At 35.9% G+C, this 135,404-nt stretch overlaps 9 protein-coding genes and 2 long non-coding RNA genes across 19 annotated transcripts; 6 read left to right on the top strand and 5 right to left on the bottom strand.

Moving 5' to 3' along the window:
* Positions 1-2,201: 2,201 nt before the first annotated feature.
* Positions 2,202-6,889, bottom strand: LOC130730637 (calcium-dependent protein kinase 32-like). The gene is made up of 8 exons (XM_057582694.1): positions 6,017-6,889; positions 5,286-5,409; positions 5,027-5,170; positions 4,226-4,378; positions 3,951-4,066; positions 3,664-3,831; positions 3,034-3,264; positions 2,202-2,672 (listed from the first exon to the last, which is right to left on the bottom strand). The coding sequence occupies exons 1-8, from the start codon at positions 6,530-6,532 to the stop codon at positions 2,517-2,519; spliced, it is 1,608 nt and encodes a 535-aa protein (XP_057438677.1). The 5' UTR covers positions 6,533-6,889; the 3' UTR covers positions 2,202-2,516.
* Positions 6,890-15,073: 8,184 nt separating this feature from the next.
* LOC130732669 (uncharacterized) lies at positions 15,074-20,107 on the top strand. The gene is made up of 3 exons (XR_009017099.1): positions 15,074-15,186; positions 16,416-16,499; positions 19,769-20,107. It is a non-coding gene; the product is annotated as an uncharacterized LOC130732669 (long non-coding RNA).
* Positions 20,108-23,141: 3,034 nt separating this feature from the next.
* On the top strand, positions 23,142-26,445 carry LOC130732668 (polygalacturonase-like). Its single transcript, XM_057584673.1, has 9 exons — positions 23,142-23,528; positions 24,114-24,239; positions 24,361-24,528; positions 24,641-24,661; positions 24,753-24,960; positions 25,221-25,302; positions 25,389-25,497; positions 25,900-26,019; positions 26,127-26,445. The coding sequence occupies exons 1-9, from the start codon at positions 23,220-23,222 to the stop codon at positions 26,355-26,357; spliced, it is 1,374 nt and encodes a 457-aa protein (XP_057440656.1). The 5' UTR covers positions 23,142-23,219; the 3' UTR covers positions 26,358-26,445.
* Positions 26,446-26,948: 503 nt separating this feature from the next.
* On the bottom strand, positions 26,949-32,878 carry LOC130730636 (uncharacterized). Of its 5 annotated transcripts, none has more exons than XR_009016408.1 (10): positions 32,176-32,878; positions 31,860-31,934; positions 31,546-31,752; positions 31,063-31,168; positions 30,698-30,830; positions 29,474-29,574; positions 28,003-28,913; positions 27,654-27,843; positions 27,383-27,560; positions 26,949-27,310 (listed from the first exon to the last, which is right to left on the bottom strand). It is a non-coding gene; the product is annotated as an uncharacterized LOC130730636 (long non-coding RNA). The 5 variants fall into 5 exon arrangements; XR_009016407.1 differs by having other exon boundaries at positions 27,383-27,843; positions 28,003-28,213; positions 28,440-28,913; positions 32,176-32,877; XR_009016404.1 differs by having other exon boundaries at positions 27,383-27,843; positions 32,176-32,877.
* A 2,422-nt stretch (positions 32,879-35,300) lies between these two features.
* LOC130730635 (uncharacterized) lies at positions 35,301-40,068 on the bottom strand. 3 transcript variants are annotated; one of them, XR_009016403.1, is made up of 4 exons: positions 39,455-40,022; positions 38,848-39,073; positions 38,063-38,204; positions 37,706-37,940 (listed from the first exon to the last, which is right to left on the bottom strand). XR_009016403.1 is itself a non-coding variant. In XM_057582691.1 (4 exons), exons 1-4 carry the CDS (start codon positions 39,590-39,592, stop codon positions 37,864-37,866), a joined length of 546 nt encoding a protein of 181 aa, XP_057438674.1. In that variant the 5' UTR covers positions 39,593-40,031; the 3' UTR covers positions 37,706-37,863. The 3 variants fall into 3 exon arrangements, 2 of the variants coding, with proteins under 2 accessions (XP_057438676.1, XP_057438674.1); XM_057582691.1 differs by having other exon boundaries at positions 39,492-40,031; XM_057582693.1 differs by lacking the exons at positions 37,706-37,940; positions 38,063-38,204 and adding an exon at positions 35,301-36,015 and having other exon boundaries at positions 39,492-40,068.
* Positions 40,069-41,060: 992 nt separating this feature from the next.
* On the top strand, positions 41,061-43,293 carry LOC130730634 (zinc finger AN1 and C2H2 domain-containing stress-associated protein 13-like). The gene is made up of 2 exons (XM_057582690.1): positions 41,061-41,351; positions 42,167-43,293. Exons 1-2 carry the CDS (start codon positions 41,253-41,255, stop codon positions 42,938-42,940), a joined length of 873 nt encoding a protein of 290 aa, XP_057438673.1. The 5' UTR covers positions 41,061-41,252; the 3' UTR covers positions 42,941-43,293.
* A 1,547-nt stretch (positions 43,294-44,840) lies between these two features.
* On the top strand, positions 44,841-65,461 carry LOC130730633 (protein SEMI-ROLLED LEAF 2). Its single transcript, XM_057582689.1, has 20 exons — positions 44,841-45,130; positions 45,289-45,621; positions 46,103-46,177; positions 46,336-46,451; positions 47,825-47,939; positions 48,081-48,209; positions 48,967-49,014; positions 49,941-50,140; positions 50,239-50,435; positions 50,542-50,834; positions 51,025-51,174; positions 51,274-51,642; positions 51,864-52,013; positions 62,730-62,802; positions 62,973-63,100; positions 63,393-63,593; positions 63,688-63,786; positions 63,909-64,031; positions 64,139-64,366; positions 64,971-65,461. The coding sequence occupies exons 2-20, from the start codon at positions 45,475-45,477 to the stop codon at positions 65,133-65,135; spliced, it is 3,006 nt and encodes a 1,001-aa protein (XP_057438672.1). The 5' UTR covers positions 44,841-45,130; positions 45,289-45,474; the 3' UTR covers positions 65,136-65,461.
* Positions 65,462-66,760: 1,299 nt separating this feature from the next.
* On the top strand, positions 66,761-68,713 carry LOC130730631 (uncharacterized). The gene is made up of 3 exons (XM_057582688.1): positions 66,761-66,916; positions 68,190-68,297; positions 68,383-68,713. The coding sequence occupies exons 2-3, from the start codon at positions 68,204-68,206 to the stop codon at positions 68,529-68,531; spliced, it is 243 nt and encodes an 80-aa protein (XP_057438671.1). The 5' UTR covers positions 66,761-66,916; positions 68,190-68,203; the 3' UTR covers positions 68,532-68,713.
* Positions 68,714-69,829: 1,116 nt separating this feature from the next.
* On the bottom strand, positions 69,830-73,862 carry LOC130730630 (leucine-rich repeat receptor-like tyrosine-protein kinase PXC3). The gene is made up of 3 exons (XM_057582687.1): positions 73,515-73,862; positions 70,673-73,306; positions 69,830-70,570 (listed from the first exon to the last, which is right to left on the bottom strand). The coding sequence occupies exons 2-3, from the start codon at positions 73,008-73,010 to the stop codon at positions 70,245-70,247; spliced, it is 2,664 nt and encodes an 887-aa protein (XP_057438670.1). The 5' UTR covers positions 73,011-73,306; positions 73,515-73,862; the 3' UTR covers positions 69,830-70,244.
* Positions 73,863-92,621: 18,759 nt separating this feature from the next.
* Positions 92,622-96,587, bottom strand: LOC130730629 (putative disease resistance protein RGA3). Of its 3 annotated transcripts, none has more exons than XM_057582685.1 (4): positions 93,879-96,587; positions 93,671-93,759; positions 93,179-93,463; positions 92,622-93,032 (listed from the first exon to the last, which is right to left on the bottom strand). In XM_057582685.1, the coding sequence occupies exon 1, from the start codon at positions 96,481-96,483 to the stop codon at positions 93,943-93,945; it is 2,541 nt and encodes an 846-aa protein (XP_057438668.1). In that variant the 5' UTR covers positions 96,484-96,587; the 3' UTR covers positions 92,622-93,032; positions 93,179-93,463; positions 93,671-93,759; positions 93,879-93,942. The 3 variants fall into 3 exon arrangements, with proteins under 3 accessions (XP_057438668.1, XP_057438667.1, XP_057438669.1); XM_057582684.1 differs by having other exon boundaries at positions 92,622-92,980; XM_057582686.1 differs by having other exon boundaries at positions 92,622-92,980; positions 93,885-96,587.
* A 20,439-nt stretch (positions 96,588-117,026) lies between these two features.
* On the top strand, positions 117,027-131,047 carry LOC130730628 (insulin-degrading enzyme-like 1, peroxisomal). Its single transcript, XM_057582683.1, has 26 exons — positions 117,027-117,371; positions 117,504-117,579; positions 118,089-118,156; positions 119,489-119,580; positions 119,673-119,746; positions 119,842-119,885; positions 120,516-120,567; positions 120,696-120,818; positions 120,913-121,025; positions 121,120-121,282; positions 121,659-121,751; positions 121,977-122,062; positions 123,474-123,560; positions 123,671-123,774; positions 124,674-124,776; positions 124,931-125,026; positions 125,104-125,293; positions 125,408-125,469; positions 125,985-126,089; positions 127,744-127,945; positions 128,020-128,228; positions 128,965-129,089; positions 129,172-129,223; positions 129,308-129,394; positions 130,174-130,296; positions 130,564-131,047. Exons 1-26 carry the CDS (start codon positions 117,249-117,251, stop codon positions 130,804-130,806), a joined length of 2,895 nt encoding a protein of 964 aa, XP_057438666.1. The 5' UTR covers positions 117,027-117,248; the 3' UTR covers positions 130,807-131,047.
* The last annotated feature ends 4,357 nt before the right edge of the window (positions 131,048-135,404 follow it).

The following is a 135,404-nucleotide window of genomic DNA, read 5'->3' as shown; positions in this document are numbered from 1 at the left end:
GAAACAAAAAAATTTAGTAAAAAGTGAACAATTATTTTGGAACGGAAGGAGTATAAGATATGATCTTGAACGAGATAGAAAAAGATAGATGCGCGTCATCTTTGAAATGGAAAAAATAATGAGGGGTTTATTTGGGGTAATGTTTTTGGGTGGTAACAAAATTAGATGGATTGCTTGGAGCATGGTTTGTAAGAGTAAACAAGGTGATGGTCTTCGCCTTGGTCTCCTTCATTGGAAGAATAAATCACTACTTCTAAAGGCTCTATGGAGAAGGCTAATTTGTGACTGATAGAATAGGAATTATTCTCCTGTTATTAAGCTAATTGTTCTCCTGTAATGTGGTTAATTAGTCTCATGTATTAATTAGTTGACTTATGTTATACCCATTCCAATGAATGAGAAAATCAACCAATTGAATTATCTTGCAGTGACAAATACTCTTTGTTCTAATTCCTTATTTTTGCACTGCTGTTTTTTGAAAAAGGAGTGTTTTGTAAAGTTGGTGCTGGTAACATGATTAGATTCTAAAGTGACCCTTGGACAGGAAGATCTACCCCTCTTAAACTCAGCTTCGCAAGAATCGTTGTTGTTGCATTTCTGCAACAAGTTGGATCCTGGTCATGGCACATTCCTCTTAGGAGGAATCTATTTGGTCGGGAGCTTGAGCAATGAAGTTATCTTGTGGAATCTATCATGGAACATTCCTTTAGCTGGGCATTTTAAAGAAGATTCAAGGCTGAAAAACTGATTTGGGGGGCTATCGCTTTTGCTATCACTCAACAACCCACTATCAATGCGGGAAGCCAAGCCAATATCCCTACATTTCACATTCCTGCAAAACTAGTTCAAACCTTCACCGTTAAATCTTAGCTACCTCCGCCAAGAAGGATGGAGGGGGCGGTGATGAGGCTGGCAGGAAGAAGAATGGAGAGAATAGATTATGATAGTAATTAGATTAGGAATTAGTGAGTTTTGGTTGGTGGGGAAAATATAAATATATAGGTTAAATAAATTTTTAATCCCTCTAAAATTTGAAAATTTTGGTTTGAGTCCCTCAACTGATATGTCACTCATTATGTCAACATGTCACATAAGTTCTGGCCAAACACATAAGCAAGTCACAAGAACTAGTTCTCAAGCGAGGACTAAGACTGAGGTATTTCTCTATACTGTATGTCATGTTTCTACAACTTTACTCAGACGAAGAAAAAAAATTAAATTTAACTTCATTTGCAGGGACCATAAAGCACAATTAACCCTATGAGTGTTTGGAGTTATCGTAAGTGTCAAAATGTTATATTCCAGTATTTAGTACAAGTTTTGTAAAAATATTCCTAGCATAATCTATTCCCAAGTAAGATAATCACACACGTTTTGCCATGTGTTTATTATTAAGCTATTTTAATAAAGGTGGCAATGGAAAATACATTTGAAAATAACTTATCATTTCTACCGTTATGTCACATTTTTTTTCTAACTTTTTTATTTTATTTTTGAATTAAATAAAACTTCGAAGATTCCTGAGGAGTATCAAATACTTTCCAAGCACATTTATGTAATTTACCCACGTTTATATAATTTATCCGTGAATAAATTATGTTACCCGTGAATAAATTATGTCGGGAATATAGCATTAGCTTCAAACAAACTTCTTCTACAAGTATGTTTGGATTGATGATAGAGAGTGGAATGAGATAAATGAGGTGAGAAGTTTTATTGTTCCATTATTTGAGATGGAATGCAATGGAAAGTGATGGAATTCCATCTCATTACTTACTATACCCCATGATATTTTAGATAAGTGTTTTAAAAGTAAGGGAAATAAAGAATAGAAAAAATTCATAACTCATTATGCATTGTTGATTACTCAGATAATGAAGTGGTAAATTTTATTCCGCTCCGCCAAAAAATATCTAAACAATAGAAAAAGATTGTCTTAGTCCATTCTGTTTCAAAAAATATCTAAACAATAGAAAAAGATTGTCTTAGTCCATTCTGTTTCATAATATTTTATTTCGTTTCATCCCGTTCCATCAATTTAGACATAACCAATAACCAATTATGTCAGAATGTGGGCTGCTGTAAACAGTTAAAAATACCTTTAGATTTTAGAAGTTATTGATGGGCTCTTAGGCCCTATTAGAAGTTATTGATGGGCTCTTAGGCCCTATCATTGCAGTTTAGACCTTCCCAAACAAAAATAGAAAATAACCAAAGGTTTTACTAAGAATGCCAGATTACATAATAAAGCATGACAATTAAGAAATATTTACAGCCACAAATGAAGACTTTGTCCACTCCCTCCCAACCCTCTCCTGTCTCCTACCACAACATCAACAAACTAGGAAAAAAATTCCAAACCACATAGATATCACCATTGGGGCCAATATCCTATTTTTTTGTCATTTGGGAAAAGAATCACAATAAAGAGCAGGTTAAAAATAAAAAATAAGACTTCTTTATCATATTTTCCTTTTCCAAAGTAAAACTTGACATAGCTAAAGTGTCATCTACCGTCATTGTTTTTCATTGTTTACTTGCAATGATCCGTCCCTCATCAATGACAGGCTGAGACTGGTAAACCTCTCTCTTGAATATTGTCTTGATGCTTTTCTCCAATCTGTGCCAGCCTTCATCATTGTTGCAAATTCCTCATAACTTATCTTCCCATCCTGCAATTTCATGGGAACAAGATCAAATGGTGCAGTAAAATTATAACAAGTATTACTTATTTAAAATTCACACTGAGATCACTATGCAGAGCACCATATGTGCAAAACACCAGACGATAGGACATTGAGGGTGTTAAAGAATGCAGAAATGACTGATAAATACAAATTTTTAAGGTATCCTCTGAAGCATAAAAAACATAACACTAAGGATTGCACCAAAAATAAAGAATGCGGCAAAGTTGTTAAATTTCTCTGCATGTTGAATTAAACAAGATGGCAGAAATATGCTTTTTTAAGTATAGCAGTAGAAAATTGAAATATATAAAAAGAATATTGATCTACAAAGAGAAAATAGACTGACCTTATCTGTGTCCACATCATGCATAATTGCACTGATGACTTCTTCACTGTTTGTCTCAACTTCATCAGATAAGGCATCACGCAGCTCCTCAATCTCAATATACCCACTTTGGTTCGCATCAAAAAATTTGAAGGCTTTGATAAGGTGCTCATCATTTCCCATCTTTCTTAGATGAACAGAAATGGCAACAAACTCTCCATAATTTAGGTACCCATCTCTGTCAACATCACCCTGTAAAAGCAGCCCCAAAAGGTAAGAAGTTGAAGAAAACCTTCAAAGAACATATATGTTATAATTTAACAGAAATTGTTATGGTACATCCAACCGGCACTTTTTATTAGGAAGTTTAATTTGAGGAAGGGGAAATGGCACTAGAAGCAGAATAAAGAAACCCAGATTCTGGCAATTTATTAGTTCAAATATGCCTACTTAAAAAACCTGCTAGTGTTTATGAACTAACTACTACAGTTATACTAGAAAGATTAACAAAGTTTTAGTTTGAGATGTTGCAAGTAAATATGCTGGACAAATTTAAGACCTCAAATTTTGACGAAGGTAAGTTTTCAAGCATCATATGTGGAGAAAATATTCCAGATAAAGGGATATAGTAAATAGTAATGTAATACTCACAGCTTCCATAAGAATTTGGAGATCTGCATCAGGAACTTGATGGCCTAGTTTCAATAACCCTGCTCGCAGTTCATCAATGTTAATCTTGCCTCGGTTAGCTGTATCCATTCCCTGGAATCCCTCTCTTAGACCAGCAGCTTCTTCTACTGTCAAGTGCTCGGCAATCACCTGTTCACATGAAATGTCCATTGTCAGAAAAAACGAATGACTCATGAATTAAATGTTAAATGGATTAGCATTTCAGGGATGATTCCCAAGGGATATTCAAGTATTGTTGAGAACATTACCCTCAGAGCTCTCTTCTTAAGCTTGTTCATCACGGAAAATTGCTTCAGCCTTGCTTTAACGGTTTCTCCTAAAGAAACATTGGGAGCTTTCTTTGCATGAACTAACCATGGATGATCTGCATTTTGCAAACAAGTAACATTACAATCCTCATATTTCATATTTTTATGAATTTCAAAGAAAATAAACTATAAATATACTGAGCAGAAAATGTTCCACACACAATCTATGTTTATATTTGTCTCTCAAAAGGCATTGTATATGAATTGCATGTTACCTAACACTTCCTGTGCAGTAAGCCGCCGCTTAGGATCAGGATTTAACATCTTCTTCACAAGGTCTTTTGCATTATCAGAAACTTTAGGCCATGGATCCCTTTTGAAATCAACAACTGATCGTATAATTGCTTGTGCAACTCCTTGTTCAGTTTCTTCATTTTACAAGAGGAGACAAGATTTAGAAAATTAAAGTAATCAAAGAAAAAACCAATAAGAAACAGGAATATATAACACGTGATAGTGATATCATACATAAGAATGAAACATCTTTACCCACAAGTCAGAGATTGTTTAAGATGAATAAGAACTTGAATAAATCTTGTACATAAAAAACGGAAAGAAAAAAAATGATGAATTTTTTGAAGATAAAGATACAACTTGACTGCAAGTTAAGCACCCAAAAATGCAATTAGTCATCTAAGCATATCATATTTGCATGATAGAAAATGCAAATGGAATCCAAGTTAAGCACCCAAAGAAAAAAACCGAATCCTAGATCACAACTCAATAAGAAAGTTTAATTGACCAAGATATAACTTCCATCGTTTTGTCTTATATTGTCGAGGATGCCATGGACCAGAGGAAAATATTAATTTAGTAACTAAAAAGCCACTTCTCTAATGAATGTTCACTGAAATAAAAATTCAAAGACATTTTTATTTTTCCTCCAAGAATTTCCATTGCTATTATAAGCATATATTACATCAGTGATTAGATGCATGAACTCCACAGACCATAGTGACCTAAAAGTGGACCACTTAAGATCCTGATGAAAATCTGAGAAACACCACAAAACTAACCTGCCCAAAATGGTGGGACACCACAAAGTAAGATGTATAGAATCACTCCAGCACTCCAGATATCTACTTCTGGGCCATAATGTCGCCTTAATACCTCAGGAGCCATGTAATATGGACTTCCAACTATCTCATTAAATGTTTCCCCTGCAAAAAAAAAACAAACTTTCAGCTAACTGCAAACTGATGGAAGTAGCAGCATGATAAAAATCAAGCAGCAACGTTTGCATTCGACGCGTAGCCAAAAGCCCAAAAACATTACCTGGTTTAAAAAACACTGACAATCCAAAATCTATAGCTTTGAGAGCTGCTGTTTCCTTCTTATTAGCAAACAAAAAGTTCTCAGGCTTGAGATCCCTATGCATCACTCCGTGTTTGTGGCACATCTGAAACACAACAAATTCCAACACAATCATGACAAAATCCTAATTTTACAATAGATCAAAAACCCAGATCATGACTAAGTATACCAGTGCAAATAAAGAGCAAACAAAGAACCCCCATCCCCTCAGCATACAAGCTGAAAAACACAGCCAAACTTGCTCACTTCAAAGACCATGTTCCCAGTTAATACAGCCAACAAGATGCATTTATAACTCATAAATAACAATCTATTCACACAAGACAAAGAAGAAAAAAACTAGCTACATAAAACAGCTCTTTAACACAAGATACCAAAGTAAATCCCATTAATCACCACAGCAAAACAACCCAGACAAAGAAAAAACTTCATATGAAAGAAAATTGCTAAGTAATTAAATTAGCTGACAACACTGAAAAGATCATCATTATCTTGCAAACAATTATTCTCCATCTAGTTATGATAGCAAAAAATAAGTCAACAAAGATTAAATTTAATTGAACTTGTTTCATAATCAAATTAATTAACCCTAACCAAAACCTTGATGATGAAATGAATAACAATCCAAAGTTCCAAACAAAGCATGCACAGAAACAGATCAAGAACCGCCAGATCTCAACAGCGAAACATACCTGAACGACTTCAACAATCGTTTTGGTAACAGCAGCGGCGGCGCGTTCGGTATAGTGTCCACGCGCCACGATGCGATCAAAGAGCTCACCGCCCTCACAGAGCTCCATGACAAGGTGAACGGCATTGTCATCCTCATACGTATCCTTAAGCCACACGATGTTCGGATGCCTGGGAAGATGGCGCATGATCTCCACCTCCCTCCTCACATCTTCAATATCGATGGCGGTTCTCAGCTTCTTCTTCGAAATCGACTTGCAGGCATACTCCTCACCGTTCTCCTTATCCGTGCAGAGATACGTTATACCGAACTCTCCTCTCCCGAGCTCGCGGCCGAGAGCGTATTTTTCCTCGATCTCGCTCCCGGTAGGGTCGCTGAGCACGGCGAGCTTGGAACCGCCGTTGTTGGCGACATAGTCGACCGCGAAGGGGTTCTCCTTCTTCCCCTTCTTCTCTTTCTTGTTGTTGGTTCTTACCTCCTCGCCGGTAACCGTTGGCGTCGCGCAGCAGTTTCCCATGAAGCGGCGGCGAGGTTACGGTTACGGTTACGGTGGTGGTGGTGGTGGTGGTGAAACGTGAGATCGGGGGTTGAAAATTGGATCTGAAGAAATTGAGGGGTTTTTTTGAAAAGTGGTGTAGTTGAAGAGAGAAATGAGAAATTGGGTGATTTAAGAAGAAGGGTTTTTGGATTTAACGCGTGTTTGGGAGGAAGGAAATGGGAAATGGGTGAGAGGGTCAAAACTCAAGCTGGTTTCGCAGAGACTTCGCCCATCGTCGCCGTCGTCTCTCTCTCTCTCTCTCTATCTCTATCTATCTTTGTTTTTCTCTCTCTCTCTTTCTTGTTTTTTGTTTATTTTGGCAGCTCAATGATGCTGTTTGTCCAAAGATCACAGTTCTTTTCTATCTATCTATGATTGATTTTTTTCCTCTTTAAGTCTTAACAAATTAATTCTAACAACCGATAACAGTCAGATTAATCTATCGTCTCACAAGCACTGCACTAGGGCGAGAGTTGGCAAATAGGTTATTTTGTTCACAAAAGTGATGAGCCGATTCATCAACCAATTGCTTATGAAATGAAGTCATGTACAATTACGGCTGTGTTTGACTTTCTATTTGAGACATTGGAATTCGAGATCACACATTCCAATGTCTCAAACATGGAAGGGTGTGTTTGAATATCAGTTGAGGTCAACTTGAAAGCATTTTTAACCCAACACGAAACCTAGAAGTTACTTTTACATTCGTAAATTTGAATTTGTGGTTTTCAGTTGAAATTATCTTGGAACGCGTGTGAACTGAAAACCAAACACACACGAAGAGGCTTTTAACCTTCGTTGAGCGAAAACACTTTCAAACTGAAGACCAAACAGACACTACCTCAATCAATTTGGCTATCTTTTTTTTCTCTAAATTATTCACGACTAACCGTGATGAGATTAATCTTTCGAGCATCAAACATCACGTTAAGAAAATGTGGACATATGATTGTCTAGAAATCCTTGATTATCTATGATTGATTTGAGAGTTTTTGAATTTTTTTAAATTTCTAATCGGGTTTTTATTTTTGTTATCTGATGAGTTGAGATGAGATAGTAATGATTAAAGTGTTTCTCAATGACATGATCACATGAGTTTTCATTGACTCTCTCAGCCCTCTTTTGTGCGGTGTAATTACGGTTGTGCCATTCTGGAAGAAGAAAACTGGTCAACAAACTCGCCGTTCAGGTTCAGCCAATGGCCATTGATATCACTTTCCTGAAAAGTTGAATTTTATTTCTTTTTTGTAGAAAAAAAATATGACCAAATGCTATTGATGAATGTCAAGTGGGCTGGACCGGCTTAGTTAGGGGGTTTCTTGTCATTTGCTATGATAATTATTAGTAATTGATAATGATAGTAGTAATTTTTAGGATACGTTTGTTTATTAAAAATATTAATGTGTTTGTGACTTTGTTCACCAAATTATAAAAATGTAAAATTTTGTAAAGTGTGTTTTGACATTAGCTCACTGAAATGTGAATGAATTTTTATCTTAGTCCATGAGGTGTGTTTTGTACGGTTGTTAGGTTTCTAATAGAGAAATAGATGAAAAAAATTGTGAAAATAAAATAGAAGACCAATGTGAGTATATCAAATTAAAAAAAAATTAAGATGATAATTAGAGTGCAATACTTACTATAGTGTTATAGTCAATGTACGTAACGATGGGTGATTACGATTGAAAAAGTCAAGTTAGTTAGACTGTTAGCGCTCCAGAGTCTATACAACTAAGTATGATTAAATTTATTCACTTAAACCTCCTCCCTATTTATCTTGAAATTATAAACAGTTATGAGCTTATAGGCTAGGTTGCGTTAGAATTTCATGTGTTTTTTATGTAACAACTTAATTTTTTTTATAATTGGTAAAACCTCTAAACAAAGTTGAATTTCTTTACGTGGTAAGTGAGTGAGCTCGGGCATTATTCGATAATTTAATTAATCTTTAAAAATAATTGGTTTAGGAGTGGTTGCTTCAAAAATTCAACTATTTTTCGCACTGTACAATAGTAAAAAAGATGTGGGTTGTGAAGTGATCACACATGTGGATTAATCTTTTCAACTAATAAACTCCTTTCTTACACTGTCAATATTTGATTTTGGGATTTCATTTAGAAAAAGATTTTGAGACATATAAAAAATATTGATAATTTTTATATCAACGGGCAATAATTGGCCTCCATTTATAGAAACTTGTTTTTTTTGTTTTATAAACTTGTTTGAAAACAAAAGTCCTTAATGAGTGTAAAAACTTAAAACTTAAGGGTTGTCTAAATGACTCATGTGAGTTAGTAATCCATAACTCAATTGATTAATAAGATTTTTTATAAATAAGTTAATAAATAAAATGTAGAAATTCTAACTCACTTATATCTTCAATGTGATTCGACGATGAATTATTTAACTCAAATTTTCTCATAAATCATTTAGATAACCCCTAAAACTAAAAACTCCTTGCCTACGTATTTCGAAATAATTTATGGTTGTTATATCATTCATGTGGAAAAATTTTATTTTACTTTTTAAATGAACCAACAATAAATTAAGAAGTTGGCATCGAGGCCAAATTATCAGCGCATACAAAAGTCACGATCCTTGTAGGACTGTCTTCCACCCAAACAGAAAACCAAGTTGCTCCGGCCCTCCCAAATGACATACAACATCATGAGAAACAGCTCCATTGAAAATCGTATTTCTCATAAAAATGATAAAGAGCCTTAAAAAAGAAGAACGTCAAGGTAAAGGAGAAAGATCAAAGATGGCTAGAAAAAAAAAATGAAGACCTCAAATATACAAATCCAAAGTTTGTGGGGATGTATCAGTCAAACTCGACAATTTTGACTCCCAATATTAAAATAAGATTGAAACTGAAAGGTGGTGCTGGCTTTGGTCAAACACACAAAATTGTAGTACTTATTACATGTTATAGCACACCACTCCTATCACAATACTTTTCATATTATACATGTAGTAATAGCACACCAAATATTTTTCTTATTACTAATTCGGACTTCTGAAAAGGCTAAACCGAATATATAAATAAACAAAATTCAAGCACTAAGTTTGGAAAATAGACCAAACACTGTGTAGTAATTTACAAACTTCAGAATTTCGTGATTTCATTCTTGAGAAATATTGGTAAAGCGTTTTTAGACAATTTTCTAAATTTTTGGATGTCATTAAACAAATGGATAAAACTTACTTTTGGTACATTTTGTCCCAAGCAAATTCCTATGTGGATTCCTAGCCTGCAATAAAAAAGTGGGTTACTGGTTTAGTTAGTCACATGAAATGTTTTGCAACACTTCATTGTTTGATCACATTGTATACAGAATGGACATTCAATAGGAGCATATGTTGCGACCGTTGGTTGGGTACTAACTCCAAACACAGATGTATGTCATTTTCCTCTGCTATACATGTGGTTTCATTTAAACCAGAAAACGTAAGTCCAAATAAAAGTAGTTAGATTCATGTAATGAAGGGATCGGTTTTCCATTTATATATCTTGGTACCAAACAATTTGACTTTTAAGTGCCCAAAATTTGACATTTTAGTGTCAGTTCGAACAAAATTGTTCCAACCACTACCAGAAAAATAGGGTTTTTCGGCGGATAATCTGCAGCAGTTCTAAAGAAACCGTTGCAAAATATCAAATTGAGGTGTTTTTTTGCGTCGGTAAGAGCAATTGATGTAGAATACTAACAGACAGCGGCAATATTTATCTTTGGAGGCGGTTTTTTACATTAGTTAAGGCGGGTCCTTTAGCAGCAACTAACGTCTTGAAATGGTAAACAAATTAAGAAATTAGTGAAAGATCGAGTTTAATTCTTTCTTGTACTTTTTGCTAAAACCTAAACTTATTCTTTGTGTACTGTCTTTAGGAATCCTAAACTCGCTCCCCACTCAGGCTAAACTTCGCTACAATTGAGTATGGCTTTGAGAAAACCATATGTTATTCATGGTATATCTTGCACGATCCCCTTCACGCACTACTCATTGAGCTTCTTCCTAGCAAAGTATAACATTAAAACGGACTTCTTGAGATAGAAGATGGCGCAGGATATCCCTTCATTAATACACACACACATAACGACTTTCTCGGCCAAGGATTCAGAAGTATTGATCCATTGGCGATGAAGAGAAAGGTTTCGATGGCATGGAAGATGTCGTGCTTCTCGATGGATTCGTTGATGTACAAAATCTTAAAGAGGAGTGTTCATCTTGGAGTGGATGTTCTCGATGGTGATCTAGAAGATGAAGAAGGCACGAACCTCAGCGAGCTTGTGGGCCTCCTTCATGAACCTCCCGGTGATGAAGTGGCGCTCTCCCTTGGTGAGGGAGTCCCAGTCGTAGAGGTCCTGGGAGAGACTTTGAGTGGTAGTTATTCCAACGGTTGGCCAAAATCAACGCAAATTGATCCCACAACACTTAAAACTGCAACATTTTGCCAACACTGGGAACATACATTTTGCAGCGGTCTAAACCAGCATTAATTGCTAAAATAACCCCTGCAAAATGTTGCTTTGTTTGTCGTGAGAGGAGGATACACATGGTTTGAAAAAAAGTACACACTATGTTGCCTATTTCTAATGGTACATAGCAGAGATAAGTACATGTAACTAAGTGCATGTCAGATACACAGTGAAAAACTACATGAATGCAAAATTGGATGGATAATCATACAAATTAAGAAAAAATGTTTTTGTTTACCATAATTTTGGTTCGTCATAATTCTTCAACATGTATTCAAACATGCACCAAGCCTCTTAGGAGCATATTTTATCTCTTAGCTAGCTTCTTGTTAGTGTTTCTCTTCTAGCTCCTACATGTGCCAACTTCACAAATCAGTGAAATTAATTCTTTTGGTTATTCACTGAATCGGTCCTCAACAAAATGAATGACCTAATTTAATTTGGAAGCACCTTGTTTCAAATAGATACTACTACTTGTAGTTGATAAGATTCGCTACTATTATCTCCTCCACCACCATATATGTTAAACGAGATTCTTGTGCTGTGTTGTATTGAGCCAAGTCAATAGCGGCATGTATATAAATTAATTATTGACATGGAAGAGTGGATCATTTATTTGTTTCTAGAAACTGTACTCTAAACCATTCAAGTCAACAACTTTGTTTAACTAAACCAACCAGACTGAGAGGATGACTTGGTCCATCATGTAGAATATATTCATACACGATGCTTGCTATACACTGAAGAAAAAAAAAATTCCCATTCAACACAAATATTATCTGTGCTGACAAAATTGTATTTCATTCGTAGAAGCTTCTTAATTATCCGCAATTTTTGGGATAAAATAGAGTCCTTCTTTTGTGCCGTTGACATTCATCTTATGGAAAACTTTTTTTTTTTTTGAAACTGATCTTATGGAAAACTTTACTTTTGCTAAACATGCAATAAATCATCACTCATCACTCTCTCTCTCACATACAAATTAATAAAACAAGACCAATCGATTGAACACAGAAATAAAACAAGGCCGCCCAATGGATGTTGGATGTGAAAGTAGTTAAAAGTACTAGTAGTTAGAAAATTATGTGGTCGAAAGTTTGACTGAGGAGATCTTTGATATTTTACCACACTTGACTCAAATATAATTGTCCCGTAGATGATACTTAATTACTTATAGTTAAAAAAGTATGAGATATAACAAACACTAGAATCCAGAATTCTAGTGTGATGAGAATAGTATCCAGTTAACTTTAAAAAGTATGCACATTTCTAGTGTGAGAATAGTACTCCAGAATTCTGAATAAAAAAACTGAACATTGACTAAAATCCAGTTAACTTAATTCTGGGCCGGCCCAATTAGGCATGTCAAAAAATGATGAGATTGAAGAATTGGAATTTGGGAATTCTACAAGAGGATATATGGTTACATCTATTATGAATAGGATGACGATGACCCCGTTTGGAAGAGCTTATTTGAGCTCATTTGATAGCATTGTTTGGTAGAGCTAATGCAAACAACTTATGGTCTACTTCATAAGCTATTCAGGATAGCTTATGAAAAAGAGCTTATACTTATATGTAGCTTATTTTTAATTAATTTCAATAAACTTTTTAAAATAGCTTATGAATAAGTGCTTATGGTCATAAGTGCTTAATTAAGTTGTTTTCCCAAAGGAAGCTCATTTGATAGCATTGTTTGGTAGAGCTTATGCAAACAACTTATGGTCTACTTCATAAGCTATTCAGGATAGCTTATGAAAAAGAGCTTATACTTATATGTAGCTTATTTTTAATTAATTTCAATAAACTTTTTAAAATAGCTTATGAATAAGTGCTTATGGTCATAAGTGCTTAATTAAGTTGTTTTCCCAAAGGAAGCTCATTTGATAGCATTGTTTGGTAGAGCTTATGCAAACAACTTATGGTCTACTTCATAAGCTATTTAGGATAGCTTATGAAAAAGAGCTTATACTTATATGTAGCTTATTTTTAATTAATTTCAATAAACTTTTTAAAATAGCTTATGAATAAGTGCTTATGGTCATAAGTGCTTAATTAAGTTGTTTTCCCAAAGGAAGCTCATTTGATAGCATTGTTTGGTAGAGCTTATGCAAACAACTTATGGTCTACTTCATAAGCTATTCAGGATAGCTTATGAAAAAGAGCTTATACTTATATGTAGCTTATTTTTAATTAATTTCAATAAACTTTTTAAAATAGCTTATGAATAAGTGCTTATGGTCATAAGTGCTTAATTAAGTTGTTTTCCTAAACGGGGCCCATATGAGTCTGACCCATGTATTCTTATTTTCATGTACTTGCCCCATTGAAATTATGCTATAAAAATTAGAGGATGTTGCATCAAGCAACCAATTCCTCCCTTCCATACGATTACTTGTCTGACTCTAGCTTCTCTCTTCTCCTCTTTCACACTCTAACTTGTATTGTCTTCATTTCATAACAAATTATCAACATAAAACTCTAATTAGGTATGGTGAAACTACCATGTTACTTTTTAGTCTTGCTGGTTTACTTTTTATTGTTATTATAAACTACAATTCAAGAAGAATTGCAATACAATATACTTGCGGTTCTTGAAGAATCGTAGTGTTTTATGTTCAGACTATGCATCTTCAGTCTTCACTATGAATCCCGAAGATTCATAGTATAATATAATACACATATCATTTCAGAAGATCCATAATATGATACATTATATGTATGAATTTAGAAGATTCAAGCACAAATAAATATGGAAATACAACGGTTGTGATTTATTCTCATATTCTGACATAAAAACATCTTTCTCATATACTCCCTCCGTTCCTATATATAAGTCACAAATAACTAATTCTCTTAGATTTAAGAAAAGTAGTTATTAGTAATAAATTTGTAAAAAAAATGATTTACTTTCCTAGATTACCCTTATTTACTTTCCTATGATTTTCTCTCTCCAAGTTAATACTTCTAAAGTTTATCATCTCTTTCATATTAAATATGAGGGTGAACTTGGAAAAAATTATTTAATGCTTCCTAGATATTAGAAAGTGACTTATATTTTGTAACAAAATTTTTTCAAAAAATGTGACTTATAATAGGAAACGGAGGGAGTATAAGATATATTCTCCTCGTATATGTATGAGGAAGAGGAGTTATAATGGACAAGAAATAAATATATTTCTTTATGCTTCTATTTAAAACTCATAATGTAAAACTCATAAATTAAAATAAAATGATCGAGATGTATATCAATAAGGAAAAAAATTCTCAAAATAGTTTCAAATGCGATTTTGAAAAACACAAATCTTGATATATCAAACTTCAACTTTAATTCAATTTTTTTAGAGAAGATAATATCAAACTTAACCAAAATCAACTTCAACTTTCTTACTTAATTATTAATGTTTAAGTTAAAAAATTTGGTTGGTTCGATTTTGGTCATCATCACGGGTCAGGACATGCCACCTAGACTATAGTTCGCTTATAAATGTACTTATATATCCGCACTAACACAACAATTACATCGACAACAAAAATTAAATGCACAATATTTTTAAGAGAAGTTATTTATCCTTACCAACAGAACGAGCATAATCATATTTTGTATACCCCTTTGATCCCATACTATTTTTTTTTTTTTTTGAACAAATTGATCCCATAATTGAGTATAGAAGATTTTGGTTATGGAAAAAAACTTTGGGAAAAATATTATTTTTTTCCTCGGAAAATTAACAAATAAACAGAACTTAGGGAAGATTACTAGAAAACCAAACTTTGGGAAGAAGGCAATTAAAAAAATTAACACGTGTGAGCTGTTAGGGATTGTTAGAGAAAATTACGGTTACTGAAATTGATAAAAAAAAAACTGAAAAGCAATTTACAGTTATACCCCATAAGAACAGTTATTTTAAAACTTAATAACTTGGTTTTTTTGTCTATAAGTAAAAGATGTAGCTTGATGCAGTTATTCTTAGGGCAAACAAAGAGAGATCGTAATATTGAGAAAGAGAATCTGAGAGAGAACGATAGACGACAGAGGGAAGCCGTGGAACATAGATAGTGAGGGATGTGAAAGAGCGAGCGTCGGTGGTTTGCGGCGCAACATGGTTCAGGCGTGACGAGGTTGGAGGTGGCCTTGCGGTGGCGTGAATGGAGGTTAGAATTGGTTGGTTCTCTGTTTTATTTGTTTTCGGTTTGTTTAAGAATCACAAATAAGTTTTGATGCAAAATTTCTTGTGATTAAATTGATAAGTTACCATACTTAATAGATTTTAATTCATTTAGAATCTTAACTATCTATTATGTCTGGTGAATAGTGACGAAGGATAGCAGTACGTAGAAAAGTTTGATTAGTTTAGGAACTATTATCGTTAATATAATACTTCAAGTGGTCATGAATGATAGCACTAGATTATTTCATCGCAATAAGGTGTTTTTAGGGGTGAAGAGGTGGAAATTGAGAGCATTCTAGAATTGGTCCAGTTCAAGACATGGGCACATGGCGTTGGCTGAAAGCGAAGAGGAGAAGTTTCTCTGCGTGTACTTCAGACTGGATCTTGAATCCTATCTGGTGCATAAAAGCATTGGGAAGGGTAATTTCTAAATTTTCTGGAGGTTGACCCTGTGTCCATTGGTCTTAGCTGGATCTCTGTGTGATTTCAGAAGAATGGAATGCTCTTCCTGATATCTGTTTGTGGAAGCATGGCCTCTGGACAAAGGCTTAAACGTTTAAGAGGGAATTGGGTCGCTGGTATTAAAATTTTTCTAGCTTGGTGTCCTCTTTTATCCTTCTTTTATTAGTCTATTCATTTCTTATACCTATGATCTGAACTTTTCTTTTTGTATATTTCTTACTATTTTATTTGGGTTAGCACCCCTTGTGTTATATTTGAATACAATTGCTTGGCTTATAAAAAAAAATACTGCTAACAAATGTGCATTCAGTGAAAGATAGGAAAGTATGATCAAATAGAACAAATCTCGAAATGCATGAAGTTGTCCAAACTGCTGTTCAATTTATTTAAATTGACATGTTCAACTTGCTGTTTCGTTTATTTAAAGTTTTACCTTGCTCAGTATTCATTTGTTGCATATCAATTTTAGCCTTTCTTCATGTTTTTTGCTGCATAGTAATTAGTAAGGTGATCTTTTAATTTTCTGCATAGTAGGTTGGTTGTCTGTCAATTTGCTTCATAATAGGGTGATCTTTGTCTTTTAATTTGCTGCATAATAAGGGTTGTTTTACTTGTTAACTTGCTTGTTTTGTTTGTCTGGTTCGACACTTCACAATTCTAATTTAGCTTTTTTAAAATGTTATTCTTTTTCTTGAAAATGATCTTCTACTTTTGTATTGTGTTATTGGCTACTTCTTAATCATTGAACAGTAATTATAATATGCACCAAGCAATGCTTTCAGGAGAATCACTAAGGAGGTGGGCTTCTCAATTTCCCCAAGAACTATAAATTGGGTAAGTCTTGAATACTCTGAGTTTTCCCCATTTGATTAGGAAGGCAACAACTATAGTCTATTTCCATGTTTTCTGAATCCGTTTTGTTCGCTCTTCTTCTTGGCCTCCTTGTTGAAGGCATTCGGGAGATCTGGCAAAGACAATCAATGAGGTCTTACGAGAATTAATCTCGTATACAAAACTTAAGCAACCGGGATTGATACCAGATTTAATTATATGGAGTTTGGTAACACAATTGAATTAGACATAACTTAATTGTTATTATTTCGAAAGTTATTTTTTTTATTTGTTCTTACAAATAAAAGTGACTTTATTTTTTGAGTGTTATTTTGAAAAATAATTATTTTAATTGAATGATTTTTTATAAAAATAAAATAAAATGAAGTCGTCCACACAGGAGTGACATTTTCTATTCACACATACATGTTATGATAAACTATTCATTTTCTTATGCTTCGAGACCCTTATCAAATTCTGACTCTGATATTGGTTATTATGAAGTAATTGTTACTTGCACTAAAAGTAATTTACCTATTGATGTTTCAGGTAATATCTTTGGTGCAATTGCGGGAGGTGAATAATCTAATATTGTAAAAAGTGAGATTCATAATCCTTATCATAAATCTCTATCATCTTTAACTTCTAGTTGGACGTGTCAATTTGAAATTCTTCGGTCAAATGCTTCTAGTGAACTCTATGACGTGTTTGAGGTCATCCCTCCATGTGTTGGAAACAGGAAAGCATATGAACTTTCAAACAAAATGTCCTCAATTCTTCAACTAGAACCACTTCCTTTGTTGAATATCTTGACTTATTTATTTCAGAATTATCCTCATAGCATCCAAGATATTGCATTAAATTTCATTCCATCATATAATGATGATGATACTGAGAGGGCAAAAAAGAACTTAAATAGAGTATTTAAGTTTATGGATGCTCAAGAATCATTGTTACAGACTTCTATAAGTGGAGCAAAGTTGTTGGTGTTCACCTCAATTCAACTTAACATAGAGTTTTCCTCTAGGGAGTCTTTGCAACCGAAATATAATGGATGAATACCTAACATGAAGCATATATGTAGCTTGATTTTCTCAAATATTATATTGTTTGTTCCATGAATGGGGTTGTCTAAATGACCCTTGACAAAAATTGGGTTAAATTGCCCTTTCATGGGAACAATATACTCTTTGAAAAAATCAAGCTCTATATATGCTCCATGTTAGGTATTCATCCATTATATTTTGGCTGCAAAAGACTCCATAGAGGAAAACTTCATTTGAGTCAATGTTAAGTTGATTTGAGGTGAACACCAACAACTCTGCTCCACTTATAGAAGTCCGTAACAATAATTGTTGAGCATCCATATAAGACTTTATTTAAGTTCTTTCTTACCCTCTCGGTATCATCATTATATGATCGAATGAAATTCAATGCAATATCTTGGATGCTATGATGATCATTTTGAAATAAATAGGTCAAGATATTCAACAAAGGAAGTGATTCCAGTTGAAGAATTGAGGGTATTTTGTTTGAAAGTTCATATGCTTTCCAGCTCACAACACATGAAGGGATGACCTCAAACACGTCATAAAGTTCACCAGAAGCATTTGCTCGAAGAATTTCAAATTGACCCCTCTAACTCGAAGTTAAAGAGTATAAAGATTTAAGATAAAGATTCTGAATCTCACTTTTTACAATATTAGATCTGTCACCTACCGCAATTGAACCAAAGATATTATCCGAAGCCCTAGTAAATTACTTTTAGTACAAATAACAAATTACTTCATGATAATAAATATCAGAGCTAGGAATTGATAAGGGTCTTGAAGCACAAGAAGATGAAAAGTTTACCATAACATGTATGTGTGAATAGAAAACGTTGCTCTTGTGTGGACGACTTCATTTTATTTTATTTTATAAAAATCACTCAATTAAAATAATTAGTTTTTAAAATAACACTCAAAGTATAGTCACTATTTTGGTAAGAACAAATAAAGAAAATAAGCATTTATTTATTTTCTTTAGCTTTTGAAATAATAATAATTAAGTTATAGTCACTATTAATAATGTAAAATATTGGCTTAATTTTCCTAAAAAAATATTGAAAACGTTGTTAGAGAAAGTGAAAATAAAAAATGATAGTGCATTTTGAATTTAAAATAAGAAATGAAGAGATGTTATTAGCTGCACGTGTAAAACTTTTTACAGTGTGAGTGTACATAAAAATTAAACTAATTTTTCAAACCAAAGAAACACCATGCATAAATTTGATTTAGTCAATATAGAAATGCAATATTGTGGGAGGAGGAAGAGGAAGAACACGAAAAAATGGATTATGACTAAATTTGATGAAAATAAAATTTTAAAGACTAAAACTGATATGAAAATAACAAGCAGTCACTTGTACATAGTGGTTGGGTTAAAAATATTTTTAGAATGCTTTATGATGTCATAAAGACTTTTTCCAATCAAACAACATGTGTCAGGTACTAAAAAATATGATTTTTTTATAAAATCTATTTTCGATCAGAGTGTATTAATCGAGGACAAAAACATATTTAACCAAAACAAACTCAAAAGTTCTAACAAACTTGGGGGAGCGGTTTGGTTATATAAGATTAGAGAGTGCATTTCAGACATTACTTGTTATTTTTGTTGAGTGAAGAGTTGTTTGCACTTATGGAACTACACACATTTATATGGTGGAGGAAGAGGCTCATCAGCTGAGGGGGTTGTGAACGTTGTGAATCAAGGACGAGGCTCATCAAGCTGGGGAATTTTTTTTTCTAATAAGCCAAAATTAGGTTGAGAATTTTGTGAACGCTTTGGAGGAAGAGACTCATTAGACTGAGGGTGCAGCTAACCTCATGGAGACAGAGCATCCGGTGGTGACTGAGGCGGTGGTTGAGATGTGCCCTCTCATGTATCTAGCCCTAGGTTCTAGTTACCTATTCCCGATGACTTCTATTCAATCAAACTCGGATGTACATATTTAGAGTCAAGTTGATATTGCCGCCAGATCACTGTATGCGGGAATATTCGGCAGTATTTGTGGAACCAGTATATTAGCTTTTTCTAAAATACCATCTATTTCAAAATATGATTGGTGAGTTCGATCTTCTTTAGAGAGACTTGACCCATGTGGGACTAGAAAGTGTTGGCCAATTGTTGACTAGCTTTCATGTGAAATTTCGATTTTTCTTGTCAACTTTGACATGTTTTTTTGACTATCTATAAACGTTGGAATTTGGTCTTGGTCCATTTCACAGGAATTGTAAGTGCCAACATAATTTTTCAAACGTCACCAACCTCATTCAAAACGGACACTCACAACTCTAGATATGAGTTTCTGAATTCACCTTCATGACCATGTTGTAGCATCACCGTGGTCTCCAAGAACTATGCAGACTCACTGAATTAAGTTGATGAGGACTAGCAGAGACTCAATGGCGGCCATGGTTCGGGCGACGTACCCTTGCATCCAAGACATGACCCCAAAAAAACCCACTGTCAATGCATGAAGCCAATATCCCTTTGCCACATCTCTCATTCCTGCAAAATTGGTTGAGTAATGATACATACACACCTTATTTTCTCTTTAATTTCATTTTCACACATTTTTCTTCTTATCTCTCTGCATTTTCTATCACATTACAAATCATACCACTCATTTCTCTCTCATTTCTACCTTATCTCATAAGGTGGAGGTGGAATTGGTTTGTCAACTAAACATTATTCTTTGAAGGAGCCCTAGTCGAAACAACGACCTTTTAGCCGAGGCTCCCCTACTGTCATCGAAAATAGTTGTTGCAATTCTACTTTGGAGCTTTTGGTTAATGGGGTTGTTGAGTCAAAATATTTAACTATTGAGCTTCTAGTGCTTAGGAATGAGAATATATATATAGGGGATGTATCTCATGAGGAAGATGAGTTATAATGGACAAGAAATAAATATGTTATTTTATGCTTTTGTTTAAAACTCATAATGTAAAACTCATAAATTAAAATATTTATTGAAATTATCGAGATGTATATGAATGAGGAAATTAAGGAAATCTCAAAATGGTTTCAAATGCATTTTTGAAAAACACAAATCTTGATATGTCAAACTTCAACTTCAATTAATTTTTTTTTTCTAGAGAAGATAATGTTAAACTTTGCCAAAATCAACTTCAACTTTCTTACTTAATTATTAATGTTTTAGTTATTAAAAAGTTTGAGTGGTTTGATTTTGATCATCATCACGGGTTAGAACATGCCACCTAAACTATAGGTTGCTTATAAATGTACTTATATATCACGCGCTAACACAACAATTACATCGCCAACAAAAATCAAATACACAATATTTTTAAGAGAAGCTATCTACCCTTTCCAACAGAGGGAACATAATCATCTTATGCTTCTTTCTAGAACCAAAACAATGAGATTTTGAAGGATTATTAATATACCTTGCCACAAGACACCAATAGAATCCATGCGATCATCATCTTAGATGATAGATCCTCCATCTCCCCTGCCTATGTAGATTGCTTGTTCTGCTATATATCCTTAATAAACCATGCCATGCATGTTTATTAATTAAGACGGCTTTGTACCAAGATGAAAAATTAACAATTTTGCCCATACTTTTGTCTGGTCAAGAGAAGGGAGAGATGAAGTTTCAAGAGCTACTTTGAGGTCTAACAATTCATCATGACACTAATAGAGTGACAACATAGTTTAACAAACTTTTGGCTATAAAAATTGTACTATGAGATATCTTCTACTTCAAAGCCATCCTAACAATCATCTTGTCTCAAGCATTTTACGATAGCAAAAGTCAACCTTGTGATAATGCTAATAACATACATACATATCAATGCATGGAGGGAAACCTAATTCACACGTTTGAGGTGCGTGCGTGGCTAAATAGTGAGCCCATTCTCTTTTTGACAAGTATTAGTGTTGGGTTGCATCATCTGATCATCATACTCTTGTTGATTAAGATTACAAATTTACAATCACATCCATATTCTACTTGACGCTAAAAAAATCTATTTGACGATATTCTAACTGCACACGTTAAAAACCGTTTGATAACAACAAAAAAAGTTGGGTCATATATATGTATTGTTCCAAACTCTCATAATTCTCAACATTGATCACTCACCTGAAATGAAAGTTCAAATTTTCGAACAAATACAATGAATTGAGTAAATCTAACGTACGAGTAGTCGTATGCAATTGCACGAATATGAACGTCTCTATACTTCATAATTTTTTTATGCACCAAAGTATTCATTTGAGACTATGATATCACTTTAAATGAGTATATCTCTTTCAACAAATCATTCTCCACATACCATCCACAGACCATACAGCTTGACTAAATATTTAGAAAGTTAGATTAATTATATATCTATGAATTATGCTAAAATTTGTTGGCAACGTCTCTATACTTTTGATATAAAAATACTGCATATAAAATAAATAGTGTATGCATAAAAGACTCAACCTCGCGTAACTAACAATTTAAACCCAATAATGATTGCCGAGAGAAAAGAGGATGGAATATTTAAATGTTTCAATACGAGTACTCATTCTGTTTTGATTCTATGGACGCAATATATGATGTGGGCTCATAGTCAAATGCATATATTTATTTATCAACACGTGGAAGTTTTGCCAACTTGGATTGACACACCCAATGATCAATAATTTCGGATTTAATTCTCACCTCTCCAAATATTAAGGGTTCAAATGTCAAGTCTCTGCTGGTTTTTCAGCATGTCAGATAGCTTCAGATAGCTTCTATCTATCCCACACGAAAGTTTCTTAGGTATAATGAAATTTATCATAAAGTAAAAAATAAAAAATAACATGAATTTCATTTTTTTCCCTTTTCCAACAGCAATATTTTATTTAAATGATAAATACTTTTTTTTTCAGAGGAACTGGCTAGCATTAGATTAGCAAGACTAACAAACGCAACCAGAGCCCAAAGCATAAAAATGATAAATACTTGAGAACAACATTCAAAAAGGTCAAACCGACCATTAAAAAGCCCAACCATCCAAAACAGCCTATAACTGAAGAAAATCTTAACCACCATATGGACATCAAGAGCTCAACTGATTTAGCAGCAAGAAAATTATAAATACATATAAGGAATTATCCTAACTGTCGCCAACGGTAGATACCACTTTTAAAGTAGGACATCTGTGCCATCTGCAATTTGTAGTTGTATCTAACAGTCACAAATTGTAAAGTTTATATTTTTATAAGCTCTGCAATTTGTGACGGCTAAAAAAAATCACAAATTACAGGTGTTGTATGTGTTCTATTATAATTTTAGTTATAATATGTTAGTCTCATATGATGTATTTGTAAATATTTTTATCAATAATCACTTATAATAAACTTTTATTATATAATTAAGATAATTAATCTAAGAAAATTATGGAAATAACTTCAAAAGAGTTGTATGTATGTCATACCAAACATCTGCATCATACCAATTAGAGTGTGCTCTGCACCGATCATTTCGTCTCAATCTCATTTATATATCCTTCCACCATACCTTTATAGCCAACATCTTTTTATTTCTTTGTCTATAAATACACAAAGTTCCCCCTAGCTCGTTAGTTAGTTCCATACCAATCTACCTAGCTATAGCCGTTTTCATAAAAAAATATTCCTCACCTTTCAAAGAACATCTATTTGCTCTGATAATATACAATGGGAGAAGCTATAATGGCCCCCTTTAAACATCATCTTCTTTCATTCACAATTATCATCATTTCATTTGTTGCTTGTTATAGCACCTTGCAAGATCAGGACCCACTGATCAGTAGTATATATGTTGATGATTCACCTAATTACATTGATGATGGTGGGAGTGGGACATTCAAGAACCTGATCAAGCAAAGCACAAATGTTCTGAGCTTAAACAGGTTTGAAGAGTTGGGTGGCATTTCAAGTTCGCTTGAAATTGTTAATGTCAATGATTATGGAGCTAAAGGGAATGGTCTAACTGATGACACAGAGGTACATACTCAACAAGTCCAAGATATAATTTTTTTTATATATTTTTGACTGAATAGTCACTCCCTGAAAATTTTAAGGTAGGTTGGTTTAGTCCCCAACTTTAAGAAAGTGAAAATAGTTCTGAAAGATGAAAAAAATATTCAATTGAGTTTTTTAGGGACTAAATAATGAATCACATTTTTCATATTTCAAGAGGTAAATTTATCATTTTTCATCTTTTGGAGATCAATTTGCTAATTCAATTTTTTATGAACCAAATTGACCGACCCTATATCTTTTAAAGACCAAAGTGAACTATTCAGCCTGCTTTCTATGTTCTTTTCTTATCAATTTATCAATATCAACATGCATGTGTGAGTTTGGTTTCTTCGTAATTGGAAATAAAAATATTTTATAGACACCCAGTTGGATGAAGTCTATATGTAAATTATTTGAAATAGAAAGAAGAAAAGAGAAGTGATAAATGTGATGTGATACAAAATTTGGGATAGAGAGAAATGGCATTACTTATTATTGGTGTGTTTATAAATTGAATTGGAAAAATAGCATTACTTCTCTTACTATTGGCTTTGGGGGCTATTTCAGGCATTCAATAAGGCTTGGCAAGTAGCATGTTCTTCTGAGGAAGCAGTTCTTGTGGTGCCTCAGAAGAATTATCTACTCAAACCAATAAGATTCTCTGGTCCTTGCAAATCTAACACCATAGTTCAGGTTAGTTGCATGTCCTTCACAATTTTTTAACCTTCAATATTTTAGCAAAGTATAATTAATTAACATATCAAACAGTAACTTTCATGATAAACATGTGCAATTTGTGATAACAATTTGCCAGATTTCTGGAACTCTTGAAGCGTCAGATGATCCCTCAGATTACAGTGAAGATAAAAAACATTGGCTTGTATTTGACAGTGTTCAGAAATTATTAGTTAATGGTGGTGGAACTATCAATGGAAAGGGCAACATATGGTGGCAAAATTCATGCAAAAGAAACAAAAAGAAAGTAAGATATCATAATCACAATTCTTAAATCAATTAAGCACCACATAGATATAAATAAATCATGTTCAAATGATGACCAATCTTTTTTATGTTTTTCTCTCTCTCTTTTGCAGCCTTGCAAGGATGCCCCAACTGTATGTATAATTATTAATTAGTTACCTCTGACTAATATGATTACATTCAAATATTTGTTAATTAACCATGGTTTGTAATTTATGTTTGTAGGCTCTAACTTTTTATAATTGCAAGGACTTAATAGTTGAGAATATGACCATAGAAAATGCCCAACAAATCCATGTCTCATTCCAGGACTCCATGAATGTTAAAGTTTCTGGTCTCCTTGTGACAGCACCAGGGGATAGCCCTAATACTGATGGGATTCATGTCACAAATACCCAAAACATCAAAATCTCAAGCTCTGTTATAGGAACTGGTATTCACAAATCACAAGTTAAATATGTATCCATTTAGTGTATGTTTGAAATTTTTTTACAATTGAATGAATTGATTCTAAAGTCAAAAACTCAAAATCAATTATGGATGGGTTGGAGTTTCTGTGAGTAGCTTATGAGTTACAAATTGATTCTGAGGAAAAATACATTGATCATACTTTCAAAACAAAGAATCAATTAAAACCTCATACATGTTCTGTATCTCGGTAACCACCTTTAATTTGATTTCAATTTGTTTCAGGTGATGATTGTATATCAATAGTACATGGATCCAAGAATGTAGAAGCCACAGACATAACTTGTGGACCTGGCCATGGTATCAGGTGATTAACTTCAGCAAACATGTATCTTTTGCTTTTGTTATTTTGAATTGTTTGTATATGAATTCATTTACAATTGTTTATTTCAGTATTGGAAGCTTAGGGGCTGGAAAATCAAAGGAATTTGTTTCAGGAGTCATAGTAGATGGAGCTAAGCTTTCTGGAACTACAAATGGAGTTAGAATTAAGACATGGCAGGTAGTTTGAATTTTGAACTTTAATTTGTTGTACCTATATATATCATGAACCAACAATTAATCCTAAAATATTAAGTTAGTGCGTGAAAGCACATGATTTTTATATCTAACACTGCAGATTCTATTGAATTTGGATTCACTGTCGCCAGTAAATTCATAAATTCACACAGTTAAGGAATATGCATGAGCCATTCAACAGCTGAAATTTTAAACTTATCTCTGCGGTTCGATTTGATAAATATATCAGTTAATCATCTTATTTATATGGTTCAAATTTCTACACTCTGAATGTAGAATTGCCCTGAGGGCTGCAGGGAACCCAAACCCGATTCTATATCTCATGTAAAAATTTAGTATGCTAATGTGGATTTACAGAGTCCTAAATGGTTTGCCGAATATGTAGGGAGGTTCAGGAATGGCTAGCAACATCCAATTTAAGAACATTCAAATGGATAATGTGACCAACCCCATAATAATTGACCAGAATTACTGTGACAAAAAGAAGAAGCCATGCAAGAAACAGGTAAATAATGTAAACAACTCTTCCTATTACTAGTCAATATATTTTTTTATCTTACACAGCTATCATCGACAAGAGGCAATCCTATTACTGAGCAATTGGCCTTGTAGTTGCAGAAATCGGCTATCCAGATTAGGAATGTATTGTATCAGAACATAGTAGGCACAAGTGCTTCGGATTTAGCTGTGAAGTTTGATTGCAGCGAGGAGTTTCCATGTCAGGAGATAGTAATGCAGAACATAGACCTGAAAGGTGAAGGAGGAGAAACCTCTGAGGCTTTATGCAACAATGTTAAATTGTCTTACTTAGGACACGTTAACCCTCGCTGTAACTCTAATTAGAACCATACAATTAATACATCATTCATTGATCAATGTGTATTATTAATTACCAATAGGACATTGACTGGTTGTGAATTAATAATGTGATTCTTTAAACAATGATTAATGTGATAAACGAAGATTGCAATAACTTGTGACTTTGTTTCATCAACTAGTATCTAAGCCCGTGCTTTGCACGGTGATTAGAACCAGATATTTTCTTCTACAAAATGTTCTTTACATATACTCCCTCCGGTCCTATTTATAAACAACAACAAAAAAATTCATATAGTTTAAGAAATGTAGTAAAACTAGATAAAATGCATTAAATTTGTCTTGAATCAAAATAAACTTCCAAAATTACCCTTTGTTATTCATGTTGGAAAGTGGGAAAGAGAGAGAATAATTAATGAGACACACTCTACAAGTTAGAATTAATAAGGGCATCATTGGAAAAAAATAATTAATATAACTCAAACTTTCATTTGGTTCTTATAAAAAGGACCAAGATTTTTCTTCTCTTTCATGCTTATAAATAAGACCGGAGGGAGTATATAATATGACAACTCATGATTGGGAAATTGTGGACAACAAACCAGATGATACAACAACTTGTTCAACCCATGCCATCGTAAACTAAGTAAAATAACAACACTTGTCCGGTACATAATAGAGAACAACAAATACAATCCAGTTCGTTAAGTAAGAACATACAGGCCATTCTATCACACCTTAATGTTGAATAAAACATCAATAACAACAAACATTTCACTGGTTAAGAAGAAGGTCAACACATCCCCTGCCTTCAATCCATGTGACGAACAGAAGGCCCTCCAACCCCTACCAAACCTCGCCTAATTCCGATTAGGCACACCAAGAATGGTACATTCCACTTCCTTGTCAATGGGCCCTCTGAAAAGCCACTTGTAAACTTCCCCATTGCGAATATAATCATAAACATATACCGGCAAGTTCTGCAGTGCAAAAAACAGTCTAATAAGATCAATACATAACAACTAAGAACTTAAGCACAATATAAACCTTACCATCTCACTTGCAGAAGCTTGGTTTGGTGACAGTTTGCAAGTGAAAAAACATGGACAAAATATCCACTTTGGTTGTTGGGGAATTGTTTTGGGTGTGAAGTGGACCTGGCTGGCAACATTAGTTATAGCAGGGGTGGGGGCATTATAGCCGGAGGAGATTGTGCAGGAAGGTAACATTCTTGATTGAAATAAGGAAGGTAACATACTTTCTCAATACTTGCATTATAGATGAATAAATCAAATTGAATTCAATCCTTGAAGAAGCACTCACCTAGTCACCTAGGAATCACTTGAGGGAGCGACGAATGTTGAGAGCACAACCTTTACAATTCATGGAGCTTGACATCTACAATTCTCGCAACACTGTATTCCTTGTTTCATTCCTACGATTTTTTCTCTCCCTCTCTCAATTCCTTTACTGGTCTTAACTCTTCAATCAACTTCTTCCTCATACATTGACTCTGAAATAAAAAAAACTATTGAAACCAATAGTGCAGAAAAATATAAACTTATGGTCAAGAAAAAAGAAAACGCAGAGTAGAATAAAAAGCATAACGAACATAACACCTATAACACTACATCCCATAACAGTTCACAGAAAACCACAGACTATAACTCACCACAAAGCACATCCAATTCACAACAAAGCACATCCAGAAGGTGTCTATAATCCACAAGCCAAGAGGTTCAACTCAATCCTCGCAGCCAAACACAAAGTAATGCATATCCAAATCACAGCCACCTCTTTGTATCAAGATCCCACAAATTTTTTATTATGGTGTATCAACCATGATGACAACAATTTTTATTTGTGTGGATTCTCATATATACCTGCACATAAGAATTATAACTTAAAAGTACTCTTTTTAAAGAAGCTGCGTCCCGCTACCAATCAATAAAATTGTACAAAAAAGATATGTCATAGTCTACCATTATAAGATTTTAATGCAAATCTAGTGGCTAAATTATTTTTGGAACGATATACATATGTCACAAGGTGGACATCTATACTCATGCTTAATCAATATGTTATCACATTTAGAGGTTCCAAATTCACCTTGCAACCTTATGCTCATTCAATGCCAAAATGCACAAGAAACATCTTGAGATAAGTCACAAACTATAAGTTGTAACTTAGAATCGATTTTAAGGTAAAATTAAAACAAACTTAGAGAAAGTGAGAAACCACTTTCTAGGAAGTCATGTTAGAAACAAAGTGAGTGAGAAAGAAAGAAGAGAAAAGAAAGGGAATAACTTGAGTTGGAAAAAATCTAAGAGAAAGAAGAATCTAATAAGGCAAGAAGATTGAAGGTAAGAAGAAGAATATGATGGTGATGATGATAATGATTAAAGAGAGAGAAAGAGTGAAGAAATGAACATAGAAACAAACACAGTTGAGTAGTGAGTAAGTAACAAAGATTGTCAATGCATTTTCTCATTCATCCACTGCTCACTCTTCACATCCCCCAAAAAACTGAGTTCCCTCTCTCATTCTCTCTCACTTTGAAATTAACCAAAACTTTATATTCCTCTGAAAAAAGCCAAAGGGACAGAAGGATTAGTAGTGGTAGCAGCTATACATCAAAAGCTAGCTTAAAAGTGAGGATTGCTCTAGCCTTTATAATGATTATTTGGTCACATCTCTAGTTAATGTGGGACTCTCAATAGAGAAATAGCGGAATTAAAGAATCCATATCAGTTCATATAATTTACATAAAATTATGGCTTTCACAATTTCTCTATGACTTTTTCAAGTAAAGCAAGCACTTGTCTCCACATTTCTGAGATGACAGATTTATAGGTTATATAAATTGAAAAGGAAAATATAAAGTTAAAATTACTATCCAACAAATAATCGAACATCATCAAATAAAATAGAAAAGGGACTTTCTTCTTGTTATAAGTAAAACATGGATGAAGCTTTGTAATTTATATATAGCCTTGCAGCAAGCATTTCTCAAATTTAGATAATCCAACCAACAACAAAGGTCATAATTTTTTCTCTACCTTTTACAATTATAAGTAGTAGAAAATAGTTAATAAAAGGTTTGAACATAATGAAGCTTTAAACATATAAGAGACCTTTCTTACCCAAAGAGCAAATATCTAAGTTGAAGCCATAGGGTAAATCAGCAAGCAGCTCCAAGCACTTATAACTTGGGGCCCCAACTATCTAGCAGGACCAAAGTCACCTGCATCAAACATGCATCATAGAAGGCCAACATATGCAAGTACTCACTAAAACGGAAAATGGTTAGAAAGGTCATGTTATGAGGTAGGAGCAGTTGCATAATTATCTCTCATTCTATTTTGCACTAAAAAAGTTCAAACAAACATCTTAAAATCTCACCTATTCATATCCAGGAAAGCAAATATATAATTATGAACAAAAAAACATCATTTGAACACTAAACAAAGCATTATAATGTTTTGTACAGTTAACAAAAACCATACATTAGTAATAATTTTCCGGTTCCGGTCACATATATAAAAGTTTAACTTAGAATTTAGTTCTTTCTTCTCTTACTTGGCTTTAATGCCTCATGATTCATGTACTTCATTCACTAAAAGCTTCCTTGAAAAATACATTATGTTATGTTTTCTTACATTTCAAGGTAAGGAAAATGAAGTGAGTTTTTGATGCAAAAATAATAGGAATATTTTGACCAATGAGAGTCCAGCTCCAGCAACTCAGATTAACCCAATTCAACCAACAAATCACATCGGAAAAAATTATAAAACTGACACAAAAGTAGTAATCAGCCTAATGCTTTAATTAAACAATTGACTATCATGCTTAAGAACCATTTCACCCTTTAGAAAGCCTTTGATGTTGTCATGTCAATTATGATGGTTGTTGATGAAGCGCTTAAGAATGAAGCGCTCGAAAGCGGGGTGTTTGTTGATGCGTGCGGATGATATGCATGTTTTCTACCCAAACGGAAATTCACAAATCCGATAGATTAGAGAAAGCACCAAGAGAAGAGGAAATTGGGTTCGTTTCCGGAGCAGGAAGAGAAGAGGAAAAGAATTTTGAGAGAGATCCAGAATTTGAAAACAAAAATAGAGAGAGAGAGAGAGAATAGATTCAATTTGAATTTTGAAAGAGTTTCGATTCCCCCAGTTTGTAGAACTCATGATTCTTGCTTTAATTAAACAATTGACTATCATGCTTAAGAACCATTTCACCCTTTAGAAAGCCTTTGATGTTGTCATGTCAATTATGATGGTTGGTTCAGCAAAGAATGCCTTCTTTAGATGTTGTCATTGAATTTGATAAAATAATCAATTCATCACAGATGCAGAAATGCTTACCCGAACTTGAATAAAGAGACTTCTGCAGGAATGGAGTCAATCCTATTGGACAACATCAGTCATCTTCAATTACCACCATTATGTTACCAACCCAGGAATTTGCAAGCTAGAAGGTTCACTTGCTGATATAGATCTAACAATGTAAAACATTTTATCATAAAGCAAAATAACCTAATAAAAGCAAGCTCAATAAAATCATAGCATAATGATTCTTTTTTTTTGGTAGATAAAGATAGCACTATCTGAGCTAAGATTTGGTGGCCTAATTTGAGATAATGATACTTGTTGGCTTGGTAATAATCTAGATGAAGGTGTGTAATACAAATTGCATCAAATACAAAAAATTTAAGCTTCTAGAATTGTACCTGATTAGATAAATATGGATGTGAAGAAGCTGACCCACCTGGATCAAAGTCCCTTGAATGATAAGCACATACAAATCTTCCCCGTGCTTTGATCCAACAAAACTTTCTGCAAAAAAAAAACCCATATATTAACATTAATTCTTCCATGACAGATCAAAATAAAGAAAAGGAACCATTATCGTTTATTGAGGCCACCCAATTCAGACCATGACAGATAAAAAACACACTCTCGTAAAGACATTTTCAACCATGAAAAATAATGAAAATTTCAAAATGGAATGGATGACAGTCAAAGAAATAGAATGTAGAAAGAGGAATTCAATGTACCATGATAAGCATTGTCTGTCTACAGTTCAGAGAATCATGTGATGATAAACTAAACCAGTATCTTGAGTATAGAAAGTTGAAATCCAAGTACAATATAACGAAAGAAATCATAAAGGTTGAGAAAAATGGATTGTTCAACAACAAAGAGGACATTACAGTTCATGGGAAGGTTTCACAATTCACCATCTTCCATCTTGAAGCCCTTTTTTTCTCTCTCATTCTGATCTTTGAAAAATATGAACAAACAGGGTTGAAAGAAGTAAATGAGCAAAGATAAATGGGCAAAAGAGAGGAGGAATAAACCCAAATCTGAGATAGACAAAACTTGCAAATCTCCTACTCCAAGTAACACATTGAAGGTCTCTGGTGAAAAGAAAGAACAATATCAATACCAAAACTTGTTCTGATTTGTGAAAACAAAGAGGAAGAATAACAACAAAAATGATTGAAAGAATGAACAATATCAATACCAAAACTTGTTCTGATTTCTCATCTACTCCTATTCCAAAAATTTATGTTAAATTCCCATCTCCTATGGTAAAACCCTGCAAAAATGAGAACAAAGAAATTAGCAAGTTTGAGAACAAAACATAAAAATGAGAAAAATGCATTGTTCAAGAATAAAGAGGACATTGGAGTTCATCATGGGAAGGTTTTAAGATAACAATCTACGTCATTCATAGTCATAAGAGAATAAAAAGGCTTACAAATAAAATGATAAAGCTCTGTGAACGACATAGAGAAGGGAAGACAGAAAGAAAGGAAGGGAAAGAAGCTAGTACTTACTCGAGGATGGAAGAGACTGCGAGTGAGGACCGCAAAGAAGTAGCCAAGCGAGCAAGATAGTGTTTCTCCGCTTTCGCAGTTCATCGAATTCCGTCTTCAAGCTCTTCTCTCTCTTGTTCTAATCTCGTAAAAAGAAGAACAAAAAGGGATGAAAGAGGAAATTGTGCCCTTTTTCCAATTGCCAAAACCCTAAATCGTCAACAACACCAGCACGCCAATAGGATAAAGACGAAGCTTCAGTCGGCGCTGGAAGCCACCGTCTTGGAGGTTGACGACGTCTCGCACCAGCACGCCGGCGTCAGAGAGAGTTCCGAGAAGGGGGAGACCCATTACAACTTGAGGATCAGTTCGCTGAATTTGTTCTGATCTCAAATCGGCCTCGTCGCTGATGTGATAAGGGAGGTGAAAATAGTGACTGTGAATGCCGATATTGAGGGGAGGACGGAGAATGAAGCGCTCGAAAGCGGGGTGTTTGTTGATGCGTGCGGATGATATGCATGTTTTCTACCCAAACGGAAATTCACAAATCCGATAGATTAGAGAAAGGACCAAGAGAAGAGGAAATTGGGTTCGTTTCCGGAGCAGGAAGAGAAGAGGAAAAGAATTTTGAGAGAGATCCAGAATTTGAAAACAAAAATAGAGAGAGAGAGAGAATAGATTCAATTTGAATTTTGAAAGAGTTTCGATTCCCCCAGTTTGTAGAACTCATGATTCTTGACTTTACTGACAAACTGGGAGAAAACGGGTGACTTTACTGACAAACTGGGAGAAAACGGGAAGGAAAGTGAGCTGCTAAATTGAACTCTGAAAAGGGTGTGGAGAAGGAAATGCTTGAAGCTGACACGTGGTAGGTTGCTGAGAGAACAACACGTCGGATTTTGTCGTTCTAAAGGGCTTGTGCTTTGTATCTAGTATAGATAGATAAGAAATCAAATCTTGCATTGTTTAATGATGCATTAACATTAAGCTCTTTCAATTCTTTCATTTAAAGTAGGTTTCATTAGCAATAGCAACGGTCATATTCCAATTAAAAAAATGAAGGAAAGTTAGGGAACTTTGTTTAGCTTTTTCATAACATTAGGCAACGGCTTGGAGAGCTTTTGCTTTGTACTGTTGAATTGCAACTTTGTGCCATCATGTTATAAGTTGGCATCTTTGAACATGCATTCTGATTCTATACCAAAAGTTTAAGTCTAAGATCCAAAGTAATCACCGGAGGAATTTTGGGACACCAATTCAACATGATAAACGGCTCCACTAACTGACTGAAAAATGATTGTCTCATGTGATGGTGGAGCATAGAAAGTTTCATGTGAGACCTTTTTTTTTTTAAATGCTTGATTGATTCTTCGAATTTAATTTCATTTTTTAAGTGCATGTTTGGATATGTGCTGCGCACATACTCCAAAGCGTGTTAGCAAAGAAGCCTCATGTTGTAGCTCATGACTTAACGTGATTTTAAAGTCTAATGTGATTTCCAAACGTGTGACCAAAACATGCACTAATTCTAGCACATTAGCACATTTGGCAACACTTCTACACTAATTCTACGGCTAAAATCAATTTTATTTTCTGTGAGTAACTTTTGGGTTGGAAAACTGATCATGGGAAAGATTAAGCTCGTTCAAACATTCTTTTTTTTTCCTGTGAATATCCTAGTAGCTTGAACATCATACATCTCGGCACATGTTGGAATATGTTTTGTTTGAAGAAATTAAAATGTGCTCCCTCATGGTGACAAATGTCGATTGTTCTCCCTAAATTTCAGGCGTCTCAAACTCAGAGACAAGAGTCCAAGCTTAGGGTCTAGGATTAGTTTTAGAGTGAAGATGATTTTGTCATAGCTTCTTAGTTCCTTTTATAGGCCCTTTCTTGCCTTTTGGGCTGCTTGAGTTTTCTCCTCATTATGATGCGTATTATTGTCTTATAAATATGATGGTAATGTCTTTTACTACTTTGGGGGTTATTGACAGTCATTTATTGCTATTTGCTAGAATCACAACATGGGACATTGTCGGGGAATCCTAAGGGCAATAATCATCGAATGTTCTGGGGAAGATGTTTCGGTTCTCCTGCTGAGACAGGGAGGATCAACAATGATGTTTAACAAACAATGAATTTTACAAAACGAATGATGTATTATTAGAGTAACACGAGTTCTATCAATAGTAATACAAATATCAAAGTAACACGAGTTCTATCATTTATTTATTTATTTTTAATCAGAGATCTTTATGTAATTTTGCAAACATACACTTTTGGTAACCGCGAGACCCATTCCACCTATTTTCAAAAGACGAGGATTAAAATGGGGCATCGGCTTAATATATTTTTACCATGTCAGTTTTTAAGTGAGGTGTTAATTTGAACATTGTCTTCACCCTTCAAGTAGCTTTGGTATTCCTATAACTCATCGTAATTACAACTCATTATCTCTTTAACAAAAAAATTAGTATATCAATAATATTTAATAATATTAACAAAACATCATATATGCATGTTATATCATTTTTATTATTAAAATAATTTATTTACCTTTAATTTACTTTTAATTAAGTATTTCATTTTCATAAATACTAATTTATATATATATATATATATATATATATATATATATATATATTCATTTCATCTTATGTTATCCATTTGAATTTCATTATAATACCTTCTTTTACTAAGACTAAAAAGACTGTCATACTTTAACATACATGATACTATCATGATGAGAATAAAAATTGTATTTTGTTTAGCCACCAACATATCATGAGTGCACAAAAAGAATGACAATAAAATATAAATAGGTATAAAGTAGCGGTAGTTATATTGTGTATCATGTTCATACCTAGTCCACCCATGAATAATGTTTTTTTTTTAAGGAAACCAATCTTTTTACTTTTGATATATGTTATTCATTATATGCCTCTTATGTGTTGGAATTTATTTACAAACAGAACTTTTAATTTGCGAACTAAATTTTTCTTAATCCTTAGTAGACAAAAAAATACTTTCAAAGGGTTCATAAGAGAAAAAAAATACTTACAATTGGTTCATAAAGAAAAAAAAATAGCACAAAATTTACACTACAATAAAATTTACATTTTTTGGTTTAAATTTATTTTAAAAAATTTATTTATTAATATATGACCGTCCAACATATATTTTTATTTAAGTCAACAAAAAATAATCAATGAGAAAAAAAAAATGTAGTCAAAACTATATAGCTATGCAGTTCTCCAACCAAGCATATACATGCCTGAATCGTATCCGTTTTCCACCTCCGAAAACAGTGAGTCATCACCAAATCTAGGGAAAGAAACGATCTCCACGGTGAGCATTGTATAGAGCTGGTCCGGAAGCAATTGGTCTAACCTCACAACAATCAAAGCTATATCGGGGTGGATGGTGACCCTTTCTCGGCTGTGACGTATCCTTCTCAGCTAATCGATCATAAGTCCGCTCCTACAGGCTATCTCGACCATGGTCATATCTAAAAGTCTTCAGGCAATCCCCTAAAATTGAGTTAATTTCTTATAATATAAACTGTTAACAGAAAAAATGTTGTAAATTACCAAAGGTGGAAACGGGAAAACTATGAATGTATGAAACCACTATCTGGCTGGTCATCACATCCCAAAAGCCCGGTGAAGCAAGTATGAGACTGGCTGTGACAATCAAAGCCTAGAGTAAACGTCAGATTCAGCTACGATGGCAAGCTGACCTATAGGAGGGGCTCCGGTGATCGTAAAATAAGTTTGTATACATATTAAGCTTGTATGGTGACCTCAGCAGCTCCAACTCTGCAACCCGTCGGTTCAACTCATTGACGCGTTGCACATAACCCTGAAACAATTAATTCTCAATTTATGCATTAAACTAATATAATAAATATCATTGCATTAATTTGTATATTTTTTAATTCATGTACCCTAAAAACGCTTCCTGATTCAAGCGGATGAATAAATGTTTTCAAGTCGTGGTTCATGTATGTGCAGATATATATAACAAATATTATTTTTTCTTTTTTAAACAATAAAAGATTTATAAAAAATGTGTAAAAATAATTTAATTATAAAATTCATCGTTTCTTCTTTTAAATCAAATAAGTAAAGAGTTATTTCACCTCCTTTTGCATCTCTTCGCCTCTCTTGAACCAGCCTAGATAATTAAAATCTCTCCTCTCTTTTAAACAAAAGACATCTCTTCCATCATTTTAAAGTGTTAGACATTTAGCCCTCCTGATAATGATAAAGGTGAGGACAACCTCTTGTGGTGACTAAATGTAGATGGCAAGGCAAGTTTAGTATTCAGTAGGGAACTTTGTTTAGCTTTTTAATAACATTTGGCAACGGTTTGGAGAGCTTTTGCTTTGTACCGTTGAATTGCAACTTTGTATCATGAGTTGCCATCTTTGAACATGCATTCTGATTATATGCCAAAAGTTAAGTCTAGATCCAAAGTAATCACCAGACAAATTTTGGGACACCAAATCATCCTTTTTCATGATAAACAGCTCCACTAACGGACTGAAAAATTGGATTTCCACCTGAAAAATGATTTTCTCATGTGATGGTGGAACACAGAAAATTTCATGTGAGACCATTTTTTTAAATGCTTGATTGATTCTTCAAATTTAATTTCATTGATTAAGTGCATGGACATGTGTTGCACACACCCTCCAAAGCGCGTGTTACAAAGAAGCCCCTTGTTGTAGCTTATGACTTAATGTGATTTTAAAGTCTAACATGATTTCCAAACGTGCAACCAAAACATGCACTAAAAATATGCTACTTCACTCCCCTAACTTTAGCATGTTTGGAAACACTTCTACACTAATTCAACTGTTAAAATCAATTCTGTTTTTTTTGAGTAACTTTTGGGTGTGAAAACTAATCATGGGGAAGGTGAAGCTGGTTCACCATTCTATTTATTTTCTGTGAATATCCTAGTAGCTTGAACATCATACATCTCTGCACATGTTGGAATCTGTTTTGTTTGAAGAAATTAAAATGTGCTCCCTCATGGTGACAAATGACAATTGTTATCCGTAAACTCCAGGGGTCCCAAACTCATAAGCAAGAGTCCAAGCTTAGGGTCCAGAATTAGTGGTAGAGTGAAGATGATTTTCTCATAGCTTCTTGGTCCCTCTTATAGGCTCTTTGTTGTCTCTTGAACTGCTAGAGGTTTCTCCGTATTATTATGTGTATTATTTGCCTTATAAATAAAATGGCAATGACTTTTACTACTTTGGGGGTTATTGGCTAGAATCACAATATGAGACATTATCAGTTACAGAGGAGTTATACCCGGGGAATCCTAGGGGCAATAATCATCGGATATTCTGGGAAAGGGTGTCTCGGTTATCCTATGGAGACAGTGGCGGATCCAGGACCCCGGGGTCAGGGGGTTCAAATTTTTCAAAAGAACACATCGGTAAAAATCTTGTATTGTTTCTTTCTAATTCAAACACTAAAAGCAAATTGAAATCTAAAAACAAATTGAAATCACTTTCAATTGAAATCTAAAAGCAGAATTTTGGTGGCCGGAATACTTTTTCTTTGACACTAAAATACATTTTGCAATGAGCTGTTTACATATTTATCTTACATGTATACTTCAGCCATCAATGAATTTAAGAAAAAACAACTAAAAGAACACAGAAGATCTTTTTTTTTATAAGCCAAAGTAACATTAAAAGGTCAAGATTGTGTTGTCCAAACAGCACTTACATAGCACAATCACATTAACATAAACAGTTTGCTTCAACCCTGTATACAAATAGAATTCAAAACAAAAGAGTAATCAAAACAAAAGAAAAGAAAGAAAAGAATAGGGGAAAGGAATGAAAAGAAACAGATCAGGGTAGCAATTAGAGGATAAAAGAAACTACCTAGATAAACCAGCAACGATCCAAAGAGAAACACAACAGCCCCTACTAACCAACTAAACACCAAACTAGCACCCAACACCCTGCTAAAAGCACAACACGACTCCATGTAACTATCCAACAATTCCAATGCTTCCTCAATAAACTGCCCCCAACAAGTAATACACAGCAACATGTTAGAGATGGCCCCAACATGAATACCCATGAAACACTTGAGCTACAACGAGGAAATACATACTAGAGGACTTGATGTCCATTCATAAAGCGAATTAAAATTGGTAATATGTATCATTGTTCTGTGCTTTCTTTTTTTGGATAAACCAATAGTATATATATGATTAAAAGCATAAGTAGTGCCATCATAATACAAAGTAGACCCAAAGGACAAAGAAAAACATACAGCAGCAATAAAGAGAAAAAACAAAACTAGAGGAGAGACTGGGGGTCGCAGCAAGTGAGCATTGGAACAAAAGTTTCAAGAGTCACAAGCTTCAAATCCCCAACAAAGTCTGCTTAAGCAATGGTACACCACCTCAGCAAAGACTCAAATTTCATCTCCTTAAATCTACCCGTACCCGATGTTGGAAATCAGATTGCAGCCTTTAGACATAATAGTGAGAGCATCAAAAATTCAAAATTGCTTTCTTATGTTTCTGAAAAATTATCCCGTTTTGCATAAACATAAGAGAGAGCAAGGAAAATTCAAAACTAGGGCATCAGGGCATGAATCGCATAAGACTGAGAGAGCAAGGAAAATTCAAAACCAAAAATCAATTTAGCAACCTTACCTTACCCACCCAGTAACCCTCTGATAGAGATAGAGAGGCAGAGTAGTGAGACAGAGACTGCGAGAGAAAGAGGTGAGGCTGGTGGTGGTGGCCGCTTCGCCGGTGGACGGTAGTGCACTGGTGGGCGGTGGCTGGTGCGTGTGTTTGACGGCTTGACCTAGGGTAGAGACATGCCAGACTGCGAGAGAAAGAGGGTGAGGCTGTGTCGCTTTGAGTACGTGTGAGACTGTGACAGAGAGAGGAGTAAGTGCCAGTGGGGTTCAAGGTGCAAAATAAAAATCTCAGGGGGTTCAAAAAAAAACCTATACAAGGGGGTAAGTGAGATTTTTGTTTTTTTCAGGGGGTTCAACTGAACCCCTCACTATAGTGTGGGTCCGCCCCTGTATGGAGACAGGGAGGATCAACAATGATGTTTAACAAACAATGAATGACCAAAATATAAAATTGAAACATAATCAATAAGAGCAACTAGGTAAAAAAAAAAATTCTATCATCAATAGTCTGAGTTCTACAGCTAACACACTGCTACTCTTTACATCATTTAAAACTATGTAAACTTTCCCCAACCTTTGCATTACATAAAATTTCACTGTAACCGCTGACTTACCAAAACAAAGCATTCATCAAGTTCTATACTCACTCACAATGTTTCTTCGAATCCTTTTTCATTTGCTTGCATCCCCTTCTGGCTTTGGTTCTTCAGGCTTGGGTGCTGCTGCTGCAGGTGGTGGTGGGAGTCCTGCATCAATGCAACTTCTACACTTCTTGTCAACCCAACTTTCTATGTCACTCTCCCCATTGTGTCTTCCACCACACAACCTTGCAATCATCCCAGCAATCACACCCACTATGGTGATCACTGCTATGACCACCACCAGGGTCTCAATTGATCTGTGTGAATAGTGATTTGACTCAGACACTCTTGGTGGTGACTCAACAAAGGGTTGCATTTCACTCCCCTGCCTTCCATCCATGGTGGTTCTGCTGAAGACTACAGTACTGAAGAAGAATTTGAACTCTTGATTGGCCTAGTCAAGAGTTTGAAATGATGAAGTAAAGGAAAACTAAAGAGAATGAATGATAAGGATGAGCTATTATAGCATGTGATTTAATGCAGGACAGAGAAGTTAGCAAATAAGAGCAGGACCGGAAAATGAGACCGCACAAAGCTTAGATTTTGAACTATATAGACTACAATAAGAGTTTCAAAATGAGTTGTTGTAAGTGTTGGTGAAAGGGGTACTTAATTGATTCTCTTTAAGCAAAGTTTCTATTTAAATTTACCTATATTTATATATAAGACTCAAACTCAATACATTATTATGGAAATCGTTCACATTAGACCTTACTTTGGTCTTTTCATGTTATTATGTTGCATATTCTTTTCTTTTTTTATTTTACTTTATGTCACTAGTGTCCTTATGATAAAATAAAAGTAGGTGTGACTTTTGAGGTGCCAAACATTTACATAGATGAAGGCCAAAAGTTTCTGACTACCCATTAACTCATTAATAATAATATAGTAGAAAGGGAACTTGTATCTTGTCAGGGGGTCTTGGATAGCATTGCAACCTAAGCTCAAAATATTTAGATTTATCCTCCCAAGTTTGTCCTGTGATGTCACATGTTAATGTTCAATCTGTGATTCAGTGACCCTAGAAAACATCATGGTGATTTTGTTTGTTTTTTTCATTATCTTGAAATCAACCAGTGTTTTTCTTGTCTTTTCTATTTCTCTACCAATTTGAGAGTTATGAGCTCTGCCTTCAAATTGGGCTCAAATTGGCTTGTTTGTCAAGTTGCAGAAACTTTAATGGATACGAATCACCTGAGCACTGAAGAGGAGTTAAGACACCCTACACTTCAAAAAGAGTAGTAACTCCATACAATTTCTCTGTTGCAATTCCCATTTTCTGAGGAGCCTCATGTTATTCGAGTCATTCAAACCGTCCTTCTAACAAGTGTTTAGGTGCGCGCCTTTTGATCAGCAGAGACGCTTTTGGGTCCGACAACATTGCGATTATCATCAGACACAAAGTCATGTTTCTTTTCAATAACACCAAATTCATGTTGAGTTTAAAACACAATTATTTGGCAGTTAAACCCGCATTATTCATTAAAAAAATTAGATAGTATAAATATATTATATATTTAATTGAAGTATTTTTTGGTCACATATTTAATTGAATTTAATCATCTCATATAGACCTCTTTTTTTCTGAAAGTTTTTTAAAAAATAATAGGAGAGGAGAAGCTTCCTTCCCTTCCGCTGGATTTCTGGGTGGTTGGATTGGATCATCTCTTTCCTCCCTCCTTCCCTATATCCGCTGAATCCAAATTCTCCAAATTCTCTAAATCCAGGTCAGGAATTCCGATTTCTCACCTGGAAAAACGATTTCATCTGGATGGGGACTCCCGAATTTCCCGATCTTGGCAAACATTGCTCCGTCGCTGATTGCAAGCTCATCGATTTCTTGCCCTTCACCTGCGATCGCTGCAATCAGGTACCTTTCTCAAATCTGGTATATTGGTTTATTGTAAATCATTTACTTTGCTGAAAATGAATTGAACCATGTGTTTCCAAATCATATATTATTATTATTCAAGGACGAATTGCATTCAAGTTTCTATTGATTATATACATGAGCATGCCGGATATGTTTGGTTGTGTTTTAGCTGAACATTTATCTTAGTTCCGATAAGCATTTTTTTGACCATCAAGTTCATGGGGTTTCAAATAGTTGGTAGTGATTATGCATGATGGCTTTATCAGGATGTACCATTATCATGTTGGCCCCAACTCCAAAGTACTGGAGCATAGAGACTTTGATCCCAGATTCATGAACCAATTATCCCTAATGGTTTAGTCGTGTGTTTGGATTTCCATTGAACTCAATGTGGATCCATGTCGAAGCTAACGTGGCAAAATCTTGCTTCTCCAATCCACGTTAAATTGAACGTGACAAATTCTAGCTTACCTTTAGTACCTTGAGTTGCGTGAAATCACATTTGCATTTGCGCCAACACCAAACTAAGCATACACTAAGTATGTGTATGTTTTTGTGTTCGTATCAACACAAATTTGATTTCAAATATCTTAGGACACAAAGGGAGAAGCAGAATTTTGCAATGTTTAGTTCAACGTGAATCGGCATTGAGTCCAAGGGAAATCCAATTACACACTAAGTTGTTAAGTCAAGATATATGAGTAATTTTATAATTATATTTCTATGATGGGATTATGGATGACTATTCTCTTTGTTTTCAATTATGAAACTCTTTGTTTTGGCTATAACTATATCTGCTCAATATCTTGCAGGTATATTGTTTGGAGCACCGAAGTTATATAAAGCATCAGTGTACTAAAGCTGACAAACGAGATGTCACTGTTGTTATATGTCCACTTTGTGCCAAAGGAGTTCGCCTAATTCCAGAACAAGATCCAAACATAACTTGGGAGAATCACGTTAACACCGACTGTGACCCATCAAATTATGAGAAAGCCACAAAGAAGATAAAATGCCCGGTCCCTGGGTGCAGGGAGATCTTGGTGTTCTCAAACACAATCAAGTGCAGGGACTGCTTGGTTGACCATTGTTTGAAGCACCGGTTTGGACCTGATCACAAATGTTCCGGACCCAAAAAGTTGGAAACAAGTTTTTCATTTATGAGTTTTATGAATAGGAGTAGAAAAGATGCGCCAAAACCCAATTTAACTTCATCCTCATCATCGAACTGGACTACAAGCTTTCTTAACATGGCTTCGAATATTCGAGCTTCAGCTGAAGCGAGCATATCAAAATTGAGTGGTGAAACTAACCAAGCCATGCAGACATCACGGGGTGGTGTGGGACAGAGCAGTGGCAGTGGGAATAGAAATTATCAAGCGGAGCAATGCCCTCAGTGCAGCGCGAAGTTTTCCTCAGTCACTGCACTGGTGGATCATGTTCAAAAAGTTCATGAAAGGAGTGGCAACCGATCTGGGGTGAAGAAGACAATTGATGCATGTCCCAAGTGTAGTAAAGGATTTCTAGACCCGGTTTCGCTTGTAGAGCATGTTGAAAGGGATCATGGTGGTAGTTCTAGAGCATAGTTGTGGACAGTGGAGTTTAAACAGAAGGAAAATCAAACTTGAAGAAATTGCACTTTCTTTGATGGATGATCAAGTTTATAAACATTATTTTTACCTGTTTATAGCAAAAGGATGTGAATACAAATTTGAAGATTGGTATTAGATTTCTCTACAATTGTTAATGTTGTGTCATCAATTTACCATTTTTTCTTAAAAGTTCTTCCTTCTTGCATAGATTCAATCCTACTGCATTAATTATCATGTTATCAGCTTAAGACTAGGCACTTTCTTGATCATGTGTCTGCAAGAATTGCCAGCTTTCCATTAATTTGTGAGCTTAGTTGAAACAATGGTTGATCCTTTTTTGTTGCCAACCACTTTGCTTGAATTATTTCATTTTTCTTTTAGCATAGCAATGTCGACCCCTTTGATTTCTGGTTTAAATTCTATTGTGCTGTGTGTGCATGCAGCATGCTGATTATGCCATGTTCAATTAACTTAAGTTTCAATGTGCATGCAGCATACTAATCATGAGTCATGACTAGTTATGAAAACATGTCTTCGCTTTTTCCAAAAGTTGGAAACAAAGCAACACCTATGAGTCGTTTCCTCCTGTGATCACTGAAGCTTTCTCTTTTACCCGTTCCTTCGGCTCTGAAAATGTATGATAGATTCTTCCTTTTGTTATTCACAACACCATTTGTTTATTGTTGGAGTAATCATGAGGATTCTTATCCCCTCATTAGATTGGTATTAGAGATGCTTCATAATTTTCCACAAAGTTGTTGAAAAATATACTTTCCATCCATCGCTCCATCATATGCCTTTTCCAAACTAATTAAAAAAGTATTGTAATTCATAAATCCCTAAAAGTACAAAAGTAGTCACAGTATGTTCTGTTAAGTGGCAATTTATCACTTTAATCCAACCTTTCCTTCTTCAATTTAGTCCATACGTACATTTCACTACCTCCACCACCACCTCGTTCCTCTCACCTTCCTTCCCCACCCTTCCTTTCAAGTATACCACAAGTATAACGTTTCAAGTATATACAAAATAAGATAGATAGAAAGGAGTTGCAAGCCATAAGATTCAAATGGAATATAGATGAAATGCAAGAATGTATTAAGTGTGATTTGCAATGGAAAAGTGATATTCAAACTTAGAGGAATTTTTTTTATCTCCCTAGCTATAAGACCTGAATGCTAGAGAGATTTGATGTTGGGCATTCGACAATGAATGTTAAAATGGATGAATAATTACAAAATAACCCATTAAAAAAAATTATTAAAGAGAAAGTTGGAGTAGCTTCATTCTTAGAATAGATAATAGATTTTATTTTAGTGATTAAGGTGTGTTACGTATGTATGAAAAAAAGTCTCATAAAAACACTAAAGGTAGATTATAGGGTGAACTATTTTATAAGTGGTTCATTGGTGATCCACAATTTTTAACCGTTAATATAGTAATATTTTAATTGGCGACCCTAAATCAACGGTTAAAAACTGTGGATCACCAGTGAACTAGTTCACCTTATAATCTTCATTTGTAAGGATTAAAAAATATTGATTTAGATTAAAAATGTTCTAGCAGTTAGATATATAGATATATAGAGTGAGTCCTAAAAAATTATATGCCAAATCATTAAGCAAACACTTTAAAGTAAATATTTTTAAACTAATACATGACAGAGTATTATGACATAAACAAGCAGTTCATACACAAGCCCCACCTAATATGGAAAACCTTGGGTGATGATGGTAATGATAATGAACACACGTTCAGGATCAAATTAAAAATAATTGTTGTATATTATAAGAGTTAAATTAGAAACTTTTTATATAAGAATCATACAAAAATAGGTATGAAGGAATAAAAAAATTAATTATTTCTCAAAATAAATAAAAAGGGCAATTCCTCTGTTGGAAGAGGAGGGTACATGGGACCCCCCAAACCGTTACATTGAATTTGTTCTGCAATTTTCCATTTTTCCATCACAAACAATCCTCTCTCCGACCACCACCCCACACGGCGAAGCACATCAAACTCTCACCGTCATCACCACCACATTCTTCAGATTCCACCATTTTTTCTGTTTCTAAATTTTCTCTTCTTCTTTTTGTGTGTACCATCATCATCTCTCAATTCTCAGAGACACAAACATTGTTCCTTGTTTTGAGGGATTCCCCACCCTCTTTTGTTCATACATTGGTACATTCTCCTCCTTAATTTCCATTATCAAATAAATATCAACCTCCAATGTTGTCACATTTTCAATTTTTTTCATTTGGAGGGTCAAATTCTTGAGCTGCATTTTCATTCCATTTCACAATTTTTTTAAATTTACCTTTGAATTTTGCTATTTGCAGGCTGGTGATTCAGTTTGAGGGGTGCCCAGTTGATGTTTTAGCTTTTCTTTCCCTTCTTCACGTTCAAAATTGGATTTTTTTCTCATTGGTGTTGAAGGGAAAGAGAGCAAAATTTCAAGCCAGACTTTGGTTAAACTCTGCCAATTTTTCATTCAATTGTTTGTTTGATTATATTGGAATTTGAAAATGAGTATGGTTTCCGGAGTCATTTCCCGGCAAGTTCTGCCTGCTTGTGGCAGTCTTTGTTTCTTCTGCCCTGCCATGAGAGCCAGGTCCAGACAACCTGTCAAGAGGTACAAGAAGCTCATTGCTGAGATTTTCCCTCGTAATCAGGTCTGCTGTTTTTTTCTTCTTCTTATTTTGTTCCATCATGTCACATTGTCATTGCAAAAGCAGTTGCCGATCGAGTCCTTGTAGCGAGAAGCTTCTAGGAGTAGCTTCTCGGTGTCAGAATTGGTTCTGAGAAAAGAGAATTTTACTCGAAGATGTTACTACCTACTTCAATGTTAATTTGATGTTTCACTGTGGTATTTAAGTAGGTTATTGAAGTTGGAGGAAGGCAACATTCCTATTTAAGTTATGCAAATGCTTGTTTTGCCTCTTGTAGCTGAAGAATGCAAGCATGATGATATTATAGATACTAATTGAAAGATCCACTGTTACATGATAGTGGCCTTCAGTTTTATGTAACATGAAATTAAAACATGATATACATATGTCTCTTTAATTGACTTACTTGTTCTTTGTACTTGTGTTTGTCTCACAAAATGCCTTCTGTACTGATTTTGTCTTTATTGTATTTGTGAGTTTTCAGGAGGAAGGGGCAAATGATAGGAAAATAGGAAAACTATGTGATTATGCTGCCAAAAATCCTTTACGCATCCCAAAGGTATGGGATCCTTTAACAGTAGCGTACAGAATGTATGATATCATTTTTCAGTGACTATATTATAAAATTGTTTTCATTGTTTTATTAAGAAAAGCTGAAGTTTCTAAATGCTTAAAAGTTGTTGCTATGCTGACTAAAGTTGTATAATTGGTGACCAGATTGTGAATGCCCTCGAGCAAAGGTGTTACAAGGAGCTACGAAGCGAGAATTTACATTCAACAAAAATAGTCATGTGTATTTACAAGAAATTTCTGTTTTCTTGTAAAGAACAAATGTGAGTTCATATCTATCTTATTTTTATGCTTCTATGAGATGGCCTTCTATGTTTCTGTTAGAATATCTTTGATATTTATGGTAGTGTATCATGTATAAATGATAGAATCTATGGGGAGCAATCTTAGGAACTAATAACGCTAATATTTAGAGAGTGAACTGTCTAGACACGAAATTTGTTCCTAGTTAGGTTGTTCTTATGATTGCTAAGTTGATATTAAAGTGGGTTTACTAAACGCGAAAGCTGCTTTGCCTACTTCTCAATGGAAATCCTTCTTTGGTGCCATGAAGCCCACACTAATGATCAATCTGAGCATAAGAAGCAACGACAAAGGTTATTCATGGTCTTTCTGACCACTGACCAGTACTGATAGTCCTACATTATCTCAGACTTAAATATCTTCAATGTCTACTCAACCATGCTAGTGCTAGAATCCTCAGTTCAAACATTTTCAAACTAAGGACCTATATAAGCTCTAATATTTCTAAGGTATTGAGGTGCCATAGTCTAGATATGATGTTTCTATCTCCTAGACAAAATATGCTTGGGACATTTTGGAGGATACTGGCATAGGTGAAGATACACCCATGGATTCTAATGTCAAACTTCAACCAGGACAGAGGCAGCCGATATCAGACCTTGGACGTTATCAGAGGTTTGTTGGAAAATTGAATTACCTCACAATAACAAGACTATATATTTCCTTTATTGTGAGCATGGTAAGCCAATTCCTTGGAGAGACCGCAGTAGCATTTTAAAACTCTAATGATCTACTTGCAAACATTTTCATTTAGGGGGTGTAGAGGTCCCTGGGTCAACTCTACATGTGAACACCTTGGTGCATATGATAAAGAATAGAGGATTAGCTTGAGGAGGAATGTTAGAATATCTTTGATATTTGTGGCAGTATATTTTATATATATGGAAGAACCAATTAGGGGCTATCTTAGGATCTATGAAAATTTCCCACGGAGCATCTGATGGAACTGCTGAGTAAAGTCCTTGTGAAACATTTGCTTTTCACTTATTAATGAAAACAAAATGGCAAAGAAAGCATAATCATGTCACTTTGTCAGAATTTATTAATGTGTAGTTTTTTTGGTTACATTATTAATGTGTAGTTTGGAAGGATTGATTTGAGTTTTATTTATTTATATTTTTCCTACTGGGCTAATTGCTGATAATAGGCTTTCAGAAATTATTCGCAACATATTAGTAATTTCTAATAGATTTTGTGCCTTATATTTCTTCTTTTTTTGATGCTAAAATCTGTTGTTTTTAAATGCAGCTCTCTTGATTTTTTTTGCTTAAGATCCTGGAATTAAGGGATGAAAAACAAGTGGTGCATTTATTATTTCTATGTTTGTTGATAGGCCACTATTTGCAAGTAGCTTGCTAAGTATTATCCACACGCTGCTGGATCAAACACGGCAGGATGAAATGAGAAATATAGGATGCCATATTCTTTTTGATTTTGTAAATAATCAGGTTGGTTTCACTGGTGCATATATAGTTACAAGTTTTTATGTCAGTGGGTTAAAAATATATAACATCAACTCCAATTTCTTGTTGCCCTTCTAAATTTTGACTGGAAAAACCCTTCAGACTAACATATGTTTAAATGTGCAGCTTGATGGAAGTTACCTGTTCAGCTTAGAAAGTATTATCCCGAAGCTCTGTCAGTTAGCTCAAGAAACTGGGGAAGATGAAAGGGCAAGAGCTACTCGTTCAGCTGGTTTGAAAGCCCTTTCGTCAATGGTATGTATTTTATGATTCCACCACTCATCTTAATGTTTAGATCAGATCTTAGCATGTTGCATATTTGTCAGGAATCAAATGAGCCCCATGATCAATGTTGTACAACAAGAGTTCAATTTTATTATAATTTTCTTTTACGTCAATTCCCTCTAGTTATTCTTTTCATTACTTCCTTCTATACGAATATTCAAGGACATTATTTTTATATTTATACATATGTTCAAATAGTTTGTATATACCTATTGCTTTGTTTGTGATAGACCCCTGGTACTATGGTATACAATAGCATGGGAGGGAAGTGTGATTAGAGACTACTATGAGTAGTGTGCGGGGTAGTGGGAGTAGGATAAAGGCAGAAGAGAGGAGTGGGGAAGGAAGGGTTAATGAGGATTGAGAAAAGAGTAAGATAGCCCCTCGAAGTGCTTGTGGTGTCTCTGCATTCCTTTTTCTTTGAGTGTTCTTCTTTGTTCTTTTACAAACTCCCCATATGTATTGATATTTTGCTGATATCAGCAGAGTAGAACGATTTTAGCTGCTTTCCTTTAATAAAAATGTGCTCTGTTTTTCGGGTTCCTATCTGTTTGTTTAGAACCGAATACTGCAGAACAGGACATTCATAATTCAATCTCCTTAAAATTATATTACTATCTTCATCAGTTTGTAGTATGATCAAGATATTATAAGATTTTGTTTTTTAATCAAACTTATAATATGTATATATGTCATTTTGAATTAATTGAACTGCTTTGCTCTGTAGGTTCGGTTTATGGGCGAACACTCTCATATATCAGTTGAGTTTGATAATGTAAGTTGATTATTTGTTCAATGTTATGAGTACTGAGTTTTCTCATACCTGCTGATGTTGGCTTTTGTGATTTTTTGTTCAAGAGACAATTTATAAGTAGTTGCAGCAAATTGTGGCCAGATTATAGTGCATATTCTGCATACTTTTCCCCCTATACTTCGTTCACCATATGGGTATTTTTCTAATTGAAATGGTAGTGAACAACATGGGGGCCAAGCTCAAAAAGATTTGGTACATGAAAATTCTTTGAAGAATTGTTATTTCGCTTGGCAATTGAAAATGATCTTCATTTTTTTGGATTATCAATGAAATGGTAATGGAGAATATGACAGTGGAGCCCAGAGAGATTTGATACATGAGCGTTATCTTAAGAATTGTACTTTTTCAAACAAAAAATTACCTTTATTTTATATTTGGTTAATATGAAAATAATTTTATAGAAACTGTCATCCATTGCTTTATGTTATCTGCACCATGCTCATGTCTGGCCATCTTATGTAAAATGCTGTTACATATGCTTGCACTTATGTGAGTCAATATATATATGTTCCTTGCATTTTCAAAATGATAAATAACAAATCAATTGTTAGGAATCTAGAGCCCTTATTGCACTCAACCGAACTTTATAGGCTTAATTTGCTGTGAATTTTTTGAAATATCCCTCCAGTAATTCAACCCTTGTCAAATTAAAATATCACACTGTTAGGTCACTGTGTCAGAGTTTTGAAAGAGTGAGGGACTATTCCAATTTCTGTACTCTCTTGAAAAGTTTTAATCTCAACTTATCATGTACTGTTTCGTTCTTCGCTAGTTAAATTTAGAGTGGCTGATTTTTCTTTTGAGTTGTGATTTATATCTGTTTTTATAAAAATACATTAAATATCTTGTTTGATCTACAGTGGAAATTTCTCTACATTTCATTATAGATTGTTACATCTGTCCTGGAGAACTACGAAGTTCCTAAAGATAATTCAGCAAGCATTGGTCATGAGAATCAAGGTCCTGAGAAGAAGTGGGTCCAAGACGTCTCCAATGAGGGTCAAATCTCTCCTTTGATGGATGTCAAAATGAGAAACCCGTCCTGGAGTAAGATTGTTAATGACAAAGGCGACATAAATATAACAATGTAATTTTTTTATCAGAAGAAAATCTTTGAAATGTGTTTCTTATATCTTCTATTTATTTCACTAACTTTCAGTGTTTATGCTCCATGAATTAATGCAGGGAAGATGACAAAAATCCCTCTTTTTGGTCCGGGGTTTGCCTACACAACATGGCCAACTTAGCCAAGGAAGGGACTACTATACGTCGTGTAATGGAATCTGTATTTCGATACTTTGATAATAGAAATTTATGGTCTATAAACCATGGCCTTGCTTTTTCTGCTTTGAAGGATATACTATTTTTGATGGATGACTCTGGTATACTATTTTTCTTATTTGATCATAAAGCTCTCATGTGTCATATAATGTTTTTGTTAATTATTACTGTTTTCTCTTTCATTTCCCCTCAACCTGGTTGATGCAGAGAAAAACACACATGTTTTGCTGTCAATGTTAATTAAGCATCTGGATCATAAAATTGTCCTTAAAGAACCCAACATGCAGATAGACATTATTGAGGTGACCACTTCACTTGCCCAGTATGCGAAGGTCCAACCTTCTGTATCAATAATTGGTGCAATAAGTGACATGATGAGACATTTGCGGAAAAGCATACACTGTTGCCTAGATGACTCAAATCTGGCCACTGATGTAATCAATTGGAACAAGAAATTCAGAGAAGTTGTGGACAAATGTCTTGTACAGTTAGCAAACAAGGTATCTCACTTTTCCAAAAGCATTGAATCAAGTTTATCCCTGAACATTCAGAACAATTGAACCACTGATTAATTTGTTGGTTTTATGTTGTCTTTCAAATGAAGACAAAGTTATAGTATATACAGCTATCATTCATCGTTAGATTTTCATAAAGGTAAAGGGAGAAATATAAACTGCTACTCATGAACAGGTTGGAGAAGCAGACCCAATTCTTGATGTTATGGCTGTGATGTTAGAGAATATCTCAACTATTATGATGACATCCAGAACCACAGTCTATGCTGTCTATCAGACTGCTCAAATTGTAGCCTCCTTACCAAATTTGTCCTATCAGAATAAGGCAAGGAGCAGATATTCCTGGTTCAGTTCTTTCCTCTATGGTTTCCTGCTTTGAGTTTTATGGATAAATTTGATACTAAAACCCTACTTTCCTCCTTAGGCATTCCCTGAGGCATTGTTTCATCAACTACTCCTGGCTATGATCCATCCAGATCATGAAACACGAGTGGTAGCTCACCGCATCTTTTCTGTGATTGTTGTGCCAACCTCTGGTTTCCCTCGTCCGTGCTTGTCTGTTTCTGACACCAAGGCATTGGATGTGCCCCGAACTCTTTCTAGAGCAGTGTCTGTTTTCCATTCTTCAGCTTCCTTATTTGAGAAGCTAAGACAGGAGAAACGTTCTTCAAGTGAAAGATTAAGTCAACATAACAAAGAAAGTATTGCTGGAGGGGCCCTTTCTAGTATGAATAGCCCTCCTCCATTAACTAAAGGGGACAAAATTACTGCAGACAATGATAATCAGAACTTGGTGAGTCTTGCATTGATGAGCATCGACTGCAGATTTGACTGTGGTCCTTCAGTTTTAAGCGTATTCAACCTACTGGAAGCCTGATAATTAGATGGTTATTGCTCATGTTTCAAATATACAAATATGGGTCATATAACCCCTACTCTATCCACAATTTATATTGGCTTGAATTTGATGTTATCATTGTTAACTTTGATAATCTTCTTTTCACTTGAAAATAGGAGGCTACTTCCCTCAGGCTGAGTAGGCATCAGATAAATCGATTGCTATCATCAATTTGGGCACAGTCTACCTCTCCTGAAAATATGCCTGCAAATTATGAAGCGATTGCTCATACTTACACCTTGGTGTTGCTTGTTTCTAGAGCCAAGGTAATAACTAGATTCATGATGCATGATTGTACTCTTTCTTCTTAAATGATCTTAAAATAAATTTAATGGACCCTTCTCTTTATATGGTGATATGTTGATTTTTCATGACAAAATGTCATACCGGCAGGACTGTTGATTTTTCATGACAATACTTGATGTTTGAATATTATAATGCCTAATTTTCCTCATAACATGAAAAAAAAAACTGGAAGGTGTGGGGTGGGAAAGGCAGAAAGAGAAAGGGGAAACAGGGACAAGTCAATAGTCAGGATTGGCTGCACTTGTGCCATGTAGTTTGGATTTTGCAGGCAGGGAAAACAGGGACAAGCCAATAGTGATTTGTGAATAAAAGGAACTTAATTGCAACACTGATATTAGTTCTGTTAAGAAGTATAATATAAAACCCATTCATTGTCTTCATCCAACAGCTTAAGCTTTTGAGATAGTTTATAGTTGATTAATGACATGGTACCAGAGCCTCTGACCAAGTGGTCTAGAATTTTCTCCTTGTTGCCCCCCCCCCCCCCAACATTCTAATAAAATTTGAATTTCATCGCAAGTTAGACAAGGTTGTGCATTGTCCATGCTTCAAGCCCAATGGGCTCTTTCGTGAGGGGCGTGTTAAGAAGTATAATATAAAACCATTCAAGTGTCTTCACTCAACAGCTTGAGCTTTAGGGGTAGTTGGTTCATGACAGGTTGTACTTTTTGGTGCCACTCTAGCATTACAGCGTGTTTGGTGGGTTGGTTATTGGACTGGGCGGGACATAAAGAAGATTATGTCCCGCCCAAAATGAACAATAAACCATTGAAGATAGCCATGGCGGGAAGTGCGACACAACGAGCTTCATTGCCCTCCCTTAGATGATGGGTCCACCAGCCAGCTGGAAGATTCCTTTGGATTTGTCTTATATGTACAGGGATTTGGGCCCTGATTGTCAGGCCCAAATATAGGAAAGATCCATATCATGACCACCCCCTCTATAAAAGGGGAGGTCATCCACTTGTACGAAACTAACTTTTCAGCATTAATGAGAATATTCCTTTTATGGTAGTTTTGCTATTTTAGTGCTCTGCTAGGGTTTACTTTTTGTCTTTCTCTTACGTAAGCTTACCCTAGTACAGAACATTGGCGCCGTCTGTGGCTCTGACTTAGCTCTTCCGGTGACAGAAGGAGGAATTACGAGCCATGGAGACTCGTTCATGCGGCGTGGGTCGACGCGATCATCGCCGGCGCGGTGGTGGTCGACACGGCGGTCGCGGCGGCGGACGAAACAACAACCGTCCCGTACTGGACGAGCAAGAGCAGGAAGCTTCCTCGGAGGGGGTCCACTCAGTGGCGCCGTCGCCAGCGTCATTGGTGAATGCAGCTCCGGGAAGACCTTCAGATCTGATCGCTAAATCAGATCCAGGTGTTCGGCGGCGTTCAACGCCGCCTGAATATGTAAACTTGGAAGATCTTAAAACCACAGCTCCAAGGAGAGCGCAAGAGGCAGTGACAGGTATCACGCCTGCGGCTTTGCAACAAATGTTAGATACTTTACAGAAGGTGCAGTCCCAAAACGAGCAGTTGCAAGCCCAAGTTGAGTATCTCACTCAGCGGCAGGATTTTAAGCAAGAACAACGCCTGGAGGCGGAGGATGTAGTTGAATTCCAACCTTTTGTTCCAGCCATCACTAGGGTGGACATTCCAAAGCACCTGCAAACCATGGCATTAGACGCCTTTTCGGGCGAATCTGATCCTATGGAGCATCTTAGATATTTCAATACCAAAATGGTGATCGGCGGGGCGACGGATGCGGTAAAATGTCGATTAGTGCCTTCCACGTTCAAGGGCATGGCGATGCAGTGGTTCATTCGACAACCGCCCTTCTCCATTGATAATTTCACTGATCTGTCCACTAAGTTTCTGACTCAATTTTCCGCCAATAAAACCACAAAAGCAACAATGTTTGATCTTATCAGCATACATCAGCAACCAGGCGAGAAATTAAAAACCTACATGGCACGCTTCAGCAAGATGGCGGTGCAGTTGGAGGATGAAAATCCAGATGTCTGTTTGGCGTCATTCAAAAATGGCCTTCGGGCGGGAGATTTGAATAGAGACTTAACAAGGCGACCGGCGAAGGATATGATGGATCTTCGCGCTCGTGTTCAAGAGTTCATATTGATCGAGCAAGATGATCAGAAGAAACAAGAAAGAGAGGAAGGACGCAAGCAGTCTCAATCTGGCGGTGTTTCACAGGACAAATCCAAGGCGGGGAAGGAAACCAGGATAGCGCAAACCCCCCGTGTACCAAGACCGGGACCATACCAAAACTCTAAACCTGGCTTTCAAAATACATGGCATAGAAATTCACAAGGTCCCACTGCTGCCACAGCTGGTCAGCCTGGTGTTTTGCCAACGCCAGTCCCACTTACTAAGTTGAATGCACCCTTAAGTACCATTTTAAGGGCGGTTGGGCAGACCAACGTTGTGCAGTACCCACCACCCCCACGGCGGCCGCCAGCTAACGTGGACACCAATAGGTGGTGCGAGTACCACAAGGCGTTGGGGCATACGACAGATAATTGTTGGAATTTAAGGCGGGAAATTGATCGCTTGATTAAAGCTGGCCATTTGGCAAACTTTGTTAAAGACACAGCAGCGCCGGAGGTAGCTAAAATCACTCAAGGGGACAAAGGCAAAGGTAAAGAGATAGTTGAAGAGTTGGGCGATCCTGTTGGGGAATGCTCATCTATTGCAGGAGGATTTGGCGGGGGTGCAATTTCAAGTAAGGCTAGAAAACGCTACGTGGCGGCAGTACACTCAGTACAGGAGTCGAACGAAGGCGAGTGTTGGGTGAATCATTCCCCTATTATATTTACCCCGCAGGATTTCGCGCATGTAATTCCCCATGACAACGATCCAATTGTGGTAACAATTAGGGTTAACAATTATGTGACAAAGAAAGTATTCTTAGACCAGGGATCTTCGGCGGATATCATCTATGGAGACGCCTTTGATCGCCTGGGACTAAAGGAATCAGATTTGAAACCATACAGGGGAACTTTGGTGGGATTCACAGGGGACCGTGTCAGTGTGCGGGGATACGTCGAAATTCCGACTGCCTTTGGAGAAGGAGAGTTTGTCAAGAAATTTCAAGTAAAGTACTTAGTATTGGCGTGTAGAGCCAATTACAATGTACTCTTGGGGCGAGACACCCTCAACAAGGTCTGCGCGGTCATCTCAACTGCTCATTTAACTGTTAAATATCCCGCCTGCAACGGGAAGGTCGGGATATTGCGTGTAGACCAGAATGCAGCAAGGGAATGCTATTTGAGAAGCGTGGCGCTCTATGGGCGAAAGGCCGCCAAGGAGAGCCATCGAATTACAGAAATCTTCCCACAAGAAGGATTTAGCTTGGACCCAAGAGATGATGCTGATGATTTTCGCCCACAACCTATGGAAGAAACCAAGCAGGTGCAAGTCAAGGACAAGTTTCTAAAGATTGGCAGTGGTTTGACAACAGAACAAGAGGACAGACTAATCACCCTTCTGGGTGATAATCTAGATCTCTTCGCATGGACCATCAATGATGTACCAGGGATTGATCCCAAGGTGATCACTCACAAACTAGCCATACGACCAGGGGCGACCCCAGTCATCCAACCAAGGCGAAGAATGAGTGAAGAAAAGAACAAGGCTGTACAATTAGAGACTGAAAAGTTAATCAAGGCTCGCTTCATCCGTGAGGTACAGTACCCAACGTGGCTCGCCAATGTTGTGATGGTCAAGAAGGCCAATGGGAAATGGCGAATGTGTACGGACTACACAAGCTTGAACAAAGTGTGTCCCAAAGATTCGTACCCACTTCCCAATGTTTATAAGCTTGTGGATGGAGCTTCAGGGAATGAACTTTTAAGTCTCATGGACGCTTATTCGGGCTATAATCAGATTATGATGCATCCCTCGGATGAGGAAAGTACAGCATTTATGACCAATCAGGCGAACTATTGTTACAAGACAATGCCTTTTGGTTTGAAGAATGCAGGAGCTACGTACCAACGGCTCATGGACAAAATTTTTTCAAAACAAGTAGGCAGGAATATGGAGGTGTATGTGGACGACATGATCGTAAAGTCCGCCAGGGCTAGTGATCATGGGGGCGATCTTAAAGAAGCGTTTACTCAGTTAAGAACATATCAAATGAAGTTGAATCCTGAGAAGTGTTCTTTTGGGATCCAGGGAGGAAAGTTCTTGGGATTTATGTTAACATCAAGAGGAATAGAAGTGAACCCTGATAAGGGAAGGGCGATCTTGGAGATGAAAAGCCCAACAAGTGTAAAGGAGGTTCAGCGTTTGACAGGGCGAATGGCCGCCTTGTCACGTTTCTTGCCAATGGCGGGTGACAAAGCGGCCCCGTTCTTCACATGTTTAAAAAAGAATTCAAAGTTTCAGTGGACAGAGGAATGCGAACAAGCTTTTACCAAATTGAAAGAAACATTGGCCACATTACCAGTACTCTCCAAGCCAACACCAGGCGTTCCATTAGTGCTCTATTTAGCGGTTACTGACAAGGCGGTAAGTACGGTGTTGCTCCAGGAAGAAGGAAAAAAGCAGAAAGTTATATATTTCGTGAGCCATACATTACAGGGGGCAGAATTGCGGTACCAAAAAATTGAAAAGGCGGCTTTGGCGATTCTGAAAACTGCAAGGCGCCTCAGACCTTACTTCCAAAGTTTCCAAGTCAAAGTTAAAACTGATGTTCCCTTAAGGCAAGTACTTCAGAAACCTGATTTATCAGGGCGATTGGTTAGCTGGTCAGTTGAGTTATCAGAATATGACATACAATATGAGCCAAGGGGCCAAGTCACAGTCCAGAGTTTAATTGACTTCGTGGCGGAATTAACACCCACTGAAGGAGAGAAGACTCAAGGAGAATGGGTCCTGTCTGTGGATGGATCCTCTAATAACACTGGAAGTGGGGCGGGAATAACAATTGAAAGTCCAGATAAAATGATCATTGAACAGTCTCTCAAGTTCGAGTTCAAGGCGAGCAATAATCAATCTGAGTACGAGGCTCTGATTGCCGGCTTAAGGTTGGCCATTGAGTTGGGAGTCCAGAAGTTATTTATCAAAGGAGATTCGCAGTTAGTGGTTAAACAAGTAAAAGGCGAGTACCAGGTGAAGGATCCGCAACTGTCCAAATATTTGGAAGTGGTGCGCAGATTGATGATGGAGGTCAAAGAAATCAAAATAGAACATGTCCCGAGGGGACAAAATGAGAGGGTTGATGTGTTGGCGAAGTTGGCAAGCACAGGGAGATTGGGCAACTACCAAACAGTCATTCAAGAAACCCTGCCTCGCCCGAGCATTGATTTGGTAGAAATAAAGTTGAAAGCTGTAAAGTCAGTCCGTGAGGGCGAGCTACCTTGGATGGAATCGATTAAGACCTTCTTAGAGAATCCACCAAAGGAGGATGATTTGAACACGAGAACAAAACGCAGGGAAGCCAGTTTCTACACACTGGTGGATGGTGAGTTGTATCGGCGGGGAATCATGTCTCCTATGCTCAAATGTGTCGATACCAAGGACGCCCTCGGAATAATGGCGGAAGTCCACGAAGGTGTGTGTTCTAGTCATATCGGCGGGCGATCCTTGGCAATAAAAGTGATAAGAGCAGGATTCTATTGGCCAAACATGAAGAAGGATTGTTTGGAGTATGTTAAGAAATGTGAAAAATGTCAAGTCTTTTCTGATTTGCACAAGGCTCCACCAGAAGAATTAACAACCATGATGGCGCCTTGGCCGTTCGCCATGTGGGGGACTGATATCTTAGGACCATTCCCTGTAGCGAAGGCACAAATGAAGTACATCATCGTGGCGGTTGATTACTTCACTAAGTGGATAGAAGCCGAGGCGGTTGCGACTATCACAGCCGCCAAGGTCAGGAACTTCCTGTGGCGAAGGATTGTTTGTAGATTTGGGGTCCCCATGGCGTTAGTAATGGATAATGGAACCCAATTCACAAGTAGTGTTACCCAGGAATTTTGTGCAGAAATGGGAATCGAGATGCGATTTGCCTCTGTAGAACATCCACAAACCAATGGGCAGGCTGAGTCGGCTAACAAGGTTATCCTGAAAGGTTTAAAAAAGAAACTGGATGAAGCAAAAGGGCTTTGGGCGGAGGAACTACCAGGCGTTCTTTGGGCATACAACACCACGGAACAGTCAAGCACAAAGGAAACCCCGTATCGTCTAACTTATGGAACTGACGCCATGCTCCCAGTGGAAATTGAAAACCAAAGTTGGCGAGTGGCTCGGTTTAATGAGAATGACAACGGAGAAAACTTAATAGCAAATCTAATCATGCTGCCCGAGGAACAACGAGAGGCTCACATAAGAAATGAGGCGGGAAAAGTGAAGGTGGCAAGAAAGTTCTCAACGAAAGTAGTGCCAAGAAAAATGAGGGTAGGAGACTTAGTGCTCCGAAAAAATACAATACCCGATAAACACAACAAACTTTCACCCAACTGGGGCGGGCCTTACAGGATTATTGGCGATGTTGGAGGAGGAGCTTATAAGTTGGAACAACTAAATGGTCAGAAGGTTCCACGAACATGGAACGCCTCTCATCTAAAGCAGTATTTTAGTTAATAGAAACAACAAATGTAAATGAAGTCGCACTCTTTTTCCCTTTCTTTGGAAAGGTTTTTAATGAGGCGACATTTGTAATGAAGGGACAATTGTTCCCATACGAAAGAAAATTAATGAAAAGATCATTTCAACAGAATCGCATATATTTTTTAATTTATATTACGAGTTCATGCAATGCAAATCGTATCAAGGTATGCAATACCGCGAGTAAACCTTTCGGAATAAGAGAGTATCGCCTTCAAAAGTTAAAAGCCTTGGCAATTCTGGTGGCCACTAGAAACCAAGCCTCGTCGAAAAATCGGCTAAGGTATGTAAACCAAAGTAACAACGAAAGTTGGAAACAACTAAAACAACGAATGAACTTAAAATGATATCCATTTAAAGTAGGAAAAAGGGGGCGACGCCCATACATGATTTGGAATAAAAATAAAAGACAGGGCAATGCCCAAAGAAAAGTTTCAACTTCATAAAATAAAAACAAATTCAAGCCAGGTTCTCGTTGTTGGCGTTGTTGCCCTGGCTTGTCCCAACTTGAGGATCTTCCTTCTCTTGATCCTCATTCCTGTGCTGCTCATTCTCATCCTCGCCATCTTCTTCAGGCTCACTCTCATTATCGAATTGGGGAAGGAGGTCGAGGCTAATGTCATCATCACCAACTACTTGACCATCCTTGATCTCCTACAGCCACCCAATGCGGGAAAGATCAAAGCCCGGCTCAACTACACTGATCTGCTCTTTGGCCGCCAGAAAGCCTTGAGCATATTGGAGAGAAGCACGCCCTATGATGGAAGCATTCAGGCGATCATATTTCTTTTCCAACTTCTGATATTTGGCTTGAATGGCAGTGTGCTTGTCATTTATGGCTTCTTTAAGAGACTTGGTCTTTTGAAGAAGCAGGTCCGAAGCAGCCAAGTCTTCAGTTAACTTAGCACACTTCTCCTCAGCAGATTTCAGCTTTTTGTTGGCAGTCTCAGCATCAGTTTTAGCCCGCTCATAGGCTGTCTTGTAATCAGCTGCCTTCTTCTCAAAACGGTTCTTGGCTGAGATCAACTCCTTCACGCACTGAGCCATTCCCGCCACAGTACTGGCGGCAGAAAGCGCGTGATGGATCGCCATGGAAGCAATGTTGGGGGGGCCTTGACCGGAAATGTCCTTGTGAATCCGGTTGTCAAAAGTACGGGTCATGAATTCCAGCCCATTGAAGTGAGGATCCGACAAGTTCAGCAAGGGGGGAGGAGCCTCGCCACAAATGGCTGAGCTAGGGCCAGCTTGGTTAAATGGAGTTGGTGGGCGGTTGATCAGCGCGCTTGAATCTTGTTGAGGGGGCGGGACATTGTCATGTCCCTTCTTTTTCTCAGCTGGATGACTTTTTGGATCGAGAGTCGATTGGTGGAGAGGCTTACCACCAGCAGCACCTGAAGTTTTTTGACGTTTAGGGTCCCTGACGTTGTCAGAACCCGAAGTACCTTCATTCTTCTTCTTCTGCTCAGTTTCGGCGGCCCTCTTCTTCGCCGCCGCAGCAGACCGGGCGAGGTATTCCTTCATCTTGATTGGGTTCGCGTCAACCTTGCTTTTTCCCATCGTAGCTGTATGGAAAACACCAATTAGACGAGATACATGAACAAAAAAGAAAAAGAAGTTACGTACAAAGATTATAAACTTACTAAAAAATTGATTTAAAGTGCCGGATTTCGACGCCTCAATCAAGTCGTGACCAGAAATTACTGGTAGTGTGCGGAGGTAATCGGCGACGCCTTGTTCAGATTCATCCAAGGCGTCGTATGAAACGGATATTTTTCGGCGAGGGTTCTTTGTCCAGTAAAAAGGGAAGAGAGGGTTATTGTCGGAATCTCGGAACAAGTTCTTTATTTCGGGCGACTCCATAACTTTAAAGTATTTCTTCTGTCATACTTTGTAATGGCTTTTAAGGGCGGTGAACCGACTCATGTTCTTGCGGGCTAATAGTGGAACCCATTTCACAGAAGTAGGTTTAGTGGTGACTGAATAGAAAAGGAAGAACAAAGGATAGGTTGGAGTGAAACTCAAGTGTTCACAAAGAATTTCAAAGCAGCGGAGAAAACCCCAGGCGTTGGGCTGGAGTTGGCAAGGCGCCACATTCAGAAAAGAAAGAACGTGACATATAAACGGCGAGAAAGGAAGTTTGATGTTCAAGTCTAAGAAGAAATAGTCATAAACAAAGAAGAAATCCGGCGATTCATCGGCTGGTTCTTTACGCAACAGAACACAGTCATCTTCGCCACATGGGAGGACATTCAACAGATGATCTTCATTATTCGAGGTGGCGGGATTTATCTTCGTGAACCCTTGAGCAGATATTCGAAGCGAATTAATGCTCCCAACGCTGCTCCAGATAGAACGCAACAGACATTTATCTTCAACTAAATGCACGTTAGAGCGCCATTCAGGTGAAGACAAATCTCCATTAGAGGAGAGAATTGAGTCTACGGAGCCGGCGGGACCGGAATCATCATGGGTAGAAGGCGAGGAGTGAATTTCAATTATAGAGGGGGCGACAACTTCATCCTCCGTGGAGGGTGAAGAAAGTTCTAGGGAAGAAAGGCTAGCGTTTGGTAAAGACATGCGAGGCAGTTTCATAAAAAGAAGAAAGAAGATGAACAAACTAAAAGTAAAAAGAAGATGAACAGAGTCAAAAGAAGAAAGAAGATGAACAGAGTCAGAGAAAAAAGAAGTAAACGAAGAATCTCAAGAAGGAGAAAAACTAACCAGGGGAAGAACTGTGGATTTGAGAAAGGAGAACGTCGGCGATAGGGGAGCACCGCACAATGACGACGGCCGGAGGAAGAAAAGGTTCACCGGAGTTCAAAGAAGAGAATGAAAGCTGCGGTGAAAAGGTTTTCAGAACAAAAGTTTTAAGAAAGTGAAAAATGAAAAGTGAAAAGGGGTTTTTATAGAGAGAAAGGAGGAGAGAGAATGAGTGGGGGAAGATCGTGGGATTGTGGGATTTGAAATTCGAAAAGGTAGGAAGCGAAAAGACATTACTCCTCGAGACGCACAACTGAAAATTGCATTTATAACAAATGATGACGAAATCCCGGAAAACAAGGATACGTGCGTCAGTTGAAAAGACGTGATTGACGGTTATGATTAATGGCGACATATCTTTGAAACGGCAACAAAGGTGGCGAAGCGTGAAAATGGCGATGTAACAACGAAAGTAAAATGGCGATGAACGAATAAACAATAGAGGCGAGCTACTAGGTAACATGATGAAGACATTTCGACTCATTACTCGAGTCTCATGTCTTGGGGGCATGTGGACTGGGCGGGACATAAAGAAGATTATGTCCCGCCCAAAATGAACAATAAACCATTGAAGATAGCCATGGCGGGAAGTGCGACACAACGAGCTTCATTGCCCTCCCTTAGATGATGGGTCCACCAGCCAGCTGGAAGATTCCTTTGGATTTGTCTTATATGTACAGGGATTTGGGCCCTGATTGTCAGGCCCAAATATAGGAAAGATCCATATCATGACCACCCCCTCTATAAAAGGGGAGGTCATCCACTTGTACGAAACTAACTTTTCAGCATTAATGAGAATATTCCTTTTATGGTAGTTTTGCTATTTTAGTGCTCTGCTAGGGTTTACTTTTTGTCTTTCTCTTACGTAAGCTTACCCTAGTACAGAACAGTTATTAATGGTGTTGTTGTCTGTTTCAGGAACTTTCTTTAAGACCATTGTAATCTATAGCTTTCATTCTAATAATTGTAATACTACTCTATTCATCTATTGTCTCAAAAATCTCTGCTGGGTTACAATTCTGCTTCTAGAAATATATTTCTCAGAAACTGTTACGCTACAAAGAATCTTCATATTGCACATGTGAATGTATTATGAAACAGTAATGTCCATGATCTGACTTAAAATTATAATTCATTCTTGCTAAGATCTTGCATGTCAGTTTACATTTTTCTTGGATCATACTTCTAAAATATAGAAAAGCTGTAAGGCTGTCTACATCTGTACATCATCATAGTGGAACTTACTTTTTTCCTTTAAAATAACCAGTTTTCCAAATTTTTTGTCTTTGCAGAATTCTTTTCATGAGGTACTAATTCGGAGTTTTCAACTTGCATTTTCTTTATGGAATATGTCTCTTAAAGAAGGTGAGCTTTCAGTCATGATAAACTTTTTGTTTCTCCTTAGCAGTGAAACTAATCTGATAAAAATAATGACACGTGATTTGATTTTTATTGGGTCTTTTAATGGGACGGAAGGCTTATCGAACACACCCTTGTTAATGTTTTCAGTTCTTACTTCCTAATTTTTATTGCAGGGCCATTGCCACCATCTCGTCGGAGATCACTTTTTACTTTGGCAATTTCGATGATAATGTTTTCTTCAATAGCATACAACATTGCCCCTCTTGTGCGTAGTACCAAGGCAGTGCTTACAGAGAGAAAGGTGAGACATTTATCGTTTCCTGCATCTTGTGCTTGATTGTAAACCATAATGGAGGTCTAAAAACCATATTCAACGTTGATTTACCGGGACAATATATTAAGAACCTAAAGAAATTGAATATGTATTTTTTGTTCTGTTTCAACCTTGCATATGATGTCTCAAGAAATCAAATTAATGGATAATGGAAAATTAACTAACTTTGAAGATGTGATCTTGTATTTCTCTTTTGTATATTTTACATTTTGGGATTCTTGGAAATAAAACATTGTGTAATTTGATATTCTGCACTCAGGTTGACCCCTTCCTTCAATTGATTGAAGATTACAAGTTGCAAGCTGTCAACTGTGAACCAGATGATCTGACCATCAACTATGGATCCAAAGAAGATGATCATAGGGCCTTAGATACACTTTCAGAGTTATCAACTTCTATACACCAGACACAAGAACGCTTTGCTTCTGAAATCATCAAGAGCTGGAAATCCTTTTCAAACGTAGAGCTTTGCCTTCTTGTTTATGTTTTGGCTTACCAGAAGGTAAATTGATTTCACATTTTTATAAAATATGAACCTTTGGTATTTTATGCAGGCTGAAGCAACCTCAATAAGGGAGCAACTGCTGCAAGAATTCTCACCAGATGATACATATGAACTTAGATCTCAATTGAACATGATTGTGCCTGAAAAGGTGTGTCAAGTAGATTTGTGAAGGATGAACTCGTTTCAAAACTAATAACAATCTATATGTTCTTATTTCCTTTGTTTATTGTGGAAAGTTGTGACTGATGTTATTGCTTTCACATCGTACAGGATGCTTCAGTAGTTTCAATTGATGATTTTATTCCCGAGTTGTCTGAGAGCCAATCAAAAAAGAATCCGAGATTGTCCATGGAGGTCCCTAGTTTTTTGAGTGCTGATCAACTTTTAGAATTAGTATGTGATGCATTTCTTGCGCTTGTACATTTGTGTGTTCACTAGATTGTGTTTTAAGCTCTTCTCATATCAATAACACCAAATATGGCACCACATTCTGATCGCAGACTTTTGACACATCTCATCCTGTTGGGAGGATTTCTGTGTCAACTGCATTCAATATGCCTTACGAGGATATGGCTGATAACTGTGAGGTGCTTTTGATGGGAAAGCAGAAGATGTCCAGATTGATGAGTGCCCAACAGAAGCAAGAATGTTTAGTAAACAACCCTTTACCAAATCACGACAACGAATTGAAAAATATGGATTCGTCTTCCCATATGGATATTCAGAAGGTAATTACTTGCTTTTAGATTTCATGCTTGTATTAAATATTTCATAAATAATATCGGCTCTCCAACTACAAAGACTAGCTTTTGTGGCATGGTTTCCCTACGGTTCTTATCAATTGGTATCAAAGCCCTCCACCATGACTCTCAGCTGCAAATAAGCGGTGTGGGTGGTGACCCCGGCATTGCAGTTTTCACCCAGAACTAGTCAAAGAGACTAGTGCACAGCCAGCCCGCGTGGGCGCCGGGGCTGGGGAGTGTGGTGGGATGTTAGGACCCAACTGCAAGGTATGAGACTTGAAGTCCTAAATTTGAAGTATGGATTCTAATGTGGGGTTTAAGGCCTTGGGCTCCACAGCTACAACGACTAGCTTTTGTCGTATGGTTCTCCGAAGCCACCAAGGCCTTATAAACCTCACATTAGAATCTCATACTTCCAGTGTGAGAATCTATCCCATACCTTGCAAAGGGGATCCTAACAAAGGTATAACTCACACTTCTCATTTTCAAGACTAAATGCCTTTATCATGGCCATCATCTTTATAACATTATAATCTCTACCTACATAAGTTTTAAATGGAGTATCTAATTAAGCTATGTGGACATGTAGGCTGCAAATCCTCTCTTTGATGAGAATACTGTTGTTGATTTGTACAAACCAACTTCTGGTCCTGTTCCAATGCTGTGTGCAACTGAATATCAGAACCATCCTAACCTTTTCAAACTGCCAGCATCAAGTCCCATCGATAACTTTCTCAAAGCTGCTGGTTGTTGATCCTGTAGTTGTACTGGTTCACATACTCTATCAGGTAGTAAAGAAACCATGATGAAGTGAACAGTAAGGCTTCTAAGCACTGTAACTTCACTTTTGCACAAGGCCAAGATAGATTTGGAAATAGTGGTGCTGCTGTTTTTTCATGAGGGTTTGAGTTTATAAATTTTGATTGCTAGTGTAAACAATTTCTACATTAATATTCAATTCTTTATTATTTTCTTCACCTAAAGGCTTTCTGCTATGCAGTCCTTGTAAATTATAATTTGTTGGTATTCTGTTTTCATGTAAATAAACAGAAATTGCAGCTATTTTTTTCTTTTGCAATAGTAATATACTTATTGGTAGATTATTTTTTACAGTAACGTGACTTCTAAAAGGATAAGTTGCAAGGTAAAATATCATAATTCACAACAATTTAGTCAGAATTTTGTAAATAACTATGTACTAGTTGTCTAGTACAAAGTTCATGGAGAGGGATTGAAGTGATTAAGTGTCTGGCTGGCATTATGGAAAACTAAAAATGAAAGATGATTGCTGTTTGTTTCAGATCGTAGTCAACACCAACAAGAGCTTAGTGCAAAGTAAATAAATTTCCCATTTCAAGATCATGCCTCAATATAACACATGTTGTATTTTTTGGGGTGATGATTTAGTGGATATCCAAATGGCATGAGTTAGTGGCCGTTTTCAGCCGCCACTAAAAACCGTCACTAGCTCATATGTCTCTGGATGTCCACTAAAATCCTTATATACACCTAACATTTACCTTTTTTATTTGGGTAAATGTGTTTTGTTTTTTTGTTGGATTAAAGTCACCAAAACGTGTGAAAGACATTTATAGGATATACCAGTGCAAATCATTCATCCAAATCACATAAATTAACCATTTCACATATGATCTAAAACCTATCATCCGACTAAGGTTTATGAATATGCCTGCCCATTAATGGCAACAATGAACTTCATACTTACAATACCTTTATGAACATAATCTCTAACATAACCATGCTTGATTTCTATATGTTTGGCCGTAAATTGTTGGGTTGGATTGGATAGCACTTGTTTCTACTTTCTAGAAGTATAAAATTTACACTTTGAAAACTGAATTATGAGAAAAAGGCAATCTCCTCTACATCACTTACTTTTGCCATACATTGAAGAATTTAAAAAAGGATAAAATTTAGGTATTGTATTTTAGGTGTTATTTGTGTTGTTGACCAATAAAGAAACTCAGCTATTCGCTAATTTAATTGTGATAATTTCTTGAACTATCATTTTTCAGTATGCGTGTCATTTTTAATTGGACAACGGTAAAAACTACGCATAGAAAACTGTACATATGTTTTGTCCTTAAAAAATGAGTAAATGTCAAATTGATCCCTAATAATGTTGGGTGTTGATAAATTCTTCCATATAAGAATGAAATACCTTACGTGATTTCTAATCATGTAAAATAACGATCAAGTTAGTCCCTTAACCAATGTTTTATCTGACCACAATGACTAATTTGACCAACATTTTACGCAACCAATGACCGTGAGGGATGTTTCCTAGGGTCAAAGATGAACTTGCCGGCACCAAACACTTTATGAAACAAATTTAACCATTCACAATTGAAAATGGGTAAGTCAAAACAATGGGCCGAATGGGTAAAAGCCCATTATATCTATACAAAGTTAAAATCATCGTAGAAGCTTCGAAACGTTCCTGGCTGTCGTGAAGTAGTGACATTGCTTCCATTTCGCAGGATCACACAAACGCAAATAGATCTCAAGCTTCAGGTACGAACCCTAACCCTAACCCTAACCCTAGCTCTCTTCAATTCGCTTTCTCAATTGCATCAAATCGAAGCTTTTCTCGATTTCATCTTCCCCGATTGATTCTCTGAAAATCGATTAGGTTCCAATCTGAACTGTTCATCAATTCTAGTTCCCCCGATGGATTCTCTGAAAATCAACATTTTTTTTTTGTTTTTGTTTTATTTGATTGATTATACCAGTTAATTGTGTAGTTATGGGTGTTCATGGGATTTTGCAACTGTTATGCATTTCCTTTATCTCATTTGATCTGACCAATATAATATAATGGTGAAAGCTGTAGATTTCGTTTGAACTTCTACATATATGCACCATAATTCTATTTTTTGTGGTCATAATGCTATGATTCTGGGTTTCTGGTAATGGATTTTATTATGAAAATGTCCAGTTTTTTTTTTTAATGATGCCCTTTAGGTGGAATCAATAATCTTCTGGTAAATTAACTTATGGGTTGGAATATACTTTGTACATAATTTCCACTTTCCTGTTGTTACGGTAATGCTTTGGTTTCTGGGCAGGTGTAGGGCCGTAGGCACATACGATTCATGGATTTTATGTTGAGAATTGTGTATTGACATATCTCAGCTGATATTATTTGTTGCAGTTACTGTTTTCCGCAGTTAATCATCAAGTCACATTTGATGGTGGTGTAATAGGCTGAAAAAATCCTCCTTTCTTTAGGGCGGAATCACTTCTAATGTATGCAATATTCCCCACCCCCAGGAAGGCAAACATTTTGGATTTAGTTATAGTTCTAAAACTACTCTTTCAATACATAATTGAATGGTTTTGAAAAAAAAATTACCTATCGAACCTGAAGTGTCATGCTATTATACCTAATATTCACATGGTGCAGACAGTGTCTTTTTTTTGTAGGAAAATAAGTATCATTGGTGCCAAGTGTGAGGGAATGCTAGACATTTTGTAATTTCTCAGAGTGGTTAGGAATCTGGTTTTCTTGTGCTTCTAGATGTTAGGATGCATGGAGTTCTAGTGTCAAAGGGATTTCTGTTGTTATGTTCATAGGCAGGATTGTAGAGTCTAGCTTCCCTGCCACACTGGCTGTTTTGGTTTGATGCTTTTAGCGCCTATTGAGCTTTAGTGTTAACTGGACCCTGATTGTTGCCTTTGCGTTTTTCTTCAGTCATATTCTTAGTTTTTTGTGCAGTGACCCTCATTTAATCATCTTTATCTTCTGAATTTTAACCGAGTTAATTACTTTTTTGTTTGTGTACAGCTTACTTTTTAATCATGTCAGGCAAGTATATCGTATCTGCTATAGTTGGATCTTTTGGAATTGCATGGTTCTGTGATAGTTTTGTTTCTGACAGAAAGATATTTGGGGGTAAGTTGTGCTTTTCCATAGGCATTGAAATTCGATATGCTTTGTGTCTGTTTCAGCAGTATATAACTGCAGGTTCTTTCTTCAGGTACTACTCCTGGCACAATTACGAACACTGGATGGTGGGAAGAGACTGACAAGAAGTTTCAGTCATGGCCTCGCACAGCTGGTCCACCAGTGGTCATGAATCCCATTAGTCGCCAAAATTTCATTGTGAAGTCTCGCTCTGAGTCTTGAACTTTGTTGGTTATTGATTCGAATTAATTGGTTCACCCTGGTTATGGGATATGTCTCCATAAATGATAGTTTTGTTTGAGATGAGACTCTTGCAGTTCAATTAATGTTTGGATGTTTTACCATGTGAATGCTATCATGCGTAAATAAAATGTTACTGAAGCAATCTTGGATTGATTGACATATATTGTTGTATTGAAATTCTTTCCCTAGTTTTGACCTTGGCACGAATGGGAAGCAATGCTTAAAAATAGGTTCTGAAGGCATATCTGTGTGCTACTATGCTTTAAAAATGTTTTACCGTGACTTATGAACTTAAGATTTCAATATTTGGTGATTTTATGCATGGTTTTAACTTGTTCTTACTGTTATTATTGAATGATTTGGTTAATTTTTATAGTCATTCGTTTGTCAATGGTGTTTTAAATATTTTCTTTAGCATGAGTAAACTCCTACGAATTTATGATTCGAACTTTACTCCAGCCTCGGTCATGATATATTTGGATGCTTTACATGAATTCGATATGGCAAAAAGCAGTGTCTTCCTCTTTATTGCATTACCATAGACTAAGTTTATGATAAATAAAAAATCGGTAGGAAGATAATAATAATAATTCAAGCAAATATTTTCTATTGCATCCATTCTTCTAAATACATTACCCTAATAGTAACACCAAAATAAAAATACATTACCCTAATAGCATAAATATATATATTATACTTGAAATTCATAAACTTATTTAAACTCTTATTAATATATTAAATGTTGTCAGTTGCACGTGTCATTTTCTAGTTTAAGTTATTTTGTTTCCTTTATGACAAAGTAGACTTAACAACTATAATTTGCTTTCCTTCTCCTTCAAAAATGGAGCTAATATCCTCTCTTGTTTTAAGATTCATCCTAATTTCAGCATTTCTACTACCAAAAGCAGGAACAATTTGGGCATAAAGGTTAAGATTCTTCGTTAAACAAGAAAAAATTTGTCATCATATTTTGTTTAAAATAAAAGTTAGGGAAATGAAAGTGATTGAGATGCATCTAAAGTATACATACACATTTGGCAGAAGGTAAAGCATGCATGACAATCAAATGCACAATCTTTTGGATTTCCACATATATATCTATGGGAGAGAATCTTATTATTCGAGCAAGGAACATCTACATTATAGTTGAACTAGTTTTCCTAGCGAATTTTTTTTCATACATAAGATTCGAACTCGAGACATTTTACTCAAAGAAAAACAGCCTTGTACTAACTGCACAATCTATTATCTCAACAAAAATAAAATAGAACAGTCAATTTCAAAGTGAACAGAACAGACTAGTTGGATGCATCTCCCAAATGAGTACAATACAATATGGAAACTGTGGATGAGCTCATATTCAAAAGGAACTGACATATCCTGTATCAAGGTCCCTTCTAGTACTTATCCTCCCCCAACCTAATATAGTGTCCAACACATATAGATAAGGAGCCATTTCATCACTACCCCTTTGGACAAAGTAGAAAGGTGAAGATCTATCAATTCCAATGACCTTGAATTTACTTTGATACACCAATTTGCCATGTAAAGATAATTCTTGGTACAAGGCTACTATTTTAAAGTTGTTACACATCAGTTCCTCTGTAATATCCATGACAGGTTTACTTCACATAGTTCAAATCTTCAATGGTGTAGATCATGGCACAGAAAACTCTAAGTGGCTTGCTGTCCTCAGCTTTGCTTTATCTCTTGAAGCATTTCTACTACATTCTTCATTTTCGGTCGTTTCGCTGGTGTGTTGTCAGTACAAAGTAGCGCGACCTTTAGAGCAGCAAGCATTTCTTTCCTCCAACCAAAGGAAACTGTGCTAAGCCTTGCATCCAGTATCTGCTCTGGAGTTTCCCCTCTTACCGGAGCACTGTGAACCCACTTCACCAAATCCACACCTTCACCAAATTCCTCATCAACTGGAAGCCGAGTTGTGAGGATTTCCAGCAGAACAACGCCATAGCTGTAAACATTTCCGGGTGCTGTGACTTGCATTGTGTATGCATATTCTGCATTACAGGAGAAATATAACATGAAGAGTGCAAAACACAATAAAAGTTAATAGGAAAATGGATGTGAGAATTGTATTTGCATGCCACAAAATAGCATACCTGGGGGTATGTAACCAAAGGAACCAGCAACTGCACTAATACTTGCAGTGCCTCTGGTTGGATCCAGAAGTTTTGAAATCTCAATCTCCCCAACTAATGGCTTAAAGTTTGAATCCAAAAGAACATTGCCAGAAGAAATATCAAGATGGATAATTGCCACATGATGAAGGAAAGCCAAACCTTCTGCGACTCCGATGGCAATGGATAATCTAGCAGGCCAGTCAGGCTGATATTCAGGTTGCAAGGTAGACTCATGAAGAAACTGAGTCAATGTTCCGTTCGGAAAATAATGATGCAAGAGAAGAGCAACATCTTCATAAATAACATAGCCAACGGGTCGTGCTAGATTATCATGAGAGACTTTTCCTAGTCTCTCAAGCTCTCTAATCATCTTGTTCTGGTGTTGGATTATTGTCTTGTCTATGGACTTCAATCTCCGAACAGATAACACCATCCCGGAAGGCATGATTGCCTTGTAAACTGTGCTGAAAGTTCCACTGCTGAGCTTATTGGAGTCTTTTAGAGTTGCTTTAACGACAGCATCAAGGTCTACCGCTTGTTTTAGATTATCAACAAAGACACTCCCTGCTATTATAGTTGGATTGTCATCGATTACATCTTCAACAATGCCGGCATCTTTGGCTACTTTTTCTTGCCTCTCTCTTATCATAAAGAGCAAGACAACAACAGTTACTGAAATAAAAACTGCCAAACCAGAACCAATTACGGCCAGTATGATTCTGTAGGAAACCCTGTGATGGTAAGTCCTCTGATCATCATAAGGATCACATGAAGAGTTCAATGGCTCTCCACAAAGCCCTTTATTGCCCGAAAAACTTGAACTAGGACTCTTCTGGAATGGTACGAATGTCGGTACAGGGCCTCCAAACAGATTATTCGAGAAGTTCACCTCTATCAAGCTCAACATTCCCTTAAGCTCAGCTGGCAGATTACCTGAGAGCCGATTGTTCGACACATCCAGAGAAACAAGCTTGTCCAGTTTTCCCAATTCAGGGGGAAGTGGTCCATGAAGATGATTGAAACTCAGATTTAAAGCTATCTGTAAGTTCCTAATGTGACCAATCTCAGGAGGAATAGTTCCAGTCAAATAATTATTGCCCAATTGTAATTCAAGAAGTTTTGAACAAATTCCAATTTCATGAGGGATCTCTCCTCTTATGGAATTCTGATCCAATAGCAAGTACTGCAACCGAGAAATATTGCAGATTTCATTTGGTATCGTCCCATTGAATCTGTTGTTGCTAATATCAAGCTTGTTAAGACTTTTGCAACTCAGAATTGATTTTGGAATATCACCAAACAGGTTATTTCCTGAAAGAATTAACTCCTGAAGGTTCGTAAGTTGTCCAAATTCTTGTGGAATTGTTCCGGAAAATCCGTTTGAAGCTAGATTCAAGAGGGTGAGATTAGAACACTGAGCAAATTCTGAAACTACCTCACCGGAGAGATTATTATTATCGGCTTCAAAGTAGGTTAGGCTACTAAGATTTCCAATGGTTTTAGGAATAGTGCCTACTAAATGGTTGTTTCCAATGCGAACGTTGGAAAGGGCATGGCAATTCCCAATTTCCTCAGGAAGGTCACCACTAAAATTATTCTGGGTGAGAATCAGAACTTCTAGCTTCCCTGAAGCAAAAATGCTTGCTGGTATTGGACCTTCTAGCTGGTTAGAATGCAGGTTAAGTATTTGAAGATAAGGAATCAAGCCTAGATCATCTGGAATCCTGCCATCTAAACGATTCTCATAAGCAGTAAAAACTCTCAGGTTAGTCAAATTCCCCACCCAAGAAGGTATAAAACCACTCAAATGATTACTAGAAATTTGCAAATCTTGCAATTTCTCTAGCCTATGAAGTTCCATTGGTATCTCTCCCACAAGCACATTATTTGAAAGGTTTAATGAAACAAGGCTTCTGAGACCACCCAACTGTGGTGGAACTGAACCTTCAAACTTATTAGAAGACAGATCTAGAACTTCAAGATCAGATAAAATTCCAAAAGCAGGAGGAATCAATCCACCAAAGTTATTATTTGAAAGATCAAGCCTCTTCAGAGCTTTGAGCTCAGACATTAAAGTCACATTACCTCGAAGGTTCCGGTGAGCAAGATCGAGCTTCTCCACCATTGAGTGATTACCACAGATGACTCCTTGCCAAGTGCAGTAATTTGAATTGTTTCCATCACCCCATCCAGGTACTCTAAGCTCTTGGTTGATAGCATTAATTGTAGCTTGGTCCTGGAACTCAGCACCAACAAGCTCACACTTTGATAGGTACCACCAACCTAGCAGAAGATGCAACAAGCAAAGAATTCCCATCAAGTGAAGAGTTAGTGCTTCCACTCCACACAACAGTGTTCTTCTCCAAAACCCAAAACTCTGATCAAAGCTCTACCAAACCCTGCAGTACCACACTACCACAGCAGCAACAACTTTTGCTTCTTGCTTTTCACACTCAAAAAAATCCAAATTTCCTTCAAAATTGAACTTTCCCTTTTGCTTTATTCTGCAAATGTGAGGAATTGAAACCAGCTACACCACCTTGTATCACCTTCTCCAAATGAAGATGCAGAGCTTCAAGGTGAAACCTTTAGAACCTTTCAGCAACAATAGTCCTGAAATGCAGCAACCCCAGATCACATAACAGCATTTTGAAGAAAACCCATTTGAGATTTATCAAAAAGATAAAAACTTTATGCTCCTAAGTGCTGCTATCCTTAGTTCATGGAATAAAATAACCAAACTAAGTAAAAAAAAACAGCAAACAACCAAAAAGCTTTCACTTTCAGTTTCAGGGTTGCACATGAAAATTTGCATACATACTTTGAAGCAGAAGAAGATTGGAACTGCGGAAGCAACGGAGAAAGCGACGTTTTCTGTGTTCAGTGATGAAATTATGAGAGAAGGGTACAATGCTTAGGTACAGAGTTCACGGACCAGGTGTTTTCTTGTGTTGTGTCTGAAAGAGAAGAGAAAAAGAGAGAGATTTGTGGGTCTGAGTGTGAAGATTGAGAAGGAAATGGAAATTCTTCACGAGAAATGGGCAGTCATCAGTGAATGAAAGCTGCATAAAACTCCTGTCTCACTGCATGTGGGGCACACTACAACACCAAGTGTTTGGGTTTGGGAACATTATGCATTGGGCGCCATCAATTCTCATCTTTAGAAATTCTAGAATTGATTCTAGAGAAAAACATATTTAAAGAGTTTTTTTCACTTTCTGCATCGAAGTGGGCATTAACGTCCGTTAGTACTGAGGCGTACAAGTATCCAAACTTAAAGCAGGTTCTATACATAGTGTTATGAGGTTTAGAATTGATTCTATGAAAACAAAAGCAACTTCTATAAGTAGTGTTTGAGTTTAAGAATTGATTCTCAGAAAATAGTAGTATAAACATGCTATGATGTTATTAGTATAGTGGATGTGGATATTTGGATATACTGTGAAAAATTACGGTAAAGTAATGACGTACACAATTATAAAAGTTAAAAAAAATTACTTTTATTTATCGTGATTATTCGTTGTATATTCAGACATGCATTAAATTTAAAATCAATTTTGAATAGAATTCATTGAGTGTGTTGTGTAAGTGAAAAATGAATTGTGAGTATATAATAGGCAGATGCATTTTTGTTGATAAATTGTAAATAAGTTTGATTTGCAACTATAATATGATGTTAAGTAAACACAAGAGCATGATGATAAGATAAACAGCTTCTATGTCTTCAATTTTGGGGAACTATGAATGTGCAACATTTCTATGCTGTCACATATCTAAAGTAAATCAGGAAATATATAGTGGATGTCAGCACCTAGTAAAGGTTTTGTAGGTCATACAAGAGGGAAGGACAAAGGCCCTCATGGGGAATCAATTTGCATCATATGCCATTGAGCCTCTTCTGAGATTTATCATTGATTTGAGTCTTGAGAAGGCAATAATGTTGTCTTGCCAAGATCACAATACCTAATCTAGGATTCCCTCAGTCTAGGTTTATTTTTATATTGGGCCTGGGACTCGCTTTTTTCAGAACTCTCAATTTATTTGTTAATTAAATGCACCAAAACAATTGTCTGCAGAGGGCAGAAATTCTGGATTTCTGGGAGCTGCCTTTTTTTTAAACACCTCCCCTCACCAAATCTGTCCCATTCATGGGTCTCACTTTCATCCACGTGTACAAAATTTTATGATGAAAAACTTACTTAGCTACACAATTAGATACACAGTAAAAAATTACAGTAAAGATAAAATTACGATAAACATTCATAAAAGTTAAATGAAGTTGTTTCAGTGTATTTTGATTTTGATTTACCGTGATTTTTTTACTGTATATTAGTGCATGTTTAGAAATTCTTCTATAATTAGTTTTAAAATGAAAGCTAATTATGAAGAGATTTATTGTGAGTGTAGTAACTTTGTGCCATATTAATTATGAAAACAAAAAATTATCCAAATATTTTTACTTTTCAAAGTTTGTAGCATTCATGAATCCAACCTCTCAATCATGAAAGTGAGACATTAACAAGCATGCATAAAAAGGGATTTTACATATTTATCAGAAAGGTTATTTGTAATGCTCAGTTTATATCTCTCTGTTTGAGTACACCATATACCTTGAATGGAACCATGATGATTCCATCACCAAGTTACAATGTCAATTATAAGGTACTTGGATGTATTTTGATATTACCTTATTTTATATGTGAAACTTCTAATTTTCTTAATCAAAAAATGTTCAGATTTTGCATATTACATAAATAGTGTCAATCATAAGGTACTTCGATGTAATTTTAACCTGCACTTCAACTAAACTTTATTTGTTGAGAGGTCAAGTTCATGATTGAGCAATCAAATTAACTATCCAGTTAGCCTTCCCTACAGTGCTTTGCCCCTTCATGCTAAGATCAGACTCCAATAGCTTATTGGACTATGCAATGTTATGTTGCCATTGGAAATGCCAAATCTCTTGAATGGAGTGAGTAAAAGGCTCTGCAAATTATAATAAAATAAAGAAGAAGATACCACTTTGACATGGCTGAGCAAAACAATGTGAGACAAATTATCTCCATTTCAACAAGGGGCATTATTTTAAGTGATTGTTCAAATGATATATATTTGATTCTTTTTAAATAATGTTTTGAGTTTGAGTTTTGTGAATGGTATAAAAAAAATTCACTAAAAGAATCAGCCTCACCAAAATGTGACAAAATTGTTTCTCGGATGTAATGCCTATGGTGGAAAAAAAAGTTATACCTTCTTATGCGTGTGATTTTTAAATCAGAGACTTCATTTCATCACATTAACTAGGTACAACATATACTAATCATGTTTTAAGAAAAATCACTAGTGTCAAAAAGCATATTTTAGAAAGCACATTTTGTCCTTTAATTGTTTCCTTTGTGTCATCATTGCCTCCATTAATTACAGCACAAGCTACCTCTATATTAATACTTTGGTAGGCTGGTACTAATATAATATACAGATGCAGTGAGCAAAAGTTTCGTACAAAGTCAATCTCAATTAACACGTTTGTGGACCATTTGCCTGCAAAGGTAGCGGAGAAAGGGGAAATTGCTGCTGTTTTCACTTGCAAAGCATGATGATAACGACCAAGGATCACATTCACAATAGAAATTACAGCCTGAGATGTTTCTGTGAATTCCATCGAAGGCATGGAGAAGATTAGGGGAAAGTAAGAAAATAAAATATATAATCATATTAGAATTTTCTTTCATTAAGCTGAGCATATATAAAAATCTCTAATAGCACGTATCATTGGCATTTAAAACTTTAAAATTAAATTTTTTTTAGTAAGGTTTTAATGAGGCTCATCTCTAGAATATCCTATCTTGAGGGTGGGTTGGATTTATTTTATTGGCTTCATGTGAATTTGTTCCCGTGAAATTTTCTCTATCAATAATATATCTTTTTGTCGTAAAAAAAATTAAAAACTACCAAGAACATGTTTGGTTTAGCCTTATACACTAATAATTATCGTGTAGCGCCTTCAAAAGCAGGTTATTGGACTGGGCGAGCCCCTAGAGGGGCAACGCCCAGCATGTATCCCGCCCTGAGGCGGGGCCCTGGCCTTCAGATGGGCCTTGACCTCGGAGGCCCAATTGGCCCAATAGGTAGTACCCAAGCTCTATAAATAGGAGGTAGTTATCAAGTGTAGGGGACTTTTGGCTCATTGGATGAAATAACACTCGAAATTCAGCACACTCTCTCTCATTCTGATTCTCTCTTAGCACAATCCCTCTACCTCTGGGTACTATACCTCTCTTGAATGTCCATTCCCGGAACATTTGGCGCCGTCTGTGGGGACTGTAAACTCTCTACTCCCATTCACGTGGATTGATTGTGCATGAAGTTACCTCTGATTGTGATTAGGCAATTCTCTGGTTTTCTGATTTTGATTCTGTGATTAGTGATTGGTTTTCCGATCGAGTTTGCATCGTTTCTGGTTTGGATGGAGACTCGACGCAGGAGGCAACATCATTCACCAATGCGACAGCGGATTTCGCCGCCTCGGCGGCCTCATCGTGTGGTCCTGGATTCTCCGGTACGAACGACAGGAGTACAATCGCCTTCTCCTCCTCCATCACCTCCTGTACCACCACCTCCTCCATCGCCTTCACAGGTGGGATCTCTGGAGCGCTCACCAGAGAATTCACCTGCTCCGGAACAACAACCGGCGGTGACGCAGGAGCAATGGCGCCATTTGGTGCGCAGCATTGGCAACATCCAGCAGCGGAATGAGCATCTACAGGCTCAGTTAGATTTCTACCGCCGCGAGCAGCGAGGTGATGGAAGCAGAGAAGCAGATTCCGTGGCTGAGTTCCGTCCGTTCTCGGAAGATGTCGAGAGTGTGGCGATTCTGGATAACATGAAAACGTTAGTTCTGGATTCTTACAGCGGAGATTCCGATCCGAAGGATCATCTTCTGTATTTTAATACGAAGATGGTGATAATTGCGGCGTCAGATGCGGTGAAGTGCAGGATGTTTCCATCGACGTTCAAATCGACGGCGATGGCGTGGTTCACAACTTTGCCGCGCGGATCGATTTCAAATTTCAGAGACTTCTCATCCAAGTTTCTAGTGCAATTCTCGGCGAATAAGAATCAGCCGGTGACGATCAACGACCTATATAATATTCGCCAGCAAGAAGGAGAATCACTGAAAGGGTGCATGGCAAGGTACAGCGCAGCGGCGGTCAAGGTTGAGGACGAGGAGCCTCGAGCTTGTGCTTTAGCATTTAAAAACGGTTTGCTACCGGGAGGGTTGAACAGCAAATTGACACGTAAGCCGGCGCGTTCGATGGAGGAGATGCGTGCTCGCGCCAGCACTTATATTCTTGATGAGGAGGACGACGCTTTCAAAAGAAAGCGCGCGAAGTTGGAAAAGGGCGACACGTCGCCCAAGCAGCGATAAAAGGAGGAGTTTCAGATCGGTGGCAAGGCGGAGGGGAAAGAACAAGGTGCATTCACGAGAGAATGACAGATCGAGATTCTTCAAGGCGCATCCAGCGATGGAAGATCGGAGCAACACGGTTCAGACCGACAATGAAGAGCGTCAACAGAGGTGAAGCTTCAGATCGAGGAAGCATGTAGGCGAGGGAGAGCAGATTGGTAATGACGAAGAAAAGAACGAAGGCGAGGAATCTGTCGGAGCAAATCGGATCAAAGAGAAGGAGTGGGTGAATTGAGGCACACCATTAAAGTTTTATGAAACTTGGAAGACTCTTCCATAAGCGGTTTGTTATTGGGTGGGACAAGCTCCTGATGGCGCGATTTAGTTACAAAGTGAAACAAGTTTCACGATGAACTAAATTAGCCCCGGAAAAGCCCACGTAACCACCGGATTCATTGGCGATGTGTGGGGTACAAATTGCCCATTCTACTGAGCACCTCTTTGGTAATCCAACTGGCCATTGGAACCCAAAGCACTTTGAGTCCCGAAATGGGACGATCACACCAAGGGTGGCGACCTACCGCTAGGGTGGTGACCTCATGCCAAAGGGTGGCGACCAAACGCTATGGGTGGCGACCTGTAAGACTCAGTTTTTAGACACACAAAAGTCGCCAAAAGGGTGGCGACCTCACGCTAAGGGTCGCGACCTACCGCAAGAGGATGGCGACCTACCGCTAAAGGGTCGCGACCTACCGCCAAAAATGAGAGTAGCGACCTACCGCAAAATGGTGGCGACCTACCGCAAGAGGGTTGCGACCTACCGCCAAAAATGAGGGTAGCGACCTACCGCAAAATGGTGGCGGCCTTACGCTGAGAGTGGCGAGCAAGTCAAACTAATTTCTTATAAGGCTAAAGCAAGATGGTGATGGCGATGCGGCAAGTGAGGACACTCCTACTCCTCATGACTTGGACACAGAGTCTGGTGGACTTGTAGACTATGGCGAGTGAAGGAGCATGCGTGCTGGGCGGATCTTCTCCTAGGGACGATGCGGCGGCGACTTCAGCTTGAAGACACATTGTGCTCTCATGCTTCGAGCTCGGTGTCTTGTGGACTGGTTGAGTCCCTTCGCCATATTAGGGGGCTCGCCCAGGAAGCAACTTGATCCATGAAGATGCTACGAGGGGCGGATGCGGGGGAGATTGGCGGGAGACCATGTCATCAGGCGAGCCAGCTTCTATTCAGCGAGATACGTCATATAAGGCGGGCCACCACGACTCCTTAATCTTGTAGGCGTTTGTACACCATCTTTCTAGGTCCCGCGTCAATCGGAGATTCATGTATTTGCGTATTTCCTTGCGCTATTGGCGGTTTGTGTTTCATTTGCGCCATGTCGGCGACCTACACGCTTTATACATCCTTTGTTGATCCCGCCAAGTAGCGTGGCTAGGTGATCCTAGGCGGGGAAGCTATTGCAACTAGAAACTTGGGAATAGTTCCTGCGCGTTGGTCGAAACCGCCAGCCGAGGAACGCCGTACCAAGTGGAAAGTGGCAACGGGCGACTTGCTAGGGGAATCACAAGGGGACAGAGATTGACGGTCACAGTTTGGAGACACACTTCGCTCTCCTGCTTCGAGCTTGTGGACTTGCGGACCAAGGGCGCTCGCCCTTCATCTTTTGGCTGTCAAACCCAATTGTTATTGTTTGTGGGAAAGCGCGAAAAGCCTCGCCATTATAAAGATCAAACACCATCGCCTGGCAGGTGACACCAACAACAAAGTTCAGTCGCTCGCCGGGGTTACCGCCAGTCGGTGATTGAATGATCAGCACATGACCCATGCCTGCCACCTTTTCCGCCGGCGAACGATCATACACCTGCTCCAACTTATCGCCAATACGAAGTAATCGTTCTCGCCGCTTGTGGACTAGTGGACTTGCCAGCTCGGGTTGCTCGTCAAGTCAGTGGACTGGGTAACTGAAAATGCAAGTTTCCTTTTGCTCACGCCATGTTGGCGATATAGTTTACTTCTCTTTTCTCAAGCCATGTTGGCAGTGCAGATTCTGGTGTACTGTAAGACATATGTAAAAGCATTTAAAAGACACCCTTAGCTCTCGTACCTCGAGCTCGGTGTCTTGTGGACTAGTGGACTGGGCGAGCCCCTAGAGGGGCAACGCCCAGCATGTATCCCGCCCTGAGGCGGGGCCCTGGCCTTCAGATGGGCCTTGACCTCGGAGGCCCAATTGGCCCAATAGGTAGTACCCAAGCTCTATAAATAGGAGGTAGTTATCAAGTGTAAGGGACTTTTGGCTCATTGGATGAAATAACACTCGAAATTCAGCACACTCTCTCTCATTCTGATTCTCTCTTAGCACAATCCCTCTACCTCTGGGTACTATACCTCTCTTGAATGTCCATTCCCGGAACAGTTATGATATCTCATAATTTACAATAATTATTTATTCACACCTCAAAATGAGGTTGAATGAGGTGGAGGAAGAGAGAGATAGAAAGAAAAGAAAAAGTAAAAGTGAGAAATTATAAGATATAATAGATGATAAGAGAAGAGAGATAGAAATAAAAATAGGTGAAAATGGAGTGTATAAAAAAAGAGGTGTGTATATATCATTACCCCATAATTTATGGGGACTATTATAAACAATGATGCGTGAAACTGTGAACAGTACTTGCGATTATTTTTTAAGCTAAAAAAGTACTTGTGATAGGTTATAAACTATAAAGTTAATTAAAAAAACTTTGTCAAATGTGGCTGTAAAAAATCCCACAAACTACAAGCGTTGATAGTGTTTGCGTTGATAGTGTTTGACACAAAATATTGTACACTCATCTCGTCTCATGTGCAATTTATCTCTATTTTTCAAACATGCATTAATAGTAACTTTTCTTATAGGTGCCCACTAGGGTGGACCATTTATATTTTGGTCCACCGGTGCACTCAAGGTTATATTAGTAATTTACAATAAATAAAAATATATTACAAAAATTAAATCCTTAACATTATCTGTGATTCTGTGTGGCTGCCGCCGTCCTCGTCCCCAGACCTCATAGTCTCATACATTCGATGGAAATTTCACCATCTACAAGGGAAACTTTCAATCTTAAAGCTACAAAATGTCACCGACCCCTTTGAATCTCTAATGCCTTTCAAGCCAACTTGAAGAAGATAGAACAAATTGACAAGTTGGCCTTAGAATGGAATTGCAATGCAACTGTAGACTCGCAAATGGAAAGGCATGTACTTGAACAGCTCGAGCCATCAACAAACTTGAAGAAACTCACCATTCAGTTCTATGGTGGAACTAGTTTTCCGAATTGGTTAGGAGATTCCGCTGTGCGCAAGTCAAGATCCGTTAACTGTTTCGCGGCCTCTCTTGCTCCCTTGTGAAATCGCCGCCGACCACCACCTCTCGGCTCGCGATCTCGCGTCACCGGCCGGCCTCCCTCACCGCCGGCCTTCTCTGACGCTCCATCTCCGTCGGACAGGAGCAGATCCAGCGTCCTTGGACTCTCTCGCACCAGATCCGACTACCTCAAGTAGAATTATGTTTTTTTTTCTGTACTGGTGTGTGAGAGAAAGATTAGTAGAAGATGAGTAGAAGCAAAAGGAAACAGATGATTCTTTCACAAAAGAAAATTTCACACAGCAACCTCCGCATTAAAACCAGCAGTGGCGGAGGAAACCGCCGTTGTGGATTCAGCAGCGGCGGCGAGAGAGATAATGGTAGGCTGGGCCACTAATGCCTGTCCAAAAGCAGGGAGAAGAGGGTTTGATTTAGGATTGGAAAATTACATTATTACCCTTTTATCATTGATTCAATCCTAGTCATTCAATTAAGGAATATTCTAATATTCCAAGATCTAACGGTGATGAAGTATGGTGCATGGGTGGACCAAAAAATTAAAGGTCCACCCTAGTGGGCACCTTTCTTATAATCAACTTCTCCTTCTAAGGTGAAAACTTATTGAGTTTCTAAATAAGCACTAAATTGTTAAAGTTGCAAAGTTTTTCAAGATTTACATCATTCACCTCTCAAGTCTGAAGGATTATAACTACAATGTTTACTGTATCTATTTTGATTGCTATAAACATAATTTTTAATGTACTGTGATTGGCCACTTGGTTTTAAATGGCAAATTTTGGGTTATAAGCAATAAGAATTAAAAGAAAGCTATACCTAAAATTATGAAACATATAATTACCTAAAATTATGAAACATAATTACAATTAAATTTTGGTATCATGATGAAATTGTTTTGAAGTGTTCAAGTTCAACTAAGCATGCTTTATGTGGTTATTTGTTGGTCTATTTTCTGAATAGTTTGTTGGTTTAAAAATCCTTACTCAATCAAGAGATCATCGGTTCGAAATCAGCACAACATCAAAATGTTGCTATTTGTTGCAAGACTTGTGATTCGCTTGTGGTAGTAGATGTGTTGAATGGGAGATAACAACCTAAGTAAGAATTCTTAGTTTTGTTACATCTTGTATCATTTTTGGTGATTTAACTCTAAAAAACAAAACACAAAATGGAATTATTTGATATGGTGAATGGGACCGGAGGAATGGGCATATATCTTGGTGACAGGTAGGTCCAAATCATGTCTGTATGAATGAATGACAGTAGGGTGGCCACCACCATCTTGATCGGGGCCACCACCATCACTATGCATTATCTTACTTATGAGATATAGAAAGAAATATTGAAACAAGGTTGCCAAATTCACATTCTTCCTTGACAAAGTTTCCCCCCTACATTAACTTTACTTGATAAAAGGCAAAGGACAACATCATGGATGTCGTAGCAATATTTCTTTTCCCATTATATACTTTCTATCTTTTCTCTTCGGGGGTGAAGTAATTTCTATTTTGTTAACGAAATATGTCACAATTGTTAGTTTATCACAATTGGTAATTAACTAGCCTTCATCAAACCCAAGGAAGCTCCCAATTCCGCAAGGATGGTGGTTTGGACGGAGACCGTGGGGACGATGGTTTGAGTGAAGGATTTGCGTATCCTCAACAACTTTATTTCTATCTTTCACGGTTGACTATATGGTTTGAGGGGAGAAGTTAGTGTCGTGATGTGACACGACTAATTAATTACTAACCCTAGTTGCATTAATTTTTTTAACTATATACTAAATATTTCACCATAATTTAAAAAATCAATTGGGTAGTTACATGTCATCAAATGAAGGACATATATATGAGCATCTTCAAAATACATACTCCCACCAATATCTATTATTATTGGAGCATATTTTTAATTCCAACATGACTAGTGAGAGTATGTGAGAGTAAATACTCAATTTAGTCATGAAAAGTGTTTGCATTTATTATTGCTTAATGTAAAAGATTTAAATAAAACTTGCAATTAATAAAATAATTTTTTTATATAAACTTTTAAGAGTTGTTTTTTTTGAAGTCAAGTACGAGACATTTTATTCATGATAATAATCAAATGTGTCTACAAAGATTGCCTCGGCCAACGCTCTAGGGGGAGTATCCCACCAAATTTTTGAGGGAAAATCAATGGCCATGGAAGCAAGGACATGAGCAGCATTATTTGCTCGTCTATTAACATGCCTAAAGGCTATGGAAATAAAAGCTGAAGCAAGGAGTCTGCAATCTGCCATAATAGGTTCAATGTCTGGCCGGCTACTCTGGGAATGAATTGCACGAATGATAATCTGTGAATCAGACTCAATTATTGCATCTTCAATGTGCAACTCCTCTGCTGTTCGCAAACACCAACGTAGCGCCATAGCTTCTGCCAAAGTAGGATCCATACGGTAGTGCTCAACGGCCGTAGCTGCAACCATCAGCAATGAATCGTGTGATCGAGCTACCAATCCGAAGCCCGTGGAGGAAGGTCCTGTCCATCCTGCGTCAATGTTTATTTTGATGGTTCCCTCAGGTGGCGGCTCCCACTTCCTTCTGCAGCTTGTGTTTTCTGTGTCGTGATTGAACCCTTGGGCTTCTTCCCACTCGGCATAGTTCTTGAGACTCTGCTGCATACAAACTTCTGGAAGCGCTAATTCATGGTTGAAGAGCTTCTGATTTCTAGCTTTCCATATGGTCCATAGGCTCAGGAAAATCAAAACTAGCTCCTTTGCAGTATGCGTTTGGCACAAATTGTTAAACCATGACGCCAAACTTCCCTGAATTGTATCTGTTCGAAGTCCAGCGGGGGTTGAGAACCAAGCTGCTCTTGACCAATGGCATTGAAGAAACAGATGGGTCGTGGATTCTGTGACCGGTTGTTCACAAAGACAACACTCGGTTTGAACCTCCATTCCACGTTTGCTGAGGTTTTCTCTGCATGGCAAAGAGTTTGTTGCAAGGCGGTAAGCAAAGTGTTTAATTTTACCTGGTACTGGAGCCTTCCATATTTTCATCCAAGGGAATTCAGAAGTGGAGCTACTAGGGACCTGCTGCAGCTTAATGTTCTGGAGTTGGAAATAGGTAGATTTTACAGAGAAGATACCGTCTCTACTCCATCTCCAATAAAAGAAATCTGCTCTAGAATTCCATCCAAGAGGAATAAATTTAATTGCATTGGCCACCTCTCTTGGGAAGCTTTGATCTATTAGCTGGTAATTCCACATTCTTCTATCATGGCAAATAAGATCAGCTACCGTTTCCAGACCTTGAACACGATTGGAAATAATTTTCCCTTGCCCCTCGCCGAGTAGCCAGACATCATCCCATATTTTTATTCTCCTACCATCACCAACCCGCCAAGCCATACCATCTTTGATCAAAGCAATTGCACCCCATACACTTCTCCAGGTATAACTTGGCTGATGTCCCACTTTTGCCTCAAGGATAGAGCACTTGGGAAAATATTTAGCTTTCCATACCTTGTACAACAGAGAGTCTTCTACCTGTAAGAGTCTCCAAACTTGCTTTGACAATATAGCTTGATTAAAATCAGATATGTCCCTGAATCCTAAACCTCCTTTGCTCTTGGGCTTGCAAAGTTGCTTCCAATTGATCCAGTGAAGCTTTCTCTCATTTTCCTTTTGTCCCCACCAGAATTTCGCCATCAAACTTTCAATTTTATTGCACGTTCCTACCGGTAATTTGAAGCAACTCATATAGTAGGTAGGAATCGCTTGGGCTATGGATTTCAGTAGAATCTCCTTCCCGGCCTTTGATAAAGCTTTCTCCTTCCACCCTTGCAATTTGGTCCAGACCCTCTCCTCCAATTTGGAAAAGATTTGCTTCTTAGAGCGCCCAATGAGAGTAGGTAAGCCAAGGTACTTGTCGTGGACATCAACAGCCTTTACACCCATCCTGTTGCGGATCATCTCCATACTGGTTTCAGGAACATTTCGGCTGAAAGAAATAGCAGACTTGTCCATATTCACAAGCTGGCCAGAAGCTTGCTCGTACTCTCGAATAACACCCAGAATGCAATTGGCTTCCTCCATTGTTGCTCTGGTGAAGACTAGGCTGTCATCTGCAAAGAAAAGATGACTAATTTGAGGGGCCCCTCTCGCCACTTTAACTCCATGAAGCTTGTTGTGATTGAGCTGTGCAGAAATTAAACCTGAAAAAGCTTCAACACAAAGAATGAAGAGATATGGGGAGAGCGGATCTCCCTGTCTAAGACCTCTACCTGGAAGAAAATAGTCAGTAGGTTCACCATTTACAAGAATAGCATAGGAGACAGAAGTGACACACCTCATGATGAGAGAGGAGAATAAAACAGGAAAACCCATCTGTAAAAGTACCCTCTCTAGAAATACCCATTCTATCCGGTCATAAGCTTTTGTCATATCTAATTTCAAGGCCATGTATCCCTTCTTTCCTTTTTTCTTCTTCTTCATATAATGGAAACACTTCAAAACCCGTGAGTGCATTATCAGTGATTAATCTTCCTGGAATGAAAGCACTTTGCTGCTCACTCACCACTTCTCCCAACATAAGCTTGATTCTGTTAGCAATACACTTAGTGACCAGCTTCATGATCACATTACAGAGGCTTATGGGTCTAAGATCTTTCGGGCTCTCAGGAAATTTTATTTTTGGGATTAGGCAGACAAAAGTATTATTTATAGAAGCAGGGTCAGCTCCATCATTCAGGATTGACAAAACCTTCCTCACCACATCCTCACCCACAACGCCCCAATACTTTTGGTAGAAGAGAGCCGGGAAACCATCGGGGCCTGGTGCTTTAATGGGATGCATTTGTTTGAGAGCATACCTGACCTCTTCCTTTGTAAACGGGGTTGTCAACTCCTCAACCATGGCTTGGTTTAGTTTCCCTTTAATCTTGCTGCAGACCTCTTCAATGCTAATTGTCTCCTCTGATTTGAATAACTTTTCAAAGTATTCTCTGACTGTTGAGGCCAACTTCTCCCTTCCCTGAACCCAATTCCCATGCTGATCTTTAATTCTCTTAAGCCTGTTTCGCTTTTGCCTTTGGGACGCTTTGCCATGGAAAAATTTAGTGTTCTTGTCCCCGCTTTTGAGCCATAAAGCACGTGATCTTTGTCTCCAATAGGTCTCATCTTGTTCTAGCAATTTAGCCATCTCCTCCTCCATTCTTTTACGGTCCTCACGATTCTCCTCTGTGGGTTGCCACGACTGTGCTCTTTTCAACTCTTGCTCCAGTTGTGCAATCTGCTTTCGAGGAGTCCCTTTCCCCAGTTGATATTGCTGGATTGTTTCACGAGCCATATCTAATCTGCTCTCTACACCAGGAGTTGCTGATGCCCAAGTACTATGAATCAAGTGACGCACTTCAGGCTCCTCCGATAAATGTTCATTAAAACGAAAGATATGCTGTTTTTTCCTTGGAACTTCTGGCTGGATCGCATCAATTCTGATAGAGAGGGGAGTATGGTCAGAAGTGTAAGGCAGTAAATGGTGAACTATTGAAGCTGGCCAAAGTCCTAGAAATTCCGAATTAACAACACATCTATCGAGCCTTTCCTGTATGCATTGATCATCAATTCTACCATTATTCCAAGTAAACTGAGGACCAAAAAAACCCAGATCCTTAAGGCCACAAGTTGAAAGGCATTGATTAAAGGCTTCCATCTGGTTGAGGTCACAAGGTGCACCGCCTCTTTTTTCATTACTTGAAGAAATGGCATTGAAGTCGCCAAAACAGCACCACGGCCCATTTACTGTAGTGCTAAGCTGTTGAAGAAGCTCCCAAGATTTATGTTTATTTTGAGCTTCGGGGTAGCCATAGAAACCTGTGATGTAGGATACACCATTATTATGGTCAGTGAGGGATGCATGTATATGATTTGTGGACATGGACACAAGATTAAAAGCCACATCCTCCTTCCAGAAAATAGCCAACCCTCCTCCTCTTCTCCGTCCACCATCTCTACAGTCCACCACCAACATATTTTTGATGCCAATAGTTTCATGCACTTTACGTAATTCACCAGTACACCTCCTAGTCTCCATAAGGAAAACTAGGTCAGGATCTTCATTAAGAACGAGCCTTTTCAGAGCTCGCCCTGCACGAGGGTTCCCAAGCCCTCGGCAGTTCCAACTGAGGATTTTCATTGTGCCCGGCGGTGCTGGTCATCCAGCACGGCCGATGTATCATCAATGATCATGTCATTCTTAGACTTCTTCCCCAAAACCTCCTCAGAACAATCCTCTCCATCAATCTCTATATCTGTCCGCTTGGAACCAGCATGTGAGGTGATCATGGTCCCCTTGTTTGAAGGTTCCCTTGCCATGCGTTTCCATTTGGAGACCGTTCCTTTGGCGTTTGGGTGATTCTCAGCTCGAGTTGGGCCCCCATTATTCTCCTCAGCAGCTGCAGTATTGGTCTCCTGCAGCGTATTTGTGTTGGCTTCAGGTGAGGTTTCTACGTTTTCTCTATGCGCCTCGACACTTGTCTTCTGTGCATCTTTGTCCAGAGAGAATTGTTGGAGCACTTCTGCCACCGCTGCCAGGCCAGCCTCGACGTGGACATCTGTACCTTGAATTTGTATCGAAGCCTCTTCCTCTTCATGAACCACTGTGGTATTTTCTGCTAATCCTTTCGCGGAGCCCTCTGCAGTGGATGTAATCTCAGCATCTGGTTTAGTGGTTTCAGTGGTGAACAGTCATTTTCGCTCTTCTAGTGCTCCCTCTTTTCTCACTGTCGTATTCTTTCGAGGTGATGCACATAGCCAAGCTCCATAAGGTAGGTTTTGAATGCCATTCTCCTCCTCCTCATCGTCATCCTTATCTGGGCATGTTTTGATGGAGTGCCCCAACCTCCCACATGCAAAGCAGATGTCTGGAAGCCTCTCATACTTGAAAAAAACTTTGCCTGTTCTGTTCATTGCCTTCCCTATCTGAGTTCCACGTCTGAGAGGCTTTGTGAGATCCAGGATTACCCTCACTCGCATATACTTCCCAGCCACACATTCTGCAGATTTATCAAACTCCATGACCTCACCCAAGCTCTTACCAATTTGTGTCACTGCCTCTTCTGTTCTGTACTTCAAGGGCAGATCATAAATGCGAACCCAGAACGGAGAGGTGTGTGGCCTGATTTCAGAGGGCTGCTCATCCCCACTTACCTTCTGTAGGGCTATTACCAAACCGTCAAAGGTCCATGGTTGACCTTTCAGAATCAAGTCGCGATCCCTGGTGGATGAAAACCTAAAGGAATATAGGTTCTTCCCTAGGTCTACCACTTCCACCGCATGTCGAGTTTTCCAGATTCCCAAAATAGTATTCTTGAAGGCCTTCACGTTGTAGTCTTCTGTCGTCCAAACCCTCCCAACAACCGTGGTCGCCAAGGAAGGATTATCCTCAGAGCCGCTGCCGAGGAAAATTGTTTCACTCTCCTCCGCAGAGAAGTCAATATTGTTCCACACGTCCATATCGTACTGTATGCAAACAGACTAGAGCACCAAACTTCACGTAGAAGACAGCCGCCAGAGACCTGCCTGGACCACTTTAGTGAATATCATGGTTAATGATGCTCTAAGCCAACTCTATTGGAAATTAGAGTTGCTCTAAGCCAACTCTATAGGAGTCCCACTAACGGTTGATTAACTTGATTGCAACGTGTCACTAAATTCTAAGACTAAGATCGCTTATTTTAAAGAATGAAGACCTTGTCCGCAAAAACACCATAAATGAGAGACAAAAAAATGCAATTAGGTCTTAGATTGATATTGAAGTATTGTATAAATAAAATGCTTGTAGATTATCACTTTTTTAGAATAATATATATGCGATGATAATGTAAATTACATTGTTAACTAATTAAATTTTAAAAATGTGTGACATCAGTTAATTAAATTAAATAAAAAACTACTTCCCTCATATTTTTAATTTTTTTTTACACTTCAATTTTTTAAAGGACGAACAACAAATTACTCAAGCAAGTTTATACTCTAGACACTGACAAGAAATGAAAAAGGAATGAGGAAAGTTCTATCACAAAGAGAATGCATCATGCGAAACTTGTCTAACTAGAGCATCAGTAACGATGTTCCGCTCACATGAAATAAGTAGAAAATAGACCTTACAATCCCAACTCAGCATGTCTCTTATCCTAACAATCACATTTTTACGCTAATGAGTGGGCACACAACACACTAATATTGCAGCTAAGCATGTCCACAACATCCTTACAATTTGATGCACACAACACCTCTACGTGCCCCAATTCCCAAACGTGGAGAAGACCGTCCTCCGCAACTAAAAGCGCTGCACAAAATGGATCACCCTCACCAAGGCAAGTTGACAACCCCATAAACTAACGCCCTTTTGAATAACGAAGAACACCCATCCTATTCTAATACGGGATCCAACTACCGTCAGCATACAACTCCACCATTGCATTCCCATAATGACTTTTGTAGACCCTCTTACAAGCTCTAGAAAAATATTAGGAAGTGTTGTGAGTCGGATAAAGTGCGTTTCTTTTCGTTGCTAGTTGGGAGAGATGCATGTTGTTCCAACCAATCAGAGATTAGATCATTATCACCTTACTCCGAGTGCGTCTTGCAATAGATGCAGTGCAACGAATATTTGAATCATTTATTCTGTGACTGTGACGATTCGGCTAGAGTTTGGCGGCACTTTACTCCCTTCTTTATCTTATTTTATCGACGTTCACGAATAATTAATCCGTTAGTGTATAGAGTTGAGATTTATTTAATTGTTTAAAAGGACTACTTATAGGAAGAAAGTCAGAAATCATAATTAAAATTTGCAAAGCAAATTAATGCCATGATTATCAGTAAAATGGGTGCCATCTAGTAATAATTATACTCCTAATAAAATCCCAAATAATATAGGACCCTACTTTGTTGGGCACCGCCATATTACATCACCCGTTGAAAGTAGCTTGATGCATAAGTACAATTTAAAAAATATGTAATTTAGTAGTCCGTCACTTCCTTATTAACGGTAAAAAAAATTAGAAAATTTTAGAATAGTATTATTTGTTTTTTATTTTACTTTTTTAAAAATAAAATAATATTTTTTTTCACTCTTCATTTTCACTTACACTAAGCCAAATATGAAAAAAAAAAAAAAGAAGGAGGGAAATGAGTTACTACTATGTGATAAGAAATGCAGCGAAAAATAAGAAAAAAAAGAAGTAAAATCAGACGGAGGAGAAAGTAATGTGTAAATAATTATTCTTTAAAATATATTTTATCTTTGAACATAAAATTATTGAAAACAAATGTACTAGACAAAAATTATAATGCATGTAATCCGGGCACACCACCTAAGCCCTCAATCCCTTTTCACTTTCGAAAGACATGACTCCACTCCCCCACCTTCTACAATTGCATGTGCATAGATGATGGGTGTGAGGGAAAGTGATTTGAGTGATTGTCATGCATATGGCCCCAACATCCAAAAGCAATGAAAAAGCATATAGGATTTCACTGTGGAATCTCTACTGATTGAGACTGGGCTCTTTCTTTGGTAGACATGCATCATGAGCATTGTATCATTTCTTGTCTCACCTCTTTGGTGCACCAAAATCCTTTCTCACTCTATCCCATCTAACATCTAAGCTTTTCTCATTTGGAATTTTCTTAGGTTCCCCAACCAACTAGCCATTACCTTTGAATCCGTTTGATTTACTTGAATTTTAGAAATGGTTTTGATATATTTACACTCACATATTTTTTCATATTATGTTTATTAGATTTTTCTTCATTTCTTCATTTTTCATCACATCATATATTATATATTTCGTCTGTATTTGAAAAATTTAAATGGATCCATATCTACCTGTGATCCACATTTAATAGAAGGAAAATGCCATAGTGCACGAGACAGATTTCTCGTGTAATGCACGAAGTTAATTTGTGGCGGTTATAACCCGTTTGTAGTGTTAAAACCGCCAAAAATTACGAGTTGGGTTTTCACAATTTGTGACACTTATGCGTTTCTGGCGGTTTGAAACCGCCAAAAAATGCATTTCGTGCATGACACGACAGAAATCAATCGTGTCATATAGCACTGCTCTTAATAGAAACAATAAATACTTGTTTTTGAAAAGATAAATCTACGTTCAGTATTGCTAGAATTGAAACCAACATGCACTTCATTCCACTTCTTGAGGTTTAAGTTCTGAAAATTTCCCCTCACAATTATAGCATCTCGAATGGTAGGTATTTTAGTGGGTACCTTGTCACTATTTTTGTGGGCATGAAATACCATAGAATATAAAGTGTTCATTAGCAACCGATGGAAATTTTGCTTTAATGGCGATATCTTATTTTATTTTTGTTTGGATATAAAGTATGCATTAGCAAATGATGCATAAAATAAATCATATTCTATTATTTTCAAAAAACATAAATAAATTATATATTATATTCTAAGCAATGACTAAACATTGTACCTTGCAAAAACAACCGTGTCTTAAATTTTAAGAGCAAGATACCAAGTGAAAATAAGGCACGGATCTTATTTTAAGAATTACCTCATATAACTTGAAGTTCTAAAAATGGATTTTTTTTTTTCAGTTTTGGAGTTTGAATTTTTGAAAGAGAAAAGTTTTACTTGTAAAAATTATGTTCCGAAAGAAAAAAGACACACAGTTATGAAAATTGAAGTTCTGGAAAAAGAAATCACTTTGGATCTCAAAGTTCCAAAAGTATGAGATGATAATATTTAGAAAATAATTATTTAGGGGTGTGAAAAATTAATCCTCCAATGTGTTCAAGTTCTGGGACAAGATGTGCTGGCCTAGTTGTGCGCTCCAGGATGGCCCAAATCAAGATCCCTCACACTTGGGCCAAGACGGTTCTCAAATTTGATAAAGTTCACATGACTTTTTGTTCATATGACTATAATGTACTGTTTGACCCAAAAAAAAAGACTATAATGTACTGGAGTTTACTTCAGTTCTCTGAATTTATGAATAATGAAAAAGTTGTATGATTATGAAAAGGTTTTTTCTATAAAAGAAATTATAATTATTATTTTTCACTGAAAGTAACTAGAAACTTGTCCAGACACTGATGAACTAGTAAGCTAATGCAGTAACCAAATTTCTTTGCAAGGATATTATCATCTGAGCTGCATTTATGTTTTTTATGTGCAAAAGAGTAATGCTTTCAAACCATCCCTGTGAAGATAGTCTTGAAGCAGTTACAAATTCTTAGAAGTGATCATTTGATACATCTAAATATTGACTCTTCAAGTACCAAGAATACACACTGAAGCTACAATGTTTACGGATGTGTCAATTGAATCCTTCTGATTTCTGAAGGATGGAAAACAATTCTAGTTCATCTTGAGGACACCTTGACCTGACTTGTTCACTGCTATTCAGTTTTATACAGCTGAGGTGTTCTACAGTAAGCTGGAACAGTTGTAGGAAACAGAAGCAGGAGCTGTGGGTTTAACCCTGAAAGCAACGAGACGACACTTTGGAGAATAAGCAAAATACCTTGTAAAGGCTGCAAATTGAAAGGTTAAGACTTAAGATAGCTTAAGGAACAAGCAGAGCTACAAAGCTTTAAGAATGCTTATCATTTTCTTAGTTCAAATGAAAAATTAGGATGAAGAGATTGCTGCCTCAGTTCAAGGTCTGAGAGCACATTACCTAACTCAAGATATACAAGGATTCAAGGTGTTGGCAAAGGTTGGGTGCATCATTCAGGACATGCAAAGGCCAGAGAAGATTTCGCAATTCGCAGCACTTCTATATCAGATAATGATGTAGTCATTCCCCTCCCGGTAGAGGATGGTGCAAGTTGAATGCATTTGCCATCAGAATGGCTCATGGAGGAGGATATGAAGCTACTCTCTTGCATCTATCTATTTGGCATTGTCCTGATGCTGCTTTGACCACTTCAGCTAAGAAACCATGATAGAGATAAGTGGGAATCTGTAAAATGTTGATGATCGCATGAGTGCCAATTACTTAACAGAAAGAGTCAGAACAACTTTGAATATGGGAACTAAATCACAATTCACATATTTAAGCTGACAAGTTTCTAATATTAGAATTACAAAGAGAACAGCGCTAGTTTGAGAAACGACCATCACAAAAATGGCAAGAGCCTAGGAGGCCTTTTAGTTGATAATTCCTTACCATCTGTAGTTTTGTACTGCAGGCCTTTAATTGTGTGCCCTTCCTTCTCTTCAAGTAGGGAAACAACTATTCCTTCCTCCAATCATACACTAAAGAAAGAAAAAAAAGTAAATAAAAATCACACAAAAGCAGATTAAAGAAGTCCTAAGAAAAACAGTATACATTTTTATGAAAACCAAATGTATGTGTGTCTGATATTAAAGCTTACCTCTACCTTTTTCTCTTGCTCCAATTCTTCTTCCTCCTCTCCAGTTCTTCTATTCATCCATGGTTTAAGGTTTGTGTGAAGACTCTCCAACTTGCAGCTGAGACTTTCCAAGTGATTCCGGACAACCATGAATTTCTAAACGCTCGAGGGTGGGAAGGCCATGGATGTCATTGGGAAGAGACAACACATTAGGGCAATCTGTGATACAAAGTGTTTTCAGACAATTCATAGCTGAAAGCCACTCAGGAAGCACCACAAGACTGTTGCAGCTTGAAATTGACAAGAATTGTAATGTTGTCATGGACCCTTGAAGCCAAAGAGGCAAGGTCACCAACTGTGGCAAAGAAACAAAAGTTAAAACCTTCAACCTCGAATTGGAGTTTCGCCCCTCTTGTACCTCTGCCAATTTCAACATGTCACAGTTGTCAACTAACAAAGTCTCTAATGCAGGAAAATGATCACTATCAAGTGACAAAGACTTTAGACTCCTGCAGTTAGCAACACACAATGCTCTCAGATTAGGGAGTTTTATCCCTCCAAACAAAGACTCCAGATTGTCGCAACATTCAATTTTGAGAGTTTTTAGAGAACTCAAGTTTTCAATGTCATCCTCTGGTAAAACACATAGCTTTGTTGTTATCTCCAAATGTTGAAGACTAATCAATTTTCTTAAACCTTTAGGCAGTGTTTCAAGCTGTGTACACCCAATAAGTATCAATACCTCCAACTTCAGGAGGTTGCAGATGGAATCTGGAAGTGTCTTAACTTTTGTATTATTCTCAAGACTTAGAAATCTTAAATGTTTCAACTTGCCAATGGACAAAGGCAAAGTCTCATATGTAGAATCACTTAAATCCAAAAATCTCAAGTGTTTGCAGCTTGTGGTGAATGCATCCAGGAAAGCTTTGTTGTGGGATCCAACTCCAGCAATAGGAAATAGTATGGTTCTCACACCTGATAATCTCTGAACACCAAATTCACCACCCAAAACATCTTTACGAAAAGACAGATGACGGACTCCCCTGGCCACACTGTCCATACATTCAAGAGAGTAATCTGTGAGAAGACAGTCTCCAAATGCAACAGATTTAGCAAGCTCGTGCACCAAATAATGCATTTTAAAAGTAAAACCAATCCCATAGTCCACAAAATCTTGAATAAAAGATATTGACAATAGTTCATACAAATATTGATTCGCACCATTTTTCAATATCTGATTTCCCTTTTGTGATGGAAGGAGACCAAGTGCCCCCCAAAGAGATGTTACATCAAAACTATCAAATGTATAATCCTTCGGGTAAAGGGCGAACAAAGCAAAACATTGTTTCAAATAGAATGGCATTTGATCATAGCTTAACTTAAGAGCAGGTAAAATATCTCCAGATATCTGCGGTAAATTCCAAATTTCATTGTTCCTCACATATTCCCACTCATTTGTGTCAAATTTTGAGAATAGTAAACTCCCTAGTGTTCTCACCGCCAAAGGAACTCCTCCGCATTTTCTTGCAATCTCTCTCCCAATATTTACCAAATGTGGATACTTTTTCTCTTCTCCTTCCTTAAATGCCCATTTGAGAAACACAGACAATGAATCCTCTGGAGAAAGCCCTTCCAAAATGTGAGATGGAAGGGTGCCCATCATGGAAGCAATATTGTGACTACGAGTAGTCACTACAATTTTACTCCCAACAGCACCTACCTGTATTAAATCTCTCATCCGAACCCATTCAACACGGCTTCCATTCCACACATCATCAAAGATCAGAAGGAACTTCTGACCTCTAAGTTTCTTCCTGAGACGATTCTGCAGCTGCTCGATATCCAAATCTTTAAATTTTTGTTGGTGGTGAACAGGAGTATCAGCAGAACTAGAATCATTAGCAGAATTAATTATCTTAACAATCAATTGCTTGACGTCAAAGCCTTCTGAAACACACACCCACATCTTCAACTCAAAACACTCATCCATCCTACTATCATTAAACACAAGCTTTGCAAGTGTGGTCTTTCCCAAACCCCCAATCCCCACAATGGGGATAACAGAGAGAGTTCTATCATTACCATGCAAAAGCAAAAGCTTTATGATGTTTTCTTTATCATGTTCCCTTCCAATCACATCTGAATCAACATGGGAGTATGTCATTTCTCTCTTATGCACCACTCTTCCATCAACATCAATGATTTTTAGACCAAACTTATGCCTATCAGCTGCTACTCTATCTAATCCATTCTTGATTTCTTTGATCTTTCTAGCAATCCTATGACGGATAACAATTGGATTGGAATTTGAGAAGAACTGTCCTACCTTGATTTTGTTACTGTCAATGCCATGTTTCTTTCTAAGGTTTTCATACTCCAGTTCTTCCAACACGTTTTCAGCATCAGAGAAGACGAGTTTGATCTGCCTCAGCCATTCCTGAAGCTCCTGGTTGTCTTCCTGCTTCTGATCTGCATCTAACAGCACTGCTTTGAGGTATGATAGAGTTCGTGTAAACTCTCGAAGATCTTTGTATGCACCCAGCACCATGGAAGTTTCTTCATATGCCCAAGAAGCAAGTTTTGCTATCAGTGATTCGGCAATGCAGAAGAGGAATGATTCAGCCATAGATAGCAATGGTTACCAGGGTATCAAACACAAGAGATTGAAGCTTGTAGTAGAGAGTTAAAGTCTTTGGCTATGCAAAGTCATTGGTCTTCTTTTTCTTTCTTTGACATGTAGTTTTTATCTTTAACCATCATTTTTGGAGAAACAGTTGCATGTACCTCACTATAAAATATTCTTTTCAGGATTTAAACTCGTGTTATCGTTCTTATAGGCTTAGCTTGTTTATCACTAGACCAGCACTATGTTGGTAAAAAAATATTATCTTGTGTTTGTTTGATTGTGGTTCCTAAGTCATTTCTCTTTTTTTCTATCATAATTTTCTGGAAAAAAAAATATTTTCTCATGAGGTGTGAAATATTTTAAGGTAAATCTTGACATTAAGATCTAACCATGAATGATTAGAATTAAAACATAGAATTGTGTTATGTGAGAGGTGGAGGTTTAACGGGAGGAGACGATAGTGGGTAAAGGGGAGGAGTGAGGGATATGTGAAAGTTGAAGTCGTCATAAGGTTGTGGAGCCATGGCCATCGCCGTCACCGGAAGTGGTGTTAAGATTTAGGTACGAGAATGGACCAAAACTTATGCAAAAATCAAAGCTGATGTAAAAATTCATGTGGACAATCTACATCTCCCACGTAGGTTGTTACTAGGCAAAAAATACGGTGCCCACTAGGGTGGGCTAATTATATTTTGGTCCACCGGTGGACCAGTCCTAAATACCGTTGGATTTAAGAATCTTAGAATATTCCTTATTTGAGTGGTTAGGATTTGATGGATGATAAAAGGGCAATAGTGTAAATAGACCCCTCTTCTTCTCCCTTCACATTTCTGATGGGGATCCATTCCTGAATTTTTGCCATGATGCCAGAATCAGTGTTTCTAATGTTATGGATACGGTGAAAATTAAATTGGGTTTTGATTTGATTGAAGTGAAAAATGTCCATGTTCATGTTCAGATTTAACAATTGGTCTTGATTTAACAAAGGTAAAGAACAGGATCTGTGACGGTGAGGTCGGAGTCCAACTCTGAAGCTAGAAGAAAGGGGGGAAACAGAGCGATAGCGATGAAAAAGATGACATTTTCTACCACCGCTACTCTTCATCATCATCCACCACCTCAAACCCTAACCCTAATCCAACCCAAACCCAATCCCAATCCCAATCCAAATCGAAAAAGGGATCAGGGTCCTCACTAGCGGTGGTAGAAAATGTCGATTTTCCTGTTTATTCGCATTCATAAAAAGTGCACTAAATTTTTCCCCTCTTTCAAAAAGTTCCCAAAATTGAACAGATCTCTCAACGATTCATTCTAATTAAACCCCTGTTTTTGCATGCAGATCGAGATTCGGAAACATGCAGGGGCGGCGAAGGCAGTTTTTCCCTCGGCGGAATCGGAATCGATGTGAATCGGTTACCGTCTGGCTTCGATTGCGAAGATGAAGCAGGGGTTTCATCTCCGAACAGCACTGTCTCCAGCGTGAACGGCAAGCAGAGTGAGAGGGAAGGCAATGGCGAAGAGCGTGACGTGGAGGAGAGATATTGCTCCAGAGGAATCAGCGATGAAGATGATGACGGAGGTGAAACTTCAAGGAAAAAACTCAAGACTCTCCAAAGATCAAGCCATTGTTCTCGAAGAAAGCTTCAAAGAACACAACACTCTTAACCCCGAAGAAGAAGAAGAAGATGATGGTGAATTGGTGCTGAAAAAGTTTGAAAGGGTTTGATGCACAAACCAGAATGAACGAAGAAGGAGAGAGAGGCACAGTACAGTGAAGGAGAAAGGGGAGAAGGGAAAGGTAAAGGGAAAGGGGAATAGTCAAAATTACCCTTTGGTCCACCAATGAACCAAAATATAAGTAGCCCACCCTAGTGGGCACCAAAAAATACACCATGTAAGCACTTCAACTTAAAGATTAATTTCAAATGTTTTTTTGGGTTAAATATGTTTTTGGTCCTTGATTTATGCCAGAAGTGGTGTTAAGATTTGGTGAAGAGAATAGACCAAAAATTTTGCAAATATTAAAACTGATGTAAAAAATTCATATGGACAATCTACATCTGATTAAGACTACCACATAGGTTAGTTACTATGCAAAAATTACATCATGTAAACACTTTAACTTAAAGACTTATTTCAAATGTTTTTTTCGGTTAAATATGTCTTTGGTTCTTGACTTATACACCTGAATCTAAAACAATCTCAGAAAAAAAAAATCCTTTTTTGTTATCTCTGAAAAATTTATTTGATTTAAAATAGTCTTTATGACATCATAAAATTTACATGACAATTTTTTTTTTACTCAGACACCTATCCACATAAAATTTTCACATTTGTTTTAGTCCTTAAAAAATTCCTTTCATCAAATTTAGTTCTTCTCCCATTTTCCCCACTTCCATGAAACCACTTTCTTTATCTTTTCACCATAGCAACCTCCCCTCCCCACCACAACCACCACCAAGCAACCACACAACCCCCACCACTTTCCCCAACCCCTCCCTCCCTCCCCTTCTATCCTAGTTGTAAAAACCCTTATCACCACCACCATGTACCACTCAACCCCCAATTGTCTATTTTCAACATTCTCACTTCCCTCATCAATTTTTTGCTTTCAATTTTTTAAGTTCAGGCATTTTTCTCTCAAAAAGTTCTTTGTTTCTTTCCTCGGAAGCTAAAAGAAAAAATGTTGAATTTTGGGTTCAAAGTCATGCGCTAACAGAACATATGAACACTTGTCAGTTTTACATGGGAAAACTTTGGTGCCTCTGTGGTCATTGTAATGAATCATCTTCTGTTATATCTGTCTAACCCACTAAGTTTCTTGCACCAATTTCACTTTTTTATGAGGTTATGTGGTCTTCCCCATCCCCTTCTTTCTTAATCACACAAACCATAATCATGAATTTTCTCCAAATTTCCCAAAACCACAATGTTAAGTGAGAAGTTTTCGCGAATCTAAGACACACCCAAATGGTAGAACCTCGGAAAAAAGTGAACATGAAGCAAGAAACTTAATGGGTGGGACTTAAGATAGTAACTAAAGATGATGATCCATTACAATGACCACAGAGGGACCAAAGTTCAATGCTTTCCCATGTAAAACCGGCAAGTGTTCATATATTATGTTAGCGCATTCTTTTCAACATTATTACCCTTAACAAAGAAATTAATAAAAATAATACAAAAATTTAAAATGAATTATGAAAATGAAAAAAATAACTATTTTTGTGGACATCACCTACTTTTTAATACAAAAAAACAACATTCTCTCATTCTTTTCTCTATTCAGTTTTAATCAAACTAAATGAAAAAGGATCCACCTCACTCTTCCTCTTTTGTTTCGATTATATGAAACAACTTATCTAAATCTAAATAGTATATAAAAGAGAACCTAAAAGATGGAAACTTTTGACACTTGACATCCATTGAGGGAGGTTTCAGCTTTTTTTGTAAGATTAAAAAAAATCAAAAAGAAAATATTATTACCACTTATGGAAACTTGGGAGTGGCTCAATTGAAATTTGTAATTTGGTTGAGGGTATACATGTAATAGGCCACCTTAATTATTTATATTTATAATTATTTTAATCAGTTTAATGTCTAATATTAATGAATAATCAATTTTTGTCTCCCACCACCACTTTATGGACCAATCAAATTTTTTCAGAAAAACAATTTAAACAATCATTTTGCCTATTTCAAAAACCACCTCATTCATGACCAATGAGATTTAATCTAAGTTTAGTCACATTTGAATCATCTTTATGTGCTTTCTGATTTCTTTTTTCTTTCAACGTAATTAATTCCCACTATTATAGGGAATTTGTGCAGAATAAATTTTGAATTGCAATTTTGACCCTTTTCAATTACGTTGATTAAATTATTTACAATTGTCAAAGCAAAACATTTCACCCCTTTCAACCTTTTTCGAAAAGGTATAGAGAAAATAATTTGGGAAATGTGGCCTCTAATTAATTGGACTCGAGCCCCAACAATTAATTAAATCAATTGTCATCTCTTCTATGTTATTACTAGCTTTCTGTGCAAGATTTAAACTAATTGGTCAATTAAATTTCACATATGGATTCATGATTCCAAGGATTCAAATATCTCCCTCAATTTTTTTCCCGCTTCAGTTTACATGTTCTCCCTATAAATTATCACCTCATTTGCCCCATACCACCATTATGCTTCACAATCTCATGTGTCTATCTTTACAGTTGTGTTTTTCTTCTCGAATCTTTTTCTCCGGTGTGCCTACCAGAATTGATTGTTAAGAAAATCTGGATCCGTTCAGGAATTTTCAAAGCCTAAATTTTTTTGTCTTTTATTTGGTAAGTCTTCATTATTAATTTGTACTTGCTTATTCTTACATTACATGATTCATTGTTACACTTTTATGGTTATTTTTAAGGTACTTTTATGGCTGCATTTAAGTTTTTTTTTGTTTTTTATATTTCTGGATCTTGATGGTAGCCTAAATTATCATTTGATTTCTAGGTTATCAACACATATGATCGAAAATACTCAAGGTAACTGCTTCACCAAATTGGAGTCCTCAATAATGAACTGAAACTTGACCTTGGACTTAGAGACTTTTGCTAAGCTTGCCCACTCGGAGAATTGTTTAGTTTATTTGCTCTTATCTAATGGTGGAGATGCTTTGAAATGGGAATGAGAATATTACCATTTTTATGCTTCTCCTTCAGTTTCTAAAGCTATACTATCTACATGAAGGTTAATAAGCTGGACAACAATTCTAAGCAGTATATTCTCATCAGTCACTTCCAAAGCTAAATCCTCCATCGTGTTTAAGCTTATCTTGATGAAGATATAGATGCATGGTAAAAGACTATGACATTAAAGGATACGTGTTCTCTTGGATTTGGGGATTCTTGGTGGGCATCTTAGAGGTTAAAGGAAATATGTTCTCTTTTTATCTCTTTGATTTCTGATCTAATTGTATCTTCCATACTCCTTCTAGCGTCGCTCTGGCAATTTGGTATACCTTTTCAAATATATTTTTTCTGTTTGTTTTAATTTTTCTATGTCATTTCTAGAAGTACATAGCATTTATCTTTGCATTTGATGTTTTATTATGTGTATTACATTTTTCCTATATTTGTATTAGTGTAAAATGAGATGCCAATTATTAGAAGATTAAAGTCAGAATGTGGAGACCGAATTCCAAATTCCATAGGAATTCTTACACTGCATTTGCATATGCTTCATTTTCTACTTTGCAGGAAAGGCTTTAGGAACAAAGATAATGCACTGGCAGGAAATATTGTGACTATTGTTCATGAAAGAGTCGAAAGGAGGAACTCAAATTTTCCAGAATTGCCAAGACTAGAAACAAAATACAAAATCTCCAATGTATCCTAATAAGTGAATATAGGGATCTTTTGCCACTACTACATGCTAGCTTCTGACCTTATGTTTAGAAAGTTCTCTCGAAGAACCACACCATTGTGCATTGGTTGAGACAAATGGACACCTAGAGAGCGGAAATATAATCAGTTTTGATTTTTTTATTGAATATATATTATTTTTCTTTTCATTTTTTTTCACTTTTCTGAATCATGTAATGAGACCAATGGACATCTAAACGGTGAAATTATAATCAGTGTTGATTTTTTTGTTGAATATATATTATTGTTCTTTCATTATTCTCCACTCTTCTCGATCTTGAAAAGGAAATGAAATTGAACACTGTAAATTAATTAACATGACTAATATTTTGGGAAGCCAATCTTTTGAAAACAAATTGGAATTAAAATTTGTACAGAACTCGGTGCTATATTAATGGAAAAATTTATTACCATTGACAACTATTTTAATTTGTTTAAAATTCTTTTGTTCGAAAATATTTTGTTATAATTTTAGTACTTTTCGCAGACTTTTGAAATAATTTAAGAGATATACATAAACATTATAATTTGATAGGTCAATATAGAGCTCTCACGGGGAATTAGAGAAAAATTAACATATTTAGTATATATTTATTGGTTACATAAAAAAAAGCTCCTAACTGAGGAACATTTTACATGAAAATACTTTAAAATTGAAATTATCATAATTTTTTTTAATATAATTATAGTATTTTTTTTCAGACTTTTAAATAATTTTAAGAGTAGATACACATAACCATTTTAATTTGATTGTGAAAGTAGAGATTCCACGGGTAAGAACTTTTATATTAAAATTGTTCCAACATGAAAATAAAAAACAATAAATTTCAATATAATTTTAGAATTTTTCGCCATAAGTTTAAAAGTAAATATATACAAAAATATGAAATTTTGACGGGAATTGGAATAAATGAACATATATTGCTTTATGTTTAAGTTACATATTAAAAAGCCCAGATGAGGAGGAACATTTTGCATGAAATACTTTCAAGTTGAAACTAATAGAAAATGTTTTGTTATAATTTTAGTATTTTTCCCAAGATTTTTAAATAATTTAAGAATATATGTACAAAAGCATTATAATTTGATTGTGCCAACGGGAAATTAGAGAAAAATAAACATATTTAGTTTGTATTTATTAATTATATAGTAAAACACTCAATCGGGTGTTTTTGACAAAAGAATTAGGTTTCTTTACTAAAATAAATTTCACCATAAAAAATGAAGACTATAATAATAGAAATTTGATTCCAATTTTCAATTAAAATTTGCATGAAAATAATTAAAACTTATAGAACATATGTTTTAATATAATTTTTTTACGTTTTAAATAATCTTAAGAGTAGATTTATAAAAGCATTGAAAATAGGGATTCCACTGGAAAGAACATTTATATTAATATATTTCCAAGTAAAAATAACAAAAAAATAAAATTTAATGTCATTTTTATTTTCTTTCATAAGTTTAGAAGTAAATATAAAAAAAAAAGAAGTTTTGATCTAAATATTAGTCACACTCGAGTTGGAATAAATTACCAAATATAGTCTATACTTTCAATTTGAAACTAATAGATAATAAAAATTAGAAACTGATAGGTCAATATAGAGCTCCCACGGGGAATTAGAGAAAAATAAACATATTTAGTCTATATTTATTAGTTATATAGTAAAAAGCTCCTACATGAAGAATATTTTGCATGAAAATAATTTCAAGTTGAAACCAATGGAAAATGTTTTAATATAATTTTAGTTATATTCTCATACTTTTAATTAATTTTAAGAGTAGATATATAATGGACCAATTTAATTTGATTGTGAAAAAGAGATTCCACAGGGAAGAACGTTTGTATTAAAAATTTTCAATATGAAAATAACAAACAATAAACTTTAATATTATTTTATATTTTTTTCATAAGGTAAAGTTAAATATATATAAAATTATGAATTTTTAACGGGAATTGGAATAAATGAACATATATAACTTTTATTTATTTATGTTTAAGTTACATATTAAAAAGCTCATACGGGTAAGAACATTTTACATGAAAATACTTTCGAGTTGGAATTAAAAGAAAATATACTTTAATTTTAGTACTCTTCCCAAACTGTGTAAATAATTTAAGGGTATATATACAAAAACATTATAATTTGATTCTGAATATAGGGCTCCCACTGGGGATTAGAGAAGAAATAATATATTTGGTCTATATTTATTAACAATATAGTACAAAGCTCCTACGTGATGATGAACATTTTACATGAAAATACTTTAAATTGAAAATAATAGAAAATGTTTTAGTAAAATTTTAGTACTTTTCGCATACTTTTAAATAATTTTAAGAGTAACCATTTTTAATTTGATTGTGAAAATATAGATTCCACGGGAAAGAAAATTTATATTAAAATATTTTCAAGTTGAAAATAAAAAACAATATAATTTTATAATTTTTTTCATAAGTTTAAATGTATGTGTTTATATATATATTGACGACAATTGGAATAAATGAATATATATTGCTTATATTTTGTCATGTTTCAGTTTTTTGATGAGAAAGTAAAATAAATTATTGAGTCGCTTAATTCAAGTTTTCTAAGCATCCAATCAGCATAACAATCTCATATGAGAGAGAGAGAGAGAGAACAATTTGTCACACATGAATTGAAAATATATAGTATATATTTGTTGGTGTATAGATTACATAGTAAAATGTTGATACGATGATGAACATTTAGCATGAAAATACCTTTCAAACTATTTGTCACGCGAGGATTGAAAATATATTTGTTGATGTTTAGGTTACATAGTAAAAAGCTGATACGATGGGGAACATTTAGCATGAAAATACCTTAAAGTTGAAACTAATAGAAAATGTTTTAATATAATTTTTAAACTTTTTCTAGACTTTTTAAATATTTTTAGGAGTAGATATACATAAGCATTACAATTTAATTGTGAATATAGACTCCGATGAGGAAGAACGTCTACATTAAAATATTTTCAATTAAAAATAAGAAAAGAGCAACTTTTATTATAATTTTATGGGTTAAGCGGAGGAGGTCCAGAGATCAATTCCTGAATAATGCAATTTATCAATCCGATGTACCAAAAAATATCACATCTTTTATATCATAATCATATTAATTAAACATAGAATTATATTTGTATTTATTTATCATTTATATAAAAAATAATCCATATATTAAAAACAATTTTTAATATGTTCATAAATATGCCCCGTGCATCGGCACGGGTACACATACTAGTACAATATAAAAGAGAAACTATAAGAAGGAAAGAATTGACACTTGGCAAGCATTGAGGGACCTTTCAACCATTTTTCCAAGAATTAAATAAATCAAAAAGAAAATGTTATTACTACTTTTGGAAACTTCAAAGTGGTACTTTTGATAATTGGAATTAAGTTGAGGGTAGCTAGGTAATAAGCCACTTAATTTATTTATATTTTGAATTTTTTTAATAAGTATAATGCCTCTTATTAATGATACCTCTTGAATTTGTTTCCCACTACCCATTTATTGACCAATCAAACTTTTTCTAAAAAATTATTTAAACCTTTAGTTTGACTTAAAAAAAATAACCTTGGAACTCGGATTACGTTTAAGTTCCATTTGATTGTTTCCAAGCCAAACTTTCATTGAAATTCTAAATATGTTTAATACTGAATTGATGGGATTCAATGTACCACATTAATTCGTTTCTGATTTCTTTTTCTTTTTAGTCCTAACACTTATCAACTTCTATTTTTTATATAATTAAAAACATTATTTTAATAATTTGCCACCCATTGTGACCACTTAGAAAATTATTGTCCAATTAAGAAGAGGAAAAATTAAGGAAAATCAACAATTAATGGCAGCTGTACACATTGAACATTTGAATCATTAATTCTTATTAGTCCCAACACTTATTTTCTTGAACGTTTACATTAAAATTCATAGTGATGTGTTGAACTTTTTCTTTTTTCTTTCTACAATTTCACTATCACTTAACCCAATTAACTTTGAATTCTCAAGTTATCACTTTGGGACTGTGTTTACGAAAAAAAATTCATCAATTCCCATTAAAAAAAAACTGCCTCATACACTGATCAGTTAGATAATTCAAATTCAAAAAATCTGTTTTGATTTCCTTGAATGTCATTATTTGTGTTGATTACCTCTACAATTTACAACAACCTCAGTTTAAATATTTAGATTCTATCACATTTTATTTTGATTGGTTTATTTTGCCAACCCATTTTTACAGATTTCATGAGGCTACACCTATAAATAAGACATGAGGTTTTGGTTCAAAACATCAATCCTTCTATCTTCTACCGTCTGCGTTTTCTTGACGGTGGCATTCGTAGCACTTGCTTGATTCTTACTTATCTTTGTTTTTCAATTAATCATCTTTGTTTGTATTTATTTTGCTGAGAACCATGCTAGAGTTTTGCTCAGTTTTGATCAGCTATCTTTCTGTTTAAAGAAGTCGGTGTGACGTTTTTTCAGAATTGAAAGAACATGGTCTTTTGTGACCTGATTTTTTTGGAAGCAAATATTAAGCCGGATCCGTACCTTGATGTCTTCATGAAGGTGAGAAAGAAGCTATTATTTATCAATCTTTATTGCAATTACACCAGTTATTTTCACAGCTATGGATATAGAGACTCAACATTTGAATGATTTTTTTATACACTAGGCAGCTACAATCCGTTTAAAGATCCATTTAATTTTTGTTCATTTGTGCTAGAGGTTGCTTTCCCCTCTTTTTACCCAACTCAATTTGTTTTTACCATTGATATATGAATTGTCTAGGTTGTACTTTCCTTTCAGTTTCATTCATTTCTTTGGGTTGTTTTGTGAGAACCCATAGAGTTTTTTCTTTTGGTGTTTTCTGTAGTTTATCCAAGTTCATGTTCTGGTGGTTTATTTGAGTTTCTTTTATGTACAGGTTCTACTTTGTGATTCCTTCTTTTAATGGATGATAGGAAAGTCTTCCCTTCACCCCAACCATCATAGGCCCTATTGAAACACCTCAAAGTGCAGGAGATGATAAGAAATCACTTCCAGAAGTTTTCTTTGATAACTATATATGCAGATTTCAACAAACAATAATTGTTAATGTGTGATGTGTCCAACAATATAATTATAGATGAGTATGAATCTCCACAAGAAACATTTGTATAGTAAAACATTCGGCATGACACACTTGTGAATTAAGTTTTCCATTGTTTGCTATGCAAGAGCATGACTCCAACTGTATTGAGTAATTAAGATCAACAATTCAACATGCAACTTAATTTCTCTTATTTATTAAGATTAAGAAACATTTTCTTAAGGAAGATTAAGAAACATGATTTTGCCTCTGATTAAATTTCTTACAGTCAAATTTCTTTGATTGATTTATAGATCAAATTGAGTGACAACTGATAAATCAAGTTCCTTATATGCATCTAATCCACTTAGATTTGTCATAATACTCACCTATGTAGATTTAACAAGAAGACCCTTTGCTTTTGCAACTTATATTTTTTTTTTGAAACACAACTTATATTATATTAAACTTTGGAATGAATCATAAAAAAAAACTTTCGAGCATTGAATATAGTCGACTACTGCCACTAATCTAGGGAAATTTACTACTCCTAATTTAGCACATGATCAATTTCTATGCACCGACGGTGTAAAAATTTTTACATCATCATTCAATCACAACCTTCTATTTTCTATTTTAGATATTATTAAATTTAAAATTAATTGTGAACTAACAAAATGGAGGGATGTGATTGAATGATGGTGTAAAACTTATTTACACCATCGCTGCATAGAAATTAATCTCTTTTTTAAAACGAAATGGAAAAGCCGCATAACGCTCGCTTTAAGTTGTATTGCACACTACATTTGAAATCAAAGACTATCCTCTTTTTTTAACGGAAATGCTCACCTCAGTTTATAATAAATTCAAAAGCTCAACTATATATATGTTCACATTTGTTTGTGAAAATAGGGATCCCACGAGAAAGAAAAATTACAGTAAAATATATCTCAGTTAAAAATTACAAAATATAAATTTTAATATAATTTTATATAACACAAATTTTGATACTAAAAATTTGTCCCACATGAATTGGAATAAATTAACAAATATAGTTTGTATTTATTTATGCTCAAGTTACATAGGAAAAATCTCCTACTGGAGGAACGTTTTTACATGAAAATAGTTTGAACTTAAAACTAATAGAAAATACATTTTAATATAATTTTGGTACTTTTTAAAGTCTTTTAAATAATATTTTGATAGATATATATAACAATTTTAATTTTATTGTGAAAATAGAGATTCTATGGGGGAAATATTTATATTAAAGTATTTTCAAGTTGAAAATAATAAACAATAAATTTCAATATAATTTTTTATTTTTTTCATAAGTTTAAAGGTAAATATATGAATCCCGTGAATTGAAATAAATGAACATAGCTTATATTTATTTATGTTTAAGGTATATATTAAAAATCTCATACGGGGAGGGATATTTTGCAAGAATATGCTATCAAGTTGAAAATATTTGAAAATGTTTTGTTATAATTTTATTATTTTTCCAATACTTTTTAAATAATTTGAAAGTAGATATACAAAAGCGTTATAATTTGATTGTGAATATAGGATTCCCACGGGGAATTAGAGAAAAATAAACATATTTAGTCTGTATTTATTAATTATATAGTAAAAAGCTCCTACATGAGGAACATTTTGCATAAAAATACTTTCAAGTTGAAATTAATAGAAAATGTTTTAATATAATTTTAGTAATTTTCTCAGACTTTTAATTAATTTAAAGAGTAGATATACATAACCATTTAAAATTGATTGTAAAAATAGGGATTCCACGGGAAAGAACATTTAGAATAAAAAAAATCCAATTTGAAAATAACAAACAATAAATTTTGATATTATTTTAGTTTTTTTTGTTCATAAGTTATAGAGTTAAATATATATAAAAAATATGAAATTTTGACGGGAATTAGAATAAATAAACATATATAGCTTTTATTGATTTATGTTTAAGTTATATATTAAAAAGCTCAACGGGTAGGAATATTTTACTAGAAAATACTTTCAAGTTGAAATTAATAGAAAATATGTTTTAATTTAATTTTAGTATTTTTCCCAAACTTTGTAAATAATTTAAGAGTAGATATACAAAAGCATTATAATTTAATTGCGAATATAGGGCTCCCACGGGGAATTAGAGAAGAATAAACATATTTAGTCTATATTTACCAATTATATATTAAAATGTCCCTACATGAGGAACAGTTTGCATGAAAATACTTTTAAGTTGAAACTAATAGAAAATGTTTTAATATAATTTTAGTAATTTATCAATTTTTTAAAATAATTTAAGAGTAGATATACATAAGCATTATATAGCTTTTATTTATTTATGTTTAAGTTGCGTATTAAAAAACTCAACGGGTAGGAACATTTTAAAAGAAAATACTTTCACGTTAAAATTAGTAGAAAATACGCAACTTTGAGAGAGAGAGAGAGAGAGAGAGAGAGAGAGAGAGAGAGAGAGAGAGAGAGAGAGAGAGAGAGAGAGAGAGAGAGAGAGAGAGAGAGAGAGAGAGAGAGAGAGAGAGAGAGAGAGAGAGCAATTTGTCACACTGGGATTGAAAATATATAGTCAAAATTTGTTGATGTTTAGGTTACATAAAAAAACCTAATACGACGGGAAACATTTAGCATGAAGATACCTTCAAGTTGACTAATAGAAAATGTTTTAATATAATTTTTAAACTTTTTCTAGACTTTTTAAATATTTTAATGGAGTAGATATACAGAAGCATTACAATTTTTTCTGCGAGATCATAAAACTTATAAAATATATGAGTCAATTATGGACTCCAATATTCATGTTGGAGTCCAATATTCACGTTATTCATGTTGGAGTCATGAACGAATTAATTTCGTGAAAAAATTCTCCAACCAGAAGTCAATTATGGAAAATTATTTATTGTGTTTTTTATTTATCTTGGCGGTGAACAATTAGATAGATTGGATTTTAAATCCAAAAATTTTGTGTGCTTCACTGCAATGTGGTGTTTTTCCACCAGAGATATCTATTACACTTTCTTATTAAATGTTCTTGCTTTATGATAAATATATTATAGTATTTTATATAAGAGAATTATTATTAAACCCTTTAAATTTTGAATACTCATCCATATTTAGTTAGAGTTTAGATAATCACAATAATATAATGTAAAACAATGTAATTTAATACGTAATACATATTTTCGATCAAGTTTTATAAGTTATAAATTTTGTAGACTTATTTGGAGATAAGAAAAACCAAAATAAAAGAAAAATACAAAAATCATACAATTTATTATATTATTATATCATAAATAAGTCAATCAAATAAATAATAATATTCATATTTATTTTTCATTTATACAAAATAAATAATTCTGTATATATATTAAAAAAAATTATTATATACTCAGAAATATGCCCCCGTGCATCGGCACGGGTATACATACTAGTAATATTTATTCTGAATCACTGCCACAATTGTAGGTAACTTATTTTCTTTCATTTGTTATGAATGCTTAGGTTCAAACTTTCTATTTCACCCTTTCTAATTATGAAGGTGTTTTTTTTTATAAGAACCAATTATGAAGGTGTTGGTTAGCAATAAAGTATCACTTCTATTTTTTGGTCTTGTGGTCATGTGGTGACTGTATATTAGTTCATACCTGCAATGGTGTCTTGATGACCGTGGTATATTTGTTCTTATGAAATATTGATTTCTAAGTAAGCAGTTTACTTGCATGGACAATTCTTCTTGTGCAAGTTAGGCACATGCAGGACATCAATAAATCAATAAATATATGAATCAGAAAAAAATTGTACAGATTTGAGGATGAAGTGTTTGAAAGACTTTTCAAATAGACAACACGTCTTAAAAGACTTCTTATATTGTTGACCTTTTAGTCTATTATCCTAATTTGGCTTTTCTTCCATAATGTTTTTCTGTTGATTCTTGGCAGTCAAATTTAACTCAAATCTAACCTGGCTTAGGGAATAGAATGATTTTAATGTGTTCTTTTTCTGTTCTTTTTAAAATAGTAATTCTCACCCTGCATCTACGTGTGCTTCAGTTCCTACTTTGCTCCCCTGAGGCAAAGATGGTACTATGACAGAAAATAATGTGACAATTGTTCAAGATTGAGAAAGGAATTCAAGCAGGGCAGTGGCTACAAAAAAAACCCCAACTTTTACAAGCTCAACTCTATATCTTGAATTTGCTCTCAAAACCCTTCATTTATATGTGGTAGCATAAATGTTCAACACGTTCCAAGGAGATGCATCGTTTTTTGGAGATACTGCCAATTTAAAAAAATATATATATATTAATGCTATAAGAATGAAAGTACTCACCTACAACTATTGTACTCGGATTATTGACAGAATGTATATGCTATATACTTTTTAAGAAAATAATCACAATGACAAATCAAAAATATTTTGAAATTTAAATGATTCAATTCCTGTATTAAAGGCGTGTTGCGACCTTACCCGTGCCGTTGCCGACGTGATTCAATATTGTTTGTATACGAGCGTACTGATACATTAATCAGCTGGTAAAATATTTATGCTAACTGAAATACTAACTTTTTTATTAATTTCAAATAAACTTCTTAAAAATTAAAATTTGATAGTTTTGTATCTATTTCAACATAGGAAATAAGGAATAATTATTCTGATTTTTAAATATTATTGTAATATTATATAATATTCTAATCTTATTAATTTTCACTTTTTAAAAATTCTTCCAGTTTTGACCGAAAAGAACTTTTAATTATTATTATTGCTGTCAAGAATTTATAAAGAAATGTCTTCTTTTGCTAACTCAGATTGTGGAGTTATAATTAAATATTTTTAGAAGTTAAAAATTCTTCCAGTTTTGACCGAAAAGAACTTTTAATTATTATTATTGCTGTCAAGAACTTATAAAGAAATGTCTTCTTTTGCTAACTCAGATTGTGGAGTTATAATTAAATATTTTTAGAAGTAAAAATATATAAAACTATGATAAATATGTCGTGCCATTTTCAACGGTATCTATCAGTCATTTTCGATAAAATTTTCTACATAAGTTTATGCTATATGCTATTTTCAGACTTTTTAAATGATTTTAAGGGAATATATATAGAAGCATTATAATTTAATTGTGAAAATTGGGAAGCTAGAGTGAAGGACATTTTCAGTTATATTTATTTATGTTTAAGTTACATATTAAAAAGCTCATACGGGGAGGAACATTTTGCATGAAAATGATTTCAAGTTGAAACTAATAGAAGATGTTTTGTTATAATTTTAGTATTTTTCTCATACTTTTTAAATAATTTAAGAGTAAATATACATAAGAGTTATAATTTGATTGTGAATATAGGGCTCCCACGGGGATATAGAGAAAAATAAACATATTTAGTCTATATTTATTAATTATATAGTAAAAAGCTCCTACATGAGAATCAGTTTGCATGAAAATACTTTTAAGTTGAAACTAATAGAAAATGTTTTAATACAATTTTAGTAAAATTTCCATACTTTTTAAATAATTTAGGAGTATATATACAGAAGTATTATAATTTGATTGTGGTGAAAGGGCTCCCACAAGGGATTAGAGAAAAATTAACATATTTAGTCTGTATTTATTAGTTATATAGTACAAAGTTCCTACATGATAAACATTTTGCATGAAAATACTTTAAAAAATTAAAACTAATAGAAAATGGTTTAGTAAAATTTTAGTACTTTTTCCATACTTTTAAATAATTTTAAGAGTAGATATACAAAACCATTTTAATTTGATTGTGAAAATATAGATTCCACGGGAAAGAACATTTATATTAAAATAAGTTGAAAATAACAAACAATATAATTTTATAAATTTTTCATAAGTTTAAATGTGTACATAATATATATATATATATATAAATATGAAATTTTGACGACAATTAGAATAAATGAACATATATAACTTATATTTTTTTTATGTTTAGGTTTTTCGATGAGAAAGTAAAATAAATTATTGAGTCGCTAAATTCAAGTTTTCTAAGCATCCAATCAACATAACAATCTCACAACATAGATTAATTCAGCTTCCAAATGAATAGGTTGTTGGAATAACAAATCCTTTATACATTAACACAATAGAGGGGGAGAGAGAGAGAGAGAGAGAGAGAGAGCAATTTGTCACACGAGGATAGAAAATATATAGTCAAAATTTGTTGGGGTATAAAAAAATGCTGATACGAAGAGGAACATTTAGTATGAAAATACCTTTAAGTTGAAAAAAATAGAAAATGTTTTAATAAAAATTTTAAACTTTTTCTAGACTTTTTAAATATTTTTAGGAGTAGATATACAGAAGCATTACAATTTGGTTCTGCGAGATCATAAAAACATGAGATTTTACTTTGAATTGGTTTGGAACTCAAGGAGAGAGTCTGAGTGCACCTTGAAGAAGGGGTAGAAAAAATTCATCAAAGCGAATAACCTTACAGAGAATCATTTGTGTTTGGTTTGAAATTCATAAAGATGATCCACACGTTATTCATGTTGGAGTCATGAACGAATTATTTTCGTGAAAAAGTTCTCCAACCAAAAGTCAATTATTGAAATTTTGCAGTTGTGTTTTTTATTTTTCTTAGTGGTTAATAATTAGATAGATTGAATTTTAAATCCAACTATTTTGTATGCTTTACTGGAATGTGGTGTTTTTCCACCAGAGATATCTATTGTGATTTTTAGTTAAATGTTCTTGCTCTTTGATAAATATATTATAGTCTTTTATATAAGAGAATTATTATTGCATCCTTTAAATTTTTTTACCCATCCGTATTTATTTAGAGTTTAGGAAATCACAATGATATAGTGTAAAAAAATGTAATTTAATATGTAATCCATATTTTCTATCAATTTTTATAAGTTATAAATTGTGTAAACTTATTTGGAGATAGGAAAAACGAAAATAAAAGAAAAAGAAATCATACAATTTATTATATTATTGTATCATAAACAAATTAATCAAATAAAAAATAATATTGACATTTACTTTTCATTTATACAAAATAAATAATTATATATATTAAAAGAAAATTATTATATACTTGGAAATATGTCCCCCGTGCATCGGCACGGGTATACATACTAGTATATTATGTTAGCGCATTCTTTTCAACATTATTACCCTTAACAAAGAAATTAATAAAAATAATACAAAAATTTAAAATGAATTATGAAAATGAAAAAAATAACTATTTTTGTGGACATCACCTACTTTTTAATACAAAAAAACAACATTCTCTCATTCTTTTCTCTATTCAGTTTTAATCAAACTAAATGAAAAAGGATCCACCTCACTCTTCCTCTTTTGTTTCGATTATATGAAACAACTTATAATATTTATTTTTTCTTACATCTTTCTCGTTTTTTAATTTCATCTTCTTTCTTCTCACATTCTTTTGTTCTCTCCTAAATCAAATAATTCATTAAAGTAATACAAATGATGTAACATTATAAGAAATTGTAAAAAACGATATAGAATGAAGAGTATACACTATAATGAATTTAGTTAATGAAGATGCTCTTATATGTTTGTTTTGCCAATAGATATGGAGGAATTTTGTTATAAAAAAAAAAAGATATCGAGGAATTTCCAGGCAAGTTTTATACAAATTCTATCATCTATTTTTTCTATTTCATGCTTTTAATGAAGAGAGGGAAACAAACAAGCTGTTGATTTATTTGGTTTTTCATGCAAGTTTTATAAAAGTATAATATCATATGTTTTCACTCCTCAAATGAACAAATCGAAACAAATGAGCTCATAATTTGGTTTGGGTTTTATGCTTTGTCTGTTTCAAGAGAAAAACAGAAAAGAGAGAAGAGAATATGAATAAAAGAATACACACATTCTAATGTTTTTCCTCCCATTTGATTGATAAAAAAATATGGATAGATGAGAAGAAATTGGATTACGGATGGGGCTACACAAATATTTTTTTCCTCTAACATGAGTAGAAAACCGGAGGTGTAAAAGTATTTTGTGTGATGTGATCAAAATATCTTCACACAATATTTAATAATAATAATAAAAAATACTAAAAATATTAATAGTACATCATAATAAATTATTTTAATAGTATTTCTAAAATTATATTTTTTCTAAAAAATTAAGTATCATATTTAATTTTTTTTTTGGTTTCCCAAGGTATCCCCACCGCCAACAGCTATGAGACTAATCATTCAAAACTCTGAGATCACGTTAAGTGGGTAGACCATATTTAATTTCTTTTTATCATATTCAACTTATGTCATTTTTGAAACACCAAATTTTCTTTTTATTTTCTCTTTAACCAAATAACATAAAAAAAAAGGCTTAATACATCAGAAGGCCCCTGAAATTGTAAAGGGAATCAGTTCCAGGGCCTGAAAAAATTTCGCATCAAATTGGGTCCCTAAGAATTTTTTTTTAATTCAATCAAGGACAAATGTTGCCAGACTTCAATTTTAGCCTAGTCAGCAATTCCACGTGGCTTTTTTATTTATTTTTAAATTATTAAAATTATTAAAAAATTATTTTTAATTCCAGTTCATTTAATGTGTTAACAAAACAATTACATAATCTAAATAATAAACTAACCTAATAATCTAATTATAACCAATCCCTGATTAAATCCTTTCATCCCCAAATTGAACCCAATTACAAAACTTCCCCATCCCCAAATTGAACCCAGACAAGAAACCAAGTTCTCCTTCCTCCTCCATCACTAAGAACAACAACCAAAAATAAAATTCCAGCAAGAAACCAAAAATACCCAGACAATACTCAATCTCTCCTTCCTCCTCCATCACCAAGAACAACAACCAATCTCAAAAAACCCAAAGCAAAGGTGGGTTCTGGAGTTTGCGGTGGAAGGTGCAAGGCATGGTGGTGGTCCACCGTCTCTCGATCTCGCTTCGCTGTCTCTCGGCTCCTCGCACCGCGCCTCTCCATCCCCCCTCCGTCTCGATCTCGATGGAGGTTGGGGTGTGAGGTTTCTATCGGGGGTTCTCTGTCTCTCTCGATCTCTTTCCCTAGATCCCTCCTTCTCCTTCTCTTGTCTGTTTTTCTGGGCTCTGTAGAAAGGGTGAAGGTTGTGGGTTGTGGTGGTGGAGGCTGTCTGTCTGTGTTCATGAAGGTTGTAAGGTTGTTGTGTTGCTGGGTTTAGGGTAAAGATTGGAGATGCAACCGTAAACTTTGGATCTACGAGAAACCCTTGCCTCTGCTGTTTCTGCTTCTCTCTACCGTGGGTTGCTGCAAAGGAAAGATGGAATTGGAGCTTGGCTGTGATGAAGCTTCGATAGTGGAGGAGGGGTTTTCTTGTGCTTTTGTTAAAGAAATCCTCCGTTTAGATTAGGGATTGATGGAAGAGAGAAGAGGAGGTGGTGGTGGTTCTGGATTGCTGGGTTTGATGGAAGAAGAGGAAGTGGAAGATGAACAGAATGAAGATGAAGATGTGGGTGGAAAATAAATTTTGGGGTTAGATGAGTTAATTAGGGCTGGATTGATTTATTAAGTTTTTAATTTTTTTTCTGATTATTTAATTGAGCTGGAAATAAAAATAATTTTTTATTATTTTTGTAATTAAAAAATAATAATAAAAGCCACGTGGAATTGATGATTGGGATAAAATAGTCTGCTTGCACACTTTGGCCTTAACTGAATTAAAAAAAAATTTCTAAGGACCCAATTTGATGCAAAAATTTTTTAGGCCCTGAATTTGATTCCCTTTACAATTACAGGGGCCTTCTGATGTATTAAGCAAAAAAAAAAAAAAAAACCTCATTTCTCTCTATTCTCTTTCTTTCCTCCTCCTTCTTTCATTTCATTTTCTTTTCTCTCACTTTTTTTCCAACATGCCACTTCATAGTTCATATTGCCAATTTTCCTTCCATTCAATTTCCATCGATTTTCTGTCCTTATCTCTTTTATGATTTATCAATCACACTACATATCATATGGCTCATTTTTCTCAATTCTCTTCCTCAAATGTCACTCTGAATTTTCACATCCTAATATGTGAAATTTTGGTGTGACTCATTATTATTTTCCTTTGGTTTTACTTTTACAAGTCAAAGTTTTAACCCAGGCATTGAACATGAACAACACCTTATGAAGAAGCTGGAGCAGAGAAGATAAGAACGAACGAACACTGTAACAACCTTTCCCCAATCCTCTCTCTCTCTCTCTCTCTCTCTCTGAACACTGTGAACTCGTGTGCGAACACAAAAATGGCGGTGGGAAAGGAAGATTCAGAGATTCTCAAGGCTCGCATCGACAAGCGAGATTACAGAAGGATCGTTCTTCCCAACTCCCTCCAAGTTCTCCTCATCAGCGATCCCGATACCGATAAGGTTTTTCCCCCTTTCTCCGATTTCCGCTTTCGAATTTCGATTAACACACTCACTCTTTCAATTTTGATTCAATCGCTTACCTATATGCTTCTTTTTCTCTGATTTTGTGAATTTTTTGTTTCTTTGTTGAAGTGTGCTGCTTCCATGAACGTTGGTGTTGGTTCCTTCAGTGATCCTGCTGGTCTCGAAGGCCTCGCGCATTTCCTAGGTGTGTTTTATACTTCACATGATGCATGCTATTGTTCTGTTACTGTAGAATTTTGATAATTTTGGTGTTAATTTGGAGAGGACTCTTTGTTTCAAGATTCATGTGCACTTCAACAATCACTCTGGTACTAGATAACTATGTTATATTAGAGATTAGGGAAAGGGAAGGGGATTTAGGATTTGAGTGAAAGCATAATCATAGTGTAGAATCTGTTATATGAAAAATGTGGACTTCCAAAAAGGACTTATTAATTGAGGCACTAGCTGATCGCGATGTTCATTTCGGGGACCTAGCCATTCGTGCAGTGCAGTTAGGAACAAAATGAAAAGAATTTAGTTCTTATCTTTGGACATTATTATTTATTTATACCGAATTTATATTTTGTATCTTAAGAAAGATTACTAGGGTGGGGTGCATAATGTTGATCCATTTCAATTTTTTTATTTTTTCGGTTGAAGTCTATTTCAAAGATTTTACTATTGTCATGTGTTTTTATTTTTTTGCGACAGAGCACATGCTGTTTTATGCCAGTGAGAAGTACCCAGTGGAAGATAGCTACTCCAAGTACATTACTGAGGTACTGTAATTTCAGGTGTCCGTCCCCTTTTTAGATGCAATAGGTTTTTCTTACAATTCTGCATGAAAATTGTCGCTGGAATTTTTAGCACTTTCATCCTATATATTTCTGCCCTTCAATTATATCATCCATAATTCTATGAAGATATGATGTTGAAGGAGAACATGCATCTTGAACTTAATGATACTTGTGAGTAGGATGTTAGTCACTGTTCAAATTTTTCTAGAAAGCATTGCCTGAAATGGGAGAGAAGATTACAGAATTGCCTAACGAAATCCCCAGCAGCATGACTGAGTATATAGAACTTGTTTTGCAATCTCTAATTTCAGGAAACTAGGAAAACAAGGAACATTCAGAAAATATGCAAATCAAATCGTAATTGTTAGCAGCATATATACAACCCCTAGTTGGGAGATATTTTCCCTAAATGAGAGATACTTATGAATACTATCTCTCAAGTTGGAGCTTGCATATCATATCATTTGCACTAATTTTTTGTAATAAATAAAGGGGCTTTGAGGACCCCAGAGTTTTTGTATGGATATCTGCTGATTACTAGAATTAAGCAATTAACAAACTCTGGTTTTCGTGAAAAGAACTTTTCAAGTACAAAGCGACAATCAAATTTCATATTCTTGGTCCTCTCATGAAAAGAATAGAATTGTGTTAGTCCGTACCTAGTTGAATCTTTGAAGGCACCCGTTCGGTCACCCCTTTCTGGTTGCGGGTTGTTCGGTTGAATCTATGAGCAAGAGTGACACCTGAGAAATCAGCATAGAAGTAAATTTTAACTGCAATTCAAAATATTAAACACACATAATCAACCGAAAAGAATCAAATTAATATTTTTACTTTACCCATATAAATTTACAAGGGTCCTCAATATTCAGCCTCCACATTTGCTATATTAATCACATCCTGTTTCTTACCTTTTCAAAATACAAGGCTACCACAAATAAGAAAAAAAAAGTATTTTGAAGTTGACCTCCTATCAATGGGCAAACCAGCCCAATCTACATTAGAGTACCCCTCAAATTGACCGTTTCTTTGTTTTCATGTAAACATTCCATGCCTCCAGCATTCTTAGTGCATTTCAAATTTTGTACCATTGAATTCTTATAGCAAGGTAGCTTGGTTCTTCACAGGATTTGAACAAGGTTCTTCTTGATCTATTAAGAACTTGCTGTTTGAATCCATCCGAGTGTCCATGTTTCAAGGCTTTTTTATTTTTTATCTTTTCACATTATTTCAATTGGAGTTTAGAGAGTCAAAATATTTGATTGTTTTCTTACATTTGTTTGGTCATCGTGGCGGTCTTCTTTCTTGACACAGCACGGAGGAAGCACCAATGCTTATACATCTTCTGAGCACACCAATTATTTCTTTGATGTTAACACAGATGGCTTTGAAGAGGCTCTGGATAGGTAGATCCTGCTTTTATGGTTTCTTTTCTTTTTCCCCTTGTGCAAAATAGCATTGTAGAAATCCTGAGTTTGGGGTATGGTTTATCTTCCAGATTTGCTCAGTTCTTCACTAAACCATTGATGTCTGCTGATGCCACCATGAGGGAAATTAAAGCTGTTGACTCTGGTTAGCTAATCTTTTTTATTTTGTTCGATGTCTCTGGTTTATTTCCCTTGTTTCTTACATTACATGTATAATTTCCTCTGCTCTGTTTCTTTCAGAAAACCAGCAAAATTTGTTATCTGATGCATGGAGAATGAACCAGGTATCTGTTATCGCTTTTATGATAGATTTTTGTGGGTTCTGTGTTATAGTTGGTTGTTTTAAAAGAGGATTCAATTTTTTGTTGTTGTTGTTGTGAATAAGATTTTCCAATAAAACATGGAGCAAATGCTCTGTATTTTTTTCAGGATGGAATGTAGTTTTAATATTCATGACCTTTTATGTATCCAACTATCCATCTAGCCCTTAGACGCTAGACTGGTCTAAAATGCTCTAGATTCATTTTCAAAGCTGTAAATAGCTCATTTTGCGCAATTAACTGCCGGACATGATTATTCAATTCAAGTCTTTGCAAGCACTTGTTTGTTCTGATACTTTAACTGCACTCCATTAATTAAACAGCTCAGCATGTGAGGCAGTCTTTCACTAGTTACAATTTTATTTTGTCAATATTCTTGCTTTAAGGATCCACTTTGTTGAGATTTTCCTTTTTTCTGCTTTTGTTTATCCTCCTCAAGTTTTGGTTTTTTCTTCAATGTGTATTTTGGTGATTTACTGGTTTCGCAAGTTGTTTTTACTGGTATCACAAGTTGTTTTTTAACCCCTTCAGGACAAATATTTATAATCTCTTACTATTTCTTTTCCCTTATGGAACATTACAATTTGAATATAGCTTCAAAAGCATCTCAGTGCTGAAGATCATCCATATCATAAATTTAGCACAGGTCAGTGATTGATTGATTTATTTTTCTTAAAACTCTAAAATATGTTAGTGCTCTGAAATATTTTGATTTGGTCAGTAATCTTTTTCCATCATAACATTCCTCTTTGTGGTCTGAAATATGTTTATTAGGTAACTGGGACACCTTGGAAATTCGACCAAAAGCAAAAGGATTAGACACAAGGAATGAGCTAATCAAATTCTATGACGAAAACTATTCTGCCAATCTAATGCATCTAGTTGTATACTCAAATGGTGAGATATATATTTTTTACAGCATACTGGTTCAACTGATTATTTTTTATTTTAATTTGCCGCAATACAATTACTTGTGCATGGATATTTTCAGAAAGCCTCGATAAAATTCAAAACCTTGTCGAAGAAAAGTTCCAGGATATTAGAAACACTAACAGAGGTTCTTTTCGAATTTCTGGTCAGCCATGCAATTCAGAGCATTTGCAGGTTTACATTTTCTACTTGTGATTCAATAGTAAATTCTAACTAACTCCTTCAGCATTAATTCTAATGTATGTCCCATTTTGGCTTTCTCTTTTAGATTCTCGTCAAGACTGTCCCAATAAAACAAGGTCATAAATTGAGAATTGCTTGGCCAGTAACCCCTGAAATTCGTTATTACGCTGAAGGGCCATGCAAGTATCTTGGTCATCTTATTGGCCATGAAGGAGAGGGGTCTTTATATTACATTTTGAAAAAATTGGGTGGGTACTATACATCCGTTGCACATTTCACTATCAATTTTCCTCGGGTATTTCACTTGAGTTGTTATGTGTATGCACAACTCTATTTGCAGTGTATTATTAAAGTTACCTGAACGGTTAGTGCTTCCAGAAAAATTATTTCTCTTTCGCATCTATTTTCTTCCTGCTTCGAGTCAGCCATTTTGAAGACCCACTATTCTTGAAATAATGGATTGCAAGTCCTTTCAACTGTCTTCAGTTACCTTCATCATGAATATACATATGGTCCTCTGCAGTCCGAGTCCCTGTTTTTCTCACACTTTCTGCTAGGCATATTGTAGCTTTGATGCATTATGAGTTGTCTCATTTTACCCAAAAAAATAAATTCAATTTGCAGGATGGGCTACGGGCTTGTCTGCAGGTGAATCAGATTGGAGTTTGGAATTTGCTTTTTTTAAAGTTGGGATTGATCTTACTGATGCTGGTCATGGTTAGATTTCTCTTCCTCTCTTATTTCTCATTTTTTGCACATCTCCCCTTTCAAAATGTGAACTATGTTAAGTTATAAGCATGAAGCATGATCATGACAAGAACCATGGAAGACATTACATAACTCTTACTGTTTTTCAATTATTTTTTAATTAAATTCAAGCTCTGTAATGTATTTGCTTATTGTTTCTATGAATTCATTGTTACTTTTGGCTTGGACTTGTAGATCACATGCAAGATATCATTGGGTTGTTGTTCAAATACATAGAGCTTCTACAACAGTCTGGTGTTTGCAAATGGATATTTGAAGAGGTATGGATATTAGTTTCGTAATATGGTTATTATTTTTGTTAGAGCCCTAACAAATCTTTATTAATTAATCGATTTGTGCTTAAATTTAATGTTGAGCGTGTGTACAATTTTTTCTGTATGCATAATTTTAAGGAGTCTCCATCCCATCATCTTTTCAAGTAATCCATCTTGACTTTTTTAATAATTTTTTCACAAATAAACTAATAAAGCATGAAAACTGCCAATAAGCAAAAAATCAAAGACTGGCAAAAAATGAAAAAAGGGGTGAGTGATGTCAAGTTTTTGATGCTTGGTGAATAATTTAGTTTGCCCTATGCACTAAGCCCACGAAAACATGAGACTATTAGTTGTGTCTAGAGAAGTCACCACTGGAATGGCTGTTGGTTGGAGAAGTTACTGCTGGTATAATTCAGGATGGCAAAAAGGAAGAGATGACAAAAGCCCTTCCGACTTTCTTTCTCTCAATGCTATGCTAGCATTGGAAAAGAGTCATGTTAGATGACAACATACTAGAAGTAAACACCATGAAGAATACAAAGCAACGACCCAAATATGTCAAGCCTGATGGGGGAGAAAGAACTTTGACGTAATAGAAGACCAACAAACACAGAAAAACTGCAAACGAAGGAGTCCAAACAAAAGAATCCTACATTTAAAAAAAATCAGAAAAACTGCAAATGAAGGAATGCAAACAAGAGAATTCTACATTTTATGAAACTTGGGAATGGAATAGTGAGAAGACAAGTCATGGAGGATGATACAAGTTGAAAACCATGTTGACAGTAGGGAATTAAGTATTTAGGAAAATAGAGAACTGTTCTGAGTAACAGAATATATTATTATTCTACGTTGTGCAATTATGTTCTGCAAAACAGAGAGCATTATCTATTTGTGGCAGTACTAAATTAGGAAACAAATCCTGAAACATAGCAAATTATGGAAACCATTCTAAGATATCATCTAAGATATTCTTAAGATATAATAATGATTTATGGGATATTTTCTACATTTTTTTTATAATTTTAATTCCTCAATATTTTTTTTCAAACCATGTAGTTTATTTTTCTCTTGTATCAATAAATTTAAAATCTCTTTTTCAAATTAAAGGTTCTTAAATAATCACTTGCTAATAATGATTGTAAGATTGTTAAAGAATTTGTTATGAAGTATTAAAAGTGGCTTGTATTTGGTTTGGCTTTGATATGGTGCCACTGTTTAGTTGGTACTACTTGAAATTGCTATCTTCGATGATAGTAGTGAATTCCATCTATGTTTCACATGTGGTACTAAGCTCATAGTTTGCTTTAGGTCAAACTGTTGAACACTTAACATTAAGTTTGGTATCGGTTTCTCTTCTCTCTCTGCACATCTGGTTTCATCAGATTCTAATGCAATTTCCTGTGTTATGAAGCTTTCAGCGGTTTGTGAGACTAAGTTTCACTATCAGGACAAAATTCCTCCTAGTGATTATGTCGTCAATGTTGCATCAAATATGCAGGTACTCTATCCTTTTCTTATGATAAATGACTCCTCAATAGATTTTATGTTATTTACATGAAATTCCCTTGATGGTATTCATATTATTAATGGATCTTTTTAGTTTTACAGTTTTATCCTGCAAAAGATTGGTTGACAGGATCATCCTTGCCTTCTAAGTTCTGCCCAAGTGTCATCCAATTGATACTAGATCAGCTTTCTTCAAACAATGTTCGGTTAGTGTACTAACAAAGCTATGAGTTTATTTATATGAAGAACGTGAAGGATCAACCCTCTAAAAAGCTTAAGTGGTTATCTCACCTAAAGGGGGAGAAATCAATTGATTAAAGTTTTAGGTGGAGGTTCATTAGTGGTTTTATGTGTAGCAAAATTTGTCATATAATATTGCTTCTTTATTTGGTTTGCAAGACTCTAATTAGATCTTGTGTACTGGCCTGCAACTTTTCATTTGATTGAAGCATTTCATGTAATACAAGTCTAACTTATTTTTTTCTCCCTGTCAGAGGATTATGTTAGCATTTTATGTGAATTTTCCATATCCACTCAAATGTTGGAGAGATAAGTAAATATGTATTTATTTGGTAAAAAAATATGAAAATTTAATAGTCAATAACTAATGGATGTGGATTCAGGCAGGTGCTTTGCCATAACCTTTTCTATTTTTAAAGAAATCTAAAAAAAACGGTGTTTAAGCTTGATCCTGCTAGCGAAGATTGTGTTCTAGGGAGCATGATTGAGTTTGGTTTTGATAGAGGTTATTGAAAAAAAAATGGTCTCAGTAAACATGCATGGAACTGAAAAGTGAAGAGTAGATAGCATTATTGGCTATCGTTGTGGCAGACTGAGCATATCATATGCATCGTGTCGCTCTTGTTGCACTTAAGGTGCTTGTAGAGAAATTTATCCTGTATTTGGAGCTTAAGAAACCTATCAGCTAAATCCTGGAGTTTAAATTACTGCTTGTTGATTCATGTTTAAGTTACTTGCAGAAAGTTAGCTTTTTTTTGGGGGGGAGGGGGTTGTCTCTTATTATTATTTGGACTTTTGTATTGTCGGCTGTAACTTGTCAATTTGTCATGATTGCAGTTAAGCTAACCCATTCTCTGTTATGCAGAATCTTTTGGGAGTCAAAAAATTTTGAAGGGCATACTGATAAGGTGGAGCCTTGGTATGGAACTGTATATTCCATTGAAAAGATTACTGCCTCTTCTATTGAGGTCTGTGATTTTATGAACAGTTATGCTTGATTTTTGGACTGGATGTTTACTTTAAGTTGTTTCCCATTTGGAGTTTGTTTTGTCTAGACGTTATATAGTGAAACTGTCATGAAACAATGGAACTTGATAGTCATATATATACTTGTATTTGCAGGGATGGGTGCTTTCCGCTCCTGATGAAAATATGCATCTTCCAGCTCCTAACAAATTCATTCCGACTGACTTGTCACTTAAATTTGCACAAGAGAAAGTAAGACATAATTTTCACTTTCCTAGTATCTATGATTGTCAGCATGAGTGTCCTGATAAATTTATATTTTGAAACAGGTAAAAATTCCTGTTTTGTTAAGCAGGTCAACTTATTCAACATTATGGTACAAGCCAGATACATTGTTTTCCACTCCCAAGGCTTATGTAAAGATTGATTTTAATTGTCCATATGCTGGGAGCTCTCCTGAGGCTGAAGTTCTCACACACATTTTCACACAGTTATTGATGGATTACTTGAATGAATATGGTAGGTCGCTAATTTTAAGCAATATTGTTTTATTTTAAATCATTTCGACATTAATGTGTCTTTTCACTTGCTAAATGTATATTAATGAAGTGTTTACTGTATTTCATTTTTCAGCTTATTATGCTCAGGTTGCTGGTTTATATTATAGCATAAATCAAACGGATGGTGGTTTCCAGGTATTGGGTTAATATGATTTAGTTCGAGATTGCAATTTCCACATTAGATCAGTAACTGTCAGTCTGTACTGTAAGCAACGATATGTTTAGTCTATTTCAAATATAAAGAGAAAGATGGTCTACAGTGATATCGAAGTGCAAATAATATAAATATACTTATGTATAAATCTTTATTTTTTATGATCGATTGAGACACTAAACATCATTTAAAATGCATAATTGGGACACTGAAAGAAAAATAAGATCGTTAAATTGACTATGAAATCAAGGAGGGACAATGTTCACATAAAATCTATAAGGACTCTTTCCCTCACTATTATGAACTTGGAGCTTATCTATCTATAAACTCTTTACTGTTTCTTAAACTTTCGAGTAAGTGCTATCTCTTTAGCTGTGTTATTTAATAAAATTTGTTCATGTGTATAAATGGAAGTAAGAAACAGAGGAACCCACTCTGTCTTTGAATGAGGGTATTATTTCCATTCTCATCATTAAAATGCTATTTTATTTTTCAGGTGACTCTCTTTGGTTATAATCACAAATTAAGGATCCTACTTGAAACTATACTTGAAAAGATTTCAACATTCAGCGTGAAAGCTGACAGGTTCTCTGTTATCAAGGTACTATGGAAGTTCTTCTCCCCTTGCTCTTTCAGGATTGAGTTAATGCTTATATTACATACCATGGGGCATTGGTGATTTTTGGTAGTTTCTTCTCTTCTTTACTTGTCTTTTTCCATCAAACATTGACAATTACTTTCTTCCTTTAGAAAAGTTTAAATCTATTATCCATCATATAGGAATTGCCATTACATGCCATGTGGCAATTCATGGTTGTAATTAATCATCTATTTGTTTTGTTCATCTTCTATCTTTGCGTCAATTTCATATTTGTCGGTGAGGTCTCTGATGGCCCATGCTAGTTGCTGGTGCCTCTTATTGGTCATGAACTTCCACTTGTGTTTTGGGCTTCAATTTTGTTGCTTCTGGCAGGCTCTTCAGAGTGCTTTGCTTTAGGGAAGGCTGATGGCATTTATTAGTGAGAAATGTTACCAGAACTCTTTGGTGTTATTTATTTTAAGAAACATAAATAATTTTGAACTACTGAATTTATTTTCTTCAGAAATGAGCTTTTATAGTTGAGACTCAACATTTTATTTAAAAGTTTACTATTCTAATCAACAATATTAATTTTTATTTTGGGTAAAATTGTTTTGATATTAAAAAATGAATAATTTTCGCTGTACTTCAACAATTTAATCTATATTTTTTCAATATTCCTTTTTATGGATCAGAACACACCATTGTGTTCTACTGTCTGAATTATTCAAAGAGGCATAGGTCTGATGGTTATCTACTGCCTACAAAACTACAAGACTGATGCCTCTTGAGTCTTGATAGCCTACAGGCTACAAGTCTTGTCATAAATGAAGCCTAAAAGTCTGACTGGTCTTTGTGTTGCCTTTTTAACTCTAAAATCTTTCCTATGTCATCTAACATCAAGCCTATACGATATGCGACACATTAAGTCCAATATAGATTCATTCGCCTGGCTTTTGTCACAAATCAATTATTTAAAAATTTGTTGCCTATTATTTGTCAAAATTTTATATTTTGTACAATTTAATAAAGATATTGGGTACTCAGTGGACAACTTTGGTATTTAAGATGTCATTTTATTTTTTAAATATTTATTTATAATTTCTAATTGGATCCTTGCTGTTAGAATACTTTTATGAAATTTTTACAGTCTATTGAAATCAAGGACCTAATTAATTATTATTTTTAGATTAGGACTCAGTTTGTAATTTGGTTCCTATAGTTTTCAATTGTTTTACTTTTGTTTCTGAACCAAACATGCTGTTAGGGCATTCTAACAGTGATGATTGAATCATAAAGACTCAGCTACAAACTTTTAAAATATAAAAATCTACCTAAACATCCCAATGGGTATAAGGACCTTTAGATTTAAAATTAAATCAATCTACTGAAAAGTAATAGTATATTTAAAAAAACGGGGGAGAACTTCACATTCGTACAATTGAAACCAGCCTATAATCCATTAAATTCATGGTGGCATATCCTAGTTTAGATCATACTGAAAAATATGCTGCTTTTCAAAAAAAAAAATACAAAGAAAATATGCTAACAAAAGAATGAGAACTCATTCAATTTTAAGTTTATAAATTATCCATGGCAGAATTTTTAAATTAAAGATGTTTATATTTAATTTAGTCAATTTATTTATTTATTTATTAATATACCATTTTATCAGGAAATGGTAACCAAGGAATACCAGAATTTCAAGTACCGACAACCCTATCAGCAGGCCATGTACTATTTCTCTTTGATACTACAAGATCAGACCTGGCCTTTGACAGAACAGCTGGAAGTGCTGCCTATTCTTCAAGTTGATGATCTTACTAAATTTGTGACAGGGCTGCTCTCTAGAACCTTTATAGAGTGTTATATAGCAGGTTCTTAGTCCCCTCTCTCTGTATCTCTCTCTCTGGTTGGTGAACTTTTATCTCAAATAAAATTTTCTGTACAGGAAACATTGAAAGTCATGAAGCAGAGTCAATGGTTAGGCACATAGAAGATGTTCTCTTTAAGTGTTCAAAACCTCTATGCCGACCTTTATTACCTTCCCAACATTTGACAAATCGGGTTGTTAAGCTTGAAAGTGGCATAAATTATTTTTACCCTTCAGAATGTCTTAATCCTGATGAAGAAAATTCTGCTCTTGTACACTATATACAGGTAAACTTGCTTGTTTTTAGTAGTTTTTTTTTTTTTAATTTGTACTAAGATACATTTGGCTGCTCAGAATGGACTACATTTATCTGTCTAAATATAAAATCGGACTGTACAAACTGTAAGTCTAAATATATAATTGTGTAGGGGAGAAACTAGTAGATTACATCATGCCTGTTTAATGTAAATTCTTTTTGATATTTACAAAAGTTCCAAATGGATACCTAAACAGCTAAACTGTCCAAAAATTCGGCATAACTTTGGTGGAACCTAGTCCTTAAACAGCTAAACTGTTATAGAACAGTGTACTGCTTTAATTTGGTTCCTTAATCTTGTAATGAAAATGGATTATGGTTAGAAATTATCATAGCAGAAACCCTAATTGATATTAATTAGTGGACAACAAAGTGTCATCCCATTACACCCAATGTCTCTCTATTTCGGGATATATCCCCGATTCTTTTTTGTCATTCTTCTGCTTTCTCCATTTCATAAGTTACACATACTTAGTTTGTTTGGCAATTCCAATTGGAAGTCGACTATCCTTCCTACTGAGTATTGAAACTCCATTACATGAATGTTCATTCTTTTGCGTACAGTAGGCCACCATCCGCAGTTTTTCTGCTTATATATTTAGACTTGTATTTTCTTACCTTTTGGCCTTGTCATTTGGTTGATGAATGTATTACCATTCTATTTTTGAAGCCACCGTTTGCTTGTAACTCTCCCAAGAATTTTGTAGGTTGGTCCAGATGATTTTAAGCTGAATGTCAAACTTCAGCTTTTTGCCCTTGTTGCTAAGCAACCAACCTTTCATCAGCTTCGATCAGTTGAGCAGCTGGGGTACATTACTGTGCTCATGCAGAGGTATGTTGATATCTAGCACCCTGTCCATATTTAGCACTAAAGAACTATACTTGTTTTTAACTTCGGTTTTGAACATTTGTAGGAATGATTGTGGTATACGTGGACTTCAGTTTATTATCCAATCTACAGTGAAGGTATTTGCCTATGTGTAACTAATCTAAAGTAATTAATAATCTCCGACCTTGTTGCTAAATCCTGGTACTTCACTTACTTCACAGGCTCCTGGAAACATTGAGCAGAGAGTCGAGGCATTTCTCAAGGTGTTTGAAACCAAGCTTTATGAGATGACAAATGATGAATTCAAGGTTTGATTGGTAGCTCTAGTGATATTTTTTATATAGTATTTTCTAGAATTGTTGTTCCCTTATCTTTGAATACATAATACTTCTTCCCCATATCTTTGGCACATATGCCAGGGTTGTCTAATATGGGACACTTGGATGGTGTCCCCTGGTGGTGCGTCAAAAAATAACCATTAGATATGATAATTATAAAAATTAATGGTTCTGATTCTAGGTCGTAAATTAAAAAAAAAATACATACTCTCTTTGTCTCCTCCGCCGCCAAATCGCTATCCACTGTCGTCCCTTCCTCTCTCAACCGCCGCCTACCTCCTTAACCAACGAAGCCCCATCCCCTTCCACTCCCCTATTGGAATTTCTACTGATTACTCAGCCTCCATCTTCAACCCCTTCTCCTTGACATCCTCCACTCCTTCGCTCTCCGAAGCTGTGGTGAAACCCTAGCCAAAATGGGGCAATGATTGATTGTGTGATCGTTGCTAGTAAAGAATTGATAGAAAGAAATAATAGAAAAAGAACTACAAAGATCTCCATTAGTACGCAAACCAATAGTATACCATCACTGATAAACACCAGAGTAGGCTATTCACTGGACCAAGAGCACCCCCTCGAGTAAAAGCTTCTACAGCCAGTTGACCAAAATGAGGATCTCAAAATGCTTAGTGTAAAACTACCACTCCCCCCCCCCCCCCTCTCTCTATGGCAAGTTTATTCTAATTTCTATTGTAATTGTGTCCTAACTAATTACCTGTTATTCATCTGACATTTGAACTTGCATGCAGAGTAATGTAAATGCTTTGATAGACATGAAATTAGAGAAACATAAGAACTTGAGGGAAGAATCAGCATTCTTCTGGCGGGAGATTAATGATGGGACTTTGAGGTTTGATAGGAGAGACTTTGAGGTACGACTATTATATCCACTATATTTCTATATACACCTGTATTTGCTACTTCTGTTTCTGTCTGTATATGTGTTTGTACACTCGTGTCTGTATGGCTGGCATGGAGAAATTCATTACAGTAGAACATTCAGGACTCAAATTGGGGTGAAATGACTTGAAGTAGTGCAGAAGCTCATAATATACGAAGTTGCAAGCTAATGGCTTGTTTTTAGCGGTAGCACTTCCCTTGAGCTGAATTATTGATTACATTGTGTGGCTTTGGAACAGGTTGAAGCGTTAAGGCAGCTCACTCTTCAAGAATTGATAGACTTCTTCAATGAATATGTGAAAGTTGGTGCACCTCGAAAGAAGACTTTAAGTATCCGAGTTCATGGGAGTCTCCATTCTTCTGAATACAAAGCTGAAGCTTCGGAACCACACTTGGCTAAAATAGATAATATTTTCTCTTTTAGAAAATCACAGTCTCTTTATGGTTCATTTAAAGGACTCTCTGGGCAGATGAAATTGTAGCCAGCTGGTCCTCCTAGTTCATAAATTTCTTCACCTTAAAGAACATTCAAAGCACACATGTAATATTGAGCAGCTTGAGCTAAGTGTTGCCCTTTTCAGTTTACTGACATAAGTGCTGTTTATTTGGATTTGAATGGTCATAAGGGTAAATACTTGCATGAGCGTAGAACACTAGTCCTATTTCTGGTTGATAATGCAGCTTAATCAGATCATTTTTAATACAATTATATGTTTAAAGACATTTTTATTTGCCTGACGAACATGTAATTAGACTGTCAATTTTTTGGACAGATGCTTTTAGGGGGCAACGCAACTATGACATGAAATACTTATAGAATGTCTGAGTTCTTGACTTAAGTTTCTTTGAGATCGCTCTGCTTTCATCATGCTTACCTTCTACAGTAACAAACATCCTTTGTTACCTCAAAAAAATTGCACGAAATTTAATATTCGCTCGTTAGTGGAATGAAATCTTTACAAGAAAACTAGTCCTCTGTGAATCTGTATGATTTCACTTGTATTGTAAGAAATGCTGGTGTACTGGTAGAATTTGTTTCCTTCCCATCTCGTTAAACTGTTTTAACGATACATAACTGTAAGACCTGGATTTTCAGAACAAGCTAATTTCCGACTCACGCGTAGAATAAGTGTAAGCGTGACAGGAGTTTGATATTTGAGAAACATTAATGAAGAAGAAAGTTCAGGAATTGCTTGAGGAATGTTGCGTAGTCATTTTAGGAATTAGAGCGAGTCGTCTGCACACCCGCCTTATGGCAAGCGTGTCTAGAATAGGCTAATTTCGCTTTAGAGCAACGTTTTAAGTGAGATTTCGAATCCTTGGAAAATTTAAAGATTTTCTTTATTTTTCCTTCGACCAGCGTTTCATTTCGGAACTCTAGACTGTACGCACGATAGTATTCACTTTTCGGAAGTCCGACGACGCTAATTTCCTTGCTTCGAAACCCTAGATTCGAGCGATGGATGAATACTTTTTCTATTCGGGACTTCTAACGAAGTTTCCGTCCGCGTTGCCAGATTTGTTTCGACATTTCCAATCTTTCTTCAGAAGGAAGTTTTGTCGTCTGAGCATCACAGCAAAAAGTAGTTTAACGGGACAGATTAACTTACACCGCCTTTGGGATTTTAGATATCGTTTTTCCCAAATCATAGGTAATTGTTTTGAGTTCTGGAATTCTGACGCCAGAATCTCTCTTAGAATTCCTCGGTGGACGTGCTGCAAAAATCGGAATCGCGAAATTTTCATTTTCCCGCGATTTCACCTGCCTATAAATAGCTCGAAAAAGCAAAATCTCTTCATTCTCACCCATTCAAGGCCACGAGCAAGGAGAGAGGAGGAGAGGAGAAATTTTCGCGAAAACTTGACCAATCTCCGTGCAGTTCGTCCCTACTTCTAGGTATTGAGGTAACTAGCATGAATCCTACCTCTGTTTACTGTTTCTGTTGCGTTTCTGAAATCGTTTCTGTGCTCACAGTTTTGAGCTTTTTCTAAAATTGTCCGATTTCCTTGATTTCTTGGTTGGGTTATGTTCCTTATGTTCCCATGAGTCTAAAACCTCTGTCAGTAATCGCCGATTGCGATTCAGTTGTCCAAGATCTGAAAAATTGATTCAAAACCCCATTAGTCGCACATTTCGAAACTTTATTGTCGAAAAGCTGTAATCTGACTTCGTGCCTTTAGGATTTGTTGTCACGGATGTCATGAGGATCAATGCTGTCAAATTTGTTTTCCGAACTGATAACTTTGAAGTTTTGAGCCTTTATTTTGGACCAAAATGCCCCTGGATAGTCGTATTTCGACCCGATTGTCCGAAAATTGTTCCGACAATTTCTTTGCCTTAGTTTTACCCTAAAACTACCTTGTGAATTGATTTAGATCGAAGAAAAAGTTCGAAAACCCTATTTTCCATAGTGGCCGAAACCTAATTGCTTGGGTACCGTGTCCAAAAATAATTTTTGGGTCTCTATGACCTGAGCCATTGCGTAGCTCTTTCAATTGTCGAAATTTTAGCGCCGGTTTCGTGTCATTCTGAGTTCTGTAGCTCGAGTTATGCTCGTTTTAGCGAACGAAGTCTCCGTTGTCAATTTGTGCCTAAATAGGAACTCTGAAGCTTTAGAGGCTTTCTTTACGATTTCGATTAGTATTAGTAGATCGTGTTGCTCCTAGTGAAGCTTGTGTTGATGATTGTGTTTTCTTTGTTCTAGGTTCGCAATTTCCATGCCCAACTTCTACTCACGAAGGTAAGGGTAACTCGGTTTTAGAGCGTCTTTGAGTCTTGCATGCTTTTATCGCACTGCCTGTGTTTGAGATGAAGATGTTTATATTGATTGGCAGATGATTATGATTATTATGCTGAATTTGGAAAATGTTTTCTGAGAGGCTTCGGCCGTTTACTGGTTTCTGTCGTTACTGCTTCCTAGTGGATGGAACATGTGGTTACTTTGGATTGGTCCTTGGGTGGGCTTTGTTATTGTCTGACTTGGCATATAGGGCTTGAGTCAAGTGGCGATGAGGAGGTGTGTCCTATCATTGTCCCATCTTGCGAGGTGCTAAGTGGCGATCAGGAGGTGTGTCCTATGATTGTCCCGTCTTGTGTGACGTTAAGTGGCGATTAGGAGGTGTGTCCTATGATTGTCCCGTCATGTATGACGTTATAAGTGGCGATGAGGAGGTGTGTCCTATCATTGTCCCGTCTTGAGAGACGATATTGATCGATCCATTTTGTTAGCAGCATATAGTTGCATTATAGGGAACTAACACCTGACCCTATGTTGTTGGATTTTCGTATTGGTTTATTGATATCTGATTTGATGTTACATTGTTGATGTTATTATTATCTGAGTCCGATTTATGTTTAAGTTGTTGATATATGAGTTGAGTTATGTTGCTAGTTATTTACCATGCCAGGTAATTAAATTCGAACAGCATGATTTTTCTCTTTTATACATGGTAATTGCATGGAGTTAACCCTTTCTATTTGCTACTTGTTGTTTGGGCGCTTAACGCTATTAGGCGATGGAGATCCTTCCGCCGAGGCATAGCTACTCGAGTTGGAGATCGAGTTGTAAGCGGTGGAGTAGAGGTATGAGAAGCAGCTTTGCTTCTCTTCTTGTGGATTATGTTGGAGTCTCTTTTACTTTATGAGAACTCTGTTATTAAAGTCTTGCTTCCGCCACTGTTAAAGTGCGCATGTTTATTCTGAACCTTACTTATGGTATTGTAAACTATTATTACTGTATATCGGGAAACAAGTTATCTAAATAAAGTTATGGTATGTTTCCAACCTTTTAGCCGAAGTGTTTAGTTGTTTTACAGAAAAAAATTCCCTTGGTTTTTAGGGATTGCAGATTGGTCCTTAGACTTTGTTAGGTTACTAATGTGACTCCTCAGTTGAGAAATTGGGGTGTTACAATTGTGGTATCAGAGCTTTGGTCTAGAAAACCAGAGCTTTTGGGTAGAGTGCCTGCTTAAGATGTTTGAACTCTGAGACCGATTGATGGGGTGTCAATCGGAGGAAGAGTGTGCTTGATTACTGTTTATATAGATTATTTTTGAAGGTTATTCGTAAGTGAATAACCTTATGCTAGTTATTGTTAATTATACATTTGATATAAGTATATACATAGTTAGTTATTATAGAACTTTGTGTTGTTCTGGCCTGAGTATCTGTTGTGGTCTTTGACTGTTCATGAAAACAGGAACAGGAGGTTTCTACAACCGATCGAGACTCAAGGTTCAGACAGCATGAATCCGATGGAGCAAGCTATTGCTAATCTGACTGCCTTTATGGCACAACAAGTTACTAACACTGCTGCAAGGGAGGAAGCTGAAGCTCAACGTGCTGCTACTGCTGCTTTGGTGGCTGCACAAAACCAAGCTGAAGAGAATGCTCGCCGTGTTCAGCGGGAGGAACGTGAATTAGCTGCTGCTCAGACCAGGGGTCTGAATGATTTCAAGCGTCAGGATCCGCCGAAGTTCTCTGGGGGCTTCGATCCGGAAGAAGCTGACTTATGGCTCCAAGAGTTGGAGAAGATCTTTACCTTCTTGCGTACAACTGCAGAGATGAAAGTTGATTATGCAACCTACCTGCTAACGGGTGAAGCTGAGTATTGGTGGCGTGGGGCTAGGGCTATGATGGAGGCTGACCATCAAGCCATCACTTGGGAGTGTTTCCGTGGAGCTTTCTTGGACAAGTACTTTCCTATGAGTGCTAGAGCTGCTAAGGAAGCACAATTTCTGAGACTCCGTCAAGGAGGCATGACCGTTGCTGAGTATGCTGCAAAGTTGGAGTCGTTGGCTAAACACTTCCGTTACTTTAGAGGACAGATTGATGAAGGCTACATGTGTGAGCGATTCATTGAGGGGCTGTGTTATGAGCTGCAGAGGGCGGTGCAACCGCTAGGACTGAATCGCTACCAAGTGCTGGTGGAGAAGACCAAGGGGATTGAGGCCATTGATAATGCAAGGGGCAAATTCCAAGGTCTGAACAAGCCTTACCAAGGAAGTGGAGGTCCGGCTAGGACTAACCAAGGAAGAGGTGACAAGGGTAGGCATTTCCAGAAGAAGCCGTATGTTCGTC

Source organism: Lotus japonicus, chromosome 1 (assembly GCF_012489685.1).
Source record: "Lotus japonicus ecotype B-129 chromosome 1, LjGifu_v1.2".
Lineage (NCBI taxonomy): Eukaryota > Viridiplantae > Streptophyta > Magnoliopsida > Fabales > Fabaceae > Lotus > Lotus japonicus.
Note: the sequence above shows the minus strand (reverse complement) of the source record. Positions and strands in the feature narration are given on the sequence as shown.

What these genes read in the sequence shown, in the direction of transcription:
- LOC130730637 (XM_057582694.1), bottom strand. Translation starts at nt 6,532, where the DNA reads ATGGGAAACTGCTGCGCGACGCCAACGGTTACCGGCGAGGAGGTAAGA. An exon ending in CGATTGTTGAAGTCGTTCAG is followed by an intron (nt 5,410 to 6,016) that starts GTATGTTTCGCT and finishes GTTGTGTTTCAG; the next exon opens with ATGTGCCACAAACACGGAGT. An exon ending in ATGATGTGGACACAGATAAG is followed by an intron (nt 2,673 to 3,033) that starts GTCAGTCTATTT and finishes ATGAAATTGCAG; the next exon opens with GATGGGAAGATAAGTTATGA.
- LOC130732668 (XM_057584673.1), top strand. Translation starts at nt 23,220, where the DNA reads ATGGGAGAAGCTATAATGGCCCCCTTTAAACATCATCTTCTTTCATTC. An exon ending in AATCTAACACCATAGTTCAG is followed by an intron (nt 24,240 to 24,360) that starts GTTAGTTGCATG and finishes ACAATTTGCCAG; the next exon opens with ATTTCTGGAACTCTTGAAGC. An exon ending in GCAAAAGAAACAAAAAGAAA is followed by an intron (nt 24,529 to 24,640) that starts GTAAGATATCAT and finishes TCTCTTTTGCAG; the next exon opens with CCTTGCAAGGATGCCCCAAC.
- LOC130730635 (XM_057582691.1), bottom strand. Translation starts at nt 39,592, where the DNA reads ATGCAGGACTCCCACCACCACCTGCAGCAGCAGCACCCAAGCCTGAAG. An exon ending in AAAGGATTCGAAGAAACATT is followed by an intron (nt 39,074 to 39,491) that starts GTGAGTGAGTAT and finishes TCTCTGTCACAG; the next exon opens with TCTCACACGTACTCAAAGCG. An exon ending in AGGGTTACTGGGTGGGTAAG is followed by an intron (nt 38,205 to 38,847) that starts GTAAGGTTGCTA and finishes TGTTGGGGGCAG; the next exon opens with TTTATTGAGGAAGCATTGGA.
- LOC130730634 (XM_057582690.1), top strand. Translation starts at nt 41,253, where the DNA reads ATGGGGACTCCCGAATTTCCCGATCTTGGCAAACATTGCTCCGTCGCT. An exon ending in CCTGCGATCGCTGCAATCAG is followed by an intron (nt 41,352 to 42,166) that starts GTACCTTTCTCA and finishes AATATCTTGCAG; the next exon opens with GTATATTGTTTGGAGCACCG.
- LOC130730633 (XM_057582689.1), top strand. Translation starts at nt 45,475, where the DNA reads ATGAGTATGGTTTCCGGAGTCATTTCCCGGCAAGTTCTGCCTGCTTGT. An exon ending in TTGTACAGTTAGCAAACAAG is followed by an intron (nt 50,835 to 51,024) that starts GTATCTCACTTT and finishes ACTCATGAACAG; the next exon opens with GTTGGAGAAGCAGACCCAAT. An exon ending in CCCATATGGATATTCAGAAG is followed by an intron (nt 64,367 to 64,970) that starts GTAATTACTTGC and finishes GTGGACATGTAG; the next exon opens with GCTGCAAATCCTCTCTTTGA.
- LOC130730631 (XM_057582688.1), top strand. Translation starts at nt 68,204, where the DNA reads ATGTCAGGCAAGTATATCGTATCTGCTATAGTTGGATCTTTTGGAATT. An exon ending in TGACAGAAAGATATTTGGGG is followed by an intron (nt 68,298 to 68,382) that starts GTAAGTTGTGCT and finishes TTCTTTCTTCAG; the next exon opens with GTACTACTCCTGGCACAATT.
- LOC130730630 (XM_057582687.1), bottom strand. Translation starts at nt 73,010, where the DNA reads ATGGGAATTCTTTGCTTGTTGCATCTTCTGCTAGGTTGGTGGTACCTA. An exon ending in CTTTGGTTACATACCCCCAG is followed by an intron (nt 70,571 to 70,672) that starts GTATGCTATTTT and finishes CCTGTAATGCAG; the next exon opens with AATATGCATACACAATGCAA.
- LOC130730629 (XM_057582685.1), bottom strand. Translation starts at nt 96,483, where the DNA reads ATGGCTGAATCATTCCTCTTCTGCATTGCCGAATCACTGATAGCAAAA.
- LOC130730628 (XM_057582683.1), top strand. Translation starts at nt 117,249, where the DNA reads ATGGCGGTGGGAAAGGAAGATTCAGAGATTCTCAAGGCTCGCATCGAC. An exon ending in TCTTACTGATGCTGGTCATG is followed by an intron (nt 121,752 to 121,976) that starts GTTAGATTTCTC and finishes TTGGACTTGTAG; the next exon opens with ATCACATGCAAGATATCATT. An exon ending in ATTACTGTGCTCATGCAGAG is followed by an intron (nt 129,090 to 129,171) that starts GTATGTTGATAT and finishes GAACATTTGTAG; the next exon opens with GAATGATTGTGGTATACGTG.